Here is a 144,179-nt window from a genome sequence, read left to right on the forward strand (position 1 = left end):
CAGGTCATTCAACCCCTTCCTGTTGTACGAGACACTTCCTGACGGCCCAGCCACTTCCATTCCCCTTGACAGACTGATCCTGCATGGTGAACCCAATGAAGTGCATTCATCTTAAAACCTGTTTGGATAGGGTGCAGTATTTTCACGACTGGATGAAAAAAAACGTACCCGATTTAAACTGGTTACTACTCTTGCCCAGAAACGAGAATATGCATATTATTAGTAGATTTGGATAGAAAACACTCTGAAGTTTCTAAAACTGTTTGAATGGTGTCTGAACTCATATGGCATGCAAAAACCTGAGACTTCCAAGCAGGAAGTGGCCTGTCTGAGAATTTGTAGTTCTTCTTTTGATTCTCTATCGAAACTACAGTATCTGTGGGGTTACGTAGCACTTTCTAAGGCTTCCATTGGCTCTCTAAAGCCTTCAGAAAGCGGATTGAGGCATCTCCTGTCTCTGGGCAGAGTATAGTAGCTCAGTTTCTCAGTGGTCTGCCTGGTGACAAAGAGATTGGATATGCGCATTCACGCGACCACGCTGTTTTTTCTTTTCCTCTTTGAATGAATACACTATTGTCCGGTTGGAATATTATCGCAATTTAACGAGAAAAATACCATAAAAATTTATTTTAAACAGCATTTGACATGCTTCTAAGTACGGTAATGGAACATTTAGATTTTGTTTGTCTCGAAATGCGCTCGCGCGCTACCCTTTGGATAGTGACCTGAACGCACGAACAAAACGGAGGTATTTGGACATAACTATGGATTATTTGGAACAAAAACAACATTTCTTGTCGAAGCAGCAGTCCTGGGAGTGTATTCTGACAAAGATCAGCAAAGGTAATAAAATTTTTCTAAAACTAATTCTGAGTTTAGTGTGCTCCGAACTTGGCGGGTGTCAAAATAGCTAGCCGTGATGGCTGAGCTATGTACTCAGAATATTGCAAAATGTGCTTTCGCCGAAAAGCTATTTTAAAATCTGACATAGCGATTGCATAAAGGAGTTCTGTATCTATCATTCTTAAAATAATTGTTATGTATTTTGTCAACGTTTATGATGAGTAATTTAGTAAATTCACCGGTAGTTTTCGGAATACATTTTCTGAACATCACACGCCAATGTAAAAAGCTGTTTTTTGATATAAATATGAACTTGATTGAACAAAACATGCATGTATTGTATAACATAATGTCCTAGGAGTGTCATCTGATGAAGATCATCAAAGGTTAGTGCTTCATTTAGCTGTGTTTTGGGTTTTTGTGACATATATGCTTGCTTGGAAAATGGCTGTGTGATTATTTTTGGCTATGTACTCTCCTAATATAATCTAATGTTTTGTTTTCACTGTAAAGCCTTTTTAAAATCGGACAATGTGGTTAGATCAATGAGAGTCTTGTCTTTAAAATGGTGTAAAATAGTTGTATGTTTGAAAAATTGAAATTATTGCATTTTTGAGGTTTTGTATTTCACGCCACGCTCTTCCATTGGATATTGGCGAGGCGTTCCGCTAGCGGAACGTCTGTCATCAACTGGTTTTATGATAGCTCGGTGAGACAACAACATTTCACAATTGTAGCAAGTACATATTCTCTCAATAAAGTAGTTATCAGCAAAGTCACATGTTCATAGGAATAGCTTGAATGAGTGTCAGTGTGTCATATCGGAGCGGGGGATATGCTGTTTAATCTCAGTTCCTGTACACCAGTCGACTGGTGTTGTTTTGGACATTATTTAGGCATTAATCATTGAGTGATGAGATTCCATTAGATAAAGGTGTTGATCCTGTATTGCAACTCATAAGTTCCTCATAATAAAGTCATGATGTTTAACTGCTTAGTTACTGTAGATGTACAGCTACGTGGGCACATGGTCACATGGAATGATATTTCAGTACCTGATAAATATAGAGTTGTCTCTATAACAGCTGCAGTCACTTCCATTCCTCTGGGACAGACTGACCCAACCCATTCACACTGACAATAACATCTGCATCCCTGTGTTTCTTCTCTTAGATCACATTCTAGTTTTTATTTAACCCTTATTTTATCAGGTTAGTTGACTGAGAACACATTTACATCAACAATCTGGGGGATAGTTACAGGGAAGAGGAGAGGGGATGATTAGGTGGCCATGATGGTATGAGGGCCTGACTGTTAAGCCAGGACACCAGGCTTAATACCCCTACACTTACGATAAGTGCCACAGGATATTTTGTGACCACAGACAGCCAAGACACCCGTTTAATGTCCCATCGGAAAGACGGCACCCTACATAGGGCAATGTCCCCAGTCACTGCCCTGGGGCATTGGGATATTTTTTTTGACCTGAGAAAAGAGTGCCTCCTACTGGCCCTCCAACACCACTTCCAGCAGCATCTGGTCTCCCAAACAGGGACCAACCCAGAGGCAATCTTCAGAAGCAATCCAGCAGCAGGATGCAGTGTGGTATGCTACTGGCCTGTCAAAGATCTTAGAAAATCTTGGCTACATTTGGAATATGGCTTGGGTTCATAACAACATGTAGACCTTGGTTATTTAGACAAGGTTAAAAGAAGACATTCACAAGCTTCACACACACTACAAAATATACACGTCTGACCCACACATTTATGCATGGGTCACACACGAACACACACACACACACACACAAACACACACACCTCCCTGGGAGAGTGTCTGGACCCTGTAGAAGTGACTCAGCTGTCACAGCTGGTTGACTCAGGGGGCCTCGGGGTGGCGGACGGGCATTGGAGGAGACATGCAACACCCAACCACAGATCCTAACCTCAGGAAAGATCCAGTTCATGCTGGAATGAAAGAGCCCAGGGCCCACGGCTTCACGTGGAACGAGGTAGCAGCAAGGACAATAGCTACACCGACCAATACTGTGGACGTGCATTTTCAAAGTAGTGGATCATACTCAAGTGGACAGTGGGTGGGGATATATTATGTATTTCGGTGCTTTCCTCTGTCTCTGCAGTTTAAGGGCTTGTAATAAGAAATGCCATGCCAAGACCCAGTGTTGTCCAGAGGCAGCATGATCCTGTATTGAACTGGGTGTGAGCATGTTGTCTGTAGACCAGAAAGCACCATCATCATCAGGCCTGGACCTGTCAGTGCTGTCTGTCACTCCTGCTGCTGACAGATAGTGAGGGGCAGCTCGCAGGGATGATGTTGGAGGAGGTGGGGGGGGGGGGGGGGGGGGGTTTATGATCAGAGAGGGAACCCCTTTAGGCTTTAGAGTCATGTTTTTCCTAGACTTAAGGTGACAGTAGTCGAAAACCACCCTGTCAACAGGGTGTTTGTTTTGTAATGTGAACCTGGAGGCTGAGCATCTTTATATCAACCCTTTTTCTTTGACTAGAATTAAACACAGATACACTCCTCTCAAGCTAAAAACGTACTAACAACTATGCTTAATTTCTAGCCACGGAGGTGGCTTTGGCTCCGGCTCCGGGCGTAGCCCCCGTTCTGCGCTGCCGACCCCCGCTGGAGGCTCTGGACTGAGGGGCGTCGGTGGAAGCCCCGGGCTGAGGCTCTGGACTGAGGGGCGTCGCTGGAGGCCCCGGGTTGAGGGGCGTCGCTGGAGGCTCCTGACTGGGGAGCGTCGCTGGAGGCTCCTGACTGGGGAGCGTCGCTGGAAGCTCCGGGCTGAGGAGCGTCGCTGGAGGCTCCGGGCTGAGGAGCGTCACTGGAGGCTCTGGGCTGAGGAGCGTTGCTGGAGGCCTCCTGCATGGAGCTGGGACCGGTCTCCCCGGACTGGGGAGACTTACAGGAGACTGGGTGCGCAGAGCAGGCATGGGGCACACTGGGCCGTGGAGGCGCACCGGAGGTCTGGAGCTCAGGGCTGGCACACCCCGTCCTGGCTGAATGGTCACTGTAGCCCAGCACGGGCGGAGCGCTGGCACAGGGCGAACTGGGCTGTGCTGGAGAATGAGGGCTGCCGTGCGTAGAGCAGGAGCAGGATAAGCTGGGCCGAGGAGACACACTGGAGACCAGATGTGTTGTGCCGGCGCACTTCTCCCTGGCTGCCGGGCAACTCTCGCACGGCAACGCTGAGGAGCCCGTACTGACCGCACCGGACTGTGCGTGCGTATGGGCGATACAGTGCGCATTTGCGCATAGCTCGGTGCTTTTCTCGTCACCCGCTCCCCACGGTAAGCACGGGGAGTTGGCTCAGGACTCCACCCTGACTCTGCCCAACTCCCCGTGTGCCCCCCCCAAAAGATATTTGGGGCTGCCTCTCGCACTTGCCTCTTGGCTTAAACAGCGCCTCATAGTAACGCCGCTCTGCCTTCGCTGCCTCAAGTTCCTCCTCGGCGATACTCCCCAGCATGCCTCCAGGGTCCTTTCCCGTCTAATATCTCCTCCCACGTCCACAACTCCAAGTACTTCTCCTGTTGCTCCCTTCCACGCTGCTTGGTCCTTCGGTGGTGGGTGGTTCTGTCACATCTGTCGGAAGGATTGGACCAAAACGCAGCGTGTTGAGTGCTCATCTTCTTTTATTTAGATTAAAGTGAACACTTAAACAAAAACTAACAAACGACAAAACGACAGTTACGTAAGGTACACGGACTATACGAAAAACAACCACCCACAAAACCCAAAGGAAAACAGGCTGCCTAAGTATGGCTTCCAATCAGAGACAACAAAAGACACCTGCCTCTGATTGGAAACCATACTCGGCCAAACAAAACATAGAAAATGAAAACTAGAACACATTCCCCTGAAAACAAACAAACCCCAAAACACACAAAACAACCCACCTGCCACGCCCTGACCATTCTACTATGGCAAATGACCCTTTTCACTGGTCAGGACGTGACACTTAGAACTATTACAATATTGATATTGTAGGATAACATAAAGGGGATATGCATTGTGAACACATTGGGGAAAATGAATTCACCACAAATACCTCTTTAAACTTGGCCAAGGTTTAACTGACTTCATGTATAGTTCACGTTATTAGCTTAGCTAATCAAGGACTATTTCTCTGCTATGTGTTAGGTTGTGAGTCATAGCCTTTAATGCATGTCTATCAGTCCAAAACTAAAGCAAGACCCTTGCTGTCACACTTTCAAATATGTGATCAAAGAACGGGATCACACAGCTTTCATCGCTTTTTCACATTGAATAAAATAAACATCTACACTCCCATTTCATGCAGGTTTTGACACTTGAAGTGGTAAATTGTTTGAAGTTTTGGGATGATGAAGTTGTTTACAGCTTTCCTGAATTTCACCTATCAGTTGTGGTTTTAGCGAAGTAACAAGGCTTTTCAAACTACTAGCTCAGTGGTTCTCAATCCTGGTCCTGGGGACCCAAAGGGGGACACATTTCAGTTTTTGCCCTAGCATTACACACATTCAAATCATCAAAGATTGATGATAAGTTGATCATTTGAATCAGCTGTGTAGTGCTAGTGCAAAAACTACAACGTGTCCCCCTTTGGGTCCCCAGGACCAGGTTTGAGAATCACTGTACTAGCTGATTATACTCCTCAATTAGACAGGTATTGGTAAGGTCTGAGCAAATACAGTATATCTTCACCAAGCTTGGAAATCGAAGATACAGCACATTATGTTTGTACATCAGAATAGTGATATGACAGTGGATTTGTCCTAGAGCGCATAGTCTCTAGAATAATCTTTACCCTTTGCTCTGGCTGTTGAATGCTAAAGAAACTACATGCTAACAATATGCTGAGGTCACATAGCCTCAGTTGGGCCTATATGAAGTCTTAAACCTTTTGTTGGTATGCTAGTCAATTGCATCAACTACTGTACATCCTTGAAACCTCAAGAGAAGCGTTACGAAATGTGATGTGTGTAGAAATACATAACCAGTGTGATATGGCTGCTTAGAGGATCCAGACAGCATAGATTAGAACATACAGTAGGTAAACAAGGCCAGCCTGTCTGACATCACCGTGGTGCCAGTAACTAGGTCTACTCTCGACCCCTGGGTGCGCGGGCAATAAGCGCAGGCCTTTGCCGTCTCACCGCGCTGCAGATTTGATTTCCCCCTTGCCGTGGAGCCCGGGCGTGGGCGGGCGCTACAGAGGTGTTAAGCGCTCTGTCACTCCTGGCCTCACGCCCCATCAATCCTGCCAAAGCTCATTGCCATAGTTCATCTGGAACCCAAACTGTGAAACGGTTGGTAATGCTGCCTTATCAGACTTTGATTATCTTTAATAGTCGCCCTACGCTGAGCATGAAATGATGTGGGGCACAGAGCAGGTTTGGAGAGTCTTATTTCATTAGTCATAAACAACAATAAGACAGACAACACTAAAGTGCTTTTGCTCACAGGAAGGAAGATAGAAACAGTGCAGGGATATTCCCACCTGGCTCGTATTCACTAGAACTGTAACCGATACAGGGACTATATGAATTTGTAGATTATGGATTAGAACATTCTTAATACCTGGGGCCAGCCCAGCATGGGAGCAGAGTAATACGCAGCATATCATATGCATGAGGTTAATTTCAGGTCTGAAGAAAATTAAACACTGTGGTTTTTTATTTACTTCCAGGGAGTTAGCTTTCACAAAGTTTGAAGGTAAAACCAAAGCTCATAACTTTTTAAGTTACAAAAGAACAGTAAACTTGTGCCAGAATAGAGATGTCACATGTATTTGCCATATGTTGTGACAGTTATTTTCGACGTGTGAACTGACTCTGATGATGCCTGTTCAACACCTTTCCTTCAACAACCCCCTCCATGTCACATAATATTGACAGACATTTTTTTTTAGCACAGGTAGATGCTTCTCGTTTTTAGTATAAGATGTCTATGCACTGTAGTCGTAGATATTGCATAAACCTTGCTATCGGTGCTTTGACGGAATCTGGCCTGTAGTTTGAATCTGTACATGATGAGACGTGGACGTCAGGCATTTGGACAGGTAGTGTACTTGTCAATCAGCTGTCGCCATGGCGCCAAGATATAAATATACACAAGACCAAGCCACTATGAAATCATATTCAAAGTTTATCACGGCTAATTATATAATAATTAAAATGTGCATGTTTGGCATCCAAACAGCAAGCCCAAAAGGTGTAAATTCTGCCTCTCCCCAGTGCCTGTCCATAATAAGCAGCAGCTGATGCTTCCTAGGCAGCGTTTTCAGCCCCCTCCGTGGCCCACCTTTCCATCCTGCTCTTTTTGAGGACGCATTTTTCATGAAATATTCAACTGGGAAAATTCTGAAATTCCCCGAAAACAAGATGGAATAACATACGTTTGAGATGGTTGCATATAAATAGATGTACTGTAGATGCTGTTGACAGCATTTTTCACTCCGAAGTGCTAACTGTGTATTGGGATCTTATTTTTCTTCTTTAGCTCATCATGACAAACTATGGATCGTCCAAGTCATTCAGCAAGTCATTCAGCAAGTCATTCAGCATGGAAGAGCAGCAGCAACTGGTTTCTGACTATCACCCTAAGCATAAACATTCAAAAACACCAGCTGATGTCATCATTATTAACTGGATCAATGTGTGTGTGTGTGTGTGTGTGTGTGTGTGTGTGTGTGTGTGTGTGTGTGTGTGTGTGTGTGTGTGTGTGTGTGTGTGTGTGTGTGTATGTATGTGTTGTCGGTATGCGTGTGTACGTTATGTGTCTGTGTGTGCATGCGTATATAGTGAATGTGTATACAGTGCCTTCAGAAAGTATTTAGACCCCTTGAATTTTTCCAAATGTTTTACGTTACAGCCTTATTCTAAAAAATACATGTTTTAAACATTTTTGCAAATTTATACAACAACAAAAAAATATACACTACCGTTCAAAAATTTGTGGTCACTTAGAAACGCCATTGTTTTTTAAAGAAAAGCACACTTTTTTGTCCAGGTTAAAACAGCATCAAATTGATCAGAAATACAGTGTAGACATTGTTAATGTTGTAAATGACTATTGTAGCTGGAAACAGCAGATTTTTTTATGCAATATCTACATAGGCTTACAGAGGCCCATTATCAGGTCAGCATCCCGGAGTCGCCTCTTCACTGCTGACGTTGAGACTGTTTTTTTGTGGGTACTATTTAATGAAGCTGCAAGTTGAGGACTTGTGAGGTGTCTGTTTCTCAAACTAGACACTCTAATATACTTGTCCTCTTGCTCAGTTGTGCACTGGGGCCTCCCACTCCTCTTTCTATTCTGGTTAGTGCCAGTTTGCGCTGTTCTGTGAGTAGTAGGGAGTAGTAGTACACAGCATTGTACGAGATCTTCAGTTTCTTGTCAATTTCTCACATGGAATAGCCTTCATTTCTCAGAACAAGAATAGACTGACGACTTTCAGAAGAAAGTTCTTTGTTTCTGGCCATTTTGAGCCTGTAATCAAACCCAGAAATGCTGATGCTCCAGATACTCAACCAGTCTAAAGAAGACCAGTTGTATTGCTTCTTTAATCAGGACAACAGTTTTCAGCTGTGCTAACATAATTGCAAAATATTTTTTTGTGGGTTTGTATCATTTGATTTACACAACATGCTTACCACTTTGAAGATGCAAAATATTTTTTCTTGTGAAACAAACAAGACAAAAAAACAGAAAACTTGAGCGTCCATAGCTATTCACCCCCCAAAGTCAATACTTTGTAGAGCCAGCTTTTGCAGCAATTACAGCTGCAAGTCTCTTGGGGTATGTCTCTATAAGCTTGGCACATCTAGCCACTGGGTTCCGCTGGTGTACAGCAATCTTTAAGTCATACCACAGATTCTCAATTGGATTTAGCAGTATGCTTAGGGTCATTATCCTGCAGGAAGGTCTCAAATCCCAGTCTCAAATCTCCGGAAGACTGAAACAGGTTTCCCTCATCCATCATTCCTTCAATTCTGACCAGTTTCCCAGTCCCCTCTGATGAAAAACATCCCCACAGCATGATGATGCCACCACCATGCTTCATGGTGGGGATGGTGTTCTTGGGATGATGATCTTGGGATGATGAGAGGTGTTGGGTTTGCGCCAGACATAGCGTTTTCCTTGATGGCCAAAAAACTCAATTTTAGTCTCATCAGACCAGAGTACCTTCTTCCATATGTTTGGGGAGTCTCTCACATGCCTTTTGGCAAACACCAAACGTGTTTGCTCTTTTTTCTTTATGCAATGGCTTTTTTTCTGGCCACTCTTACGTAAAGCCCAGCTCTGTGGAGTGTACAGCTTAAAGTGGTCCTATGGACAAATACTCCAATCTCCGCTGTGGTGCTTTGCAGCTCCTTCAGGGTTATCTTTTGTCTCTTTGTTGCCTCTGATTAATGCCCTCCTTGCCTGGTCCGTGAGTTTTGGTGGGCGGCCCTCTCTTGGCAGGTTTGTTGTGGTGCCATATTCTTTCCATGCTTTAATAATGGATTAATAATGGTGCTCTGTGGGATGTTCAAAGTTTGGAATATTTTTTTATAACCCAACCCTGATCTGTACTTCTCCACAACTTTGTCCCTGAGCTGTTTGGAGAGTTCCTTGGTCTTCATGGTGCCGCTTGCGTGGTGGTGCTACTTGCTTAGTGGTGTTGCAGACTCTGGGGCCTTTCAGAACAGGTGTATATATACTGAGATCATGTGACAGATCATGTGACACTTAGATTGCACACAGGTGGACTTTATTTAACCAATTATGTGACTTCTGAAGGTAATTGGTTGCACCAAATCTTATTTAGGTGCTTCAAAGCAAAGGGGGTGAATACATATGCACGCACCACTTTTCTGCTTAGTATTTTTTTTGTTTTTTTAAACAAGTAATTTTAAACTTTCACTTCACCAATTTGGACTATTTTGTGTATGTCCATTACAAGAAATTCAAATAAAAATCAATTTAAATTACAGGTTGTACTGCAACAAAATAGGAGAAACGCCAAGGGGGATGAATACTTTTGCAAGGCACTGTACATGTATCACATTTACATAAGTATTCAGACCCTTTACTCAGTACTTTGTTGAAGCAACTTTGACAGTGATTACAGCCTTGAATCTTCTTGGGTATGATGCCACAAGCTTGGCACACCTGAATTTGGGGAGTTTCACCCATTCTTCGGATCCTCTCAAGCTCTGTCAGGTTGGGCTCAGGTTTGGGCTCAGGCTGGGCCACTTAAGGACATTCAGGGACTTGTCCCGAAGCCACTCCTGTGTTGTCTTGGTTGTGTGCTTAGGGTTGTTGTCCTGTTGGAAGGTGAACATTCACCCCAGTCTGAGGTCCTGAGCACTCTGGAGCAGGTTTTAATCAAGGATCTCTCTGTACTTTTCTCCATTCATCTTTCCCTCGATCCTGACTAGTCTCCCAGTCTCTGCCTCTGAAAAACATCCTGACAGCATGATGCTGCCACCACCATGCTTCACCGTATGGATGGTGCCAGGTTTCCTTCACACGTGATGCTTGGCATTCAGGCCAAAGAGTTCAATCTTGGTTTCATCAGACCAGAGAATCTTGTTTCTCATCGGTCTGAGAGTCTTTAGGTGCCTTTTGGCAAACTACAAGGGCTGTCATGTGCCTTTTACTGAGGAGTGGCTTCCATCTGTCCACGCTACCATAAAGGCCTGATTGGTGCAGTGCTGCAGAGATGGTTTTCCTTCTGGAAGGTTCTCCCATCCCCACAGAGGAACTCTAGAGCTCTTTCAAAGTGATCATCAGGTTCTTGGCCAGCTCCCCGATTACTCAGTTTGGCCAGTGGCCAGCTTAGGAAGAGCCTTGGTGGTTCCAAACTTCTTCATTTAAGAATGATGGACGCCACTGTGTTCTTGGGGATCTTCAATGCTGCAGAATTTTTTTAGTACCCTTCCCCAGATCTGTGCCTCGACACAATCCTGTCTCGGCGCTTTGCAGACAATTCCTTCAACCTCATGGCTTGTTTTTTCTCTGACATACGCTGTCAGCTGTGGGAACTTATATAGACAGTTGTGTGCTTTTCAAAATCATTTCCAATCAATTGAATTTACCACAGGTGAACTCCAATTCAATCAAATTTCAATCAAATGTATTGAAATCATCAGCTGATATCACAAAGTGCTGTACAGAAACCCAGCCTAAAACACCAAACGGCAAGCAATGTAGGTGTAGAAGCACGGTGGCTAGGAAAAACTCCCTAGAAACGCCTGAACCTAGGAAGAATCCTAGAGAGGAACCAGGCTATGAGGGGTGGCCAGTCCTCTTCTGGCTGTGCCAGGTGGAGATTATAATAGAACATGGCCAAGATGTTCAAATCAAGTTGTAGAAACATCTCAAGGATGATCAACGGAAACAGGATGCACCTGAGCTCAGTTCCGAGTTTCATAGCAAAGGGTCTGAATACTTATGTAAATAAGGTATTTCTGTTTTTTATTTTTGATAAATTTGGAAACATTTCTAAAAACCTATTTCACTTTGTCATTATGGGGTATTGTGTGTAGATGGCTTTGATTCAAAAATTGATAAAAAAAGATTCTATCTATAACGTAACAAAATGTGGAAAAAGTCAAGGGGTCTGAATACTTTCCCGAATGCACTCTGCGTGTGTGGGTTTTGTGTGAGTGCAGCGTGTGTATATAGTGTGTTTAAAGTCTAGTGAGTTGTCAGTGCAGCCAGCAAACACTTTTGGAAAACATTTGGAAATCGCAATGAATGTGGAATAGTTTAAGATCTCATGGATCTCGAAGTTAGTTTAGGTTCAGTTAAGGTTAATTTAACTGTTGTGACCCATTGAGTGCTTTAGGAGAGTGGGAAACTTCTGTTCACAGGTGAAACCATCATGCCTGGCTCTCACGGTCGATGAGCAGAAGATTACCATCTGGATTTTGGTCAGGGGGGCCCATAAATACATCAACATGAAAAGCACTACCAATGCTCACTGCTGTAACACTGAATAACATATGATATCTCTGGTGCTCCAGAGTCCTCCCCTACTGTGTACCATGTCTTCTGGGGGAAATGAGCGATCTATTATCCATGTGCTTATCATACTGTACGATCTCTGCCTATGGCATGGTGGTATATTGATTGTGAGAGTGGCTGGTGCATCCCATCTCCTACCTGATGTTGTTTTAGAGTGGCTGGTGCATCCCATCTCCTACCTGATGTTGTTTTAGAGTGGCTGGTGCATCCCATCTCCTACCATTAACCTGATGTTGTTTTAGAGTGGCTGGTGCATCCCATCTCCTACCTGATGTTGTTTTAGAGTGGCTGGTGCATCCCATCTCCTACCTGATGTTGTTTTAGAGTGGCAGGTGCATCCCATCTCCTACCTGATGTTGTTTTAGAGTGGCTGGTGCATCCCATCTCCTACCATTAACCTGATGTTGTTTTAGAGTGGCTGGTGCATCCCATCTCCTACCTGATGTTGTTTTAGAGTGGCTGGTGCATCCCATCTCCTACCATTAACCTGATGTTGTTTTAGAGTGGCTGGTGCATCCCATCTCCTACCATTAACCTGATGTTGTTTTAGAGTGGCTGGTGCATCCCATCTCCTACCTGATGTTGTTTTCTTCAACCCAAGTTGCCACATGTTCAATTTGTGTATATTTACACCGCAGTTCAAAAGTTTGGGGTCACCTAGACATGTCCTTGTTTTTGAAAGAAAAACAATTGTTTGGCCATTAAAACAACATCAAATTGATCAGAAATGCAATGTAGACATTGTTAATGTTGGAAATGATTATTGTAGCTGGAAACGGCAGATTTTTTATGAAATATCTACATAGGCGTACAGAGGCCCATTATCAGCAACCATCACTCCTGTGTTCCAATGGCACGTTGTGTTAGCTAATCCAAGTTTATCATTTTAAAAGGCTAATTGATCATTAGAAAACCCTTTTACAATTATGTTAGCACAGCTGAAAACTGTTGTCCTGATTAAAGAAGCAGTAAAACTGGCCTTCTTTAGACCAGTTGAGTATCTGGAGCATCAGCATTTCTGGGTTTGATTACAGGCTCAAAATGGCCAGAAACAAAGAACTTTCTTCTGAAAGTTGTCAGTCTATTCTTGTTCAGAGAAATGAAGGCAAGTCCATGCAAGAAATTGCCAAGAAACTGAAGATCTCATACAACGCTGTGTACTACTCCCTTCACAGAACAACGCAAACTGGCTTTAACCAGAATAGAAAGATGAGTGGGAGGCCCCGGTGCACAACTGAGCAAGAGAACAAGTACATTAGAGTGTCCAGTTTGAGAAACAGACGCCTCACAAGTCCTCCACTGGCAGCTTCATTAAATAGTACACACAAAACACCAGTCTCAACGTCAACAGTGAAGAGGCGACTCCGAGATGCTGGCCTTCAGTTCTTTAATTTGCCATGCCCAGATACAGCACACCTTCCACCTCCGCTCAGAGTCAGGATAGTCAAATCAATAGTAATTACTACTGAATGATCAATTTGAACTCATTATGCACAAGGACCCAAGCTGCCAGACTTTAGATAAAGCCTTCTCCATTGGCTTTCAGTCTCCACATACGACAAGAGTCTCAAGCTCAAATCCCTCCTCAATTGTCCTTCTTTTCACACCCTCTATTTGCTTCCGTCTGCCTTTTTGAAGTTTGTGATATTTAACTTCATGATCAGGGTGGTTGTGTTGGGGGAAAGATAACGCAGAAGTAGGTCTACATTTTGGAAACCTAACAGAAATTATGTAGCCTATGTGTTACCTGCAAAGCATAAATTCAAGTGGCAGATAGCTTAGCGGTTAAGAGCGTTGGGCCAGTAACCGAAAGGTCGCTGGATCAAATTGCCGAGCCGACTAGGTGAAAATCTGCCGATGTGCCCTTGAGCAAGGCACTTAAGCCTTATTGCTCCTGTAAGTTACCATTTAAACAGCCTGTGTCCAACCTATCGACAAGGGGAAATGCCCTGTGGAAGGGCTCTTTCTGTTCATTCTAAGCATGTGCCGTTGTGTCTGCCTCCGATGTAAAATGCATTTTTGACCTCCACACCAAATTACTTCTTTACTTATTTTAGGATTAAGGAAGTGTGTAGTTCGCGTTCTTTAGGCATTTTGTGCTCAGTTTTATACACTTCGTTCCCGGCTCAAATGTACTGTAAGCTGCTTGCGTTCAGTTACAGTGAGAGTGGCTCTTGGTGCTTAACCTCTTCCTTTAGCCAAGCCAATCTGTGTAAACAGGGATTAATTACCCAAGCTTATTGTTAAGATAGCCCTCCATAACCACAGAGAGTAGATAAGCATGCGTTTCACACATAAGTCTGGGGAGAAATGAGGACATGGTGGGTTCACTTACATAGGTACTGTGCTTTCAGAAAGTATTCACTTTCCACATTTTTTTGTATTACAGTCTGAATTTAAAATGGATTAAAATGAGATTTTGTGTCACTGGTCTACACACAATACCCCATAAGGTCACAGTGAAATTATGTTTTAGACATTTAGACAAAAATGAAAATCTGAAATGTCTTGAGTCAATAAGTATTCAATGTGCTTACCCAGTCACATAATAAGTTGCATGAACTCAATCTGTGTGCAATAATAGTGTTTAACATGATTTTTGAATGACTACCTCATCTCCGTACCCCACACGTACAATTATCTGTAAGGTTCCTCAGTTCAGCAGTGAATTTCAAACACAGACTAAGGAAGTTTCCAATGCCTCGCAAAGAAGGGCACCTATTGGTAGATGGGTAAAAAAGTAAATAACAAACATCGAATATCCATTTGAGCATGGTGAAGTTATTAATTACACTTTGGATGGTGTATCAATACACCCAGTCACTACAAAGATGTTTTTATATATCTTTTATTTCACCTTTATTTAACCAGGTAGGCTAGTTGAGAACAAGTTCTCATTTACAACTGCGACCTGGCCAAGATAAAGCAAAGCAGTGCGACACAAACAACAACACAGAGTTACACATGGAATAAAGAAACATACAGTCAATAATACAATAGAAAAAGTATATATACAGTGTGTGCAAATGAGGTAGGATAAGGGAGGTAAGGCAATAAATAGGCCATAGTGGCGAAATAATTACAATATAGCAATTAAACACTGGAGTGATAGATGTGCAGAAGATGAGTGTGCAAGTAGAGATACTGGGGTGCAAAGGAGCAAAATTCACCATGAGGCCAATGGTGACTTTAAAACAGTTACAGAGTTTAATGGCAGTGATAGGAGAAAACTGAGGATGGATCAACAGCATTGTAGTTACTCTACAATACTAACCTAAATGATGGTGAAAAGAAGAAAGCCTGTAAAGAAAATAATATATTCCAAAACATGCATTCTGTTTGCAATAAGGCACTAAAGTAAAACTGCAAAAAATGTGGCACAGAAAGGAACTTTATGTCCTGAATACAAAGCCTTATGTTTGGAGGAAATCTAACACAAGGCATCACAGGGTACCACTCTTCATATTTTTAAGCATGGTAGTGACTGCATCATGGTATGGGTATGCTTGTCCTCGGCAAGGACTAGGGAGTTTTTTAGGATAAAAAGAAATGGAATAGAGCTAAGCACAGGCAAAATCCTAGAGGAAAACCTAGTTCATTCAGTCTGCTTTCCAACAGACACTTGGAGACAAATTCTCCTTTCAGCAGGATAGTAACCTAAAGCACAAGGCCAAATGTACACTGACTTTGAATGTTCCTGAGTGGCCTAGTTACGGTTTTGACTTAAATTGTCATGAAAATCTATGGTAAGACTTGAAAATTGCTGTCTAGCAATGATCAAGTAACTGCCTTAATGTTGCTGGACCCCAGGAAGAGTAGCTGCTGCCTTGGCTAATGGGGATCCTTAATAAACCCCACGAAGAGAAGCTGCTGCCTAATGAGGATCCTTAGTAAAAAACAAATACAAATCAACAACCAATTTAAGAGAACTTGAAGAATTTTTAAAAATATAATGTGCAAATTTGGTACAATCCAGGTGTGCAAAGCTCTTAGACTCATAGCTGTAATCGCTTGTATTGCCTCAGGGGTGTGAATACTTATGTCAATTAGATATTTATGTATTTCATTTTCAATAAATCTGCAAACATTTCTAAAAACACATGTTCACTTTGTCATTATGGCGTATTGTGTGTAGATGGCTAAGAAAAAAATCTATATGATCCATTTTGAATTCAGGCTGTAACACAACAAAATGTAAAATAAGTCCAGGGATATGAATACTTTCTGAAGGCACTGTATGATCACACACAGGGTGCAAATCTCAAAGAGATTTATTTGTGGTTTCGGTTTAAGTTTAGACATGGGTTAAAGCTTGTATTTCATGGCTGACATTTTGAAATGTGAATCGCTGTTTGAGTAGTTCAAAAGTTATTTCATGTCACTACTAATTAAGTTTGGTGCCTTTTGATGCAGTAAGGTGATATCTTTAATATCTAAATAGCTTTTCAAACAACATAAACATGTCAGTGAGACACTAAAGATATTTTATTAAATCAGCAAAAAGTTTCCCCTTAAAGGGATAGTTCATCCACTTCACATTATTCATGTCAGTAAAGATTTGTATTTGTTTACGTAGCTGCAGCTAAGCTTTGATTTTATAAAATGTATTAGACAATTTTAAAAAACACAACAGTGCTCCAGCCGGAGATGTCGCCACATACAATAAAAAAATCAAGGATACCACAATAAAGCTCAAAAGCTTATTTCCACAGTGATACTTTAGCATTGCTGATTGCAAAACTCTTGGACTAAAAAACATGCTAAATTGATCGCCCACCCACGCTTAATCCATAAATCCAAATGTTGAGCTTATTGAATCTCCAGGTCCATCATAGAATATGTTTTAGGTAGCCTGTATGACTTTACGATGAGACATTTTGTTATTTGGATGAACTCTCCCTTTAAATTTCACCATGTCTTGGAATTTGGCTTACACAAATCCCTCTTTTTATGTCCCTGAAATGACTTTGCCCTCCAACCACATAGCCTATGTGGGTTAGTAAAATCTTTGCCTTGCCTTATGGCAAGCTATAATCCCGACGAAAAGCAAGTCCTATAGAATGACCTGTTCATGCCAACATTCCAGGGATATGCACATCCGATAATCCAGTTGTCAGTTAGTTAAGACAATTCAAAATGTTGTGGCGATGGGGCTTACAAACAGACAAGTTCTCAGGCATTAATTTCATGAAGGGGGTGGGGGATCTCCTTGTAGTTCCAGTTTTTCCTCAGAAGAGCTTGCACCTCTGTGGATGAAAGGCTACTTTTTATCATGGGTTGTGTAATAACCAGGGTGATTCGCTGCCATCTCTGCCCCAGCAGCTGTCACTCAACCCAAGGGATAAGGAGATGCCAAGTCAGAATCTGCCTGCGCCAGCCAGGCCAGCACGCTGCTGCCCTGAAACACATCAAACACTGGGCTACTGCCGATGTTCCCATCACATCACTGCAGTCGACCACACCTCAACTTGCCGATCAAAAACTGCTCACATGCCTCCAAATATGCTGTCATCTGTTGTTTTATCTGTTTTTTGTTAAGGCACCAAGTGCTTTATCATAGCTCAATACAGATTTGAATCTGTTCTCCCCGGTGATTATCATGATGGACTTCAGGTATTATATGGTCTATAACCCTCAAACTCAACTCTGGACCTCTAAACCAGTTCCACTGTATTTTCTTTCATTGTTACCCTCTAATCAGAGACTGATTTATACCTGGGACACCAGGTGTGTGCAATTAATTATCATGTAAAACAGAAAACCAGCAGGCTCCAAACCTCATAGGTCTATACAGCGTGAGAAACCAGCATCAAATGTTCCAGTGTGTCATGTTTTGATGCATGGTCGCATTTGTTTGTGTTATACCATGCCATTGCTAGAATAACAGCAATGTATATTAAATAGATGTATTGTAATGCTATGTACATATCGTGTTGATTTGACAAACAAGACACATTGATAAATGCAATCATTTTATTATAAAATTCCACAGCTGTGTGCAATTCCCTTATGAAAAGGATATTTTCAGTACATTTAGTGTATTATGCAGACCCCAAGAATAATTCATCAATGTCCTCAAGAAATATACAGAGATGGCAAACAACTAACATATCAACGAAATTTATAATATATTTATTTTGTTTTTGGAACCCAGGTACCCAATACAGCAATGATGGTGTGGTATGTATAATTGTTTTTCCCAGTCTGACAAAATATATAACAATATAAATTATTTACATGTGATCTTCACATGGGTCTTATTTATAGTTTGCCCAAAATAAAATAACTCTGTCTTCCGTGATCGTTGAATGCTGAGTCTTCATCTAACATAAATGTGATGGTCGAATAGATGGAGGCAAGGCATGAGGCCAAATTAAGCTGAGTAATACATTACTTCAATGTCAGAAATATATTAATCTTTGTGATTGACCTTTATATCTTATGCAAATACTGTATATTTTATGATATCTTTGCAAGTACCAGCAGACTTCCAAAACCTTCAACAGTTTATACAACTGTATGTACGATACTGTAAACTAGCACAAGAAAATAAAGAAATCACAAAAATACAATATCATGTTTTTTTGTGGTTATAGTAAAGTAACATTTAAATAGTTGATAGAAATAATCAGATTTTGTATGCCATCCCCGTTCAATAACATGACCTCTCAAGCTCGAAAGACTGGTGGGTCATTGGGTATTTATAAACCAAATACAGTTCTTCCACTCTGGCTTGATACCTCAGTAACTACTTCCTCAGTTTAAAACATCTCTACTTTCTGACTGCACTCAGTCCTTCATACAAACGAACAAAACATGATGCCTTATGCTAACTCATTCTCTTTTCATAGGTGAAACTTGAATTTATGAAAGTGTGCTGAAAGAAGGAGACATTTAGATAAAGCTAACTCATGGTTTAGTCCTTGTGCCTTGACATTTGTTCATATGCAATAGACCATGAGAAAATGTTAAAGATATGCAAATAAAAGTCAAATTTTTGTCATATTTTCATGCTGTATGTGTTAATAGTAAATTATATAAAAATTGTGTTAAATATATTTTCTCTAAGAACACAAAACGTGTTTCTCTTGTTCACACATTATTTCCAAAAACTCCAGTGCAGCAAAACAGTTCATTTAAATTTAGAGATCATTGGATACTATGGGTTTCTGAAAGGATATATCACATTTGTGTCAAAGTTTGGCACTTAGTTGTTCTTCCATAACCTTCCATTCCTTTTCATTTTAAAAGAAGTAAACACTACACATTAAAGGCCCAGTGCAGTCTAAAACGTTTTTAAAAAAATACATTTTCAGACTATGAGGTTGGAATAATACTGTGAAATTGAGAAAATTATGATAATGCCCTGTTAGTGTAAGAGCTGTTTGAAAATACCACCTGAAATTTCAGTTTTGGCCTGCCTGGTGACATCAGGTAGCCTAGCAGTTAAGAGCGTTGTGCCAGCAACCAAAAGCTTGCTGATTCGAATCCCTGAGCTGACTAAGTGAAAAATCTGTCGATGTGCACTTGAGCAAGGCAATTAACCCTAATTGCTCCTGTAAGTTGCTCTGGATAAGAGCGTCTCCTAAATTACTAAAATGTAAATAAGAGAGTTCCAAACCTCTCCGCCATTCACAGATAGTTTTCAGACCACTCACAGAAGGTCCTAGCAAAATTGTTGCTTGAGAAATTGCTCTTCGCTAAGCTATTTTTGTTAATTTTTGAAAAAACAATCACAGTAAGGTATTTAATTGTTACCCAGAAAAAGGCTGCATTGGACCTTTAAGTAAACTATCAAGTGGCCCAAAAAAATCAATTCCTTTCTTTTCAAGAAGTGCAAAAAACAACATACATGCTTAAGACACACCCTGGTACTGAGTGATAGCTTCGCAACAGGTACAATATATAGGACCACTAGTGAATGAAAGCGCTTCAGTTTCCACTTCATTCAACTAACTATGGGTAGTACAGTTAATACAGAAACTCTGAAGATCACTCTAGAGTAGCACATCTGTTCAGTACCTCAGGAAGTAGCTAACATCACAGTAAAATGTCTGAAAATATATTTTCAATTGAGGCTGGTTAATAAGTAACTTTGCCACCTACCTTTTTAGCCATAACATTCAATGAACAGACTAGAACTGGTCTTTAAAGCCTATGTAGACCACAACATGGAAAATAATACTACAACACGATAAATGAATTTCTACATAGAACGAAAGTGCATCTCGTTGTTGACAAATGACATTCTCCATCTCTGTTTCGTTAAGGGCCATCTAAATAGGGAAATACAATTTCCTTGAAAAATACCCCACAATATCCCACAGGTTCAAGCATAATGTAATGATATAAATGAAAGGGGTTAAATGAAGGAAAGACAACAAACCAATAAGTGCCCCATTCAAAAATGTAAGGGTTTGTTAAGTGTTGGTTTCCTTTTGTGATCTACTATGTACATAATATCATGTTACTTACAATATGCATAATGACTTTGATTTCAATTCAAGCACTGCTCTTTAACATCCTCTGGCTGCCTTTACCTAAGGTACTCGTTTGGAAACGTTTGGCTATGATTTGGGTATATAAATATCCCTCAAGTTGCATTGTAAGACCTCTGTACCGTATGATGTGAAGCACATTAGTACTCAAAGCAGTTTGAGTACTTATGTTGACGTTCACAATGTGCTACACTATACAGTACATGAGTAATGTTGTACTGACACATTATAAACACTGGAAAAAACAACAAAACAAAACAAAATTAATTCCTGAACTTCTCCCAGATCTTTCAATACGTTTTCAGTGTCAGATCATTGTAATTTCCACAGTGTGTCTCTTCAAAGAGAGTAAGGCTTATGCATCTGGTCTGGTCACAAGCAGATGCTTTCTTCTCCACGGAGCTGTCAAGTTCAGCAATATTCCTCCAGTTAAATTGTTAGTTTTTGCCTTAAGTCCCCCTAAACCACCCATTGAGACAGATGGATCTGTTTTAATGCAGTGACTAAGCAATGCTGTTCAGTCTTATGGCAAATGGGAGTGTGTTTTCTGTCACTGAGAGTTTGGGCATTTTGATGGGTGTAGGCATTCAGAACTACTGCCGCTTCCAGTGTAGACACTCAACGTGCCAGCCGAATGAAGTAAAACACTGCTTGCTGTGTTTGTGTAATACTCACGTCCACCAAGTGGTTGTCGGGGAGAAAAAGGAGCAGAATATTTTTGGGATGTTTTTGATGCATATTTTTTATCTACACACTTCCCATAGGAGCCAGCACAGCCACACCTGTGTCAATTGAAGAAGATTGCCAGAAATAGCAAAGTGTTTGAAAAGGAAGATTAGGTCCTCAGAACACTACAAGTTCATAAAAGTTGATATAACATCTTTCCTGTAAGGTCTGTATTGATCCTGTCTTAATACATATTGGTGGAGATGAACATGAACTTAGAAGTCAACATCTGAAAGTATTTTTGTCTCATTTTCTACTTTTCCTAAAAAAATGATGAATAATCAGCCGTGTTCTTTTTTTGCATCCATAGCCAACAATAGAATACCTTAAAACGTGTTGAATTTTGGCCTGAAAGGTGCATGCAATAAATGTAAACCACTACATAATAACATATATACACAGTGTCTGTACAGTCGACCATAAACAGTCTTTTCTAGCGCTCTGACCACACATGAAAAAAAGTCATGTTCAACACTGCTAAAATAATGTTTAACACTGCTAAAGTAATGTTTAACACTGCTAAAGTAATGTTTAACACTGCTAGTCATGTTTAACAGTTAGCTAAAAGAAACATATCAAAGTAAAATGTAAAATCATACTTACTGTTCAACCTATATAACTATTAAAGTGCTTTTTGTATTTTGGACGGATGAATATAGCAATAAATAAAAACATGGGAAAATAAGCTGACGTCATATCTGACATTTGTCTTCTGTAGCGCATGCGTAACTTGTTAATACAAAAAAACAGGAATCTGCCCTTTTCACTGTGATCTAATATGCTGACTAAGGGCAGTTACAAATAAAACATTGAAGCGGCCCTGATATTGAATAACTTCTACATAAACCAATACCTGGCCAAGGGAAATCTGGGAAACATAGTCATGCAGAATCACTATGGTGAGCTTAGGTTCTTGCATACACAAAGCACAGTCGTAGTTCCACTATCAGACTCCACATCCCTGCATGCCTATTGGGTTTGCTACAACTTTTGCTTTAAAAAATATTAATGATCAAACAACGAAATAAAAGAGAAACAAAAATAAAAGGAAAATATTTCAGTGGGTCCCTTCTTAAAAATGGTCTTGTTGGAGCAGAACGTATATTCTAAGTCTGGCTACACGCTGGATCTAGAGATAGAGATAGGAGATCCAGTAAACCAGGTTAAAGAGACCGAAAGCGGTGGGGAAACCGATGCGAGCGTACGAGTCTATCTTGGCGACACGGATGTGCAACCGCCCATGCCGCCAGGCCCCGGAGCGGCAGTCCTCGAAACAGCAGAAGAAGCTGGTGCAGTCCTTGCCGTCCAGGCACTCGTAGCCATACTCCTCATCCCGCTCCTGCATATGGGTGGCGTTGTTCATCTGGATGGCGGTGGCTGAGCGAGGGCGTATGTCCACCGTAGGGGTCTGCTTTTAACAGAGAGAGCACAGTTAGCAACTGGAGTCTAAGAGGTGAAACATTGGGGACCTAATTTAGTCTCTATCTTAGTACACAAAATATAATTTGCAACTTCACTTGGAAATTGAATATTTTTAAGCATTTCAGTAAAACACAAATAAGCCATCAGTGGTACCTGTATTTAATTAGAGTGGCTTAAAGCTGACAATGGACTATTCCCTTTGAAACACACGATGCAAATTACACCTATGGGTAAAGCCAAAAGTACAAAGTATCTGGCTTCTGTAGGATACATTGTGTAGTTGGGCTTTATTTAGTCGAAAGATGATGCTAGTGCTGGGCAACCTATTTTAAGCTCTGTTTTGCACGTCATGGGAAAATACAAGGAGTATCATGGTTATCATTAGTCCCAAACCTAAACACAGTCCCTTTTTGCATAATGATTCACTCAAATTACATAATTCTTGTTCTGTATGTGGATGCCATTGTGTGGATTTCAGAGGGGGAACATTTAAGCTGTAGGATAAGAAAGACCATTGAGCAGGGACTCACTGTTCCTCCATTTCCTATCCCTAAATGGGTTAAATCAACCTCCTTTAAAGCCTGCTCACCACTTGAGGGCACAGCCTTTAAATTCTGACAATTCCTAAAATAGTCCTTTGCTCCATCAGTCAAAGGAGGCACAATTAGCATTTTCATGGGCTTTTATCTCAAAATGGCAAGCCACCTTTGCACATATGTCTTCTCTCGTGATTAACTATAAGACTGAGTTTTTGCTGACCCAGCATAATATTTTGTGTATGATTCATTTAGAAATATAATGACTCAGTTACATACAGTATTGTATTGTTCCACTTCAAATAAACTGAATGGAATCGCTACTAACTGAACAGAGCCCAAAGCCTTTAGCCTCTAACACCTAGCGTCTAACCCCTAACCTCTAGTCCCTAACCTCTAGCCCTAGCCTCTAGGCCCTATCCCGTAGCCTCTAACCTCTAACCCCTAGTCCCTAGCCTCTAACCTCTAACCCCTAGTCCCTAAGCTCTAACCCCTAGCCTCTAACCCCTAGCCTCTAATCCCTATCCCCTAGGCACTAACCCCTAACCTCTAGGTCCTATCCCGTAGCCTTTAGCCTCTTGGAAGTTTTTTTCCTTTTCATTAGGCTTTATTGTAGCTAATGGATGTCATGCCAGTGCTATCTATAGGTAATCATACTGCTTTCCTAATGGCCTCATAAAATCAATTATATGTGTGTCAAGTACCATCAAATGCCATAAGCATTGGGGTTAAATTGTTTTAAGGCATGTGTCATCATAAAAGATCAAAACACTGATTTGACTGTAGCTCCTTCTCTGCAGCTCAAATTTGCCCAGCACTAGAATACAAGTATGCTTGTAGTTCCTTTGAAAACGATGCATAACCACATGTAAATATTGGTTGGTTCCACATTATACTCTGATTGATTGACAACCAGGGGATTTGCAGCTAGGTCGAAAATATACAGGTTAATACAACCTAATAATTCCATGTGGAGAGTTTGAAAATAAACACATTCATTGGACCAGCTCTGTGGCTGATTCTACAGGGATAGCATTGAAAATGTCACCAATGGTCGAGAAATCAAGTAATAAAGTGGCTGCAGATCATTTTTTAAAGAATATATTGACAGTAAAACAGTTATGCTGTGTTTGGTGAGTAGTTAGTTAAAATGGGAAACTTTTTGTACTGCTAACATTTGCTTCCAGTCACTTTCGCTCGTTAATTCTGTAGAATCAGCAATGGCGCTGGTCCAAAGAATTTGTTAATTTTCCAACGCTACCACATGGAATTATTACATTGTTTTAACCTTTTATCATCAACCTAGATTTGCACCAGGAAGCAGCATCAGGTCATGTGACTCGGTTCTCAAAGGGGGGGTTGCACGGGAGAAGGAAGCGTGTAGTGGAAGCTAGCTCAAGCAGAAGAGCAAACCCAGATCCTGCAGTGTGGCCGGGGTTTGCAAACAAAAGTGGCATAACCAGCTTTAACCGGATGAAGTAGACAACCTCTCAAAATGAATAATTGACGGAAACACTTAGGGCTCTACTCAATCCGCACCGTGGAAGTTCAGCTTTACAGGTTGAATATAGGCCTTAGTCTCCTACTCTGGATCCCTACCACTATAATCAAAGCTTAGTGTCAGCTGGAGCTCATTTTCTGTCCATTATTTAAAATAGCTATAAAAATGGCCTCACTTTAAATGGCTGGTTCAAATGTTTACCATACTTACAGTATCCTCTGACTAGTGGTATTTAAATTCAGTCAAATTACACCATTATGAAATGTTACACTTCCATGTAATAGATTCAGGGTGATTCCGTTTTTTAAAGCACACCATCTTCTTTACTTGAGTGTTAAATATACAGGTAACTGCCAAAATAAAGTAAACACCAACATAAAGCGTCTTAAGAGGGCATTGGGCCACAACAAGCCAGAACAGCTTCAATGCACCTTGGCATAGATTTTACAAGTGTCTGGAACTCTATTGGAGGGATTCACACCATTCTTCCACGAGAAATTCCATTATTTGGTGTTTTGTTGATAGTGGTGGAAACCGCCGTCTCAGGCGCCGCTCCTGAATCTCCCATAAGTTCAAAATAGGTGACTGAGATGTCCATGGCATGTGCTTTACATTGTTTCCATGCTCGTCAAACCATTCAGTGACCTCTCGTGCCCTGTGGATGGGGCATTGTCATCCTATGGGGGCACAGCCATGATAGCAGCATTGCCCAGCATGTTATACATGACCCTAAGCATGATGGGATGCTAATTGCTTAATTAACTCAGGAACCACACCTGTGTGGAAGCACCTGCTTTCAATATACTTTGTACGCCTCACTTAAGTGTTTCCATTATTTTGGCAGTTACCTGTAGCTCTTCAGTAGCACCCTGTGCACTGTGAGTGTTTCAGAGATTACTGGGGCTAAATCTACTCTGCTGTGTGTGGAGCCATTAAAATGATCACTACTAATTAGGCTTAACACAGTGTAGCGGTTGTCTATTTCAGTCTGTTAAGGCTCTGCTGATTCTATAGGAAGCGTCAGGTTAAAAGCCCCACAAACACACGGGTAGCTTAGCTTGACAGGGGGAATAGAGCTGCCACTGCTTTACTGTTAAAATTGCACCGTGTAAAAAATAAAATAAAAAGTCCGAACGAAACCATTTTGCACCATCTTTTTACTAGCTTGGACGTGTGTGGGCTGGTTATATGAGAGAGCAGAATGTTGTCATTACACAAGTACGTCTGGCTGCCTCTGCACAGTGAGCGCTTTGTTTGGTGGTATTGCAGAGGACATTCTGAGGTGAAGGTAAAGAAAGGGTCTCTAAAACAGACATTTAGCAGTGAGGTACACTAGCTGGGTACAGAGACAGGCAAAATGCAGCAGACACATGCAGTCAATAGATGAAACTCAGACACAGGCAATATACCTTTGAGGAAAATAGCCGGAGGAGCTTTTGTCCCAACAGGAAACAAAGAATATGTGGAATTAAAAGAGAACAACACAAAAAAGAACAAATGTAAAAAGACAAACAGAGAGAACGTCTAAAGAAAATAACACCGTAGAAGTAGGAAGGGAACAACATACTGTTGAGACACACATACAGGAGGAAGATGCAGGACTGGATACATCAAATTGTGGACCAGGTTGATCCCCAGTCAATTCTACATTTAGAGATGTGCTATATCCATGAAACAAACTTGACATCAACGATTTAGGGATGATATTGATCCTAGTCGGGCTCAAAGCTGACCCGTTACACCAAGACAAGAGAATGGCATTTCTAAGCCCAGTTAAAGGCATTTTTATCTGAAAAACACATTGAACATGGATTTGTAGTACTTTATACTCTCAAACTACTGTATCTTCAAAAATGCTTTTTTACTGATTTTATTTCCTGTTTATCAAAATTAGTCCTAATGGAATAACACATCAGTTCCAGTATGCATACATATAACAGATTGATTATAAATACATGCATAATACAATTATTGGAACAATTACTGTACCATCATAACATTGAAATAGGACATCATTATTTATTTATTTATTTTTTAATTTAAAAAAAAATGGTTAGACCCTTACAAAAAACACTTGAGAAATGAAAATGGTTAGTCCCTTACACCCAAAACCTATGAGAAATGAAAATGGATAAACCATTACACCCAAAACCTATGAGAAATAAAAATGGATAGACCCTTACACCCAAAACCTACGAGAAATTAAAACGGTTAGACCCAAAGACCCAAAACCCATAACACATTAAAATGGTCAGACCCTTAGAACCAAAACCTATGAGAAATAAAAATGGATAAACCATTACACCCAAAACCTATGAGAAATGAAAATGGTTAGACCCTTAGACCAAAAACCTATGAGAAATGAAAATGGATGGACCATTACACGGAACTCAAACCGGCTGCGCGCGTGTGCCATCATGCGCTATCGTGCATACATTTATTTTGTCCCCCCACACCAAACGGGATCACGACACGCAGGTTAAAATATCAAAACAAACTCTGAACCAATGACATTAATTTGGGGACAGGTCGAAAAGCATTAAACATGAATGGCAATTTAGCTAGTTAGCTTGCACTTGCTAGCTAATTTGTCCTATTTACCTAGCTTGCTGTTGCTAGCTAATTTGCCCTGGGATATAAACATTGAGTTGTTATTTTACCTGAAATGCACAAGGTCTTCTACTCCGACAATTAATCCACACATAAAACGGCCAACATAATCGTTTCTAGTGATCTCTCCTCCTTCCAGGCTTTTTCATCTTTGAACTTATATGGTGATCGGCATCTAAACTTTCATAGTATTACCACGACGACCGGCAAAACAGTTCGTCTTTCAATCACCCACGTGGGTATACCCATGAGGAGATGGCACGTGGGTACCTGCTTCTGTAAACCAATGAGGAGATGGGAGAGGCAGGACTTGCAGCGCGATCTGCGTCAGAAATAGAAAGGAGTTCTATTTTAGCCCTTGGCAACGCAGACACTCGTTGGCGAGTGCGAGCAGAGTGGGTGCCATAATTGAATAACATGGATTTCTAAATGTATTTTGCGACGCTCACGCACGCGACGTGTCCGGTCTGGTCAGCATGTTACACCCAAAACCTATGAAAAATGAAACTGCTTAGACCATTACACCATAAAAACCTATGAGAAATAAAAATGGTTAGACCCTTACACCCTAAATATGAGACATGAAAACAGTTAGACCCTTACACCCAAAACCCATAACACATTAAAATGGTTAGACCCTTAGACCCAAAACCCATAATACATTAAAATGGTTAGACCCTTACACCAAAACCTATGAGAAATAAAAATGGTTAGACACTTACACCAAAAACCTATGAGAAATAAAAATGGATGGACCATTACACCCAAAACCTACAAGAAATGAAACTGGTTAGACCCTTCTACCCAAAACCTATGAGAAATAAAAACAAATAGACACTAAAATCCCAAATCTATTAGAAATTAAATCGGTTAGACCCTTACAAAAACCACTTGAGAAATGAAAATGGATAGACCCTTACACCCAAAACCTATGAGAAATGAAAATGGATAGACCCTTACACCCAAAACCCATGAGAAATGAAAATGGTTAGACCCTTACACCCAAAATGTATGAGAAATTAAAATGGTTAGACCCTTACACTCAAAATGTATGACAAATGAAAATTGTTAGAGCCTTACACCATAAAAACCTATGAGAAATGAAAATGGTTAGTCCCTTACACCAAAAATGTATGAGAAATGAAAAATGTTAGACCCTTACACACAAAACCCATAACACATTAAAATGGTCAGACCCTTTGAACCAAAACCTATGAGAAATGAAGAATGTTAGAGCCTTACACCATAAAAACCTATGAGAAATGAAAATGGTTAGACCCTTACACCAAAACCTATGATAAATGAAAAATGTTAGACCCTTACACCCAAAACCCATTATACATTAAAATGGTTAGTCCCTTACACCCACAACCTATGAGAAATGAAAACGGTTAGAACCTTACACCCAAAACCTATGAGAAATTAATACGGTTAGACCCAAAGACCCTTAACCTATGAGAAATGAAAATGGTTGACCCTTCCACTCAAAACCCATAATACATTAAAATGGTCAGACCCTTAGAACCAAAACCTACGATAAATGAAACTGGTTAGACCCTTACACTCAAAATGTATGACAAATGAAAATTGTTAGAGCCTTACACCATAAAAACCTATGAGAAATGAAAATGGTTAGTCCCTTACCCCCAAAGCCCATGAGAAATTAATATGGTTAGACTCTTTGACCAAAAACCTATGAGAACTTAAACCAAATAGACCCTTACACCCAAACGCCATAAGAAATGAAAATGGTTAGGCCCTTACACCCAAAAGCCATTAGGGGAAAAAATGGTTAAACCCCTACAGAAAATACCTAAGAGAAATGAAAATGGTTAGACCCTTATACAAAAAAAATATGAGAAATGAAAATGGTTAGACCCTTACACCCAAAACCTATGAGAAAAAAAACGGATAGTCCCTTACACCCAAAACCTATGAGAAATTAAAACGGTTAGACCCAAAGACCCAAAACCTATGAGAAATTAAAATGGTTGACCCTTCCACTCAAAACCTATAAGAAATTAAAATGGTTAGACCCTTACACCCAAACGCCATAAGAAATGAAAATGGTTAGACCCTTACACCCAAACGCCATAAGAAATGAAAATGGTTAGACCCTTACACCCAAAACCTATGAGAAATGAAAATGGTTAGACCCTTTCACCAAAATCTATGAGAAATTAAAATGGTTAGTCCCTTACACCCAAAACCTATGAAAAATGGTAGACCCTTACACCCAAAACCCATTATACATTAAAATGGTCAGACCCTTAGAACCAAAACCTACGATAAATTAAACTGGTTAGACCCTTACACTCAAAATGTATGACAAATGAAAATTGTTAGAGCCTTACACCATAAAAACCTATGAGAAATGAAAATGGTTAGTCCCTTACCCCCAAAGCCCATGAGAAATTAATATGGTTAGACTCTTTGACCAAAAACCTATGAGAACTTAAACCAAATAGACCCTTACACCCAAACGCCATAAGAAATGAAAATGGTTAGGCCCTTACACCCAAAAGCCATTAGGGGAAAAAATGGTTAAACCCCTACAGAAAATACCTAAGAGAAATGAAAATGGTTAGACCCTTATACAAAAAACATATGAGAAATGAAAATGGTTAGACCCTTACACCCAAAACCTATGAGAAAAAAACGGATAGTCCCTTACACCCAAAACCTATGAGAAATTAAAACGGTTAGACCCAAAGACCCAAAACCTATGAGAAATGAAAATGGTTGACCCTTCCACTCAAAACCTATAAGAAATTAAAATGGTTAGACCCTTACACCCAAACGCCATAAGAAATGAAAATGGTTAGACCCTTACACCCAAAACCTATGAGAAATGAAAATGGTTAGACCCTTTCACCAAAATCTATGAGAAATTAAAATGGTTAGTCCCTTACACCCAAAACCTATGAAAAATGGTAGACCCTTACACCCAAAACCCATTATGCATTAAAATGGTTAGACCCTTAGACCAAAAACCTATGAGAAATGAAAATGGATGGACCATTACACCCACAACCTATGAGAAATGAAAATGGTTAGACCCTTACAACCAAAATTTATGAGAAATTAAAATGGTTAGACCCTTACACCCAAAATGTATGAGAAATTAAAATGGTTAGACCCTTACACCCAAAATGTATGAGAAATTAAAATGGTTAGACCCTTACACCCAAAATGTATGAGAAATTAAAATGGTTAGACCATTACACTCAAAATCTATGAGAAATGAAAATGGATAGACCCTAACACCCAAAATATGAGACATGAAAACAGTTAGACACTTAGACCCAAAACCTATGACAAATTAAAAAGGTTAGACCCAAAGACCCACAACCTCTGAGAAGAGAAAATGCTTAGACACTTACACCCAAAACTTATGAGAAATGAAAATGGTTAGACTAATACACCCAAAACCTATGAGAAATGAAAATGGTTAGACCCAAAGACCCAAAACCTATGAGAAATGAAAATTGTTAGAGCCTTACACCATAAAAACCTATGAGAAATGAAAATGGTTAGTCCCTTACACCCTAAACCTACGAGAAATTAAAATGGTTAGACAATTACCCACAAAACCTATGAGAAACGAAAATGGTTAGACCCTTACACTCAAAACTTCAGAGAAATGAAAATGGTTAGAGCCTTACACACACAACCTATGATAAATTAAAAATGTTAGATCCTTACACCCAAAACCCATAATACATTAAAATGGTCAGACCCTTATACCCAAAACCTATGAGAAATGAAAATGGTTAAACACTTCCACCCAAAACCTATGAGAAATGAAAATGGTTAGACACTTATACCAAAAACCTATGAGAAATGAAAATGGATGGACCATTACACCCAAAACCTACGATAAATGAAACTGGTTAGACCCTTACACCATAAAACCCTATGAGAAATGAAAATGGTTAGTCCCTTACACCCAAAGCCAATGAGAAATGAAAATGGTTTGACAATTACCCCCAAAGCCCATGAGAAATGAAAATGGTTAGACCCTTAGACCAAAACCTATGAGAAATTAAAACAAATAGACCCTTACACCCAAAAGCCATAAGAAATGAAAATGGTTAGGCCCTTACACCCAAAAGCCATGAGAAATGAAAATGGTTAGACCCTTATACCAAAAATCTCTGAGAAATGAAAATGGTTAGACACTTACACCCAAAACCTACAAGAAATGAAAATGGTTAGACCCTTACACTCAAAACCCATGATAAATGAAAATGGTTAGACCCTTTCACCACAAAAACCTCTGAGAAATTAAAATGATTAGACTAATACACCCAAAACCAATGAGAAATGAAAACGGATAGACCCTTTCACCGAAAATCTATGAGAAATGAAAATGGTTAGTCCCTTTCACCCAAAACCTATGAGAAATTAAAACAGTTAGACCCAAAGACCCAAAACGTATGAGAAATGAAAATGGTTAGACCCTAACACTCAAAACCTATGAAAAATGGTAGACCCTTACACCCAAAACCCATAATACTGTACATTAAAATGGTTAGACCCTTAGACCAAAAACCTATCAGAAATGAAAATGGTTAGACAATTACCCCCAAAACCTATGAGAAATGAAAATGGTTAGGCCCCTACACCCAAAAGCCATGAGAAAAGAAAATGGTTAGACCCTTACAGAAAATATCTATGAGAAATGAAAATGGTTAGACCCTTAGACCAAAAACCTCTGAGAAATTAAAACGGATAGACCATTACACCCAGAACCTATGAGAAATGAAAATGGTTAGACCCTTACACCCAAAACCTATGAGAAATGAAAATGGTTAGACACTTACACCCAAAACGCATAATACATTAAAATGGTGAGAACCTTAGACCCAAAACCTATGAGAAATGAAAATGGTTAGACCCTTAGACCAAAAACCTATGAGAAATGAAAATGGATAAACCATTTCACCCAAAACCTATGAGAAATGAAACTGGTTACACCCTTACACCATAAAAACCTATGAGAAATGAAAATGGTTCGTCTCTTACACCCAAACCCTATGAGAAATGAAAATGGTTAGACCCTTACACCCAAAACCTATGAGAAATGAAAATGGTTAGACCCTTACACCCAAAACCTATGAGAAATGAAAATGGTTAGACCCTTACACCCAAAACCTATGAGAATAAAAAATATGTTATTTCCTCGATTTCCTTTTTTATTCATGAAGATCAAAAGGATCTGAGTCAAAGGCTTCTGCATCACAACTTGGCAGACCATGTGAAGAACCTCATTTAGAACATCCCCTTAGAGAAAGCAAACTGGCATTACACCTTCAGATCGTCAAAACTCATTCACCCAGCACACATTTATATCCAAAAGCAAATCTTACTTACAGAGAAGCTGAAACTGGAGCACTCCACAGCCTGTTAAGGACCTAGCTAGCTAACTCTGGTGCTTTTACTTTAGCTGTCATGATGTTGTGGGGATTTGAAGCCCCAACACCTTCTGGTCATGTGACGAGGTTTTAAAATAGTACTGCACAGCTGTGGTATGGATTAAGGACAGGTTCTATGTCTCTCGTAGACTGCATGGCACGAGGTGCCCTCACAATGACTGCTCCCATCAGAGAAACTAGTAGTAGTAGGCTTTGCATTACAGTAACACAGTAATACAGTGATTGGGTGAGCCTTTCAGAGACTGGAAATAACTCCGTGTTTGGAGAGTGTTGTAATCCCCACCCTTTGACCTGGCCTATTCCTAATATAAACACATTCTCACAGGTAAGGTCAACATTCTTTGCAAACACATTAAGCTCAAAATGTGTCGACATTCATCTCAGCTATTCTGACCATTTTATCTTCACTACTTGAGTAGAGTCATTGTGTGCCCACTTTGTTTTGGATAAACGACTCACCGGGTTTTTTTTCTTCTTGTCCTTTTTTGTGCTTGGCTTCCTGTTGCTTACAAAGTAGTGCAGTGTTCCGTATTCTATCAGCGCGGCAAAGACGAAGATGAAGCATACGGAAACAAAGAGGTCCATGGCCGTCACGTAGGACACCTTAGGCAGCGACTTCCTGGCTATGGTACTCAGTGTAGTCATGGTCAGCACAGTGGTGATGCCTGTCAATGGACCAGATGGCCAAGAGGGTCAGACGAGGGTATAGAAAGGGTATAGCAACAAAAGATAACAGTATGCCATTCTTAGAGAGATTTGATTTCAGGACTTGGTGCAGTGGAGGCAATATAAAATGTAGGATATATCGGTGTGGTTCAGAGTGTATATATATATAAATATATATATATATATTTTTTATTTTAATTTTTTTTAAAAAAATTTTTTAACCTCCCTAGTCTCAGAGATGTGAGAAAAAACTGACCAAAAATTCAAAGAAACTTTCTGTACAAAAATATATTCTCAGAGAGTATTAGAATGGAGCAATCTCAGACTGGTTGAACAAAATACAATATGTATGATACACAGTGGGGATGTTTGAACTATTTTAGCATGCTGCACACATCAATTTTGAAGAGAGCTTGCTATTTGATCCTTATGGGTTTTAAATGAATTACATACTTTAGGCAGGCAAAAACGTGTGTGAGCTGGGTTATGCCAAAGTGCTTTCTCTGGTCATGTAACAAGTCTAACAGATACAGTATATTATCCATAATACTTCTCCAACAAATGAAAGGAATCTGAGGAAACGGTATCATTAAGTATAGTGATTAGAAATCAAGGCAGAGTATTCGAGTACTGGATTACACAAAACTAAAGGATTATGAAATGCAGAGTGTTTAATTGCAAACACTTGACACATTATGACGTAGAGTTTCCCCATAATGGACAGCGTAGCAACCAACTATTGTGGTCCCTTGATCCACAACATACACTATATATACAAAATTATGTGGACACCCCTTCAAATTAGTGGATTCAACTGTTTCAGCCACACCCGTTGTTGACAAGTGCATAAAATTGAACACACAGCCATGCAATTTCCATAGACAAACATTGGCAGTATAATGGAGTTACTAAAGAGGTCAGTGACTTTCAAAGTGGCACCGTCATAGGATGCCACCTTTCCAACAAGTCAATTAGTAAAATTTCTGCTCTGCTAGAGCTGCCCCGGTCAACTGTAAGTGCTGTTATTGTGAAGTGGAAATGTCTAAGAGCAACAACGGCTCAGCCGCGAAGTGGTAGGCCACACAAGTTCACCGAACAGGACCGCAGAGTACTGATGTGCGTAAAAATCGTCTGTCCTCAGTTGCAACAATCACTACCGAGTTCCAAACTGCTTCTGGAAGCAATGTCAGCACAATAACTATTCGTCGGGAGCTTCATGAAATTTGTTTCCATGGCCAAGCAGCCGCACAACAAGCCTAACATCACAATGCGCAATGCCAAGTGTGGAAATGCGTTCTCTGGAGTGATGAATCACGCAGTCCGACGGACAAATCTGGATTTGGCGGATGCCGGGAGAACGCTACCTGCCTCAATGCATAGTGACAACTGTAAAGTTTGGTGGAGGAGGAATAATGGTCTGGGGCTGTTTTTCATGGTTCTACATGGTACCTCAGTAGTGTTCTTGTGGCTGAATGGAAGCAAGTCCCCGCAACAATGTTCCAACATCTAGTGGAAAGCCTTCCTAAATGAGTGGAGGCAGTTAAAGCAGCAAAGGGGGGACCAACTCCATATTAATGCCCGAGATTTTACAATGAAATGTTCGACAAGCAGGTGTCCACATACTTTTGGTCATGTAGTGTATCTCTTCTTTCAAGTTCAGCCATACCATCCATGCCTTACCACCAGCCATCTGGTGCAAAGGGATCAGTGTTCATTTTGGCAGCTATTTAGTATTAGTCTTAAAATATATCTGAGCCTTAGTCACACTTAGTAATTTTATCCATCATTAGTTTTAGTTATTATCAATTGACTAAAACTCCGGACAATTTTAGTCAGTGCATTTTTTCCCCATTAAATAATTAATATTTACCTCTAACTTCCATCATGTGCACATTCACATCCAACTAGGCCTAATATCCCTTCATACAACTGGCACATTGCTATTGAGGAAGATTGTAACCAAGGCTACAAAGCCTTGGAAACAGGTTAAACAATTTATGTATAGGCCTACAGCTCTTTTCTCCCAATCATAACCAATGAGAGAATCGCATTCCGTATTCTGCAAAGGCATGCATGCGTACAATTGAACAATGGGGCAGCAGGGTAGCTTAGTGGTTAGAGCTTTGGGCTAGTAACCGGAAGGTTGCAAGTTCGAATCCCAGAGCTGATAAGGTACAAATCTGTCGTCCTGCCCTTTTAACCTAGGCCGTCATTGAAAATAAGAATTTGTTCTTAACTGACTTGCCTAGTTAAATAAAGGTAAAAAAAAATACAGATGAAAAGCAGCTACATATCAAATTGAATGTCTGTGTTTGTTGAATGTTTTCGTCAACTAAAAATGAAAACTCATTTGTTACAGTTATAAATTCAGCAAAAAGAGAAACGTCCCCTTTTCAGGATCCTGTCTTTCAAAGATAATTCGTAAAAATCCAAATAAATTCACAGATCTTCATTGTAAATGTTCAATGAACCATAAACAGTTAATGAACATACACCTGTGGAACGGTCGTTAAGACACTAACAGCTTATAGACGGTAGGCAATTCAGGTCACAGTTATGAAAACTTAGGATACTAAAGAGGCCTTTCTACTGACTCTGAAAAACACCAAAAGAAAGATGCCCAGGGTCCCTGCTCATTTGCGTGAACGTGCCTTAGGCATGCTGCAAGTAGGCATGAGGACTGCAGATGTGGCCAGGGAAATAAATTGCAATGCCCGTACTGTGAGACACCTATGTCAGCGCTACAGGGAGACAGGATGGACAGCTGATCATCCTCGCAGTGGCAGACCATGTGTAACAACACCTGCATAGGATTGGTACATCCGAACATCACACCTGCGGGACAGGTACAGGATGGCAACAACAACTGCCCGAGTTATACCAGGAACGCACAGTCCGTCCATCAGTGCTCAGACTGTCCGCAATAGGCTGAGAGAGGCTGGACTGAGGGCTTGTAGGCCTGTTGTAAGGCAGGTCCTCATCAGACATCACCGGCAACAACGTCGCCTATGGGCACAAACCCACCGTTGCTGGACCAGACAGGGCAAAAAGTGCTCTTCACTGACGAGTCGCGGTTTTGTCTCACCAGGGGTGATGGTCGGATTCGCGTTTATCGTCAAAGGAATGAGCGATACACCGAGGCCTGTACTCTGGAGCGGGATCGATTTGGAGGTGGAGGGTCCGTCATGGTCTGGGGCAATGGGTCAAAGCATCATCGCACTGAGCTTGTTGTCATTGCAGGCAATCTCAACGCTGTGCTCATGTGATACCATTCCTGCAGGCTCATCCTGACATGACCCTCCAGCATGACAATGCCACCAGCCATACTGCTCATTCTGTTCGTGATTTCCTGCAAGACATGAATGTCAGTGTTCTTACATGGCCAGCGAAGAGCCCGGATCGCAATTCCATTGAGCACATCTGGGACCTGTTGGATCGGAGGGTGAGAACTAGGGCAATTCCCCCAAGAAATGACTGGGAACTTGCAGCAAGAACTGGCAAATCTGGTGCAGTCCATGAGGAGGAGATACACTGCAGTACTTAATGCAGCTGGTGGCCACACCAGATACTGAATGTTACTTTTGATTTTGACCCCCCTTTGTTCAGGGACACATTATTCCATTTGTGTTAGTCACATGTCTGTGGAACTTGTTCAGTTTATGTCTCAGTTGTTGAACCTTGTTATGTTCATACAAATATTTACACATGTTAAGTGTGCTGAAAATAAACGCAGTTGACAGTGAGAGGATGTTTCTTTTTTTGCTGAGTGTAGTTTTTTTCCACGGCAACTCATTTCTCGTTTCATTAAATAGGTTGTTGAGTAATATTTTTCGTCATAGTTATTGTTGACAATTAACACTGCATGGGATCTTTGTCATCGAGACATGATGATGTGGAGGGAAATACCACACCAGGGGAAACCCTTTAACGTAGCACACAGATACTACAGATGCGTGTTTAGTGAGTACAGCTACCAACATCCCTGCCTCAAACACACACCACAGCTCTTCAACAAGCCACTCTAATAGATCACGAGGGCTTTGCAGCTAATATGGTTTTATTTGTGTCTATTTTTCATGCAAAACGAGAGACATCATCATGTCTCAAGATTAATGTTGCAATATCTATGGAGGTGCCTGGAGTGATTGTCATATTTGGTTGGATGGCACTGAAGGATTAAGAATAATGTGACAGCCATTAATCCTTCCAGCTAGCTAACCAACATTAACCTCCCGGTTATCTTTGGGAAGGAAATTAAGCCATTTGACTCCATTTTCATGTTGCTAGGTAATTCATTTTGTCCTAATATTTAATATTTAATGAAGATTATAAGATAACAATAATAAGATATAGACACCTGCAATAAATAAAATAACAAGTTAACCTCTCACAGTGATAGGGTATAACATTGCTTCTAAAGGTGAAACGTCTCTTCTCTGATTGGAAGTGGATGTCCGTGTTCTGGATTGATTTACACTCAGCAATGCTTCTAATGATCCTGGTGAGGGCTTGTGTTCAGGTTTGAGAAGCTTGGAGAAGCAAGGAGCTGACTAAAGAATATGTAACTATAAGAGGACATACTCTGAAGTCGTCCGCCCTTCGGAGACAAGAGCGGGTTCAAAAGTTCACACATTCTGCAAAAAAGTCCCCCTTTTTGCCTTAAGCAAAGTTGGCCACCTGTATTTTCACACTGAGGCTGTATCTCCCCTGCTGTGTAGCATAATGAATGTCTAATTAAGATATGTATAAAAACAGATGTGCCCGTCTGGGCTCATATCATCCAGAAGGACTAGTTACTGAAGCCTCTCTGGGTCGCTGAGGGTTTGGCCTGACCACAACAAGTCCTGTGTTATGAGAAGCACTGCTAATGAACTTCACTGATAATGCTGCAACATGTGTTTGTGTCGAGGCTAGGTTGGTGTTAACCTGAAGAGGTTAAATACCCTATCTTTTATTCTTGAATTAATCTGAAATCTATGAATTATGAATTTGATTTTCCTTGCTTGTTGTTACCTAAGGATGTTCTAGCAGGCACAGCATCCTTGTTGATCCAAAAGGAGACCCAGGAGAGGACAACAATGAGAGTGCAGGGGATGTAGGTCTGAATGGTGAAGTAACCCATCCTTCTGCTCAAGTCGAAGAAGACTGTCAGCACAACGTAATCTCCTACGAGAGAGAGATGAGAAAAAGAAAAACACTGAATCACCATATTATGGAAATTACTGTATATAATATGCAGGAAGGCAATGCAGTCAAAACAATTTAATCCCCATAGAGAAATACAATAAGCATACATGCCATACAGACAACGAATAAACAGTTGACAGAGTTAGGTAAAGATATGCTGGAAATCTGATTTGGAAATCTGATTTGCATATAACATCACAGGGTTAAATAGAGATTCTACAAACTAGGTGTAGAATCCTCTCTCGACCCCTGACCTATCCAGATGTTAGACTGTTATACAGGGTGGTCATCCCTGCTTCCTACAACTTCTGCTATGAAGTTACTAAGTTGGAAACAGTGCCAGCAGCTCACCCTACCTGTGTAGGTTTACAGAGAGCTCAACGCTGGCCCGCAGTTCTTCTGTATGTTGTACACTAATTGATTAACACCACAATGTAAGCTGTCAGAAACTCTCCTGCCTCCTACTATAGTTATCGTGCTTGTAAACCTGGGGGCATCGAGAGTACTCTCCTGGCCCTTTTCTGCTCTGCGGGCCGCACTGCTTTTCAGCGGGGACGAGAACAGCTGGCTTTGTTAATAAAGCACCAAGCAATTTGGCAACGCGATAATTTACTTCCCTTACAAAAAAGAAACGCACGTTGTCTGCCATTTCTGCAAAATACCAACATCTGTGTGTGCACACAGCAGGGTTACGTGATCAATCCCAGGTTACACCTCTCCTCACCTCCACACTGATGACATCATTAGAGAGAGAGAGACACAGAGAGAGAGAGAGAGAGAGAGAGAGAGAGACACACAGAGAGAGAGAGACACAGAGAGAGAGAGAGAGAGAGAGAGAGAGAGACAGAGAGAAAACCATTGCCGCTGACATCTCCATGTGAGTTTTCTGCTGATGAGGCAGTTGGTAGGAGGAGAGAGATACGTGAAGAATATTCTCACAGGTCTGTGGTCCACTATTTGTTTTTATTAACATTACATTAATATAGCTATTGAGGTTGGTCAGCAGTGGCACAGCCACATTGCATTACCCTCCACAATAATAATGATGGGCTTATTAGGCAAATACTATCTTAATGTAAGACACCCCAGCTGTACAACAGCACAGATCTGGCAGAGTGCTTCCTACTGTCATGACATAGACTTGGGGTGAGGATATCGACAACCTCCTCCATTATGGATCAAGATTAATGTATCAGTATCAATGCAATAATGCCTTCCTGTTATCCTGAAACACTCGACTCGCTTGTTCAAATGTTTAACCCCATTATCTCTCACCAAGGCAAACTGTATTATTCCTTTGTTCGACAACACAAGAGATGGAGCAAGCACATGAATATGAGGTCAATTGGATGGAGATAGGATAGCTACATACAGTGCTTTCGGAAAAGTATTCAGACCGCTTGACTTCGTCCACATTTTGTTAGGTAACAGCCTTACTTAAAAATGTATTCAATTGTTTTTCCCCCTGATCAATCTACACACAATACCCCAAAATGACAAAGCAAAAACAGGTTTTATTTAATTTTTGCTAATTTATAAAAAATAAACAAATAAAATATCACATTCAGACCCTTTACTCAGGACTTTGTTGAAGCACCTTTGGAAGCAATTACAGCCTTGAGTCTTCTTGAGTATGACGCTACAAGCATGGCACACCTGTAATTGAGGAGTTTCTCCATTATTTGCAGATTCTCTCAAGCTCTGTCAGGTTGGATGGGGATCGGGTTCAAGTTGGGGCTCTAGCTGGGCCACTCAAGGACATTCAGAGACTTGTCCCCAAGCCACTCCTGCGTCGTCTTGGCTATGTGCTTAGGGTCATTGTCCTGTTGGAAGGTGAACCTTCACCCCAGTCTGAAGTCTTGAGCACTCTGGAGCAGGTTTTCATCAAGGATCTCTCCATACTTTGCTCTGTTCATCTTTGCCTCGATCCTGACTAGTCTCCCAGTCCCTGCCGCTGAAAAACATCTTCACAGCATGATGCTGCCACCACGATGCTTCACTGTAGGGATGGTGCCAGGTTTCCTCCAGACGTGACACTTGGCATTCAGGCCAAAGAGTGCAATCTTGCTTTCATCAGACCAGAAAATCTTGTTTCTCATGGTCTGAAAGTCTAGGTGCTTTTTGGCAAACTCCAAGCAGGCTGTCATGTGTCTTTTACTGAGGAGTGGCTTCTGTCTGGACACTCTACCATAAAAGGTCTGATTGGTGGAGTGCTGCAGAGATGGTTGTTCTTCTGGAAGGTTCTCCCATCTCCACAGAGGAACTCTTGAGCTCTGTCAGAGTGACCATCGGGTTCTTGGTCACCTCCCTGACCAAGGCCCTTAGCGCCCGATTGCTCAGTTTGGCCAGGCGGCCAGCTCTAGGAATAGTCTTGGTGGTTCCAAACTTCTTCCATTTAAGAATGATGGAGGCCACTGTGTTCTTGGAGTTCTTCAATGCTGCAGAAAATGTTTTTCTACCTTTCCCTAGATCTGTGCCTTAACACAACCCTGTCTCGGAGCTCTAAAGACAATTCATTCAACCTCATGGCTTGGTTTTTGCTCTGACATGCTCTGTCAACTGTGGGACCTTATATAGACAGTTGTGTGCCTTTCCAAATCATTTCCAATCAATTGAATTTACCACAGGTGGACTGCAATCAAGTTGTAGAGACATCTCAAGGATGATACATTGAAACAGGATGCACCTGAGATCAATTTCGAGCCTCATAGCAAAGGGTCTGAATACTTTATTTTTTTATTACATTTGCTTTGTCATTATGGGGTATTGTGTGTAGATTGCTGAGATGTATAATACAATAAAAAAAAAAAGTGTAATATGGCTTAAGCATAACAAAATGTGGAAAAGGTCAAGGGGCCTGAATACTTTCCTAAGGGCACTGTATAGCTGGTTAACCCCACATTGTGAATGCAGTATAATAAACAAAGAGCATAGGCTGTAGCTTTGATAGATACAACCCAATCATTTTCCGCTGGGGCTATGCACAGCACGGCATGGCAGCAGTGACACATCACACATTATCATGGTCCACCAGTCACTATTCCTGGCTCTACTATTATCACATTATCATGACCCACCAGTCACCATTCCTGGCTCTACTATTATCACATTATCATGGCCAATCAGTCACCATTCCTGGCTCTGCTATTATCACATTATCATGGCCAATCAGTCACCATTCCTGGCTTTACTATTAGCACATTATCATGGCCCATCAGTCACCATTCCTAGCTTTGCTATTAGCACATTATCATGGCCCACCAGTCACCATTCCTGGCTCTGCTATTATCACATTATCATGGCCCACCAGTCACCATTCCTGGCTCTGCTATTATCACATTATCATGGCCCACCAGTCACCATTCCTGGCTCTGCTATTATCACATTATCATGGCCCACCAGTCACCATTCCTGGCTCTGCTATTATCACATTATCATGGCCCACCAGTCACCATTCCTGGCTCTGCTATTATCACATTATCATGGCCAATCAGTCACCATTCCTGGCTCTGCTATTATCACATTATCATGGCCAATCAGTCACCATTCCTGGTTCTGCTATTAGCACATTATCATGGCCAATCAGTCACCATTCCTGGCTCTGCTATTAGCACATTATCATGGCCAATCAGTCACCATTCCTGGCTCTGCTATTATCACATTATCATGGCCAATCAGTCACCATTCCTGGCTCTGCTATTAGCACATTATCATGGCCAATCAGTCACCATTCCTGGTTCTGCTATTAGCACATTATCATGGCCTACCAGTCACCATTCCTGGCTCTGCTATTAGCACATTATCATGACCCACCAGTCACCATTCCTGGCTCTGCTATTATCACATTATCATGGCCCACCAGTCACCATTCCTGGCTCTGCTATTATCACATTATCATGGCCCACCAGTCACCATTCCTGGCTCTGCTATTATCACATTATCATGGCCAATCAGTCACCATTCCTGGCTCTGCTATTATCACATTATCATGGCCAATCAGTCACCATTCCTGGTTCTGCTATTAGCACATTATCATGGCCAATCAGTCACCATTCCTGGCTCTGCTATTAGCACATTATCATGGCCAATCAGTCACCATTCCTGGTTCTGCTATTAGCACATTATCATGGCCTACCAGTCACCATTCCTGGCTCTGCTATTAGCACATTATCATGACCCACCAGTCACCATTCCTGGCTCTGCTATTAGCACATTATCATGGCCCACCAGTCACCATTCCTGGCTCTGCTATTAGCACATTATCATGGCCCACCAGTCACCATTCCTGGCTCTGCTATTAGCACATTATCATGGCCTACCAGTCACTATTCCTGGCTCTGCTCTTTTCTATTTTGTGTATTCAGAAAAATACAAACAAAAAATATCCCTCCCAAATGATTTAGTGAAATGTAATATCGGGTCCTTGGCATGTACTGCATACATCTCCCTGTCTCTCTCTCCTTACCCAGAATCTACAGAGCTTCAGTGGGTGAAGTAGCCGGCTTGTCCCAACGGATTTCTCTGCGCGCTTCAGGACATCAAAGGGCCCTGCTTGCTTCTCCCTAATGAGAGGCCAGCGCATGTGCGTGTGCGCACACACACACACCTCAAAGCTCCTCTCTCTTCCAGGAGATCTTATCTGTCAAGCCACAAGATAATGGAACACATGGCGTAGGTGTAGAAAGTCCTGCTTTAATCATCACACTGTGTGAACGCATGAAACAACGCTTCCTTCTCACCAGGCAACTCCTTAGTGGGGCCTATACCTAATATATTGATACATTTACTTTACTTCTCTTTGACATGAGAAAATACAAAGCTCTTATCCAGGAACATTAAAGATGGTTGGAAATGGGCTCAATGGGTTTGGTTGGGTCATACCAATGAATATGGACCCTTTTCTCTATTCAGGTTGAGACAGATCTTGGATTCAATTAGTCTATCTGGGTTGAAATATTTCTCCCTCTATCTAAACAGATGTTGTTTGACTAAAACAGAATAATTTTAACTGGTGGGCTATTGGTTTGAGATGTTCTGCTGTTTTCTGCTGTTTTCTGAAAAGCTGAAAAATATAGAATTCTGAGACAAATCCACCACTTAGACTAAAGAACGACTCAAAATCAAACTCATTGTTTATATTGAGGTATTGTTTTGTGTATTTTTATTAGTATAGCTGCACATTTTCCTGAAGCAGGAAATTTAGTAAGAAACCTCACAAATGTAATATTCTCCTGTAAAGAGTTATGGAAAGCAATAATAACTTGTCAGGAAAGATCATTCATCAGAGCACACGGTTAAAACCTCTGGGACCGCTGGATAACACAGGCCTCACTCTGCCCATGCTCCTACCATTCCAGATCTCACTGCAACAAGACTACAGTGGTAAATAAGCAGTTCCATTTTCAATTTTTAGATGATTTTTGTTTTCTTTGGATGGACGGAGGAAATGCTGAAACATCACTCCCAGTAATGTTGGTGGCTGCATATTGCCGGAGGCGACTGCTCTCATGAGAAGAGATATGGTAATCCCAGGTTGGGTTGCAGATCAGGAGAAGAGCTGCTGCCACAGGAGAATCTCTCTCTCATCCCCTGGGATTGAGACAGACATCTGTAAACTGGCATGATGGAGACAAGCAGGCTGGGACCTGCGGCACATGCTGGCCGTCCTATGGTCATAGGCATCTGCTGACAGGATGGCAGAGAAGACGTTATGCACAACCACAGAGCAGTCTATAAGAAGGGATAGTAAGCACTATCACTGTGGGGCCAGCTATAAGAGGGGCTGGTGAGCACTATCACTGTGGGGCCAGCTATAAGAGGGGGTGGTGAGCACTATCACTGTGGGGCCAGCTATAAGAGGGGGTGGTGAGCACTATCACTGTGGGGCCAGCTATAAGAGGGGGTGGGTGGGGGGGGGGGTGAGCACTATCACTGTGGGGCCAGCTATAAGAGGGGCTGGTGAGCACTATCACTGTGGGACCAGCTATAAGAGGGGGTGGTGAGCACTATCACTGTGGGGCCAGCTATAAGAGGGGCTGGTGAGCACTATCACTGTGGGGCCAGCTATAAGAGGGGCTGGTGAGCACTATCACTGTGGGGCCAGCAATAAGAGGGGCTGGTGAGCACTATCACTGTGGGGCCAGCTATAAGAGGGGGTGGTGAGCACTATCACTGTGGGGCCAGCTATAAGAGGTGGTGGTGAGCACTATCACTGTGGGGCCAGCTATAAGAGGGGGTGGTGAGCACTATCACTGTGGGGCCAGCAATAAGAGGGGGTGGGTTTCCCAACCTGGTCTCAGGTCTGAACATACTGTAACACAGGGATCATCAACAGCATTCAGACGCGGGCCGATTTGTTCTTGAGCGGTTGGTCGGGGGCCGGAACATAATTACAAATCATTTGTAGACTGCAAATTGACCACAAGAAGCCTAAACAGATATAATGTGTGACTAAAACTGAATCATTTCAAACCTTGCTTACATTTATATACTACCACATGTCTCTCTAATATCCGTGGGAATACTTGGGAACAGATTTCTTCAATTAAAATCACTTGGAGCCAAAATTCACCCAACTTATTGTGGGAAGCTTGTGGAAGGCTACCTGAAACTTTTGACCCAAGTAAAACAATTTAAAGGCAATGCTACCAAATACTAATTGAGTGTATGTAAACTTCTGACCCACTGGGAATGTGATGAAAGAAATAAAAGCTGAAATAAATCACTCACTACTATTATTCTGACATTTCACATCCTTAAAATAAAGTGATGTTCCTAACTGACTTAAGACAGGGCATTTTTACTAGGATGAAATGTCAGGAATTGTGAAAATCTGAGTTTAAACGTATTTGGCTAAGGTGAATGTAAACTTCTGACTTCAACTGTATATAAACTCAACAAAAAAAGAAACATCCCTTTTTCAGGACCCTGTCTTTCAAAGATAATTCATAAATATCAAAATAACGTCACAGATCTTCATTGTAAAGGGTTTAAACACTATTTCCCATGCTTGTTCAATGAACCATAAACAATTAATGAACATGCACCTGTGGAACGGTTGTTAAGACACTAACAGCTTACGGACGGTAGGCAATTAAGGTCACAGTTATGAAAACTTAGGACACTAAAGAGGCCTTTCTACTGGCATCTTTCTTGTAGTGTTTTTCAGAGTCAGTAGAAAGGCCTCTTTAGTGTCCTAAGTTTTAATAACTGTCAAAATAAATGCAGTTGACAGTGAGAGGACATTTCTTTTTTTTTTATATATTGTTTTGCTCCGAAAACTTGGGGGGCCAAATAGATCTACTCGCGGGCCAAATTTGGCGCCCGGGCCGCCAGTTGGGGAACTCTGCTGTAACAGAAAATATTACCAGAACAACAGATTTGTTATTTAAAAAAATGAAATTCAGCTATTTGTGGAAGACAGCCAGTGGGTGATATTTCGACAGTGCAAAATATTAAAAAGCAAATTGGCACAGTAGATTATTTTAGAATACGGCAGGTTGGGATAACATCATCTTTACACACAGTTTACTGTAGATCTGAATGAAGGATCTCCCCATTCTCATGTATTTAAAAAAAATTATTGTTATATTGTAGTTTTGATGTTCACATCAACACAGCAAATGTAATTTGAATTCAGAGACATTCAATCTCCCTCTACAGTTACGTTCCAGGTTACTCAAAAAATGTGGCCACACTCTTAGAATGAGAAGGTGCTATCTAGAACCTAAAAGGGTTCTTTGGCTGTCCCATAGGAGAACCCTTTGAAGAAGCCTTTTTGGTTCTGGGTAGAACCCTTTTGGGTTCCATGTTGAACCCAAAAGGGTTCTACCTGGAACAGAAAAACGTTTTAACTGGAACCAAAAAGGGTTATCTTATTTGAACAGCTGAAGAACCCTTTAGGAGGGTATTACAGTATTTCTTATTCATATCCTGAGAGATGAAATTCACACCTCTTACATAATCATCCAGATCAGAATTGTTTTACTCCTAGTCCAGTCAGTCCCCATATCTAATATATTTATTTTCTTATCTTCCTCTGCTCGCTACCCATTTGAACTGGTTTAGGGGAGACTAATTCTCCTCACAGAACAAAAAGAGTGCTGATGAGCAAACTCTAATCCCGGATGTGCTGGGAAAAATATGATAATCTAAAATTCTAAAATACAAGATCTAATTAGTGAAGGCAAGCCAATGCTGTGGTTGGCGGCAGCAAGGAGATGCACCATTACTGTAGCTCAGAGGTATGCAGCGCACAGTGCATTAGGGTAGGCTTTCAATTAAAACACAAGGCAGGAGGTCAGTTCAATCATACTCATACTGTACTGGACATGCATAGGCAAGCAGACAGAGACAGACAGACAGACAGACAGACAGACAGACAGACAGACAGACAGACAGAAACAGAGAAACAGAGAAACAGAGAAACAGAGAAACAGAGAAAGAGGAGAGAGAGAGAGCGATGTGTGTGCTAGGGAGAATGGTCGGGTTGTCATAGCAATCTTTTCTCTAGGCAGGGATCCATTTTACTTGCAAAGTAATAAGCTCAAGAGTAATTTTGTGAGGGGTTACTACAAACTGAGAATATTTCACATTTAATGTGGACATGAGAAAGGTGCAAAATTGCTTACACGACAGCATAGATGTAGCAGCGGCCTTATATCACAGAGATTCATGGATAGTGCCCAATTTACCATGTGTGAAACCAAGGGGATCGTCTGATCGCCTGCAGTGATCTGACATCTAATGTAAAGTCACAGAAATATGATGACTAGCTCAGGTTTCCATGAATTGATTACACACTATAGCACTTTCTGTTGTAGAAACAATAAACGATTGTCAGAAACTACTGTAACCAGCGAGCAACAAGTCTCCTCTCCTCCTCGTTTCCTTGGTTATTAGCTTGGAGACGGTCCAGTGCAGTCAGTCCAATGGCGGCTGAGAGCAGTAATGGCTGGAGAAGTGAGCCATGGACTCAGGAACACGATACCCATTTACTATTCACTGTGCTCTCAGGGAAGACTTTACATGGCTGGATAATTTGATCATGATCTCCACGACTCTCCTCTCCTCCCACCTACTGCTCCTCAGAGTGGCATTGAGTCTGCACTGCTTCCTGCAGCTCAAAACTCAATGCTCGATACTGGGCTAGCTGCTGTGCTGTCTCAACAGTGTGATGTTGGGAGTGGACGGAAGGCTATTAACTGATATTAAAGTGTGTGCTGGCTGAGCTGGTCTAGCCCCCTGACGGCCCCCAGTGCAGCCCTCCCAGCCCTCTCAGCTCAGATAATGATATGTCAGGATGTGTCAGCGTGACGGCCTTCCCTTGCCGGGTGCACCAGCAGACACTGGGGAGCGGGCCAAACGGCAGCTCCCTGACAGCCCAGCCTGTTTATACACTATACCTCACTTCGCTGCCTCCATCCTGTGCCAAGAAATAACAACTGTCACGCAGCCGTACAATGTCCCACACTCACAAATGGGTTGATTTCATTTCTGCTCAATGTATTCCTGTGTCCTAGTTTATTTATCTGACGTGCACCGAGGCAGGATGCTGTGGTTACACTCCATCAAATGAGGGAGAGAATAAGTGGAAAGTCTTAGCAAATTCAAATCCCTGTTTAGAATTTCAACCGTTACTGTGATTGTACAGTAGGGCTTCATGTTCTCTGGCTCTGGCTTAGGAGCTGTTGTGAGACTTTGGGATGCTGGGATGTTGTGGTCTATTTTCATCTCTCTTTTTCTGTTTGTCAATCTTGCCATCTATTTGCCTGTTTCTCTCTATCCCACATCTCCCTGTTTCACTCCCTGTTTCTCTCTATCCCCCTCTCCCTCTGTTTCTCTCTACCCCACATCTCCCTGTTTCACTCCCTGTTTCTCTCTATCCCACATCTCCCTGTTTCACTCCCTGTTTTCTCTCTATCCCACATCTCCCTGTTTCACTCCCTGTTTCTCTCTACCCCCCTCTCCCTCTGTTTCTCTCTGTCCCCCTCTCCCCCGGTTTCTCTCTACCCCCCTCTCCTTCTGTTTCTCTCTGTCCCCCTCTCCCCCGGTTTCTCTCTACCCCCCTCTCCCTCTGTTTCTCTCTGTCCCCCTCTCCCCCGGTTTCTCTCTACCCCCCTCTCCCTCTGTTTCTCTCTACCCCCCTCTCCCCCGGTTTCTCTCTATCCCCCTCTCCCCCGGTTTCTCTCTATCCCCCTCTCCCTCTGTTTCTCTCTATCACACATCTCCCTGTTTCACTCAGTTTCTCTCTATCCCCCTCTCCCTCTGTTTCTCTCTATCCCACATCTCCCTGTTTCACTCCCTGTTTCTCTCTACCCCCCTCTCCCTGTTTCTCTCTATCCCCCTCTCCCTCTGTTTCTCTCTATCCCACATCTCCCTGTTTCACTCCCTGTTTCTCTCTACCCCACTCTCCCTCTGTTTCTCTCTATCCCCCTCTCCCTCTGTTTCTCTCTACCCCACTCTCCCTGTTTCTCTCTATTCCCCTCTCCCTCTGTTTCTCTCTATCCCACATCTCCCTGTTTCACTCCCTGTTTCTCTCTACCCCCCTCTCCCTCTGTTTCTCTCTATCCCCCTCTCTCTCTGTTTCTCTCTATCCCCCTCTCCCTGTTTCAATCTATCCCCCTCTCCCTCTGTTTCTCTCTATCCCACATCTCCCTGTTTCACTCCCTGTTTCTCTCTACCCCACTCTCCCTGTTTCTCTCTATCCCCCTCTCCCTCTGTTTCTCTCTATCCCACATCTCTCTGTTTCACTCCCTGTTTCTCTCTACCCCCCTCTCCCTGTTTCTCTCTATCTCCCTCTCCCTCTGTTTCTCTCTATCCCACATCTCCCTGTTTCACTCCTTGTTTCTCTCTACCCCCCTCCCTCTGTTTCTCTCTATACCACATCTCCCTCTGTTTCTCTCTACCCCCCTAGCTGGTGCCCACAAGAGCTCTTAATATGCAGGTGGTAGTCAATGGGGAGGATATAGTCCCAAAGCAATATATTTTCTTTGGCTCATCAGCAGCGTCTGTGTCCAGGTGATAATTATGGACTTTACTAGTCTTTCTCAGGCTGGATGGAGATGGAGAAAAAACAGGTTGTTGGAATTGTAACTCAGCACAGGGGATTGGTATTTTAACTCAGCACAGGGGATTGGTATTTTAACTCAGCACAGGGGATTGGTATTTCAACTCAGCACAGGGGATTGGTATTTCAACTCAGCACAGGGGATTGGTATTTTAACTCAACACAGGGGATTGGTATTTCAACTCAGCACAGGGGATTGGTATTTCAACTCAGCACAGGGGATTGGTATTTTAACTCAGCACAGGGGATTGGTATTTCAACTCAACACAGGGGATTGGTATTTCAACTCAACACAGGGGATTGGTATTTTAACTCAGCACAGGGGATTGGTATTTTAACTCAGCACAGGGGATTGGTATTTCAACTCAACACAGGGGATTGGTATTTTAACTCAGCACAGGGGATTGGTATTTTAACTCAACACATGGGATTGGTATTTTAACTCAGCACAGGGGATTGGTATTTCAACTCAGCACAGGGGATTGGTATTTTAACTCAACACAGGGGATTGGTATTTTAACTCAGCACAGGGGATTGGTATTTCAACTCAACACAGGGGATTGGTATTTCAACTCAACACAGGGGATTGGTATTTTAACTCAGCACAGGGGATTGGTATTTCAACTCAGCACAGGGGATTGTGCCTCTCACAGCCTCCATTCCCACCTCTCTGCTCTGCTCATCCCTGGCATGACCCAGGAGGAAGTCAGGGGTTCAGAGACCAGTTCCTACTATGGGAACACAGCCGCAGCACCGTGGTAAATTTATTATATACCGTGTGTAGCCTTTCTAACCCTTTTCACACAAACTGAGAGGTACGTGGAGATCAGCTAAAAAGCACTTGATAAATGTGATAAACGCATTATTACTGAATCACAGTTTTTATCTGGACAGGCGAACACCAAATAGTGTAGAACCTACAAGTCTACTCACTTGTGTTACACATTGAATATCTGTAAGCAGCAATAAAAGAATGTATGAACATTGTTCAGTTTTTCTTTCTACTTCATTCAATCCACTTTCTATTACAGCATATTGGATGACTGTCATTCATATTCCATTCACCAAGCTCAATCTGACCTGTGAATGTGTCCTCTTGGTGGTCTTCTAAAACAGTCCGTCTCTGCTGTGGATTACTTCTATCGAACCTGTTGCAAGACTTTTACCAAGGTGCCCCTGAGATGATTCCTAAACCTTCTGCCACACAGTCACTATATTGCCACCAAGGTGCCCATGAGATGATGCCTAAACCTTCTGCCACACAGTCACTATATTGCCACCAAGGTGCCCATGAGATGATTCCTAAACCTTCTGCCACACAGTCACTATATTGCCACCAAGGTGCCCATGAGATGATTCCTAAACCTTCTGCCACACAGTCACTATATTGCCACCAAGGTGCCCATGAGATGATTCCTAAACCTCCTGCCACACAGTCACTATATTGCCACCAAGGTGCCCATGAGATGATTCCTAAACCTCCTGCCACACAGTCACTATATTGCCACCAAGGTGCCCATGAGATGATTCCTAAACCTCCTGCCACACAGTCACTATATTGCCACCAAGGTGCCCATGAGATGATTCCTAAACCTCCTGCCACATAGTCACTATATTGCCACAGGGTTTGTCTCTTCAGCCTAAGTGGATTGCCTCAGAAAAGATCCTGTGTTGGTATTAGAGTACAGTACAACTAACGTACGCTGATGGAACCAAAGCCTTCCGTCCATCCATCTATTAGGAGCTTGTATAGAGGATGTCCAGCAATAATATGACATCAAAGAACATCCAAGAACTCTGAGATTAAGAAAATAAACCCCATAATACACCCCTACAATACACCCCATTCATTAGAGTTGAATGAATGTACACCATCTAAAAGGGAATTTGCTGGAGATAAATTGGTCAGTGCTCAGTGTAATGTCACTACTGTCCCCCTGGGACGGGTCACCTCGGAGAAGCTGTGGTTGGTTTTCTTTGTTTCTTTGCTGGCCCCCTTGTGCAGGACTGAAGGATTACAGAGAGCACAATGACACACCGCTGTGTGAGGATGGTGGGCTGGCGGGTCGGTGGGTGGGCGGGCTGGCGGCGCGTGTCCTGAGTGCTGTGCTAGTCCCTCACCCCGGCCACTTCCTGTCATCCACAATGCCTCCAGATTTCCCCTGTCAATGGCTCATCTGTGGGGAGGCCGCTGATGTGTCCCGAGGCTTTCTCCACTGCAGCTAAATCACACAGACAAGAGAGCTGCACGCCACAGCAGCTAGAAGGTCCTTCTAAGAATAGCACTCGCCCCAAAAACACAACAAAACACAAATAAATAACAAATTAACCATCAGTTACTCTGTTTAAAATCAATACTATGACTCATCTTAAAGAGAGAGTGGAAATGTGGAAAATGGAAATTGAAACATGAAGAATGAAACATGGAAATTGAAACATGGAGAATGCAATTGACTCTTTTTACGCTTGAGACGATAGCCCTAAACCGTGCTCTGTTTAAACAATGCTTTTACAATTCATTTATGCTGTTAATGCGCTCAGAAGGAAACTAATGAATGTGGGGAGGTCCTTTTGCAATAATGATGATGATTAACTCAAATGCCCACAAACTAAGGTCTGTGTTTTGCAGGAACAAATCACATGGAATAAAAAAACAATGTCTGACTCACAACTAACTATCAGACCCTTGTGAAGGAAAAGTCTTTGGCGTCATAAACAATCCTTGGTTCCTGCTTGTGCCTGGTAAACGTGTCTGTAACCAGTCTATAAGGGAACTAACGGGACTGCCCCGAGAGAACTCCTGACAGACGTTCACTATGGGGTATCAAGTATGTTAGAACCTCCCCAGTTAACTGATAATAATCATTAATTTAAGATTGACTTTGAGTGTCCCTGTGTAGAATATCCACAACACCCTCAAGTAATTTGCTTTCACCGTCTTAGTATCCGTCTCTCTCTCTCTCCCCCTCCTTCTTCCTCCCTCATGTTCTCACTCATGTTCTCACTCTCTCACCCCCCCTCTCTGGTGTGTTTCTCACTCTCAGACTGCTTGCCCTTAAGAAACTGAGAAGCTAGTATCTTGGTTTAAGCTAGTATCTTGTTTTGTCAGCAGCAGCGGGCAGCAGCAGGGAGCTGGATCAGGACACTGAGGAGGACATAGGGCTCGGCAGGTAGACTTGTGGCCCTTGAGGGGCATTGATGTGGTGCAACACAATGAAGGACTAAGCTCGTTGACGTTGCCAGAGGAGGAACACCAAATCAAAGCAGACACAGCCTCCTTATAAGGCAAACAACCACAGCGGAGGAGCAGGTGGTGTTGTCTTTAATTCTCTCTTTTTGTGCTTTTGGCCAAACTTGAAATATAACTCAAGCTATGTGCTCTGAGGGCAAGTAGTCAACATTTTCCATATCAGCACGGATGAAACGGTAGTTAAAATACAGAGGGCAATTGCATGATCCCTCCACCCCCTTGGAATACATTTTCACCAGATGGTGTGTTTTAGAATCTTAAACCGACGCAAGCCCCACAATGGACTGCACCATTACATTAGCAGCTCCACTTTCCCTTGTCATGTAACAGAACAGCTGTTTGTTTATCTAACCTTTGGGTCAAAAGAACAGAAATAACCCAATTTAGGCCTGCATCTATTGCAAGTTAAAGGAATCTAACTGTAGTCTACTATCTCCAATCAATGTATTTCCCTCTCAGTTGTATAAACAGTGAGTATTATTCCAAGACCTTGTGTTGTATCTACCCTGTTTCACTGACTGACTTCAGAGCTGGTGTTATCCCTGGGATCAGAAGCTACTGTGTGACTATGAAAGACAACAGCTGTCGGAACAGCCGCTCACGGCAGACAGATAGAGTGCTGCTTTGTAAACTGCCTCCTAAAATAAACAGACCATTTCATTCTGTCTCTGATTGGGTTCCAGGAAGAGAAGTTCAAGTTTGATGAAATAGCTATGAAGATGAAGTGTGCCAGGTTTCATCAGGTCAGAAAGACACAGATTGTGTGGCTCCATTCAGTTTATCTTCTCCATACACAGCTTTACACTTTTAACAGGTCAGCTTACATTTCACTATCTACAAATGCAATAGTTTACATGATAAATAGGCTACTTAAAATAGTAACTCAAACATAACCCCTTGATCAGGGCTATATGCTGAAAAGAGTTGGTTCCGTTGTCATCTCTGATTCTCTAGAAGAAAGTAGCTACTACACCCAAGCGAGAATGTATGTACATATTCCACATTACTAGTTCAGATCATTATATGGAGTATTTTATAGAATATGCTATCTGTAACCATCATGTCTACCATCTGTAACCTAGCCATCATATGTATAATGCTAACTGTAACCATCATGTCTGCAATCTGTAACCTAACCATCATACCTATAATGCTATCTGTAACCATCATGTCTGCCATCTGTAACCAAGCCATCATATGTGTAATGCTATCTGTAACCATCATGTCTGCCATCTGTAACCTAGTCATCATACCTGTAATGCTATCTGTAACCATCATGTCTGCCATCTGTAACCTAGTCATCATACCTGTAATGCTATCTGTAACCATCATGTCTGCCATCTGTAACCTAGCCATCATATGTGTAATGCTATCTGTAACCATCATGTCTGACATCTGTAACCTAACCATCATATGTGTAATGCTATCTGTAACCATCATGTCTGCCATCTGTAACCTAACCATCATATGTGTAATGCTATCTGTAACCATCATGTCTGCCATCTGTAACCTAACCATCATATGTGTAATGCTAACTGTAACCATCCTGTCTGCCATCTGTAACCTAGTCATCATACGTGTAATGCTATCTGTAACCATTATGTCTGCCATCTGTAACCTAGCCATCATATGTGTAATGCTATCTGTAACCATCATGTCTGCCATCTGTAACCTATTCATCATACGTGTAATGCTATCTGTAACCATCATGTCTGCCATCTGTAACCTAGTCATCATACCTGTAATGCTATCTGTAACCATCATGTCTGCCATCTGTAACCTAGTCATCATACCTGTAATGCTATTTGTAACCATCATGTCTGCCATCTGTAACCTAGTCATCATACCTGTAATGCTATCTGTAACCATCATGTCTGCCATCTGTAACCTAGCCATCATATGTGTAATGCTATCTGTAACCATCATGTCTGCCATCTGTAACCTAGTCATCATACCTGTAATGCTATTTGTAACCATCATGTCTGCCATCTGTAACCTAGTCATCATACCTGTAATGCTATCTGTAACCATCATGTCTGCCATCTGTAACCTAACCATCATATGTGTAATGCTATCTGTAACCATCATGTCTGCCATCTGTAACCTAGCCATCATATGTGTAATGCTATCTGTAACCATCATGTCTGCCATCTGTAACCTAGTCATCATACCTGTAATGCTATCTGTAACCATCATGTCTGCCATCTGTAACCTAGCCATCATATGTGTAATGCTATCTGTAACCATCATGTCTGCCATCTGTAACCTAACCATCATATGTGTAATGCTATCTGTAACCATCATGTCTGCCATCTGTAACCTAACCATCATATGTGTAATGCTATCTGTAACCATCATGTCTGCCATCTGTAACCTAACCATCATATGTGTAATGCTATCTGTAACCATCATGTCTGCCATCTGTAACCTAGTCATCATACCTAGTCATCAAATCAATAATCAAAAGGATTTGTAATAATACATGCATGGTACATTATGTTCCCTTCTCCGTTAAATGGATTACTAAACAGATGTACCTTTCAGGACAACAACATCGCCTTCAAAATATAGTGAGACGTAATCTGAAGAAAATACCAGACATAATTGCTCTACTAAAGCATATCTGATAGAATAATTTCTGTTTCTTTAGGCCAGGGTGATTAAACTGATGGAATGTAGCCAACAAAGATCCATTCTGTGCGATCAATATCCATTTAAGCGAATAACCTAAATAAATGTAGTATCTTTTTAAGATCTTTCTTAATTTGCACAGAAGCCAAAAGAACTCTTGCCACATTTATGACAATGGGAACTGATAATGTTTCCTCTGGTTAGCACTTCTTCTGTAACTGCCAGTTAGGGAAAATAACTGCTTAAATGGCGGTATATCTTCTTGACTGATTAAACATTGTGATTTATAGGTTGGCCTTTAGTTTCACATACATTATTTTCCCCTAGAGGAGACTTCAGCCATTTCCCTTGCAAACCCAGATGTTTTAATGACCATAGATTGTGTGCAGGCCAAAGATAAAGCTCCCTGTCAGGCTGTAGGCCAGAGAATATCACAGTGACTTCCCAACGAATTCATGCATTTCCATACAAGGCTCCTGACACACCACCACACATTATAAACATTCAACTCCAAACAGACTCCAACCAGCCTCTGGTACTAGCTCCACTCCAGAGCCAGTTTCCTCAGGAGACAAATTCACTTCCTGCTTTGGAATCCAACCAAAAATGTGTGCATGCATAATGCATACATTTTCCTCTGTTATGTAATGTATTAGGCACATAGTCTTTTAATTCACCAGGGTGTGTGCATGCTGCAAGTGCCAGAAAGCAGAAGGGGGGGGTTATGGAAAAGGGGGAGGGGCCTCCTTAAGTAAACCACATTCAGAATAGGGAAGCTCAGAGAGAGAGAGAGAGAGAGAGACAGACAGAGAAACAGAGAAAGAGTGAGAGAAAGAAAAAGAAAAAGAGAGAGAAAGAAAGAGAAAGACTTACCTGACACAGTCCTGACGATCTCGCTGGTATTCCTCAGGCCAACGAAGGAGAACTGGTAGAGCCTCCAGGAGCGGATGTCTCCCACCTCCACAGAGCTCCTCTTCCACTTGTACACTATCTCCTCTCTGGGGTAGCCATCTGGACAGAGGGAGGGTGGAGAGACAGTTAGCTCGGGAAATTACTACCTGTGGTGGTCTATGACTGAATCCATCCAATATTAAAACGTGTTAAACAGGTGATGTACATCTGTTCCACTCCAATGGTAATTAGGTTTAGGGTGACTTTAATGTGGACATAACCAACATTCAGGAACATTGTAAGGAGCAATCCTAAATACTGACTGGACACTAATAAAGTCTGATAACGACTGACCTTCAGTCAAGTCTCTGTTGATTTATGTCCAGAGAAGAACAGGGTTGGTGAGAGTATAGGCCTACATCATGCTAAATCGGGTGGTTTAATGCACATTAGCTTTCCCAAGTGCAAGCTGTAATGGGCTTTTTAGTTGAATAGCCCACAGTATCCTGCCACAGATATCCTGTAAAAGATATCCTATAACAGATATCCTATAACAGATATCCTGTAACAGATATCCTATAACAGATACCCTGCAACATATATCCTATAACAGATATCCTATAACAGATATCCTGTAACAGATATCCTATAACAGATATCCTGCAACAGATATCCTGCAACAGATATCCTGCAACAGACCCTGTCTGCCTGTTTACTGTACTGGTCTCTCTCACCAAACCTGTCTGGTTACTGTACTGGTCTCTCTCACCAAACCTGTCTGGTTACTGTACTGGTCTCCCTCACCAACCCTGTCTGGTTACTGTACTGGTCTCTCACCAATCCTGTCTGGTTACTGTACTGGTCTCTCTCACCAACCCTGTCTGGTTACTGTACTGGTCTCTCACCAATCCTGTCTGGTTACTGTACTGGGCTCTCTCACCAACCCTGTCTGCCTGTTTACTGTACTGGTCTCTCTCACCAATCCTGTCTGCCTGTTTACTGTACTGGTCTCTCACCAATCCTGTCTGGTTACTGTACTGGTCTCTCTCACAAAACCTGTCTGGTTACTGTACTGGTCTCTCACCAATCCTGTCTGGTTACTGTACTGGTCTCTCTCACCAACCCTGTCTGCCTGTTTACTGTACTGGTCTCTCTCACCAACCCTGTCTGCCTGTTTACTGTACTGGTCTCTCTCACCAACCCTGTCTGCCTGTTTACTGTACTGGTCTCTTTCACCAATCCTGTCTGGTTACTGTACTGGTCTCTCTCACCAACCCTGTCTGCCTGTTTACTGTACTGGTCTCTTTCACCAATCCTGTCTGGTTACTGTACTGGTCTCTCTCACCAATCCTGTCTGGTTACTGTACTGGTCTCTCTCACCAACCCTGTCTGTTTACTGTACTGGTCTCTCACCAACCCTGTCTGCCTGTTTACTGTACTGGTCTCTTTCACCAACCCTGTCTGCCTGTTTACTGTACTGGTCTCTCTCACCAATCCTGTCTGGTTACTGTACTGGTCTCTTTCACCAACCCTGTCTGCCTGTTTACTGTACTGGTCTCTCTCACCAATCCTGTCTGGTTACTGTACTGGTCTCTCTCACCAACCTTGCCTGTTTACTGTACTGGTCTCTCTCACCAACCCTGTCTGCCTGTTTACTGTACTGGTCTCTCTCACCAACCCTGTCTGACTGTTTACTGTACTGGTCTCTCACCAACCCTGCCTGACTGTTTACTGTACTGGTCTCTCTCACCAACCCTGTCTGACTGTTTACTGTACTGGTCTCTCACCAACCCTGTCTGTTTACTGTACTGGTCTCTCTCACCAACCCTGTCTGCCTGTTTATTGAACTGGTCTCTTTCACCAACCCTGTCTGTTTACTGTACTGGTCTCTCTCACCAACCCTGCCTGGTTACTGTACTGGTCTCTCTCACCAACCCTGTCTGTTTACTGTACTGGTCTCCCTCACCAACCCTGTCTGTTTACTGTACTGGTCTCTCTCACCAACTCTGTCTGTTTACTGTACTGGTCTCTCTCACAAACCCTGCCTGTTTACTGTACTGGTCTCTCTCACCAACCCTGCCTGTTTACTGTACTGGTCTCTTTCACCAACCCTGTCTGTTTACTGTACTGGTCTCTCTCACCAACCCTGCCTGGTTACTGTACTGGTCTCTCTCACCAACCTTGCCTGTTTACTGTACTGGTCTCTCTCACCAACCCTGTCTGCCTGTTTACTGTACTGGTCTCTCTCACCAACCCTGTCTGACTGTTTACTGTACTGGTCTCTCACCAACCCTGCCTGACTGTTTACTGTACTGGTCTCTCTCACCAACCCTGTCTGACTGTTTACTGTACTGGTCTCTCACCAACCCTGTCTGTTTACTGTACTGGTCTCTCTCACCAACCCTGTCTGCCTGTTTATTGTACTGGTCTCTTTCACCAACCCTGTCTGTTTACTGTACTGGTCTCTCTCACCAACCCTGCCTGGTTACTGTACTGGTCTCTCTCACCAACACTGTCTGTTTACTGTACTGGTCTCCCTCACCAACCCTGTCTGTTTACTGTACTGGTCTCTCTCACCAACTCTGTCTGTTTACTGTACTGGTCTCTCTCACAAACCCTGCCTGTTTACTGTACTGGTCTCTCTCACCAACCCTGCCTGTTTACTGTACTGGTCTCTTTCACCAACCCTGTCTGTTTACTGTACTGGTCTCTCTCACCAACCCTGCCTGGTTACTGTACTGGTCTCTCTCACCAACCCTGCCTGTTTACTGTACTGGTCTCTCTCACCAACCCTGTCTGTTTACTGTACTGGTCTCTTTCACCAACCCTGTCTGTTTACTGTACTGGTCTCTCTCACCAACTCTGCCTGGTTACTGTACTGGTCTCTCTCACCAACCCTGTCTTCCTGGTTACTGTACTGGTTTCTCTCACCAACCTTGTCTGCCTGGTTACTGTACTGGTCTCTCTCACCAACCCTGTCTGTTTACTGTACTGGTCTCCCTCACCAACCCTGTCTGTTTACTGTACTGGTCTCTCTCACCAACTCTGTCTGTTTACTGTACTGGTCTCTCTCACAAACCCTGCCTGTTTACTGTACTGGTCTCTCTCACCAACCCTGCCTGTTTACTGTACTGGTCTCTTTCACCAACCCTGCCTGTTACTGTACTGGTCTCTCTCACCAACCCTGTCTGTTTACTGTACTGGTCTCTCTCACCAACCCTGCCTGTTACTGTACTGGTCTCTCTCACCAACCCTGTCTGACTGTTTACTGTACTGGTCTCTCTCACCAATCCTGTCTGGTTACTGTACTGGTCTCTCTCACCAACCCTGTCTGCCTGTTTATTATACTGGTCTCTCTCACCAACCCTGTCTTCCTGGTTACTGTACTGGTTTCTCTCACCAACCTTGTCTGCCTGGTTACTGTACTGGTCTCTCTCACCAACCCTGTCTGGTTACTGTACTGGTCTCTCTCACCAACCCTGTCTGGTTACTGTACTGGTCTCTCACCAACCCTGTCTGTTTACTGTACTGGTCTCTTTCACCAACCCTGTCTGTTTACTGTACTGGTCTCTCTCACCAACCCTGTCTGTTTACTGTACTGGTCTCTCTCACAAACCCTGCCTGTTTACTGTACTGGTCTCTTTCACCAACCCTGTCTGTTTACTGTACTGGTCTCTCTCACCAACCCTGTCTTCCTGGTTACTGTACTGGTTTCTCTCACCAACCTTGTCTGCCTGGTTACTGTGCTGGTCTCTCTCACCAACCCTGTCTGTTTACTGTACTGGTCTCTCTCACAAACCCTGCCTGTTTACTGTACTGGTCTCTCTCACCAACCCTGTCTTCCTGGTTACTGTACTGGTTTCTCTCACCAACCTTGTCTGCCTGGTTACTGTGCTGGTCTCTCTCACCAACCCTGTCTGTTTACTGTACTGGTCTCTCTCACAAACCCTGCCTGTTTACTGTACTGGTCTCTCTCACCAACCCTGTCTGGTTACTGTACTGGTCTCTTTCACCAACCCTGTCTGGTTACTGTAGGTTTGGAGGTTAATGTTATACTCCCTCTTTCATTGTACTGCTTCTCCCCTCTCTTATTGCTTTCTCTCCTTTTTCCCTCTCTCACAATAGAAAAGCACTAAAAACACAGCAGCATGTTGTGCACTGTGCTGATGTATTCGTGGTATAGTGCTTGTTCTTGGCTACCACTGCTGTTGGAAGTAGGCATGTGGAGGCCATGGAGAGAGAGAGAAAGTGGCATGTAGAGGCCATGGAGAGAGAGAGAGTGTGTGAGCGAGAGAGACAAGAGTGAGAGTGATGGTGGGGTAGTAGAGAGCACATGGCAAGACTTACAGCTTGAAAACTCCAGTGGACAGGAGTGCTCATCCATTGGGAAGTTGTTCAGTTTAAGCTGGCACTCGGCATCAATAGTCAGCCTACAAACAGAAAAACACAGTTTGCATCTGCTGTGCTGGTTGGGGTTGTCAACAAAGCATCTAACATATTCTGTTCTGTAACTATCCTGTCTGATTTCTATTGTTCAGTGGACTTAAAAGTGAAACTCATTAAACCTTCTTATAGACAAAATGTGCAATAATGGCATTATCCATCCATGCGCTTCCTATTGTTATGTGTCATTTCATTCAGCATTTGGACAGCAAGTAGCCTAGTGGTTAGAGCGTTGGGTCAGTAACCGAAAGGTTGCTAGATTGAATCCCTGAGCTGACAAGGTAAAAATCTGTCGTTCTGCCACTGAACAAGGCAATTAACCCACTGTTCCGAGGCCATCATTGTAAATAAGAATTTGTTCTTAACTGACTTGCCTAGTTAAATGAAGGTTAAATAAAAAAAATAAAACATTTTTTTAAATTATAATTAGTCATTGGTGAGGTTGGAGTTCCCTAATGAATTAATGAACTGTGGTTGCATTCTGGGAGAACATCAATCACTGCTGGGTTGAGGACTCCAGTACACCAAAGTTCATATTCTCATTAGACAGTGTGAGGGAGAGTTAGCTAGCTAGCCAGGCTGAAGCTACTCTTCTTTCTTAACCAGAGGCACCAAATTAGGATGATTAATGTGGTCTGAAGCGCAATCAGTCAAGCTCAATCAACTACCGCCTGTCAAATACAGTCAACTGGAAACCGTCTGTTCCCTCATTTGTGTCAGTCCCCCAGTGGTGCTTCTTCATTGGACAACATCTCACCGCAATGTGTAGAGTATACGTCCGTCGTTCCAGATCCGGAGCATACGATTGGGTGTGGTGATCCAGTGGGCGTCGGCCTTCTTGGAGTTGCGGAAGAAGGTGTCAGGGATCCAGATCTTGCCCACCATGTTGCTGTTGAGACGCAAGACCTTCATGGTACTGTTGAACTTTAACCTCCGGTCATACCACGTCTGGGCAAAAAATATGTCGATGGTGTACTCCTGCGGAGGGAAAAACCCACGGTGCGGTATTATACAAGGTCAAATCAAATCAAATTTTATTTGTCACATGCACCGAACAAAACAGGTGTAGACCTTACTGTGAAATGCTTACCCCTTAAAACCAACAATGCAGTTAAGAAAAATAAGTGTTAAGAAATAAAAAAAAGTTTAAAAGAAATAAACAAATAATTAAATAGCAACAATAAAATAACAGTAACGAGGCTTTATTCAGGGGGTACCGGTACAGAGTCAATGTGTGGGGATCAGAGTTTGTTTTTTACTACTGTAGGAACCTAATATTACTAGCTAGACCCCACTCACAGGTATATGCATCCTGTTTTCAGAATAAGAAGTGTGTACACAGGCAGTAGTAAATAAACACTGCCTAATTGCCTATCACTATGGCAGTTGAGTTGATTCCATCCATAGTCATCTTTGGAAGAGTTTCATTCCAAAATGCTACAGTCAGGTCTAGGGTTACACATTTTGGGGAATATTCAGAGGTGGGAACTTTCCGTGGGAATTAACGGGAATATATGGGAATTAACGAAAAAATATGCAAATTAATATTATTACCATTTAAATGTAGATGTTTTTTGCATTGGATATATTTACCATATCATATGGAGACAGAAACATACACCTTTTACCTTATCATAAGTAGACATAATTGCAAATGATTAAATCCTTCCAATAGAAAAAAAACTTAGTTATGGGATGATTTCACTGAACAAAAGAAAGAGAATATTTAATGATCCCCAATTATCCATCACATCTCGCAAAAACGTTTTATACATACATCTGTAAAATCATAGTCTAGAAACTAAAGCTTTGGTTGTCTTCCTCTCAGGCTTCCATGTCTTCTCCCGGGATCTCCTCAATGTTCACCTCTTGAACATTATACTGAGGCCTCATCTTCACTGTCACTTTCCAACCTTGTTGAAGATGTGATAAGGGATTTATACACTGCTCAAAAATATAAAGGGAACACTTAAACAACACAATGTAACTCCAAGTCAATCACACTTCTGTGAAATCAAACTGTCCACTTAGGAAGCAACACTGATTGACAATACATTTCACATGCTGTTGTGCAAATGGAATAGACAACAGGTGGAAATTATAGGCAATTAGCAAGACACCCCCAATAAAGGAGTGGTTCTGCAGGTGGTGACCACAGACCACTTCTCAGTTCCTATGCTTCCTGGCTGATGTTTTGGTCACTTTTGAATGCTGGTGGTGCTTTCACTCTAGTGGTAGCATGAGACGGAGTCTACAACCCACACAAGTGGCTCAGGTAGTGCAGCTCATCCAGGATGGCACATCAATGCGAGCTGTGGCAAGAAGGTTTGCTGTGTCTGTCAGCGTAGTGTCCAGAGCATGGAGGCGCTACCAGGAGACAGGCCAGTACATCAGGAGACGTGGAGGAGGCCGTAGGAGGACAACAACCCAGCAGCAGGACCGCTACCTCCGCCTTTGTGCAAGGAGGAGCAGGAGGAGCACTGCCAGAGCCCTGCAAAATGACCTCCAGCAGGCCACAAATGTGCATGTGTCTGCTCAGACTCCATGAGGGTGGTATGAGGGCCTGACGTCCACAGGTGGGGGTTGTGCTTACAGCCCAACACTGTGCAGGACGTTTGGCATTTTCCAGAGAACGCCAAGATTGGCAAATTCGCCACTGTCACCCTGTGCTCTTCACAGATGAAAGCAGGTTCACACTGAGCACGTGACAGACGTGACAGAGTCTGGAGACGCCGTGGAGAACGTTCTGCTGCCTGCAACATCCTCCAGCATGACCGGTTTGGCGGTGGGTCAGTCATGGTGTGGGGTGGCATTTCTTTGGGGGGCCGCACAGCCCTCCATGTGCTCGCCAGAGGTAGCCTGACTGCCATTAGGTACCGAGAGGAGATCCTCAGACCCCTTGTGAGACCATATGCTGGTGCGGTTGGCCCTGGGTTCCTCCTAATGCAAGACAATGCTAGACCTCATGTGGCTGGAGTGCGTCAGCAGTTCCTGCAAGAGGAAGGCATTGATGCTATGGACTGGCCCGCCCGTTCCCCAGACCTGAATCCAATTGAGCACATCTGGGACATCATGTCTCACTCCATCCACCAACGCCACTTGGCACCACAGACTGTCCAGGAGTTGGCAGATGCTTTAGTCCAGGTCTGGGAGGAGATCCCTCAGGAGAACATCCGCCACCTCATCAGGAGCATGCCCAGGCATTGTAGGGAGGTCATACAGGCACGTGGAGGCCACACACACTACTGAGCCTCATTTTGACTTATTTTCAAAGTTGGATCAGCCTGTAGTGTGGTTTTCCACTTTAATTTTGAGTGTTACTCCAAATCCAGACCTCCATGGGTTGATAAATTGGATTTCCATTGATTATTGTTGTGTGATTTTGTTGTCAGCACATTCAACTATGTAAAGAAAAAAGTATTTAATAAGATTAATTCATTCATTCAGATCTAGGATGTTATTTTAGTGTTCCCTTTATTTTTTTGAGCAGTGTATGTTTAAATGTAATGATTAAATAATTCTACCCTGAAACCTAACTATTAGTGATTATTCGTTTATGTAGCATGTATAATGAATAATTAAAGAACTTAACGTAAGTCCCATAAGGTTTAGTACAGACCTGTGAGGAAGAGAAGTGTATGTGTGTGCCTAAGAAAATACCGAGAACAATAGAGATTGTGTTTGGCTCGACCTGGCTAGAAACTCTAAGAAACTTATGATAGCTCAGGGAGTACTTCTCAAGGTTCCTCTAATCACGGGGGAATGGAACGGACAGCACTGGGTAGTGATAAACAGTGGTGAGAACTCTGGGGAGGGATACATCCCACCTACTGTTTGTTTGTTTGTATATGCGTAAGGAAGAAGCAAGTTCTAAAATGAATGTCTCTGTATTATGGACTTCAGAACATTCTCGTGAATAAACTGTACGAACCTTTTGCATAAGCTGAGTCTTTGCCTAATTATTATTAACCCAGTGTCTTACAAACCTTGGTGATTAGTCAAAGCTTATTAGTTATTATCATTGGGATTGAAAATTCTCATAACAGCTTGGTCCTTCGAGCCTGATTTCAATACCTGTTTTCTGTCGTCCCATGGGAGCGCCGAAAAACCATCAACGGACGGATCAGAGATCCGTAAGTTAAAGACCTGACCTCTGGAAATTGATGTTCCATTTCAGGCCGGTGGCAAACTGGTACGTGACAGAAAACGGTGACGAAATCCAACCAGCAAAAAACAAGGTCAGAGCACTTTATTCACGGATTTGGGGGATAGTACCTGTATGATTGCATTAAATGATGAAATGAGTGAAGTGAGAGTAAAGGGCGGGAGCGATTAGGATTTAGCCAAAAGATAAAGGATTTTAATGTACTCTGGGTGTTAGACGCTAAAACATAGGAGGGAGTTTATATCTGGTGACCTGTCTTTAGAATTTTGTGTGGAGAAAAATGTTTTAAAGGGAACCAAGTATTCTGTGCAAATGGAAGATAGGAATCGGGTATACATTCAAATAGGAGGAGGGGGGGTCCGGAATGACTCCAAGGTATCTGTGGCCACTACTAATATAAACTAGCTAAATGTTGAGACCTTAAACGTACAATTGGTTGAAAGACATCGGCACAAAAACGTAAACTGGGAGGCGAAATATAATAATAGAATTATGAGAGAGGACGTCAGAGACATGATTATATTGATATAGGTCGCCTGTCTACATACGCTTAGGAGGGGATGCTCAGATCTTTAGGAGGCGCATATCTAGGTCTGATTATCCATTGAAGGAGGGAAGCCTAATATAGCGGAGTGAGATACGAGATATTAACAAGTCAAAAATCACAAGGAACAACAGAAAAATAGGTTGCTAACTAGGGCCTTACAACCCCTGGAAAATAGCTTATAGTTGTACACGTGTGAGATCTAATGTCCGATCGAAAGACACCTCTATAGATAAAGTTTCAAGAAAGGAAAAGCACACATAGGTTAAGAGATACACATAGATTGTGACCATAGAGTGTGAGCACACACATAGGGAGTAGTGACATACACATCAATTGTGAGACACATAGATTGTGAGAAGAGATCAGAGTTTTAGAAGCACACACACACATAGAAGGTGAAAAGCACATACACATAGATCGTGAGCATAGAGTGTGAACACACACATAGAGAGGAGTGATGTACACATAGATTGTGATACACATAGATTGGCAGAAGATATACACATAGAAGTAATTGAGATCAGAATCTTAAAAGCACACACAGAATAAGAAGATAATTATTTGCGTGTGAGATAGATATATTGATCAGTGAAAAGTCACAAGGAACAACAAAAAATAAGTTGAACTTATAGTTGTATACGTGTGAGACCTAAATAATATATCAGGATTCATACAAATAATTATTCTAAAATTCTAGGAAAGATTAACGGGAGGTATTTATCAACATAGGTTAAGGGTAATAACGGTAGTAAGCACACACATAGAGAGTAATAGCACATACACACAGATTGTGAGAAGAAGCATAATAACAACAATAGTAATTATTCCTAAAATCTGAGTAGAGAGAGCGACAAAAGTCAGGAGAAAAAATGAAAAGAGAAGATAAGGGAGAAAGAAAGAGAGAGAGAGACAACGAGAGTAATGAGAATAATCACTGGAGAAATGCTTGGACCTTTGAATTAGGGCTATTTTCTGGGAATTGCCTCAGTAGTACGTGCCTGATTTTACGACTACAGACAATTATAAATAGGGTTATAAATAGCGTTATTTGCGAGGAGTCTCCATCATTTCAATATTGTTGGTGGTCCAGTGGCTACCACGCGGGAGACTCGGGTACGTTTCCCAGCCTATGCACTAATTGACTAAAATCTGGGTTTCTGATTGTAATTCAAATATTGGTATGTTTTGCCTGGAAAGATATGGTCGTTAGTGTTTGTTTAAGATATAAACTGAATGTTTTAATAGCTTGTTTAAGTTAAATTGAAAGACTAATTAATTCAAAATAATAGCGAGGCGATTTCGATGTAATCCGTTGTCTGTTGCCTAAATGATCTGCTGAAATTACATATTTCCAATAATAAGCAGATAGGTAATGGCGAAAGAGTTGTGCCCACCGAAATGTTTTTATTCTAAAGGGTTGATGTTATTTTTAAAGTCTTGGACATTTCATAAATCTGAAGCCAAAAGAGAAGAGAAACTTGTAAAATGTGGTTTTAATCTTACGATACAGGTAAGGCAGAACGTTGTTTGAGTAGGGGTTATATTTTCACCTACTGGAAAGAATAGGTGAGTTAGTCGTGCTTGCTGGGCTATATTTGGCTATAAGGGATTCAGGTCTGAATAGTTAAAACTTTTACGATTCCTGATAGTTTCTGATTATTGTTTTTTTTGCTTGATTGTTTAGGTAACACCAGTGAATTTGAGCAGGAAGTTAATGTATTCTAACATTATAATCTGTTTCCATTACGTAGAACAAAAGCAGATTGACTGAAGGTGCTTTTTCTTAAGGCAACTATACAGTCATCTCTCATGGCGGACCTTGTGGATCTGCTGCCATAAGGTTTGGGTTTTCTGTTCAACAAAACTAATGATTGGAGGGGGTACAATGGAATTATCATTATTATTAGGTTTTGTTTGTAGTCAACGTTTTGGGTTTCTGAATTGGTGTGGTATAAGGAAATGCTGACCAAGTGGTTGTGGGTTTTTCCTGGGAAAAGGAGTGCTTCATTGTCTCTCTTTGGAATGTTTTCTGGGGCTGTAATCTTGAAGGGAGCAAATGAGATAGAGGCAAATTTCTACCAAATTGAAAAGGCCTGGAAATGTTTTGTTTGTTTTTAACCTAGGGGTTGCCTTTGGGTTTGAGGAGATTTCCATTTTTCCTAGAGCCACGATATTTTAAAGGGGTACACACACACACAAGGAATTTTAGAGTTTTAATTAAACACGTGAATTATTTTGATAAAGGAATGTTCTGGGAACCTGGGATACAACATGTAGATAATGTTTGACGTTTTTTCTTTAATTTGTCTAATAAAGTAAGAAACCCATCTTTGAAGGGGTGGTATGACTTTTGACCTTTGTCAGGGCTTTCCTTTGTGGTCTAATCAGCCTCATTGAAAAGCCATTTGGATGGAGAATTTAAGGTCATTTGTAATACTGATTTTAAGGTAATTTGTGTAATTGATAATTATGATGGAGTTTAAAGTTCTTAGACATATTTGTAATTTGAACCAATGAGAAGACAGAAAGGGCATAGCCTTTGACTAAGTGTAAGCTTCTTTAAGTATATTTTCCTATGACCATAAGGGTACAATAATTTTTCTTTGTGGAGTTGTTCAGATTAGTGATTTTGATCTGATTATGTTATTTGAATATCTTTTGACCAGTAGTGGTAATTTTATACATTATCTGGTTAAGTTTATTTTCCCTTAGGTAGTCAGCTGTTGTTGTATGTCATGTAAGAAATTTAACACAAGGCTGAGAAATTGATATAATAGTATTATTATATTTTGTTGTTGAATAAGGTTATAGAGGTAGCAAGAATAAGTTTAATAATGGTAGACTTATGTTAAGTATTTAGGACATATTCTAAGCCAACAGGACAGGGATATATGATATTTGTGGTGATCCAGGTTCATTGAGAGTATCAAGATAAACTTACTTAACTATGTAATAATCTTGATATTACTACCATAAACATGTTGATTTTTCTAAAATCCATGAGTGCAAACAGGGAGACAGTGAGACAGTTAGTCAATAGGTGGAAACAGAACCAATATTTGACTGTTATGAGAAAGAGCGACAGATAGATAGAAGGAAGGGCAGACGGAGAAGTCCTTCCTCAGACTGCTGAGACCTTGATGGTTTGGGAGTAGCAGGAGGAGAGCATAAGCCAGGATTGAGGGAAGATAGAAGTGACACAGAATGGGTAGATAACAGTTACTGAGTGGAGACCAGCATAGTTAAATTATAAACAGGATTAGATGGCAGAGTGTAAGGCTCTCCCGAGAAATGGGGGACAGAAATAATATCGTGACAGACAGAAAAGACAGAATAAGAATAAAAGGGGAAGAGAGTTTGGTTCGCTTAGCTTTAGGATATTAATACATGGAGAGACTATTGGCTCCATTGGTTTTAAAAAATATGAAAAGTTAGAAGGAGAGGCAGGTATTTTAGTTTTTATTTTAAGTTTATGTTTAGTAAATTCGCTAGGAAGAGATATGATGATTTTGTTGAAAGTAGTTGTTAACCTAACTAAAAGGGGAATGAAAGCTTTGTTGGTTTCAGGAACTAAGGTGTTAGACACTGAACCATTGCCCAGAAATTATTCGGCACAGCAGGCCGAAATAGTAGCATTGACTAGAGCCTGCGAAATAAGAAAGGAGAGAAAGGTTACTATTTACACAGACAGCACATATGCATTTAACCTGTTTGGGATAGGGGGCAGTATTGAGAATTTTGGAAAAAATGTGTGCCCATTTTTAACTGCCTCCTACACCAACTCAGAAGCTAGAATATGCATATTATTGTTCAGGTTTGGATAGAAAACACTCTGAATTTTCTAAAACTGTTTGAATGGTGTCTGTGAGTATAACAGAACTCCTATGGCAGGCAAAAACCTGACAAGGTTTCAAGCAGGAAGTACCCTGTCTGACAAGGAGTCGTGCGTCTTGCATCTTTTTATTGAAAAATAAGGATCTTAGCTGTAACGTGACAATTCCCAGGGCTCCAATAGGCTCTCAGAACCCGAGTTCGTCCCACATGCGCCAGAGAGGTTAAAACCATACAAAGCAGCACAGATAAATCTTATAGAAAATAAGACACTTGACAGAGAATTGTTACAGGATAGCCAAGAACAAACGCCTGTCACGTCCTGGCCAGTATAAGGGTTAATTAGTATTGTAGTTTGGTCAGGACTTGGCAGAGGGTATTTGTTTTATGTGGTTCAGGGTGGTGTGTTTGGTTAACTTCTTGGGGCTATGTGGGACGTTAGCGTGCCACCCGTGGCGCACCCTATCAACAGCAGGTGCATTTCAAGAGCGGCAAATTTGAAACCAAATAAATGTCAAAATTCAAGTTTTTCAAACATACAACTATCTGGCACCCTTTGAAAGATAAACATTTCCTTAATCTAACCACGTTGTCCGATTTCAAAAAGGTTTTACGGCGAAAGCATAAAGTTAGGTTATGTTAGGAGAGTACATTGACAATAGCTGTGTGTATTGTATTGTCAATTCAAAGACAGGCGTCACCAAAACCATAAAATCAGCTAAAATTATGCACTAACCTTTTACAATCTCCATCAGATGACACTCCTAGGACATTATGTTAGACAATGCATGCATTTTTAGTTCTATCAAGTTCATATTTATATCTAAAAACAGTGTTTTACTATGGCCTTGATGTTCAGGAAATCGTTTCCCTCCAATACCGGCAGTCAAGTCATCACAACAAAATAATTAATTAATATTAGAAAACATTGGTAAAATATTATATTGTCATTCAAAGAATTATAGATTTACATCTCTTGAACGCAATGGACTTGCCAGATTTAAAATTAACCTTACTGGGAAATCACACTTTGCAATAATCTGAGCACTGCACCCAGAAAAATACGCATTGCGATACAGACTAACCGCCATGTTGGAGAGATCTAAAATCGAAAATACTATGTAAATAATCCATTACCTTTGATTCTCTTCATCAGATGTCACTTCCAAAGAATCCCAGGTCCATAACAAATGTAGTTTTGTTCAAAAAAGCTCATCATTTATGTCCAAAAACCTCCGTGTTGTTAGCACATGATCTAAGCCAGCCGGACTTCACTTCACTTCAAGAACGGAAAAAATATATTTTCGTTCGTTCAAACATATCAAACATTGTATCGCATAAATCATTAGGGCCTTTTTTAACCAGAACATGAATAAAATTCAAGGCGGACCATTGGGTTCTCTTTTAAAACGTTTCGGAATGAGAGTACCCACCATCAACTCGCACGCCAGGTGTCTAATGGGCCATCGCCGTTCCAACGCTCTTCTTCAGTCAGATCTCACTGTAGAAGACTCAAAACACTTTGTAAAGGCTGGGGACATCTTGTGGAAGCAATAGGAAGTGCCAAAATATTCCTCCTTCCCTTTGTTTTTCAATGGTATAGGCTTAAAGTCAATTCAACACATCAGGTATCCACTTCCTGTCAGAATCTGTCTCAGGGTTTTGCCTGCCAAATGAGTTCTGTTATACTCACAGACACCATTCAAACAGTTTTTGAAACTTTAGGGTGTTTTCTATCCATATATAATAAGTATATGCATATTGTAGTTACTGGGTAGGATTAGTAACCAGATTAAATCGGGTACATTTTTTTATCCAGCCGTGAAAATACTGCCCCCTATACCCTAACAGGTTAAAGGGTGTTTGATTTAGTATTTCCGGGTTTTTGGTTGATGGTCTATGTTTATGTATTTCTATGTGTAGTCTGGTGAGTGTGTTCTATGTTTGGTTAATTGGGGTTGGGACTCTCAGTTGAAGGCAGGTGTTGTCTATCTGCCTTTGATTGAGAGTCCCATATATTAGGGTGTGTTTGTGTTTGTTAGGTGTGGGTGATTGTTCCGTGTTTAGTGTGTGTAAACATAACAGGACTGTCAGTGTAGCGTGCGTTCGTTTTTTTGTTATTTTGTATGTTCATTTTGGGAATTGATTAAAAGTTCAAAATGAACCATCTCAACTCCGCTGCATATTGGTCCTCATTTTCTGATGATGATTTCGCTATATCGTCAGAAGACGAAGATATATGTGACAACGCCCCAGGAAGAATTGGACATGTGGAAAATGAAAGGGGCATTCCTACAAGATAAGGTCTGACATAAGGATAATTTACTAATCTTACCAAAGACACTGTTTAGATGTGCGGCAATATTGACACATGGGCAGAGCCAGGTGTCAACAGGGAGGAAGGATGGTAGAGCAGGTTAGGAAACACTGCAGGTTAGATGATAGGCAGGTGGTACAGCAGGTGAGGAAACACTGCAGGTTAGGAAAGACTTAGTGGCCTAGAGAATGACTACTTAAAAAACAATTGTAGAATATCCATTCCAACATTTGGAAATGGACTTCATTGAACTATTCCGAAGTGAGGGGAAGAATGGGTGTTTAATAATAATAGATAAGTATAGCAAATGGGTAGAAGCGTTCCCAACTTACTTGGCGGACATGTATTGGTTCTAAAATATTAAGTCAAGATATTATCCCTAGAGTTGGTTTACTAGGATCGATTTCTTTAAACAATGGATTACATTTTAGCTAATCAGGTAGACCATATAAAATGGCAGAGTTAGAAAGACCAGAACAGGTAGACATAGAAGTTGAAGATATACTAGTAGAGCACATGAGAAGACTGTTTGTTAACCAAACCCGTAAGTCCAAGATTTTGTGTCCAACAGGTGAATTACAGGAGAAGGTGATTCACTCAATCCAACCAGGAGACTGGGTGTGGATCCAGTCCCTGAGGAGAAAAGACTGGAAGCAGCCCCGTTGGGAAGGCCCATACCAGGTTCTGTTAAACCACCGCCTTTGCCATTAGAAAAGCTGAGAGTCACTTGGGTCCACGTTACCCACTGCAAAAGGGTATTACACATACAAGCAATGCTGCTCACACACAGAGTTAGGAGAAGAACCGGGTACCAACAGGGTCCGGGGGTTACCTCCTTAACGAAGATTCCCTATCCCGACCGTTCATCAATGTGTGTGCTCCTAGAGGTGTGAGTATGGGGTGGTACCTAACAGATCGACTAAGGGTTAAGGTGAATGCACCAATTTGTAAGTCGCTCTGGATAAGAGCGTCTGCTAAATGACTTAAATGTAAATGTAATGTAAATGGCAGGCGAGGGTTGGCGGTTTTTGGGAAGAATAGGGACTCTGAGATGCATCAAAGTCTTGGTAACCTTTCTGATATATCCAGATCCACCACCATCCGGGACTAATCATACGACGCTGTTGTCATTGATAAGAAGTAAAAGATAAACAATATAAAACACTGACAATCAAGGATGAGTAACTTACAGAATAGGAGTCAAAGAAAGTCAAGATGTAGGATTTAAGGTAAACATTAAACAATTTCCTGGGGAAGCAGACAACTGTACAGGGATTGGGTTGGCCAGATTGAAGTACTCGGCAAACCCACCTCGGTTCAATTTAACTCCTGATAAGTACCAGTGTTATAGATACAAGAATGGCACCGAGAACTTAGATGATTTTAAGGGCTGAAAGGTATTCGTTAATGTGACTGACTTAGGTTTAGAAGTACAGGAGAAAATTCTTAACCTTACAGCACCTATAACTGATGTGGGGTGGGCTAGTACCAGCAAAGGACGCATACGACAGAAATGACCAAAAAGGTGCTTAGGAACTTGCGCCCCGGGGTTATTGGTCCAACCAGTTTGAGTTAGTCATCAGAGGCCAGTTATAGCAGGCTAAAGTAGGAACAGGAGGAGTTTTGACCAGGATGGGAGTAGCCTTGTCTAGATGGATGCTATTGGCATCCTCAGGGAAGTTCCATATGAATACAAAGCTATGAATCAAATAGGTGAAGGCTTTACCACTACATTATTTTGGTGGTTGACAATAAATAAAAATGTGGATTGGATTAATGACATCTATTATAATCAAAAGAGATTCATGAATGAAACCGGGGATGCAGTAAAGGGGTTCTCTGACCAATTATCCGCCACCTCCCTCATGACCTGGTAAAATAGACTGACTCTCGATATGTTATTGGCATAAAAGGGCGGTGTAGCTAGAATGATTGGGTTTCATTGCTGCACATACATTCCTGATAACACATCTCCAGATGGATCAGTGACCAAGGCCCTGGCTGGTTAACCACATTGGCTAACGAGTTAGTGGGGTGTATACCTCACTGACTGGGTGATTCGATAGTATATTTGGATTTTTTTTTTTATATATAATTACCATGTTATGAGCAACTTTCACCTGTTTGAGCGTGTTGGTGTTGTGTGGATGCTGTTGGGTCCCATGTGTGAGAGGTTTGATCACCAGAACTCTAGAGAAATCGATGACGAAACAGATAGTGAGATACGGACCGATTCCGAGCTCCGACCAGTGGGATGATGAATCCAGGCCTAGGAGATGGCTCTGTTTCTTTGAACCACAAGGAGCCAATGTTAGATGAGACTATCTTCAATGTTTATATCAAACTGTTCCTTTAATGAAGATTATAATAAAAATCCTAAAAGGAAGAGTTATAATTGGATATAGGCCTAGAACAGCCATTGATGGGTATCGGATGTAAATAGATGTATGGGTTTTGTTTATTCTTGTATAACATTTATGTTTCCATATAGCAATTGATGTATCAGTGTGTATTATTTAGTCATTAAGGGTGGATTGATAAAGGATTTATATGTTTAAATGTAATGATTAAATAATTCCACCCTGAAACCTAACTATTAGTGATTATTAGTTTATGTAGCATGTAAAATGAATAATTAAAGTACTAAACGTAAGTCCCATAAGGTTTAGTACAGACCTGTGAGGAAGAGAAGTGTATGTGTGTGCCTAAGAAAATACCGAGAACAATAGAGATTGTGTTTGGCTCGACCTGGCTAGAAACTCTGAGAAACTTATGATAGCTCAGGGAGTACTTCTCAAGGTTCCTCTAATCTTGGGGGAATGGAACGGACAGCGCTGGGTAGTGATAAACATTGGTGAGAACTCTGGGGAGGGATACATCCCACCTACTGTTTGTTTGTATGTATGTGTGTAAGTTATAAATTGAATGTCTGTATTATGGACTTCAGAATGTTCTCATGAATAAACTGTACGAACGTTTTGCATAAGCTGAGTCTTTGCCTAATTATTATTAACCCAGTGTTTTACAAACCTTGGGGATTAGTCAAAGCATATTAGTTATTATCATTGGGATTGAAAATTCTCATGACAGGATGGCTGCTTGTCAAAAAGCCTCAAATTTGCCCTGATGGCCACCAATCTTTCAACCCTTGTATTGGTCAACCTGTTGCGTGCTTTGGTGTGTGTGTTCCCAAACAAGGACCAGTTGTGCTCTGAGGCGGCAGATGTTGGTGAGATTTGGAGGATGATGGAGGCAACAGGGGAAAGAGCCTCAGATCCACAAAGTCCCATCCACCAGGTGGCTGATGAGATATGTTAGCACGACTGCAATATTGCATCTCCATCCCAAAGCCCTTGCTTGGAAATGTACTTCGCCAGACTGCCAAGAACTTTGCCCTCATCCAGGCCAAGATGCGAGACACGATAGTGATGACACCATAGGCCTTGTTGATGTGCTTCACCAGACAGGATGCTCTTGCCAGCATACTTGGGGTCCAACATGTACACTGTGGCATGTATGGGCTTCAGGCAGAAGTCTTCACGCTTTTTGATGTATTTCAGAACTGCAGTGTCCTCTGCTTGGAGCAACAGTGAAGTGGGCAGGGCAGTACAGATTTCTTCTCTTACAGCGAGGGAAAAAAGTATTTGATCCCCTGCTGATTTTGTACGTTTGCCCACTGACAAAGAAATGATCAGTTGGTGCGATCATTCGCAAATGGAAGAAACACAAAATAACTGTCAATCTCCCTCGGCCTGGGGCTCCATGCAAGATCTCACCTCGTGGAGTTGCAATGATCATGAGAACAGTGTGGAATCAGCCCAGAACTACACGGGAGGATCTTGTCAATGATCTCAAGACAGCTGGGACCATAGTCACCAAGAAAACAATTGGTAACACACTACGCGGTGAAGGACTGAAATCCTGCAGCGCCCGCAAGGTCCCCTTGCTCAAGAAAGCACATATGCATGCCCATCTGAAGTTTGCCATTGAACATCTGAATGATTCAGAGGACAACTGGGTGAAAGTGTTGTGGTCAGATGAGACCAAAATGGAGCTCTTTGGCATCAACTCAACTCGCCGTGTTTGGAGGAATGCTGCCTATGACCCCAAGAACACCATCCCCACCGCCAAACATGGAGGTGGAAACATTATGCTTTGGGGGTATATTTCTGCTAAGGGGACAGGACAACTTCACCGCATCAAAGGGACGATGGAAGGGGCCATGTACCGTCAAATCTTGGGTGAGAAGCTCCTTCCCTCAGCCAGGGCATTGAAAATGGGTCGTGGATGGGTATTCCAGCATGACAATGACCCAAAACACACAGCCAAGGCAACAAAGGAGTGGCTCAAGAAGAAGCACATTAAGTTTGAATGGGCTAGTGACTGTGACAGCATGGAATTCAAAGGAGGAGATAGACAGATGGGTCAGGGGAGAAAGAGAGAATGTCCACTTGAGAGAGATGAGGATTCCAGTACCACCACCCCACTGACCAGATGCTCTCAGGGTATGCGAGAACACGTGGTCAGACGAGGAGAGAGCAGTAGGAGTAGCAGTATTTTCTGTGGTAATCCATGTTTCCGTCAGCGCCAAGAAGTCGAGGGACTGGAGGGTAGCATAGGCTGAGATGAACTCTGCCTTGTTGGCCGCAGACCGGCAGTTCCAGAGGCTGCCGGAGACCTGGAATTCCACGTGGGTCGTGGGCGCTGGGACCACCAGGTTAGAGTGGCAGCGGCCATGCGGTGTGAAGCGTTTGTGTGGCCTGTGCAGAGAGGAGATTTGGATGTAAATTCCCTCAAATTAAAGCTGAACGTCTGCACGTTCAGCTCATATTCATTATTTAATGTCAACTGCAATATGCTGTGGTAGACAGCTAAAATAATAATAACTTGGTCAATGTCCAAATATTTATGGACCTGGCTAGGGTTGCAAAGGGTTGGAAACTTTCTGGTAAGTTTCTGGAAATTTTCCATGGGACTTTGGGGAATTTTGCTTAAATTCATTTAAAAAGTTAGCTTATAAATGTGAACCTTTTTTTGTGGGATACACATCAGGCAATTCTAGGTCTTGTGGCATGTTTTGGTTATAATATCCCCAATTCAATGGAATTGCAACCCTCTGCGTGCACAGTGCATTCTTCCCTCACATGTGCAGTGCCCTCTTCCATGTACAGCTGATTCTCAAGATCTTGCACACTGAGATGCTATTGAGCACACACTACTACACTGTCTGAGTCAAGGACTACATGCTTTCTGGTAAGTTTTGATTATGATACTGGGTGGGGTGAATATATTTTATATGACATACATTATTGTTTTGTTAACTATTAAATAGTAGCCTACAGCAAAGTGTGTTTAAATCATTTCTAACTTGTTAGCAATTTCTGCTAGTCAGTTTTTGCTAGCATGTGGGTTTTAGGTTGCTTGAGCCTGCTAACTGAGGAGTGTTAATTCACCTGTTTCCATACATGTTTCATTTTAAGACATTTCTTTTACAAAGGAGTTGTTTAATCTAACTGCTTAACTATTTATCTGTACATGGAATTATATTTGGGCTTTTTTTACAATTGTTTTTCTAATCTTTACAGGAAAAGGCCACGGGCACTATCTGATGTGTGGAGACATTTCACTGCAGCTAATGTAGAAGGAAAAGCTGTGTACATTTGCAAATACTGTGACAAATCATATGTGAAGAATGCAACAAAGATGCAGAATCATCCGGCAAAGTGCATAAAGTTCCCTCAGCGCTCACAGCAAGCAACCTCTGACAAATGTCCCTCTACTTTAATTCGAGGTGAAAATGATGAATCAGACACCTTATCGATAGCAACAGCTCATGGCCCTCCTGGAATCAGAAGTTTTTTTGACTCAATGGAGGAACAGAGTCAGAGAAATTCTGATGAACATCTTGCTCAAGCTGTGTATGCAACTGGTTCACCTCTGATGCTCACAGGCAATATGTATTGGAAGAGATTTCTGAATGTTTTTTGCCAAGCATACACCCCTCCAACCAGACATGCTTTATCTACTCATTTGCTGGATGCAGAGTTCAACAGAGTTCAAGTGAAGGTCAAGAAAATCATAGAGAAAGCAGACTGTATTGCAATCATCTCTGATGGGTGGTTGAATGTTCGTGGGCAAGGAATAATTAACTACATCATCTCCACCCCTCAACCAGTATTCTATAAGAGCACAGACACAAGGGACAACAGACACACCGGTCTCTACATTGCAGATGAGCTGAAGGCAGTCATCAATGACCTTGGACAGAAGGTATTTGCACTGGTGACAGACAGTGCTGCGAACATGAAGGCTGCTTGGTCTAAAGTGGAGGAGTCCTACCCTCACATCACACCCATTGGCTGTGCTGCTCTTGCATTGACTCTGCTCCACAAGGACATCATGGCACTAAAAACAATGGATACACTACAAGAGAGCCAAGGAAATGGTTAGGTATGTGAAGGGTCATCAAGTTATAGCAGCAATCTACCTCACAAAGCAAAGTGAGAAGAATTAGAGTACCACATTGAAGTTGCCCAGCAACACCCGTTGGGGTGGTGTTGTCATCATGTTTGACAGTCTCCTAGAGGTGAAGGAGTCCCTCCAAGAAATGGCCATATCACAGTCTGCCGATATGGACAGCCCCATGAAGAGGATCCTCCTGGATGATGTATTTTGGGAGAGAGTGGTAAGCAGCCTGAAACTCCTGAAACATATAGCAGTAGCCATTGCACGTATTGAGGGAGACAATGCCATCCTGTCCGATGTTCAGACTCTGCTTGCAGATGTACAGTGAGGGAAAAAAGTATTTGATCCCCTGCTGATTTTGTACGTTTGCCAACTGACAAAGAAATGATCAGTCTATAATTTTAATGGTAGGTTTATTTGAACAGTGAGAGACAGAATAACAACAAAAAATCCAGAAAAACGCATGTCAAAAACGTTATGAAATGATTAGCATTTTAATGAGGGAAATAAGCATTTGACCCCTCTGCAAAACATGACTTAGTACTTGGTGGCAAAACCCTTGTTGGCAATCAGAGGTCAGACGTTTCTTGTAGTTGGCCACCAGGTTTGCATACATCTCAGGAGGGATTTTGTCCCACTCCTCTTTGCAGATCTTCTCCAAGTCATTAAGGTTTCGAGGCTGACGTTTGGCAACTCGAACCTTCAGCTCCCTCCACAGATTTTCTATGGGATTAAGGTCTGGAGACTGGCTATGCCACTCCAGGACCTTAACTTCTTATGGATGCTGGCAGTATTGAGTCGCTTGGATGACTGACGTGCCCAGAGTAAACTGCCTCCTACTCACTTCCGGAAACTAAGATATGCATATCATTAGTAGATTTGGATAGAAAACACTCTGAAGTTTCTAAAACTGTTTGAATGATGTCTGTGAGTATAACAGAACTCATATTGCAGGCAAAAACCTGAGAAAAAATCCAACCAGGAAGTGATTTGTAGTTCTTCTACCTAATCTCTGTTCAAACTACAGTGTCTGTGGGGTCATTTTGCACTTCCTAAGGCTTTCATTGGCTGTCAACAGCCTTTAGAAACTTGTTTCATGCGTCTCCTGATACTGGGCAGAGAATAGGAGCTCAGTCTATCTGTGGACTGCCTGGGACCAGTGAGTTGTGTACTGCGCGGGCATATTTGGCGCGCCGCTCCTTCTTTTTCTTCTGTAATGAATACGCTACTGTCCGGTTGGAATATTATCAACGTTTTATGTTAAAAAGACCCTAAGGATTAATTGTAAACATCATTTGACATGTTTCTACGAACGGTAATGGAACTATTTGACTTTTTGCCTCTTATTTTACGCTCACGCGTTATGCCTTTGGATAGTGATCTGTACGCATGAACAAAACGGAGGTATTTGGACATAAATATGGAGTATTTTGAACAAAAATAATATTTCTTGTGGAAGTAGGAGTCATGGTAGTGCATTCCGACCAAGATCAGCAAAGGTAAGAGAATATTTATAATACTAATTCTGAGTTTAGTTGACTCCATACCTTTGCTGGTATCTGTATAGCTTGCTTTGATGGTTGAGCTCTGTACTCAGAATATTGACAAATATGCTTTCGCCGAAAAGCTATTTTAAAATCTGACACAGCGGTTGCATTAAGGAGTAGTATATCTATAATTCTTTCAATAACTGTTGTAAATTTTATCAATGTTTATGATGAGTATTTTTGTAAATTGATGTGCTCATTCACCAGGAGTTTTGGTGGAAATACATTTTCTGAACATCATGCGACAATGTAAAATGGGGTTTATGGATATAAATATGAACTTTATCGAACAAAACATACATGTATTTTGTAACATTGAGTCCTGGGAGTGTCATCTGATGAAGATCATCAAAGGTTAGTAATTCATTTTAGCTGACTTTCTGGTTTTTGTGATGCCTCTGCTTGCTTGGAAAATGGCTGTGTGGTTTTTCTTGTTTAGGTGCTGTCCTAACATAATCTAATGTTGTGCTTTCGCCATAAAGCCTTTTTGAAATCGGACACTGTGGTTAGATTGAGAATCTTATCTTTAAAATGGTGTATAATACAGTGCACTTTCACTGGCTGTCGTCATATCGATCCCGCTAACGGGATTCAAGCCATAAGAAGTTAACCTCTTGACGGACGCCTAAGATAGGGGGCACTACAGCGATTTTTGAAAAATATTAGTGCCCATTTTAAACGGCCTCCTACTCAAACTCAGAAGCTAGGATATGCATATAATTAATACTTGTGGATAGAAAACACCCTAAAGTTTCTAAAACTGTTTGAATGGTGTCTGTGAGTATAACAGAACTCATATGGCAGTCAAAACCCCGAGACAGATCGTAACAGGATGTGGAATTCTGAATTGCGGACTTAACTTCATCACTTTGCCTATAAATCACACCGTGAGCTATGGTTCATTGAGCACTTCCTATTGCTTCCACTAAATGTCCCCAGTCTTTACAAAGTGGTTTGAGCCTTCTACTGTGAAAACTGACAGAATGAGAGTCTGTGGAAAGTGGTCACATGGAGAGGGCCATCACCATTATGACGCCGGCGCCCCTGGCTACCCTCCCCTTTCGAAACGTTTAGAAAGACAATGCAACCGTCCCCCTTGAATCTTATTGGAGCTCTGGTTGAAAAAGGCCCTAAAGATTTATGTTATACAACGTTTGACATGTTTGAACGAACTTAAATAAAAAAAAATAATGCATTTTGTTGAGAGAGAAGTCCCGCGGCCGACGGTACTTTTGGAGCAGCCTTCAGAATGCGCTAACAACAACAAGCTATTGGGAAATAAAGGATTAACTTTTTCAAACTAAAATACATTTGTTGTGGACCTGGGATTCCTGGAAGTGCCTTCTGATGAAGATAATCAAAGGTAAGGGATTATTGACAATAGTATACAAGAATAGAATTGATATGCGATTGTTCCAAGATGGCGCTGACCTGTATTGCTAGCCTATTTTTTCTGAGTATTGCATCCCCTTTTATCGCAAAGTGTGAATACCCAGTAAAGTTATTTTTAAATCTGGCATTGCAGGTGCTTTCAAGAGATGCTAATCTATAAATCTTAGAATGACAATATTACATTTTAAAAATGTTTTCGAATAGTAATTTAGTAAATTGTAGCGCTGTTTCACCAGACGCATTTGAGGGAAAATAGTTAGTCAACGTCACGCGCCGATGTAAAATGCTGTTTTTATATATAAATATGAACTTTACCGAACAAAAGAATGCATGTATTGTGTAACATGATGTCCTAGGAGTGTCATCTGATGAAGATTGTCAAAGGTTAGTGCTGCATTTAGATGTTTTTTGGATATTTGTGATGCATGTGGTTGGTCGGAAAATGGCTATGTGGCTACTTTTACGATATACTCCTCTAACATAATCTAATGTTTTGCTTTTGTTGTAAAACCTTTTTGAAATCGGACAACGTGGTTCGATTCAGGAGAGGTGTATCTATAAAACGATATAAAATAGTCCTATATTTGAAAAAAAATAATAATTACATTTTGTTATGCTAATGGCGATAGGATTTTTCGCTGGATGCCCGTCCCGTCCAGAGGTTAACATCCTTATCATTTATCGCCCTCCAGGTTCCCTTGGAGAGTTCATCAATGAGCTTGACGCCTTGATAAGTTCCTTTCCTGAGGATGGCTCACCCCTCACAATTCTGGATGACTTTAACCTCCCTACCTTTGACTCATTTCTCTCTGCCTCCTTCTTTCCACTCCTCTCCTCTTTTGACCTCACCTTCTCACTGTCCCCCCCTACTCACAAGGCAGGCAATACGCTTGACCTCATCTTTACTAGATGCTGTTCTTCTAATATTCTCACTGCAACTCCCCTCCAAGTCTCCGACCACTACCTTGTATCCTTTCCCTCTCCTCCAACACTACTCACTCTGCCCATACTCAGATGGTACTGCGTTGTCGCAACCTTCGCTCTCTCTCTCCTGCTACTCTCTCCTCTTCCATCCTATCATATCTTCCTTCTGCTCAATACTTCTCCAACCAATCTCCTGATTCTGCCTCCTCAACACTCCTCTCCTCCCTTTCTGCATCCTTTGACTCTCTATGTCCCCCATCCTCCCGGCCGGCTCGGTCCTCCCCTCCTGCTCCGTGGCTTGACGACTCATTGCGAGCTCACAGAACAGGGCTCCGGGCAGCCTAGCGGAAATGGAGGAAAACTAGCTTCCCTGGGGACCTGGCATCTTTTCACTCCCTCCTCTCCACATTTTCTTCCTCTGTTTCTGCTGCTAACACCACTTTCTACCACTCTAAATTCCAAGCATCTGCCTCTAACCCTAGGAAGCTCTTTGCCACCTTCTCCTCCCTCCTGAATCCTCCTCCCCCCCGCCCCCTCCTCCCTCTCTGCGGATTACTTTGTCAACCATTTTGAAAAGAAGGTTGAAGTCATCCGATCCTCGTTTGTTAAGTCAAACGACACCGCTGGTCCTGCTCACATTGCCCTACCCTATGCTTTGACCTCTTTCTCCCCTCTCTCTCCAGATGAAATCTTGCGACTTGTGACGGCCGGCCGCCCAACAACCTGCCTGCTTGACCTTATCCCCTCCTCTCTTCTCCAGACCATTTCCGGAGACCCCTTACCTCACCTCGCTCATCAACTCATCCTTGACCGCTGGCTACGTCCCTTCCGTCTTCAAGAGAGCGAGAGTTGCACCCCTTCTCAAAAAACCTATACTCGATCCCTCCGATGTCAACAACAACAGACCAGTATCCCTTCTTTCTTTTCTCTCCAAAACTCTTGAGCGTGCCGTCCTTGGCCAGCTCGCTTGCTATCTCTCTCAGAATGACCTTCTTGATCCAAATCAGTCAGGTTTCAAGACTGGTCATTCAACTGAGACTGCTCTTCTCTGTGTCTCTAAAGCTATCTCTCTCTCCTCTGCTCTCATCCTTCTAGACCTATCTGCTGCCTTCGATACTGTGAACGATCAGATCCTCCTCTCCACCCTCTCCGAGTTGGGCATCTTCGGCGCGGCTCACTTTTGGATTGCGTCCTACCTGATAGGTCGCTCCTACCAGGTGGCATGGCGAGAATCCGTCTCCACACCACGTGCTCTCACCACTGGTGTCCCCCAGGGCTCAGTTCTAGGCCCTCTCCTATTCTCACTATACACCAAGTCACTTGGCTCTGTCATACCCTCACATGGTCTCTCCTATCATTGCTACACAGACGACACACAATTAATCTTCTCCTTTCCCCCTTCTGATAACCAGGTGGCGAATCGCATCTCTGCATGTCTGGCAGACATATCAGTGTGGATGACGGATCACCACCTCAAGCTGAACCTCGGCAAGACGGAGCTGCTCTTCCTCCCGGGGAAGGACTGCCCGTTCCATGATCTCGCCATCACGGTTGACAACTCCATTGTGTCCTCCTCCCAGAGTGCTAAGAGCCTTGGTGTGACCCTGGAAAACACCCTGTTGTTCTCCGCAAATATCAAGGCGGTGACCCGATCCTGTAGGTTCATGCTCTACAACATTCGCAGAGTACGACTCTGCCTTACACAGGAAGCGGCGCAGGTCCTAATCCAGGCACTTGTCATCTCCCGTCTGGATTACTGCAACTCGCTGTTGGCGGGGATCCCTGCCTGTGCCATTAAACCCCTACAACTCATCCAGAATGCCGCAGCCCGTCTGGTGTTCAACCTTCCCAAGTTCTCTCACGTCACCCCGCTCCTCCGCACACTCCACTGGCTTTCAGTTGAAGCTCGCATCTGCTACAAGACCATGGTGCTTGCCTACGGAGCTTTGAGGGGAACGGCACATCCGTATCTTCAGGCTCTGATCAGTCCCTACACCCAAAGAAGGGCACTGCGTTCATCCACCTCTGGCCTGCTCGCCTCCCTACCTCTGCAGAAGCACAGTTCCCGCTCAGCCCAGTCAAAACTGTTCACTGCTCTGGCACCCCAATGGTGGAACAAGCTCCCTCATGACGCCAGGACAGCGGAGTCAATCACCACCTTCCGGAGACACCTGAAACCCTACCTCTTTAACCTCTTGGGGCTATTTGGGACGCTAGCATGCCACCCGTGGCGCACCCTATCAACAGCAGGTGCATTTCAAGAGCGGCAAATTTGAAACCAAATAAATGTCAAAATTCAAATTTTTCAAACATACAACTATCTTACACCCTTTGAAAGATAAACATCTCCTTAATCTAACCACGTTGTCCGATTTCAAAAAGGTTTACGGCGAAAGCATAAAGTTAGGTTATGTTAGGAGAGTACATTGACAATAGCTGTGTGTAATGTATTGTCAATTCAAAGACAGGCGTCACCAAAACCATAAAATCAGCTAAAATTATGCACTAACCTTTTACAATCTCCATCAGATGACACTCCTAGGACATTATGTTAGACAATGCATGCATTTTTAGTTCTATCAAGTTCATATTTATATCCAAAAACAGCGTTTTACTATGGAGTTGATGTTCAGGAAATCGTTTCCCTCCAATAACCGGCAGTCAAGTCAGCACAACAAAATAAATAATTAATATTAGAAAACATTGGTAAAATATTATATTGTCATTCAAAGAATTATAGATTTACATCTCTTGAACGCAATCGACTTGCCAGATTTAAAAATAACCTTACTGGGAAATCACACTGCAATAATCTGAGCACTGCGCCCAGAAAAATACGCTTTGCAATACAAGACTAACCGCCATGTTGGAGAGATCTAAAATCGAAAATACTATGTAAATAATCCATTACCTTTGATTCTCTTCATCAGATGTCACTTCCAGGAATCCCAGGTCCATAACGAATGTAGTTTTGTTCAAAAAAGCTCATCATTTATGTCCAAAAAGCTCCGTGTTGTTAGCACATGATCTAAGCCAGCCGGACTTCACTTCATGAACGAGGGGAAAAAATATATTTACGTTCGTTCAAACATGTCAAACGTTGTATAGCATAAATCATTAGTGCCTTTTTTAACCAGAACATTAATAAAATTCAAGGCGGACGATTGGGTTCTCTTTTAAAACGTATTGGAACGAGAGTACCCAACATGAACTCGCGCGCCAGGTGTCTAATGGGCCATCACCGTTCCAAGGCTCTTGTTCGGTCAGATCTCACAGTATAAGACTCAAAACACTTTGTAAAGGCTGGTGACATCTAGTGGAAGCAATAGGAAGTGCCAAAACATTCATCAGCCCCTGTGTTTTTCAATGGCATAGGCTTAAAGGCAATTCAACACATCAGGTATCCACTTCCTGTCAGAATCTGTCTCAGGGTTTTGCCTGCCAAATGAGTTCTGTTATACTCACAGACACCATTCAAACAGTTTTAGAAACTTTAGGGTGTTTTCTATCCATATATAATAAGTATATGCATATTCTAGTTACTGGGTAGGATTAGTAACCAGATTAAATCGGGTACATTTTTTTATCCAGCCGTGAAAATACTGCCCCCTAGCCCCAACAGGTTAACCTGTCTGGGCAAGGTGGGACGTTTGCGTCCCACCCTAGACCAAAACAGCCAGTGGAATCGCGTCGCGCGAAATACAAAACCTCATAAATGCTATAACTTCAATTTCTCAAACATATGACTATTTTACACCATTTTATAGATACACCTTTCCTGAATCGAACCACGTTGTCCGATTTCAAAAAGGCTTTACAGCAAAAGCAAAACATTACATTATGTTAGGAGAGTACCCTGCCAAAAAAAATCACACTGCCATTTTCAAAGCAACTAGATGCATCACAAATACCCAAAACACAGCTAAATGCAGCACTAACCTTTGACAATCTTCATCAGATGACACTCCTAGGACATAATGTTACACAATACATGCATTTTTTGTTCGATAAAGTTCATATTTATATATAAAACAGCATTTTACATCGGCGCGTGACGTTCAGAAAATATTTTCCCTCAAATGCTTCCGGTGAATCAGCGCTACAATTTACAAAATTGCTATTCGAAAACATTATTAAAAATTAATAATGTCATTCAAAGAATTATAGATGAACATCTCGTGAATGCAACCGCATTGCCAGATTTAAAAATAACTTTACTGGGAAATCACACTTTGCAATAAACGACGTGGTATGCTCAGAAAAATAGGCTAGGCGATACATGTTAGCGCCATCTTGGAACCATCTAAAATCAAAAATACTAATGTAAATATTCCCTTACCTTTGATTATCTTCATCAGAAGGAACTTCCAGGAATCCCAGGTCCACAACAAATGTAGTTTTGTTCGAAAAAGTTAATCATTTATGTCCCAATAGTTCCTTCTTGTTAGCGTGTTCCGAAGGCTACTCATAATGTACTGAAGCGCGCGGGACTTGTCGTCACGAATGTGCAAAAAAAATATATTTACGTTCGTTCAAACATGTCAAACGTTGTATAACATAAATTTTTAGGGCCTTTTTCAACCAGAGCTTCAATAATATTCAAGGCGGACGATTGCATTGTCTTACTAAACGTTTCGGAACAAAAGGTTTCCCATGGGTGCCCGCGTCATAGTAGTAATAGCCCTCCCCCGTGACCAAATTCCCAAGCCTCTCTTTGATTCAGTTTCGACCATAGAAGACTCAAACCACTTTGTAAAGACTGTCGATATCTAGTGGAAGCCTTAGGAAGTGCTAAATTATTAATAAGTCCCTGTGTGTTTCAATGGCAAAGGTTTGAAGTGATTCCACACACCAGATTTCCATTTCCTGTTCCACACATCAGATTTCCATTTCCTGTTAGGATTTGTCTCAGGGTTTTGACTGCCATATGAGTTCTGTTATACTAACAGACACCATTCACACAGTTTTAGAAACTTTAGAGTGTTTTCTATCCAAATCTACTAATTATATGCATATTCAAGTTACTGGGCAGGAGTAGTAACCAGATTAAATCGGGTACGTTTTTTATCCGGCCGTGCAAATACTGCCCCCTATCCCCAACAAGTTAACAGTAAGAGATTCCAAATGCAAATGCCACACTTGAAATCAACTCTAGACCTTTTATCTGCTTACTTGTAAATTAACTAATGAGTGAATAACACACCTGACCATGGAACAGCTGAGCAGCCAATTGTCCAATTACTTTTGGTCCCTTAAAGGGAGGTACGTTAAAGGGGGGTACCACATAAAAAATGTCCTGCAATTCCTACACCGTTCACCTGATTTGCATTTACATTTTACATTTATGTCATTTAGCAGACGCTCTTATCCAGAGCGACTTACAAATTGGTGCATTCACCTTATGATATCCAGTGGAACAACCACTTTACAATAGTACATCTATACCTTTTTTGGGGGGGAGGGTAGGGGGGAGGGTTAGAAGGATTACTTTATCCTATCCCAGGTATTCCTTAACCCTCAATATGAAGTCCAAAGAGCTGTCACTGCCAGTGAAGCAAGACATCATTAGGCTGAAAAATCAAAACAAAGGCATCAGAGAGATAGCAAAAACATTAGGTGTGGCCAAATAAACTATTTGATACATTCTTAAAAAGAAAGAGCGCACTGGTGAGCTCAGGAACACCAAAAGGCCCTGAAGACCACGGGAAAAAACTGTGGTGGACGACAGAAGATTCTTTCCCTGGTGAAGAAAAACCCCTTCACAACAGTTGGCCAGATCAAGAACACCCTCCAGGAGGTAGGCGTATCTGTGTCAAAGTCAATAATCAAGAGAAGACTTCACCAGAGTAAATACAGAGGGTTTACCACAAGATGTAACTATTGTTAAGCTTCAAAAACAGATGAGACAAATATCAACTTGTACCAGAATGATGGCAAGAGAAGAGTATGGAGAAGGGAAGGAACTGCTCATGATTCGAAGCATACCACCTCATCTGTGAAGCATGGTGGAGGTAGTGTTATGGCGTGGGCATGTACAGTATGGCTGCCAATGGAACTGTTTCCCTTGTATTTATTGTGATGTGACTGCTGACAAAAGCAGCAGAATGAATTCTGAAGTGTTTAGAGCTATATTACTTGCTCAGATTCAGTCAAATGCTTCAAAACTCATTGGACAGCGCTTCACAGTGCAGATGGACAATGACCCGAAGCATACTGCGAAAGCAACCCAAGACTTTAAGGCAAAGTGTCTGAATCCTGGCTTAGGAAGCCCACCAAAAACCTTGAAATTTCCATCCCTAACTATAACATTTTCCGACAAGATAGAACTGCCAAAGGTGTTGCAATCTACTGCAAAGATAACCTGCAGAGTTCTGTCTTACTATCCAGGTCTGTACCCAAACAATTCGAGCTCCTACTTCTAAAAATGTACCTATCAGAAACAAGTCTCTCACCGTTTCCGCTTGCTATAGACCACCCTCTGCCCCCAGCTGTGCCCTCGACACCATATGTGATTTGATTGCCCCTCATCTATCTTCTGAGCTCGTGCTGCTAGGTGACCTAAACTGGGACATGCTTAACACCCCGGCCATCCTACAATCTAAGCTTGATGCCCTCAACCTCACACAACTTATCAATGAACCTACCAGATATAACCCCAAATCCGTAAACACAGGCACCCTCATAGATATCATCCTAACTAACTCGCCCTCCAAATACAACTCTGCTGTTTTCAACCAAGATCTCAGCGATCACTGCCTCATTGCCTGCATCCGTAATGGGTCTGCGATCAAACGACCACCCCTCATCACTGTCAAACGCTCCCTAAAACACTTCTGCGAGCAGGCCTTTCTAATCGACCTGGCCGGGGTATCCTGGAATGACATCGACCTTATCCCGACAGTAGAGGATGCCTGGTTGTTCTTTAAAAGTGCCTTCTTCACCATCTTAAATAAGCATGCCCCATTCAAAAAATTTAGAACCAGGAATAGATATAGGCCTTGGTTCACTCCAGACCTGTCTGCCCTTGAACAGCACAAAAACATCCTGTGGCGTTCTGCATTAGCATCGAATAGCCCCCGTGATATGCAACTTTTCAGGGAAGTTAGGAACCAATATACACAGGCAGTTAGGAAAGCTAAGGCTAGCTTTATTAAACAGAAATTTGCATCCTGCAGTACAAACTCAAAAAAGTTCTGGGACACTGTAAAGTCCATGGAGAACAAGAGCACCTCCTCCCAGCTACCCACTGCTCTGAGGCTAGGAAACACTGTTACAACCGATAAATCCACTATAATTAAGAATTTCAATAAGCATTTCTCTACGGCTGGCCATGCTTTCCACCTGGCTACCCCTACCCCGGTCAACTGCCCGGCACCCTCCATAGCAACCCGCCCAAGCCCCCACCATTTCTCCTTCACCCATATCCAGACAGCTGATGTTCTGAAAGAGCTGCAAAATCTGGACCCCTACAAATCAGCCGGGCTAGACAATCTGGACCCTCTCTTTCTAAAATTATCTGCCAAAATTATTGCAACCCTTATTGCTAGCCTATTCAACCTCTCTTTCGTATCGTCTGAGATTCCCAAAGATTGGAAAGCTGCCGCGGTCATCCCCCTCTTCAAAGGGGGAGACACTCTAGACCCAAACTGCTACAGACCTATATCTATCCTACCCTGCATCTCTAAGGTCTTCGAAAGCCAAGTTAACAAACAGATTACCGACCATTTTGAATCACACCGTACCTTCTCCGCTATGCAATCTGGTTTCAGAACCGGACATGGGTGCACCTCAGCCACGCTCAAGGTCCTTAACAATATCATAACCGCCATCGATAAGAGACATTACTGTGCAGCTGTATTCATCAACCTGGCCAAGGCTTTCGACTCTGTCAATCACCACATTCTTATTGGCAGACTCAACAGCCTTGGTTTCTCAAATGATTGCCTCGCCTGGTTCACCAACCACTTCTCTGATAGAGTTCAGTGTGTCAAATCGGAGGGCCTGTTGTCCGGACCTCTGGCAGTCTCTATGGGGGTGCCACAGGGTTCAATTCTTGGGCCGACTCTCTTCTCTGTATACATCAATGATGTCGCTCTTGCTGCTGGTGATTCTCTGATCCAACTCTACGCAGACGACACCATTCTGTATACTTCTGGCCCTTCTTTGGACACTGTGTTAACTAACCTCCAGACGAGCTTCAATGCCATACAACTCTCCTTCCGTGGCCTCCAACTGCTCTTAAACGCAAATAAAACTAAATGCATGCAAGTCAACCGATCATTGCCCGCACCTGCCCGCCCATCCAGCATCACTACTCTGGACGGCTCTGACTTAGAATACGTGGATAACGACATATACCTGGGTGTCTGGCTAGACTGTAAACTCTCGTTCCAGACTCATATTAAGGATCTCCAATCCAAAATTAAATCTAGAATCGGCTTCCTATTTCGCAACAAAGCATCCTTCACTCATGCTGCCAAACATACCCTCGTAAAACTGACCATCCTACCGATCCTCGACTTCGGCAATGTCATCTATAAAATAGCCTCCAACACTCTACTCAACAAACTGGATGCAGTCTATCACAGTGCCATCCGTTTTGTCACCAAAGCCCCATACACTACCCACCATTGCGACCTTTACGCTCTCGTTGGCTGGCCCTCACTTCATACTCGTCGCCAAACCCACTGGCTACAGGTTATCTACAAGTCTCTGCTAGGTAAAGCCCCACCTTATCTCAGCTGGCTGGTCACCATAGCAGCACCCACTCGTAGCACGCGCTCCAGCAGGTATATCTCACTGGTCACCCCCAAAGCCAATTCCTCCTTTGGTCGACTTTCCTTCCAGTTCTCTGCTGCCAATGACTGGAATGAACTGCAAAAATCTCTGAAGCTGGAGATTCCCATCTCCCTCACTAGCTCTAAGCACCAGCTGTCAGAGCAGCTCACAGATCACTGCACCTGTTTATAGCCCATCTGTATACAGCCCATCTATCTACCTCATCCCCAAACTGTATTTATTTATTTATTCTGCTCCTTTTGCACCCCAGTATCTCTACTTGCACATCTACCATTCCAGTGTTTAATTGCCATATTGTAATTACTTTGCCACCATGGCCTATTTATTGCCTTAATTCCCTTATTTTACCTAATTTGCACTCACTGTATATAGAGTTTTTGTTTTATTTTTTTCTACTAAATTATTGAGTGTATGTTTTGTTCATTCCATGTGTAACTCTGTGTTGTATGTGTCTAACTGCTATGCTTTATATTGGCAAGGTCGCAGTTGCAAATGAGAACTTGTTCTCAACTAGCCTACCTGGTTAAATAAAGGTTAAATATTTTTTCTTTTTTTAAAGAAGTGGAATGTTCTGCAATGACTAAGTCAATCACCTGATCTGAATCCAATTGAGCATGCATTTCACTTGCTGAAGGCAAAACTGAAGATAAAATGCCCCAAGTACAAGCAGGAACTGAAGACAGCTGCAGTAAAGGCCTGGCAGAGCATCACCAGGGAAGAAACCCAGCATCTGGTGATGTCTATGGGTTCCAGACTTCAGGCAGTCATTGACTGTAAATGATTTGCAACCAAGTATTACAACTCACAATTTAATTTATGATTATGTTAGTTTGTCCAATTACTTTTGAGCCCCTAAAATTGGGGGGGCTATGTATAAAAATGGTTGTATTTCCTACACAGTTCATACAATAATTTTGACAAAACTCTTAAATTAAAGATGAAAGTATACACTTAAAGCACATGTTGATTGTTTCCTTTGAAATCCATTGTGGTGGCGTACAGAGACAAAATTATGCAAATTGTGTCACTGTCCAAATGTTGGTAAATTAGCTTTTATTAAATAAATTATGAAAGAGAGAGATTGGTGTGTTATTTCCACTATCTAATCATGGCATGAGGTTGTTCAATGACAGCAATGTATTTGTTTAAAATCACTTCATGGTTTCATTTCAGAGAAATTAATAATACTGGGTTAATAATACTCACTCTCAGAGAAATAAGTAGTACTGCTATGTTTTACACAATCAAATGTAACACATTTTAATTAAGAACTGTACAAATGCTACATATGAGATCTGTATGTAAAACATTTACATTTGACATTTTAGTAATTTAGCAGATGCTCTTAACCAGAGCGCCTTGCAGTAAGTGCATTCATCTTAAGATAGCTAGGTGAGACCACATATCCACATATCTGATCAATTTGATGTTATTTTAATGGACAAAACTGTGCTTTTCTTTCAAAAACAAGGAAATGTCTAAGTGACCCCAAACTTTTGAACGGTAGTGTATATACACGTTAAATTCTGTGTTGAAATTTAACAATGAATAAAAACTACTGTAGAACACCCTGAGACTCTAAACAGGAATGAGTGTCCTCCAAAACGTTGAATACAAATCACTCTCCATGTTCCACCGAACCCGTTTAACTGAGGGCAGTTTTATAACTACATGGTAAAACTGCTGTCTGGGATACATTGGCAGAGCACTTTCTCAAAGCAAAATGGCTTCCTTTCAGGCCATGCATGAATCCTTTGTTCCTTTTAAAGAATGCAGCTGCACTGGGCCACCTTGAGCCCCTCAAACTGAAAATGAAATGTTTAACGGGGCAATTAATGGCTTCCCTTGTTTAGCAGAAGCATTATCTAACCTAATAACCTCCCTGAGAAGCACTTTGCTCTCACTCTGACAAAACCCTTCCTGCAGTGCTCTCTGTCTCCCATTCAACAGGCCTAGAAAATATATATGAAGGCTATTCAATAGAACACTGGAGAAAGGAGAGAGGAGTGTATGTGTGTGTGGTCGTGTGTGTTTGAGTGTGAGAGAGAGAGAGAAAAAGGAAGAAAAAGAGGGAAAGTGAAAGAGAGAATAGGAGAGAGAGAGAGAGAGAGAAATGTGTGGATTTGTGTGTGAGAGGACATAGTCATTACCTTTTCTACAATGCTTAGCCTAACAGTAAAGCCCAAATCCATAACAAAGAGTCATGAACGAAATAAAAAGCAACCCTGTTACCCGGCAGACATTTATGCCAATTCAATTGGCTGTTATTGTGATTTTTAAACGGACATCCCAAATTCAATGACTTGGCACTCTTGGCCTTTTAATTTGGGCCTTCCAAGCGGGAGCTGAAATATACTGCCTATCCCACCTTTGTTTCTCAACACAGTAGAGGGGTCCATCCTATTCCACCCCAGTCTGATCTAAGTCTCTGAGATAATGGGCTTTCACAGTAAAAAACAACAACAAGTATAATCATTTACATTTAACATTTAAGTCATTTAGCAGACACGCTTATCCAGAGCGACATACAGGAGCAACTAAGATTGAGTGCCTTGCTCAAGAGCACAATGACAGATTTGTAACCTAGTCGGCTCAGGATTCGAACCAGCGACCTTTAATAAAGACATATTATGCATAGACTATATACAGGTCATTGGGAAAGTATTCAGACGCCTTGACTTTTTCCAAAAATGTTTACGTTACAGTCGTATTCTAAAATGGATTAAATAATAGTTTTTCCACATCAATCTACACACAATAACCCGTAATGACAAGGTGAAATCTGATTTTTTTTTAATTGTTGCAAATTTAGCTTATTTACATAAGTATTCAGATGCTTTGCTACAAGACTCAACATTTAGCTCAGGTGCATCCTGTTTCCATTGATCATCCTTGAGATGTTTCTACAACTTGATTGGAGTCCACCTGTGGTAAATTCAATTGATTGGACATGATTTGGAAAGGCACACACCTGTCTATATAAGGTCCCACAGTTGACAGTGCAGGTCAAAGCAAAAACCAAGCCATGAGGTCAAAGGAACTGCCCTTAGAGTTCTGAGACAGGATTGTGTAGAGGCAGAGATCTGGGGAAGGGTACCAAAACATTTTCGCAGCATTGAAGTTCAAAGAACAGAGTGGCCTCCATCATTCTTAAATGGAAGAAGTTTGGAACCCCCAAGACTATTCCTAGAGCTGGCCGCCTGGCATCAGTTTGCGCTGAGTGGGACTATCATTTCTTTTTCGACAAGACAATGACCCAACAGAACTCCAGGCTGTGTAAGAGCTATTTGACCAAGAAGGAGAGTGATGGAGTGCTGCATCAGGTGACCTGGCCTCCACAATCCCCCAACCTGAACCCTACTGAGAATGTTTGGGATGAGTTGGACTGCAGAGTGAAGGAAAAGCAGCCAACAAGTGCTCAGCATATGTGGAAACTCCTTCAAGACTGTTGAAAAAACATTCCATGTGAAGCTGGTTGAGAGAATGCCAAGTGTGCAAAGCTGTCATCAAGGCAAAGGGTCGCTACTTTGAAGAATCTAAAATATATTTTGATTTGTTTAACACTTTTTTGTTTACTACATGATTCCATATGTGTTATTTCATACTGTTGATGTCTTCACTATAATTCTACAATGTAGAAAATAGTACAAATAAAATAAAAACTCTTGAATGAGTAGGTGTCCAAACTTTTGACTGGTACTGTATATATTTTTTTTATACATTTGCAAAAATAATTAATAACCTGTTTTTGGGGTATTGTGTGTAGATTGATGAGGGAAAAAAATATTTAATCAATTTTAGAATAAGGCTGTAACGTATTGTTTGGGGGGGAACAAGTCAAGGGGTCTGAATACTTTTCGAATGCACTGTAGCTACATTACCTGTTCGGGTGACGTGTTTTGTTCTTGAGAAGATGTGTGTTTACTACTAACTAGCTAGCGGGTCAACTACTGTAGGCTGTCTGTCTCGTAGGAATGAGAGAATGCACATTGCACTGTTTCAAGTGCTTATGGCTGGCTGTTATTCAAATGGCCAGGGGCTTGGCTAGGTCATGGGAACACAAGCCGACAGTACGTCACCAGATTCCATATAACCCGTATGTTGGGAAAAAAGTCTGCCTAAAACCTCATAACCTCTACGGGCTACGGGGGCAGTGTTGAGAATTTTGGAAAAAATATGTGCCCATTTTTAACTGCCACCTACACCAACTCAGAAGCTAGGATATGCATATTATTACCAGATTTGGATAGAAAACACTCTGAATTTTCTAAAACAGTTTGAATGGTGTCTGTAAGTATAACAAAACTCATATTGCAGGCAAAAACCTGTGAAAAATAGATTTTAAAAAATGAGAATTTTGTGACTGTACTATTTAGTGTCATTGTTTTATAGATACCACAGTGAGAAAGGATTCAGTTCGCAACTCCTACTGCTTCCACTAGATGTCAACGATCTTTAGAAAGTTGTTGGAAGCATCTGTCATGAATACAGACCGAATTAGAATGCTTACAAGTTGACACGTCATCACTTCATTTTTTGCGCCTGCGCATGAATCTGAGAAGTGTCTTTGTCATAATCGTTTATTCTAGACACTTGATAGGTTGTGTGAAAATATTACTGATGTTTACTGATGTTTCACGTTAAAAATGGACCAAAAGATTAATGCTAAACAACGTTTGACATGTTTGAACAAACATAAATAGATTATTTACTAGGTTTTTTTTAGCTTTTCGGCGTGACTTTACACTGCCCACCTCATTTTGTGGGAGCCTACTGAACGCTAACTATTTGGACATAAATTATGAACTTTGTCAAAAGAAACCACATTTGTTCTGGACCTGGGATCGCTGGCAGCGCCTTCTGATGGAGATAATCAAAGGTAAGGGGATATTTAGAATGTTATTATCGATATTAGATGATGCTAATGCTAACGGTATAGCTTAGCTTAGCTTAGCTTATAGCTTAGCTTATGTTGTTAGCATAGTACCCAGTTTATAGCAAAATGTGATTTCCCAGTAAAGTTATTTTGAGATCTGGCCATTCGGTAGCAATTACGAAATGATAATATATTATTCTTTGAATGACAATATTATAATTTACCAATGTTTTCGAATAGTAATTCCGTGATTTGTAATGCTGGATTCACTGGGAGCATTCGAGCCGAAAAAAATTCTGAATTTCACCGCGACTGTAAATGCTGTTTTTGGATATAAATATGAACTTGATGGAACTAAAAATGCATGTATTGTCTAACATAATGTCCTATGAGTGTCATCTGATGCAGATTGTCAAAGGTAAGTGCATAATTCTAGCTAGTTTTCTGTCTGTTGATGCCCTTCTTTGAATTGGCTAAACATTACACGCAGCTATTGTCAATGTACTCTCCTCACATAACCTAACTTTATGCATTCTCCGTAAAGCCTCTGAAAATCGGACAGCGTGGTTAGATTTAGGAGATATATCTTTCAAATGGAGGAAAATAGTTGATTATTTGATTATTTGAAATGATTACTCTTGCAGTTTTGAATTCCCCGCCATGGTCACATGACAATGAATCCCAATACCGGGATAAGATCCTGCCCCCTGGCCTCAACAGGATAACTCTGGTGGTCTAAAACCTATGTCAAACTAGGGATTCCGTGGTTAAATAAGGTAAAACAATCATTCAATGAATATTTTATTGGTGTACATGAACTATACTGTACATTGACACATCAAGCCCAAAACTGGAGTTTTAAAACATGCAGTTTTGGCCATATTTGCAAACATCCCGTAGACTTCTACTTACGTAGTATCTCTTTTACCTCCATAGCCATAGTCTACTTGTCACGTCCTGACCAGTAAAGGGGTTATCTGTTCTTGTAGTTTGGTCAGGACGTGGCAGGGGGTATTTGTTTTATGTGGTTTAGGGTGTGTTTGTGTATGTGTACATGTAGAGGGGGTATTTGGTTTATATGGTTCGGGGTGGTTGTGTATGTAGAGGGGTATTTGATTTATTAGTCCAGGGTTTTGGTTATTGTTCTATGTTAGTTTATTTCTATGTTCTGTCTAGGTGTTTGTATTTCTATGTTTTGGTAATGGGGATTGGGGCCTTCAATTGGAGGCAGCTGTCTATCGTTGCCTCTGATTGAAGGTCCTATATTTAGGAGTGTGTTTGTCATGGGATTTTGTGGGAGATTGTTTCTGTGTATAGCTCCATGCCTTACAGGACTGTTAATCGTCGTTGTGGATTTGTATACTTGTTTGTTTTGGTTTTCCTTCTTTGTCCTAAATAAAAGAAGATGAGTATACATTTTCCCGCTGCGTTTTGGTCTACGCCCTACGACACCCGTGACACTACTGAAACCAGTTTGGAGGATACTATACTGTAAGCCTCCTGCTACCAGTCAGATTCCCATTATAAATGTAGCTAGATTGCTTCCTGTTCAGAATAGGAATTGTGCATGCACAGGTAAGCATTTATAAACGTTGTTATAGCAACGGCTTCCGGTTAAACTCCAACGCCATGACTACTGACCAGAAAGCAGGATCTTGCTATTCTCAACAGGACATTTCAACTTACGACCCAAGCAGGCCTTGCACCAAATGGATGCTGCTAAAAGCTGTGGCAAAGTGAGTAGTCCTGCATTCTATACTGTTCATGCTTTGATACACACTCCAGCATCATCAGTTGACCCATAATCCTCTTCTCTTTAGAAAAGCTAGCATCCTCACCACAATCCTCAACAACAGCCATGACGTGATTTCATGTGAACGTACCCAGCACTGATTACATCTGAATGTACGGCAATCAATATGGTCTTGACATGCACGTACACACAAAGGTACACTCACACACAAACAGACACACAACACACACATGCAAACACACACACATAAACACTAAGAAATGTGAGCTGGTTGCTATGGAGGATGAAGGTGATTAAGAACAAGAAGATCAAACGAGTGACTGTCTTTAAACTCCACGATGACAGTAACAGAGCCATGCTTGTGTTAAGATTTTCTCTGTGGCTTGGCGCTTGCCTATGGTGGAGATGAGATTGTTGTGCTGAATTACAATGGAATTGGAACCTCAGCATGGATTTTAACTGGAGTACAATGGGACACAGTGGTTGCAGGCTCTCTAAGCAATGCAGTCCACTTATCTCACCCTACACACCCTGCCCTATTTTTACAGCCCAGCTTACAGTAACTCCTGTACTGTCTACAAATAGCAACAACCATCTTGGAGTAGCTTATTCCATCAAGTTTGTATAGGCCTACTCCATAGAATTTTGGATGTGTTTCCGACAACCATAGCCAAGGCAATGAAACAAAAGCTATGATATTACCTTGTGCAAGGTATCTTAAGTTAGATTTATGCAACAATCCATGACATGACATGAAAGCAACACAGTTATGGCATTCATTACTTAATGCAATTCATCAACATTACGGCTTTCAATGTATCTATCTATTTTTAAAACAAACTTGGCATGTACATGAACAGACCATGACGTAAATAAAATATGCCTGAAAAAGTGCAATGATTGGCGGCTACTGATAGACATCAAATCAATTAAATCCAACTGTATTTGTCACATGCTTGGTAAACAACAGGTGTACACTAACAGTGGAATGCTTACTTACGGGCCCTTCCCAACAATACAAAACATTTAAAATCAAAAAATGAATTGATAAATAATAGAACAATAATAACAGAAGGAATCAACACACAATGAGTAACGATAACTTGTCTATATAAAGTACTGCACAAACAGCCTTAACTCATCCACCCTATAGGTCTTCACAACAAAAGCCCTTATGGCTATATACACGGGGTACATGTACCGAGTCGATGTTCAGGGTTACGAGGTAATTGGGGTAGATATGTAAATATAGGTAGGGATAAAGTGACTAGGCAACAGGATAGATAATAAACAGTAGCAGCAGATTGTAATTTGAGATGGGACTCTCTCTATATACTCACCATATTGATAGCATTCACTGGGCCAATACTGTTGACAAACATGTCAGTTTGGATCACGGTTGGCTTTACTGAAAGAAGAAAAAACAAGTGTTATGATGCACATTCGATATTCTGTGTTTAGGTATTATTCATGTCTATCTTATGTCAGAGCTAAATAGCTTGTACTACTATAGCAGTTAGTGTGTCCGAGTGTAAAATGATGGCACCATGGAGCTGTCCATGGTGCTGAAAACAGATTTTACTACCCTGCACTAAATTCTCTCTCTCTCTCTCTCTCTCTCTCTCTCTCTCTCTCTCTCTCTCTCTCTCTCTCTCTCTCTCTCTCTCTCTCTCTCTCTCTCTCTCTCTCTCTCTCTCTCTCTCTCTCTCTCTCTCTCTCTCTCTCTCTCTCTCTCTCTCTCTCTCTCTCTCTCTCTCAGTCCAAAGTTCACCATGGTACTGGAGCTTACTGCATGATACAGTACAGATGTAGGCTCTTAATAGCGAGCCAGTTGGCTACAGCAGGAAAATGACAGGAAATGTTAATTATTATGTGGACATTTTTGTAGGGTTTGATATATGTTTTTGTAAGAGAAAATAATTTTAGGATCCTACATCTGTCCTGAGCCTGAGACAATCTCTGCTTTTCCACGATATTGATGTGGTAAAGGCTTTGACACAACACAGACACGGCTTCTAGTTTATCTCCAATCACAAACTCTCTCACCATAAAAGGCATGTTACTAGAGATTATATAGTGAGTGGACATAAACTGGCCCCATTTAGTGAGTTTCCGACTGCATAATCGGTGTCAAAAACATAGCATGATAAAAACTAAAACTTAAAGCCAGATTTAGTTCCAATTGTCAACTGGTAAATAGATTTATTTGAAAAACACAATAAATATGACCGTATACAAATTAAATAAAAACATAGCTTGGCTTTCTGAATTCCCACACCACTTTTGAGGATGATAACATTAACGCAGTTGTATAAACAAACTGCTACATTCATCATGGGAATACTCATCAAAGGTGCAATGGTGTGTAAAACCTATAGCCAAACAACAAATGCAGCAAACTGCCGTTTGGACGTCCTTATTTCCTTTGGCTCCAGGTTGGCTTTATATTATACCTTGTCTATACCTGCATGCCATGACGCACACCATTTCCTTTTTAGCAGATAACAACATTGCAGCCTGTGTCCTTGTGATATCATAATGCGAGGAAATTCAAATGTCATTCCCCACATATATCTCTTGTTAGCTATTTTGCTATACATAGACTGCATCAGCACTACAATTGAATGAGCTGCACAATGGACTTGAATCCGCAATGAATCCAAATCCCAGTGTTCAGTGCATGTTGGAGAAAAAACGGGGCACTCTTGGTAGTTGTTAGCTAATTATACCCACTGTGTAACTCTGGCAGTCTGGGAGATGACAGGGTGCAACATCAGATCATGTTTGATGGTAAGATGGTGGCGGCTGCCTCGGTAAATCTATTGTAGCTGTATGCATTTTCTGTCTGAACATGGGAGCTGACCCCAGCTGCCAGCCCAAGTGAAGGGAGAGAAAGCTACTTCACTGGCTCTATACTTGGCCAACAGCAGTGCAGGGACAGACGAGGCTAATAGGCCCATGATGGATAACCAGCCGTCCAGGTTTCATAGCTCACACTGCGTCTGCATAATAATGCTAGAATGTTGTTTCTGTTGCGCCAACCTTTACACAAGTCATACTGGGGCGGGCCTATGGCCCTGTAGACTGAATGGGCTCAGTGAAATGAGAGGGCTGTCTGTGATGATGCTATCAGTGATGATGGTGTCTGCTCATCACTCATGGCTTGAAAATACTGACGTAGATAGATTGTGACGAAGGTGTTGATGCAAATGTGGATTGATCTTTGGGGAGAGCGGCCATAGCAGCAGCAGCCAATCAATGTGCAGTGGTATGACACCTACCTCCTATATCTGGTCGCAGTTTGTTATCGTAGCCATCTAGTAGGCTGTTTAGGATGTTGGTGACATCGCTCTCGTACACTTTGGGAGTCAACACCCACGTTTTGTTTGTCACATCATCGTCATTTTCCGTCTGGAGGGAGCTGGGAAGAGAAAAGGGGAACAGAGGAAATATGAAGCAATGATTTTTCCATCAGCACTATAAACAGCAAGGTAAAATGAAAAGAGAGAGAATCTTGTTATGCTGTCAATATGTAAAGCAACGATCCACAACAACAGCACAGAAAAGACCACTACATCATACTAGACTAAGCTTGCTACGCGTTTAGGTTCCATTCTTTGAAATGGCACTGCCCGCTGGTTGAAATCAAAGGACAAGCCAGAAACGGGATAAAAGGGCAGAACTCCTGCTGGTTGCCACTGATCTCTATGTGATACCCTACATGAAAGTCCTCACAAACTGACACCAGCCCCACAGTGCAGCTGGAACTGAGGATAACGGCAATGAATTGTAGCATAGTCTTCAAAAACAAAATCCCAGTTAGGAGAGAAAGACTGTTACCCAGGCCCTTTCAGAACGCTGAAGAAATGCAAGGTACGAACAGTGGACCTGACATTGTTCCTTTGTGTGAGATTTTGTAATAGAATGATTGTTCTCTGCTCTCTTTTCAGTGCTCGAACAGAAGGATCCGTCTTGTGAGTTGGCTCACCTCTGTAAAATGTCTGTAAAGTCACCAAAAACACAGTCAGGTGTGGTATACAGTCAACATGGGGAGAGAATGTTCTGGTTACTCAGCCCCTTTCATAACACACTGAAGAAATGCAAGGTACAAACAGTGGATCTGTTGTTCCATTTGTGAGATTTCTTCTTTGAGATTCCTTGGTTGTCTGCTCTCTTTTCAGTGCTCTAGCAGAAGAGTTAGTCTTGGGAGTTGGCTCACCTCTGTAAAATGTCTCAATGCATTACAATGTCTCAAAAATCCTAATGAAAATGTTCTTCACTCAGCCAAGTGCCACTTAACTGAATTACACATTGAATAAAAGTGTTTTGCAATGGGGCTGGGATACTGAGGCTGGAGGTGTGAATATACCTATGATGGTGCATTGGAGTGCACCACAGATGAGTCTTGTCTAGAAGTGCTAACGGCAACACACTGTCATGAAGTGTGTGATTAGACTAACAAACACAGATTCAGGGCTCTGGGAAGTTGTTACCGCCAATGGCACGATAGATGGAATATGAAGGATTTCCATTGTGTCAGAACTTACTGTACCAAGAGCTTTACCCAACTCAGTAACCATGGAATCCGAGGGATACTGTATATATAGAAAAACCTTGAGAACAGCCAGCTACTGGAAGTCCATTGAGCAGAGAGAGGCTTCAGAGGAAGAATTGTTTTCATGCATGGTGCAGGACATTGTGTTTTCACTGCCAGGCTTCCTCAGGCAGCATTACATGCTTTATATTTATATATGGTGACACCACCAACACATTAAGACTTTATAGAGGGATTCAGGACAGCTTGGATCTTTTGGCCTATCTTGGACATTGTAAATGGACCTGATGTCGAATCAAATCCAATTTTATTTGTCACATGTGCCAAATACAACATTTCACCTTACCGTGAAATGCTTACTTACAAGCCCTTAACCAACAATGCAGTTAAGAAAATAGAGTTAAGAAAATATTTACTAAATAAACTAAAGTTAAAAAAAAATAAAAGTGACTATGCATAGATAATAAACAGCGAGTAGCAGCAGTGTAAAGTCCGGGTGGCCATTTGATAAATTGTTCAGCAGTCCCCTCTGTTCTAATAATAGAACTAGAATGAAGATTGAAATAGTTAAACATACTAGGTCTGTGGTTCTAATCTACTGCAGAGTCGATTGAGCCAATAGCATTCAGGTGCTGTTCCTACTTTTTAGCAGAACCCAGTTGTCAACGGAAATCCTCCAGAGACGGCTGGATGAAAGAGTAATCTGTGAATGTCCCCCAGACAGATCTAAAGTATCAGTGGCTAATTTGGTAACGGGAGGCCCATAAAAATGTCCAACTTAGAATGTGACACTGGAGTCCACTGGAGTACAGTAATGTTATTGTAGCTACCCCCATTGAGAACATGCTACAGCTGCAGGGCCTAGCTAACCACAAGAGGACTGTTTCCTATACTGAAAGGTTTAAATTGGCCTTTATCGCAGTTGCATCATGTGAAAACTGCTATCAGATGGATTTTCTTTTTATTCACACTTTCCTCACGTACCAGATGAAAGACAATTCAATTGTCTTCAGAAAAACAATTAGAATGAATTTGAAAACACTCCTTAAAGTAGTTCTGTTAAATATGCTCTCTAATTGAATTCTTATCATCAACACCAATGATTCATAAAACATTTATTTTTTATTTAACTAGGCAAGTCAGTTAAGAACAAATTCTTATTTACAATGCCGGCCTACTCTGACCAAACCCGAACGACGCTGGGCCAATTGTGCGCCGCCCTATTGGACTCCCGATCATGGCCAGATGTGACACAGCCTGGATTTAAACCAGGTACTATAGTGACACATCTTGCACTGTGATCCAGTGCCTTCAACTGCTGCGGCACTCGGGAGCATCGATATCCAAATACCAGTATTGTCAAGGGCATCGTAAGGAGTGGACCAAAATGCAGCGGGTATATTGATCATCGCCTTATTTATTGAAGGAAAAAAACACTTAAACAAAACAAACGACGAAAACAGTCCAGTAAGGTGCACAGACTACTAGGAACAACCACCCACAAACACAAGTGAAAACAAACACAACTAAATATGGCCTCCAATTAGAGACAACAACAACCAGCTGCCTCTAATTGGAGGTCATTGACAAAACTAACATAGAAATAGAAAAACTAGAAAAACACACAGAAATAGATAACCTAGGACATAAACCAAAACCCCCGAAACACACAAAACTAACACCTCCTGCCACGCCCTGACCAAACTACAATAACAAATAACCCCTTTTACTGGTCAGGACGTGACAAGTATACTGTACAGACCCCCAAGTCAGTTACTTCAATATCGTTTAAAATACTACAAACAATTCTGGGATGATTTGATGTTAACTTTAAAAAGATATATTTGAGCATAATGTTATCAGGTGGGAAAATCACTGCTTGTCTGTTGATAGTAATCATGTCACGTTTCCGTAAGCTATCATTTCCTGGGTTTGTGTCTGTGGCTAATGAGGCACAGCCCGTCCCAACTCTCCTCCTATCCAGCCACACACAAGACACATCACTGAGCACCATTCTTACAATCACTACACCAAATGAAGACTCATTATGGTAGCTAACACTGACTGCCTTAACGTAGTCCTCGCACCATTTTGCTTGTTATCGCCATAGAGAAGGTACTAGGATCTATCCCTGGTGGAACAAGATGAAAATGCCTCTGTTTGTTCATTTCTTGGAGGGTAAGATTGCAGTTTAGCTGACATTTTATAAAATGGCCTCCCGGTGCTCTGTCCTGAGGACACAGAGTTATTAGTGACAGATCACCTGACCTGTGGTGACCTGGTACTCCCTAATTAGCTCACCTCTGGCAGCAGCTCTATTTGTGTACATAGTTAAGCCTAACTAAATGGGATCAGACAGATTAGAAACATTATGATTGTTTAACGGGATACTTTGGGATTTGGGCCATTTATCTACTTTCCTGGAGTCAGATGAACTCGTAGATATAATTTTCATGTCTCTGCGTCCAGTACGAAGGAAGTTTTGCAAGCCAATGTTAACAAGCTTTAGTGCAATGACTGGAAGTCTATGGGTATCTGCTAGCATGCTAGTTAGCAATTGTGCTAGCGCTAGTTAGCAACCTCCTTTCAAACTGCAAGCAGACATAAAAATGGTATCTACAAGTTCATCTGAATCTGGGGAAGTAGATAAAGCGCCTCATTGTCAAAATCCCAAAGTATTTTAAGAGGCGCAATACATTGTTTTCCATTAATTATTAAATAGAACTTAAGACAGATAAAGGCTAATTTGAGAGGCACAAGACTGTTGATTTCATTTGTATTAACCACAGGAGATTGGTGGCACCTTAATTGGGGAGGACGGGCTCATGGTAATGACTGGAGCGGAATCCGTGGAATGGTATCATATAATCAAACACATGGTTTCTATGTGTTTGATGCCATTCCAATCACGCCGTTCCAGACATTATTATGACCCGTCCTCCCCTCAGCAGCCAACAGTTCAGATAAGAAAAAAGGACCAGTAGGCCTACAGTACAGAGGTTTGTGATGGAAAGAGGGTGTACTGTTTCTTTACAACTAGCGAGGGATGGCAAATGATACCAGTTAAAACCCGAAATCCATTATTAAAACAGAGCAGTTCAATTGTAAAATGGGAGTACAGAGGCCTACTGAAATTCTAGACACACTGAGCGGCATGCAGGTGGGAATTTAAGGAAGCAGGTGATATAAATACTTGTGAAAAAGTTGTATTATCCCCAGGTCACCCACTACAGTAGGCTTATTCCCTGTGCTCTTTGGCAATAAACTTGCTGTTTAGGATTAAGAATAGGCCCAGCGGCCCGTATCCAAAGTTCTTTCCATAAAAGTCACTTGATTGAAGGCCGGTAGACACACGAGACACCTGTAGGTCACAGTAATAGACATCCTGAGGGGTTATACAGTAGATGCAGTTTGTCTGACATACATTACATGCCAAAAAGTATGTGGACACCTGCTTGTCGAACATCTCATTCCAATAATTTGAAGGGGTTTCCACATACTTTTGGCCATGTAGTGTATTGCTTGTGTAATCACAACATAGTCTATAGTCATGGACAGTTTAACCCAATGGGCAATATGGGCCTTGTTTCTGGCATGCTAAACAGTGAGTTACTTGATTTAATCCCTTGGCTCCTATAATGAGCATAGGCCATTGATGATTGTCCTCCATATGCTATACTGTAGTTGTGTATGTTTGCTTCTTTGACAACATTTGTTGAGTATATCAAGTGAGAAGAAAGAGAGGACACACTGAGAGAGACAAATTAACAATACAGGTATGTTGAGTATGGTGAGTCTGCTATAGGTAAACTGTTTGACAGTAGTGTCATCCACCTATACCAAGTTGCATGCAATGTTGTCAGAAATTATAATTGAGCTCTGACTTGCAAAGCGCTGACTTGACCATCCACCACAAGTTGTAAGTATGATTGCCTGAAATGGTTGCAATATGGATCAAGCACTACACATGCCCTTTGATAAGGCACACCAATGTGATAAAGCTTAATACACCTATTACCATTGTTTTGTATGGCCCCGACCTAGGGCCCACCTTAATCCAGCACTGTCTGCACATGGATTATTAGCTATTCATATTGTGATAATCCACTCAACGCAGATCACCTAACCTGTGATGCTCTATTGGTCTTTTGGAAGCAGAGACATCACAACACAAGCTGCCCGGGTGGGTTGGGGTCGAAGGGAGGCCCACCAGACTACAGGCCTCTCATTGTTGCACTACTTCCTGCTGGCAAGGCTTTGGCACTTCCTGGGTTTACAGATACTCCTTGGGGATTAGCTACATCAGAAGGCATGTGTTTCCCCTGGGTGCCCTATGGGTGGCCGTGGAGCATGGCCCAGTGTACTGTAAACCAAGTAGTTGGAGTGAAAGTTGGATGAGTATGTTATTACTATACAATTAATACCAGAGATCCTGAGGTGCTTACGAAGTCACTAACAGTGGTTATATAGTTCATACTCATGTTATAATATATATATATATATATATATATATATATATATATATATATATATATATATATATATATATATATTCAAATAGATAGTAATACAATTGTAATAACAAATATATCCCTCAATGTGTCAACATAAAATCCCTTGGCCAGTTGTTAGGACAGTTCAAGCCTTATGTTGTACCTAGCCATGACAGCCTATACAGTGTTGCTCTCTCACAGGGGCTTACGTGTTATGACTACCTAGGATGCACCCTTATGTTGCCTTTCTCTGATAACCATGAGCTGCAGTCAAGGTGAGCTCATTACATTTCATCGCTCTTATTTACGTGGTCCCAGATGCATATGAAAAGCCTTGACTACTGAATTCTTGAGAACAGAATCCTTTTAAATTAGGTTTGAATCATGTTAAAGGCTGGCATATGTGTGAACACAATAGCACACACAGTGCAGACATTTTGATCTAGGCCAGAGACTCCATGGCCGCATTTTCTACGATGGTGATTGAATGAAGACTGATCTATCACCCTCCATTTTTCACCCTCAGGCAGCATACAAGACAGAAGCGATGTGAGCCCTTAAACCATCCGCTTCCTTCTCAAGTGTTCATATTTTCTTGGTGCAATGGGTGCCTTTTCATGACATGTCAATTGAGCATTTTCTTTCTACAGATTGTGGAGTTAGTCTCTCTATTGTTGCCTTTATTGCACTGCTTCTATGTAAATATAAAAGTCTACCATTTTGAAAAGTCGTGATTTAGATACAGGAATCAACAATTACTTTTGAATCATGATTATAATGGCTAAGGGGGCGGTACATATGAGACCGGTGGGTTTCATTGAAGTTCTACATACATCACCTTAAAAACATTCTGGGAATGAGGACGTTTTGGATCTTGTAATATATAAGGTTCATGCATCAATAGGCTACATCTTCACACATGCCATTTATACAGTACATAAACATAATGATTTATGTTGACAACACTTCAACAGAATGATATGGTATGGTATACATCTATTTTCAAGACATTAGCTTTAAATATTGTTCACATCTGAATAGCTTTGCCCAGTAGCCTACATCACCATTATAATATTCCTTATACAGCGAATAAACCCGTGCAAATAATGGAAATCCTTACCTGACCAGTGTTTTTTATTCTAACCTCCCCAAAACACGACTATATCTATGGGAATCACATTAAGCATTGCAGTTATTCCCCTGATGGAGCCAATACCACCCATCCAAAGTGCCAACAATGTGCGAAATACATTCCTTGACATGTAACTAAACTAGCCCTGGTTCTGTAACAAGCCACCCTAATAAACGGCAGGGTTTTATCCTGTCTGATAGAAAGCATAAGGGGAAGATCTGAGGAAAACATAAGATTGAAATAACTGGGCCGGACTCTCATTCTAGTATCCAAAAACAAAATATTTGCCCGGCCACACATGTATGTGTCGACGGCATTTTAATAAAAGCCTGGTATATTTTCTCCTTACCTTGTAGGAAGATTAGCCAGTAAAAACACCCAAAGAAATAGCTTTAGAGAGAAGGAAGGCTTCGCCATCGCTTTCGAGCATTTAGATGCTAAATTTGGAGGAGCAATGATCACCATCTTCTTTCCGTCTTTATTGCATATGGACTACTGTCTATCCTCACTGTGGTACATCACGCACATAAGCATAGGATAAACGGTTTGTGTTAGCGTTCGGTTCGGAAAATGTGCACCCTCTGCGGTGTTGAGCAAAACGGCCACAAAACCGATTGAATCTAATCAAGCTTCCCCGACTAAGAAATAACAGTAACAACTACATAAATACAGCGGCAACGGAATAGCCTAAAATCCAGCAACTGAGAAATATATTGGAGCGTCAATCTAAATCTGAATGCAGATTAACTCTGGGGTCAAAGAGGAATTGATGCACGTTGCTGCAGCACAGATGAACACATGCGTGGTTTCATTGCGCGGAAGCAGAGCTGTGTAGAGAGAAAAATAAAACTTAGCTTGCTACTATACTTAAAAATGTACCCTAAATCTTTTTTTTTGGTGTGTGTGTTATTTCCCGAAAATAGAAATGCCGCATAATATGTTTAGAGGGAGTTGTTGGTTTGATACGGGTTTGAATTGTGTGCGATTAAATAAAGCCAGCAAACAGCTGATATGGCGGTGATAATTAGGCTATAGGTAAATCTTGGCCATTTTAAACAGGTATGGGAACAATATGTAATTCATTGAGCTGAAAGATATGTGATCTAGCGTATTCTACTCGTCACCAGCACGGACAGATCGTTCTGCTTTCAGCACCCCCGTTAAAATGCAAACCAGACTGTCTGGCTTTCCCCGTAAACTAATTATTGAGTTGATTGATTCATTGATTTATTGATTGATTATAAACAGAATAATCAATAATTTACTATCTTTAACAAATAGATATATTTCCGTAGTAAATAACATGTTTAATACTTATTAGTCGCCAAAGTGCTTGATACTGGCTATTTTGTCTTGGTCTTGGAGGTTTGTAGTTCAGGGCTATTTTAACAACCCACCCTGACTTGCTGTTAATTGTAATTTACGAACAGTGTGGCGTTCAGTAGTCTCTTTTGGAGAGTCTCCAAATTTGTTCAGCACATGGATTAATGTCCATATTTATGTTCCCATTTGCTGTAATTCATTCGGAGGTCTCAGTTGGGTAATTTACAACTATAACATAACATCAGATAATAGGCTATCCTTTGTTTGACAAATTATCTGATTCAGTCTGGGTCATTTCAAACATGGGAGACAGTAAACCCAAATGGTCAGTCCCAGTTTACTTTTGCCTGAGGGATGAACCCCCCCCAAAATTATTTTTAGAAATATAATTTATGCACATAATTACGTTCGTGGCGTCATCAAAGGCGTCACGTGTTCTTAGCGTTGCTTCTCTACTGAGTAAACTGTAGTTGGGGTATATTAGCAGCAGTCACATAAAGTTTGCCACTTTGTCTCTGATATAAAGCAGCATGATGCTCCCTGGAAGCCTATGTACAGTACACTGTCTACATGCATTCATTTGTTGAACACTGGCACATCTAAGCATCAAAGTGACAGTACCTTATATTTCTGTAATGCATTCCACAGGAAATTGCTTCAATTGAAGTACAGCAAGGTATATGTACTATATGTATTAAAATCCACCAAATGCATAGCCTGGCCTACACCATGGGACACATGACATTTGAACCTGCTGTCTGTGCTGTCCTGTTGGGTTTGTCTTATTTTCCCCTTCACAAACCAGCCATTCAAATTTAAGAGGCTCGGTGTTGTATGAAAACTAAAAGTGTTCTTGCTTTTTCAAACAAACAAAAATATGCTGAAAACAAACGGTGTCAGAAAACCTCACTCACCAGAAGTAAATGGCACCAGATGTATCCAGTATTCTACATATTTTAATGGGATGCCTGCCAAAATCCCTCTGAACACTTAGCCCACATGCATACACAACAACAGACACACACCACTCTTTAAATGAGGGTCCTATGAGGATAGTGCTCATGAACTCTTTGCCTGTATCAATTCAATGTTGCAATGTAAAAACTGTTTCATTCAGATACACATAAGGATTCAGTGTCCTTGCATCGACCCCTCTGCAAATCAGCAATGACAGTTCAGTTAAGTTTTACTATTTGTTTTGACTGAATCCAATTGAATGGCTAGCCTTACCAGCTGCCTCTGCCATGTATGGATGGGGAGGTTCCTTGGTTTAATAAACAAAACCATGTACTCATTCGTAGCAATTTAAGCTTGGAGTGGTATAATTATCTCAAGAAAATCGTAATTTGGTTCACCAGATTTACAATAGAACTCCTTGAAAAATGTTGTATTCAACAACCACCTTGAATAAAAAGGAAGAGAGTTGGTTGAAATATTTTGCATTATCCTAGCAACGGTTTTAAACACAATTCCTCCAACTCGCCTGAAGCTTTTCTTCAAATGTCAGATTCACAATGTACTGCACGCAACATGTGGAAACGCTAACAGTTTTAGGTCATTTTTCATCACCAGCCATATATCTACACTAATGATGAACTACATTTAGAGCGATCACAACAAATAACCACATTGCCATGTTTACAAAACCCAGCAACTTGTGCTTTTTGCACTGACCTGGAAAATTATTGAAATTTGAATGTAATCAAATACAGAAACTAGATGTAACCGATGTGAAATGGCTAGTTAGTTAGCGGTGGTGCGTGCTAATAGCGTTTCAATCAGGTGATGTCACTCGATCTGAGACCTGAAGTAGTTGCTCCCCTTGATCTGTGGCTTTTGTGGAGCGATGGGTAACGATGCTTTGAGGGTGGCTGTTGTCGATGGGTGCAGAGGGTCCCTGGTTCAAGCCCAGGTTGGGGCAAGGAGAGGGACGGAAGCTAAACTGTTACATAGACACAGGCAAGCCTGGTGTTCTCCAGCCATGCCACCTACAGTACACTCACTAAAGTATCTGCTTTGTTCCTTAACATTCTATTGTTAATGTAAATGTTTTTATTTACATACATTTTGTCTGTAATGTCTTTTTCGTTATGTGTTGGACCCCAGTAAGACTAGATGTGTCCATTGGCGTTGGCTAATGGGGATCCTAATAAATCTAATCAAAATTGTATTTCGCATCAGTGACTCGCAAAAAGGGATTCTGAATCCTTTCCTCATCATACCGCCAAATAAATACAGTTGTCGGGTACCAGCGTAAAACCATGGTTCATTGTTCCATTGTTTGAGGACAAAATAGATCAACGACAAAAAAAGGTCATTTTTAGATCATGTGTGCTACAGTGAAACAGCTTGGAGATGTGTTGAGCAAAGGGTGTGTTGGGGTTTGATACACAAGGGCAAAGAAGACAGAGGACGGCATTATTATTCATCTCCTACTGTCGTTGTTACTTTATATTCTCACAGTGGCCCCTTTAACCCTCAGCCACAGCATGGTACCATGACATCCACTGGGTAGTGAAGAAGTCTACACTGAGCTTTGAACCTGTGTAGTTGGAGGCTGATTTCAGATAATCATACTTTTACATCCAGTGGGTATAACGTCTATACTTAAGTATTAAATGTCAGGATGAACCACATACTACAGAGCTGAGCCTGTGTATTATTATAACAAGTTGAGAGGAGGAACATTACACTGCCTTAGTACACGACCCAGGTTGCGGGTTTTATCAATGGTTGTCTGCAGATGAATGAGATTCTTCTTGTTTAATTCAGTGTCATATAAGTGACCCAGCTCTCCAGGTCGCCTCAGACAGATTAACACGATAAACAAAAGGCTTTACAACAGCATGTCATGATTGCTGGAAGTGTTTGACTGGAGATTTTATATATACATTCTAGGCCTTTTCTTTCAGCTAATCTCTGTATCATACAGATTAATTCCAATAATTTCTCACATACATTGCTGAATTATCAGTTATCGTAGGGTTTAATTACTTATCTACATGGGCCCTATATGCTGATATGAAGACAACAAACGTAAAAAAAGACAAAATGTGTAATTTGCAGGGTGGAGGGAAACATCCTTTGTTTATAGATCACCGATAGACTTAATTCTTGATCAGCTTCATTAGAATCAGCCACAGCATAACTCACTTATACTGTGCCAGTTTGCTACAGCAGGAAAATAATCCTGCAGCAACAGGAAATGTGAATTATTATGTGGATTATAATTAATGGACGTTTTTGTAGGGGTTGATACATTTTTCATAAGGGAAAATCAAGTCTGACATTTCAAAGTGGAAATTAAAAACTTCATAAGCCTTTTTAAACCTCAAATACACTACAAGTTTCACATTTCCTACATTGCAGGAAAGTTCTCCTGCAACAGGGTCATCAAATTAAGATCCAACATCTGTATTTTGCCAGTTACCCACTCCTTCCCATACCCAGCCTCCATGTTCTGCAGTCGTCAGATTCCTCTCTGTGTGCTGTCATTACCCACAGGATAAACAGGCACCAGTGTGCTGATGTGATTCTGTCTGACTACTCACATGGGCCGAGACTCTATAGCCAACATCCATAATAACACTTACCCCAGGTACTGATGCATCAGCATCACACTCCCAGGCAGGCCTCCATGTCATTGGTACTGTCATGGACACCTCTCAGGTCACTGCTAATCCCCTAAAGATGGTACAGAGATTTCGTATTGATTTGGTTTGATGCTGATTTTTCAGCGGTCATTGCTGCTCAGTTTAATTCATTCAATGTTTCAGGCAAAATAACCTCTGACGTAATTCCGATGCAACCTTTGATGCAGCACTGCACTTGTGTATTTTTGTATGATAGTCAATGAAGAAAACTATAACTATATCCTTTTAATGAATGCTTGTAATTACTTTATACAATCAAACTGCTGTTGCTATACAATACACAATAACCATTGGAGATGGACCAATATAGGAATTTACTCATGGCGCTGCCTGGGCATTCAGTCAAGGCAAGCACAGGTTATAGGGGATTTTGAGAGAGGCAGGTTGGTTTAGCGGTCACAGCACAAGGCTGGGTTGGGGAACGCTCCCTTAGCATGCAGGCACCTGTGTTGTACTGCCTCCCTGGACTCGCTCCCTGGACTCGCTCCCTGGACTCGCTCCCTGGACTCGCTCCCTGGACTCGCTCCCAGGACTCGCTCCCTGGACTCGCTCCCCGGACTCTCTCCCCGGACTTTGTCCAGAGAGTGCCTCTACACACTCTCCCTAATACTCACCTGCAATATGGACCTCAGCGACAACCACTTTACATGTAAGCCTCCTCTTAGCTGCACCACCCCTTCATACTCACTTGACTAGATTAACTGAAGTAATTGGTAAGTTGTTGTGTTTTATAGTGTTGTTCCTGTTCAATGTGAATACTTGAACTCCATCATAGCATTGATTGCATCATAAATATTTTTTAAATGATTTTGCATCATGTATTTTTAAGGGCATCCTTTTAAAGAGAATCTTATGCATCATTGATAGGCTGAAATTTTGGAGACGGGGCACTTTGAATACATGATGAAGATGCCATACTTAGGTTACACCACTAACCTTTCAGGTAGATATTCTTAATACGTTGTAATGAGCTCAATCGGTTCTGAATCATTTACTCTGTTGACATAATAAGGGAACACAACATAGAGGCTGGGTTGCTGGTAGATAATGGGGTTGGATAGTAAGTGGTGTCCTCTTCAGCAACAGGAGGGAGGACTGGGTAGGTTTGCCCTTCCACAATGGCATCATCATTTTACTCCAGATGCCTAGCCAACGGGAGTCATTGTGGATTTACAACTGCCACATATGCTGTCACACCATCACTCCACTATAGACATGTCATTAGTATGCTGATTGGCTATATGTGATGTTTAATAGCGTCCCTGTAGCTCAGTTGGCCCAGTTGGTAGAGCATGGTATTTGCAACGCCAGGGTTGTGAGTTCGATTCCCACGGGGGGCCAGCACAGAAACAAATGTATGAAATGTATGCATTCACCACTGTAAGTCGCTCTGGATAAGAGCGTCTGCTAAAATATAAATGTAGATCAATAGCAAGTTGATAGTATGCATTATGAATGGCTATTGTTTTAATGGATTACTGTTCAGCATTTGTTCAGCAAACGAACACCAAATAAAGCATTGTAGACACAAAGAAAATGTGGACCCCATGAGTATAAATCCAGTCAGAGCATTGTTTTAAGAACTAGGTTAAGCCCCGCATTACCGTTGGTCAAACATAGGCTACGTGAAGAGAGGAGCAGACATATTTGTCTCCAGTGAGTGCTTCCTTACAATATGGAGATGGGCTTATGTGGCCTTTACAGATACTAGACAATGTATTGTCTGCCAGGCAGAGTCAAAACCTCTGAGCGGTCCGGGTAACAAAAACTCGAATCACTGTGCATACCAACTAGATATATAAATTACAATTCGTGTTTCTGAAAAACTATTTCTGTACACACAGATCAAAATCAAGATAAAATCAGGAATAATATTTACACGTCTCCTAATCCCTCAGGGGACATATTCCTCTGCCTGTATAGATCTAGGACACAGACAGCTCCTAGTTGATGGCTTTCATTAAAGGTTTGGCAATGACAACACCAACAAACCTGCCTCCAAGACTGTTAAGCCATATCACAGTACCCAGGAAGTCTATCTATACAGTGTGTCTATGGCTCATGTATTGTCTGGTCTATTTACAATGCCTTTAGAAAGTATCCACACCTCTTGACTTATTCCACATTTTGTTGTCTAACAGCCTGAATTCAAAATTGATTAAACAAAAATCTCACCCATCTACAAACAATACATCACAATGACAAATTGAAAACATGTTTTTCAAAATTTGATGCGTCTGAGCTGAATTTGGAGAGTCGGAGTAAATGTTTATGTAAATTACATATTTGGGTATTTCATTTTCAATACATTTCCTAAAATCTCTAAAAACATGTTTCACTTTGTCTTTATGGGGTATTGTGTTTAGATGGGTGATACAAAACTATATTTTCATCCATTTTAAATTCAGGCTGTAACACAACAAAATGTGGAATAAGTCAAGGGGTATGAATACTTTCTGAAGGCACCGTAATCTAAACCTATCCAAATGAAATAAATTCACTGCACCTCAAACCCCTCCTCCACCTCTGGTGTGTCCTGATATTACACACATGGGATGGAGGCCAGTGCAGAAACATTTAACACTTTAGTAGCCTATCCCAACAAGGATGGTACTGTAGTCATCAGAACATAATCATGCCATGAGAGGTTTGACAACTCAAAAAGTTTGAAACTGGAGTTGAATGGAAAAATACACACATGCACTTTGTAAGCACACTAAAGCTACTTTATGTATGTTTCTGCAAGGCTGGCAACTCCTTCCTCCAGGTCTGTGAGCAGTGGGGTGCCTGGCTACACCTAACCTCTTTGTCTCTCTCTCTCCCTCTCTCTCTCTCTGCTGTGATTATGGAAGACGTCAACAGGCTGATTTAAACCCTGCTCTGATACAGTATTTGGTCTGCTTCCGTTAAGCAGGTATAATCTCCCCTCCCTAAAGTAGATCATACTGGGTTATTCCTTTCGGCTTAGATATTGTTTGCAGGGCCTTGATGCTCTCTGTAGGGAGGTTGCCATTCAAATTGACATCAGAACAATCAACTGGTATGCAGTGATACTTTTTAGCTATATCCAAAAGGAGAATATAGATGGCGAAGAGGTGATTAGCCACATTACTGTATTACAAGAAAATAATAAAGTCTTGTAGGCTACATTTAAAAAAAAAGGTGCTATCTAGAACATAAAAACATTTTTCAGCTGTCCCCATAAGAGAACCCTTTGAAGAAAGCTTTTTGGTTCCAGTTAGAACCCTTTTTGGTTCCATGTAAAACACTTTCCAAAGAGGGATTCACATGGAACCAAAAAGGGTTCTAGGAGAACCAAAAACGGTTCTTTGAGGACAGTGGAATAGTTCTTTTGGAACACTTTTTCTAAGAGTGTAGAGTATCGTAAACAAAGACATGACTGTTCTGATTCCATCTGTGCGTAAAGCCTGTCTCTTCATTCCTACACTAACCCTTAATCAAATACATCATTTGATAAGAGCGTCTGCTAAATGACTCAAATGTAAATGTAATGCATAGACACATACAGTATGTCATTCTGTTGACAAAATATTCAGCTGGTTTAAGATGTTGTCAAAGTGCAATCATTAATCAAATGAACACGTCCTCAGGCACTCTTCGACACCCTGTGGATTTATCTGATTACAAGTTTAAATCCTCAACTCCTCATGTACTTGTTTTTACCACAATCTCTCAAGTTATGAAAGTAACATTTTCATAATTTGATTCCAACAGGTTTGCTTGATTAAACTCAAATCGCATTTTCTTGTAAGATGCCAGTATGTATTTTTTATTTAAACTGTCTTCCAAATATATATCCTCCTCCATAAATATAACTAGGTGATCCTCTGGACTAAATGCCCTATCATGTCATGCAACTAAACATGTTTGTTGTGGGTAAATGCATAAATGAGATGAGTTACAAATCAAATAGTAAAAAATAGTTACTACTCACCCATAATATGTTGATATTTGACAAATGACTTCCCCTGCCAAAAATAAGTAATTATTGCTAAGATCAACATTCCATTAGCAATTAAGCAAATACAAGGTATAACTTAATTTCCCTTATTCAAGTACTGAGACTGGGCCAATTAGACCTAATAGAGAAAACAAAAAGAGGTAAATAGAGACCCTACCCTCAACAGATCCCAATTCATTGGAGTTCTCCCCTGGCAGACCAAAACAAAACAGTGATTTTTTAGATTGTCAGTACAATGCATTTTTTTATTTTAGATGTTAGAAACCAAAATAATTCATTTAGCCCAATTCTACCAGCAGCTTCTGTTGACTATTGAAGAACATTTGCCATGCTCTAGTGATGTCTAGGGTTCTTTCTCACTCCAAGTCTCCAATCAACTAACTCAATCAAACTAAATCCAAATCATTCTGTTTCATGAGTGACTAGAGGTGAACATGAGTTGCCCATATATGTATGGTTAAGTAGTTATTCTGGACCAACAGCAGAGTGGTGCTCGGGAGCAACATGACTTATTCCAGGTTTCTTGGAGCAGCAAACTCAGAGGTGGTATTGCTCCGCCAAGTTGTGGTGAATTATTTTGTTTTTGCCACTCTTCTCCCATGCCTCCACTAACCTCTTGGCTCCCTCTGACAGTGGGATATGATTGTTATTGAACACTCGTAGCAATGACCCTTTTTTAGGGGGGTGGGAGTATTACAGTTTTTCTTTCTCAAGCAAGTCTGAGGTTTGTGTCGCATTGCATTCTGCCATCAAAAATCCTCAAAATGAAGGACATTTCTATTTGAAATAATGAAACCCTGGTCTTTCGAAATGTTTGTGTCATAGTGAGGATGAATAGTTCCCAGGCCAGTAACTGGGTTCTTATAGCCAGGGGACATTTAGCCACATCTACCATCAACTGCTTTGGATTTTAATGACAAATGAAACACAATGCCTGGAGAAGCATGCATGAGGGACTATCATAAAGGCCTTTAGCCCTGAAATGTTACCACATTCAGTACAAAGACAAAATGCGCAATCAAAGCCATTACGATAACAGTGGGGAATTCAAACGGCAGAGCCTGAAATTGTTTGTGTCTCTTTTAATAACAATAAAACTTGTCCTTCGTATCAGTCAGAACTGTCCAGAACGGTCAACAGATCACTACTGTCCCTGGGTTAAGCTAATGCAACAGGGCATGAGCACAGCATAGCCGGTACCTAAGGAAGAGTTGTCTATCAAGCTGACCCTTTCAACAGAGTTCATGCTGTATACAAGATAGGTAGGATTTATAACATAGGGAAGACAGAGGTCACTGTACTCACAACTATCTGAACGATAGGGCGTTGTTCATTATCAACATTTATCAACATTGACATGTGCGAACAACATAGCTGATCTGTATACGCACAATTCACAGCACCTTCCATATTTTTAAGTAAGTGTGACGTGTTATCCAGATTTCTATGAAATATTACTTACAATGTGAGTGAAATTGTTTTCCTTCCAATTTGTTTTTATTAAGTATCTTAAAAATCTGCTTTTCTGTGATGGAACGATGTGGACATGATGTCATTAAAAATATTAATGCGAATAGACCACTGATTAGCCAGCTCAGCCAATACAGGTTACAACATGATTCCATATGTGTTATTTCATAGTATTGATGTCTTCACTATTATTCTACAAAGTACAAAATAGTAAAAATAATAGTAAAAATAAAGAAAAACCCGGGAATGAGAAGGTGTGTCCAAACTTTTGACTGGGACTGTAAATGTAACCAGAGTGGCGACTAGCCCCAGTCTCCCCTACAGTATGTTACATGTAGGATGCATTCATGTTATTGTGGTAATAACACAGTGCCTTGCAAAAGTATTCATCCCCCTTGGCGTTTTTCCTATTTTGTTGCGTTACAACCTGTAATTTAAAATGGATTTTTATTTGGATTTCATTTAAAGGACATACACAAAATAGACCAAATTGGGGAAGTGATATTGAAAATATTACTTGTTTAAAAAAAAGAAAAAAAAATGTAAACGGAAAGGTGGTGCGTGCATATGTATTCACCCCCGTTGCTATGAAGCCCCTAAATAAGATCTGGTGCAACCAATTACCTTCAGAAGTCACATAATAAGTTAGATTGCACACAGGTGGACTTTATTTAAGTGTCACATGATCTGTCACATGATCTCAGTATTTATACACCTGTTCTGAAAGGCCCTAGAGTCTGCAACACCACTAAGCAAGGGGCACCACCAAGCAAGTGGCACCATGAAGACCAAGGAGCTCTCCAAACAGGTCAGGGACAAAGTTGTGGAGAAGTACAGATCAGGGTTGGGTTAGAAAAAAAGATCCGAAACTTTGAACATCCCACGGAGCACCATTAAATCCATTATAAAAATGGAAAGAATATGGCACCACAACAAACCTGCCAAGAGAGGGCCGCCCACCAAAACTCACGGACCAGTTCAAGAAGGGCATTAATCAGAGAGGAAACAAAGAGACCAAAGATAACCCTGAAGGAGCTGCAAAGCTCCACATCAGAGATTGGCGTATCTGTCCATAGGACCACTTTAAGCCGTACACTTCACAGAGCCGGGCTTTCCGGAAGAGTGGCCAGAAAAAAAAGCCATTGCTATAAAGAAAAAAATAAGCAAACACGTTTGGTGTTTGCCAAACGTGGGAGACTCCCCAAACATATGGAAGAAGGTACTCTAGTCAGAGGAGACTAAAATGTAGCTTTTTGGCCATCAAGGAAAATGCTATGTCTTGCGCAAATCCAACACCTCTCATCACCCCGCGAATCCCATCCCCACAAAGAAGCATGATGGTGGCAGCATCATGCTGTGGGGATAATTTTCATTGGCAGGGACTGGGAAACGGGACAGAATTGAAGGAACGATGGATGGCGGTAAATACAGGGAAATTCTTGAGGGAAACATGTTTCAGTCATCCAGAGATTTGAGACTGGGACAGAGGTTCACCTTCCTGCAGGACAATGACCCTAAGCATACTGCTAAAGCAACACTTGAGTGGTTTAAGGGGATACATTTAAATGTCTTGGAATGGGTGACTTTAACCTCCCCACGTCTACCTTTGACTCATTCCTCTCTGCCTCCTTCTTTCCACTCCTCTCCTCTTTTGACCTCACCCTCTCACCTTCCCCCCCTACTCACAAGGCAGGCAATACGCTTGACCTCATCTTTACTAGATGCTGTTCTTCCACTAATCGCATTGCAACTCCCCTCCAAGTCTCCGACCACTACCTTGTATCCTTTTCCCTCTCGCTCTCATCCAACACTTCTCACTCTGCCTCTACTCGGATGGTATTGCGCCGTCCCAACCTTCGCTCTCTCTCTCCCGCTACTCTCTCCTCTTCCATCCTATCATCTCTTCCCTTTGCTCAAACCTTCTCCAACCTATCTCCTGATTCTGCCTCCTCAACCCTCCTCTCCTCCCTTTCTGCATCCTTTGATTTTCTATGTCCCCTATCCTCCAGGCCGGCTCGGTCCTCCCCTCCTGCTCCGTGGCTCGACGACTCACTGCGAAATCACAGAACAGGGCTCCGGGCAGCCGAGCGGAAATGGAGGAAAACTCGCCTCCCTGCGGACCTGGCATCCTTTCACTCCCTCCTCTCTACATTTTCCTCTTCTGTCTCTGCTGCTAAAACCACTTTCTACCACTCTAAATTCCAAGCATCTGCCTCTAAACCTAGGAAGCTCTTTGCCACCTTCTCCTCCCTTCTGAATCCTCCTCCCCCTCCCCCCCTCCTCCCTCTCTGCGGATGAATTCGTCAACCATTTTGAAAAGAAGGTCGACGACATCCGATCCTTGTTTGCTAAGTCAAACGACACCGCTGGTCCTGCTCACACTGCCCTACCCTGTGCTTTGACCTCTTTCTCCCCTCTCTCTCCAGATGAAATCTTGCGACTTGTGACGGCCGGCCGCCCAACAACCTGCCCGCTTGGTCCTATCCCCTCCTCTCTTCTCCAGACTATTTCCGGAGACCTTCTCTCTTACCTCACCTCGCTCATCAACTCATCCTTGACCGCTGGCTACGTCCCTTCCGTCTTCAAGAGAGCGAGAGTTGCACCCCTTCTCAAAAAACCTACACTCGATCCCTCCGATGTCAACAACTACAGACCAGTATCCCTTATTTCTTTTCTCTCCAAAACTCTTGAGCGTGCCGTCCTTGGCCAGCTCTCTTGCTATCTCTCTCAGAATGACCTTCTTGATCTAAATCTGTCAAGTTTCAAGACGGGTCATTCAACTGAGACTGCTCTTCTCTGTGTCACAGAGGCTCTCCGCACTGCTAAAGCTAACTCTCTCTCCTCTGCTCTCATCCTTCTAGACCTATCTGCTGCCTTTGATACTGTGAACCATCAGATCCTCCTCTCCACCCTCTCCGAGTTGGGCATCTCCGGCGCGGCCCACGCTTGGATTGCGTCCTACCTGACAGGTCGCTCCTACCAGGTGGCGTGGCGAGAATCTGTCTCCGCACCACGTGCTCTCACCACTGGTGTCCCCCAGGGCTCTGTTCTAGGCCCTCTCCTATTCTCGCTATACACAAGTCACTTGGCTCTGTCATATCCTCACATGGTCTCTCCTATCATTGCTATGCAGACGACACACAATTAATCTTCTCCTTTCCCCCTTCTGATAACCAGGTGGCGAATCGCATCTCTGCATGTCTGGCAGACATATCAGTGTGGATGACGGATCACCACCTCAAGCTGAACCTCGGCAAGACGGAGCTGCTCTTCCTCCCGGGGAAGGACTGCCCGTTCCATGATCTCGCCATCACGGTTGACAACTCCCTTGTGTCCTCCTCCCAGAGTGCTAAGAACCTTGGCATAAACCCTGGACAACACCCTGAAATTCTCCACTAACATCAAGGCGGTGACCCGATCCTGTAGGTTCATGCTCTACAACATTCGCAGAGTACGACCCTGCCTCACACAGGAAGCGGCGCAGTTCCTAATCCAGGCACTTGTCATCTCCTGTCTGGATTACTGCAACTCGCTGTTGGCTGGGCTCCCTGCCTGTGCCATTAAACCCCTACAACTCATCCAGAACGCCGCAACCCGTCTGGTGTTCAACCTTCCCAAGTTCTCTCACGTCACCCCGCTCCTCCGCTCTCTCCACTGGCTTCCAGTTGAAGCTCGCATCTGCTACAAGACCATGGTGCTTGCCTACAGAGCTGTGAGGGGAATGGCACCTCCGTACCTTCAGGCTCTGATCAGGCCCTACACCCAAACAAGGGCACTGCGTTCATCCACCTCTGGCCTGCTCGCCTCCCTACCTCTGAGGAAGCACAGTTCCCGCTCAGCCCAGTCAAAACTGTTCGCTGCTCTGGCACCCCAATGGTGGAACAAGCTCCCTCATGATGCCAGGACAGCGGAGTCAATCACCACCTTCCGGAGACACCTGAAACCCCACCTCTTTAAGGAATACCTAGGATAAAGTAATCCTTCTAACCCCCCCCCCCTTAAAAGATTTAGATGCACTATTGTAAAGTGGTTGGTCCACTGGATATCATAAGGTGAATGCACCAATTTGTAAGTCGCTCTGGATAAGAGCGTTTGCTAAATGACTTAAATGTAAATGTAATGTAAATGAATGGCCTAGTCAAAGCCCAGACCTCAATCCAATTGAGAATCTGTGGTATGACTTAAAGATTGCTGTACACCAGCAGAACCCATCCAACTTGAAGGAGCTGGAGAAGTTTTGCTAGATGTGCCAAATTTATAGAGACATACCCCAAGAGACTTGCAGCTGTAATTGCTGCAAAAAGTGGCTATAAAAAGTATTGACTTTGGAAGGAGGTGAATAGTTATGCACGTTCAAGTTTTCTGTTTTTTGTTTGTTTCACAAGAATAAATATTTTGCATCTTCAAAGTGGTAGGCATGTTGTGTAAATCAAATGATACAAACCCCCAAAAAACTATTTTAATTCCAGGTTGTAAGGCAACAAAATAATAAAAATGCCAAAGGGGTGAATACTTTCGCAAGCCACTTTAGAATGCCACATATCACACACTGCTGTGCTTTGTTCAGTAGTTCTCAATGCTGCAGAATTTTGATGAAAATCAAATGTATTGCCCAAGAGCTGTATCGAAAAGCACAGCCTTTTCTGCATTTTCATCAGGCAGTTATATAACTGTTGTTCAACCCAAGGCCATAGATTTCTCTCACTGTGAATACAGACAGCAGTAGTTACCCAGCCAACAATTGTTCATTCATCCAGGTTTTTTGAACGTGTTCAACATTTTCTCCTTGACTAAGGATATGAAGGTAAGTGTACTTGGCATCACCAGGGGAAACAGACAATAAATAACCTTTATGACTGTTTATACTTTTGCATACAGAGCTGCAAACTTATGGTTTGCTGTTATGGCAAAAAAACGCTTGACAAAGCAGTTACTGAAAAGTGTGTCAACTCAAAATATGAAATGGATGTATATGGATCAGAATCTGATGGTCAGAAACTGCACAATTTAATATTACAGAATGTTGCTCAGACTCGTTTTCTAATAAGACTCGTGAATTTTTCATCAGTGCAATATAGACATCCTTGAGGACAATGAATGTATTGCAAGGATGGATTTATATTAGCATATTTCACAACATATTGGAGTGATTTGGGTTTTGAGCTGAGGTAATTATCAGTTGTTGAGATTTTTTTAATACTTTCTCATCACCATGACAACGAACACTAACATCAGAATATCACAGATAACAATTTTTACAAAACAGACAGGGTGAACAATTATGGAAAGGGTTAGTGCTAAATCCAGTGGAAAGTATGGCCCTGTGTCATCTTAGGTCAATATACAGTAAGTGTTTCTCTCTCTGCCTGCTGTGTTGAATCAGGGCTCCTTATCCCTGGGGGTGCAGCAGCAGGAGGTAGGAAAAGGTTAAGCCTTGTACTCTTGTGTTCTGCTCTTGAGAACAAGGCCAGGCGTCACAAACTGGTTTGTCCTTTAATTCTGTGATACATCTCAAACCTGACTTTGGAGAAGATATGTACTTGACTTTGTTGAAGGTACAGTGCATTCGGAACGTATACAGACCACTTGACTTTTTCCACATTTTATTACGTTACAGCCTTATTCTAAAATTGATTAAATCTTTTTTTTCCCTCATCAATCTACACAATACCCCATAATGACGAAGCGAAAACAGGTTTTTAGCTCGGCACACCTGTATTTGGGAATATTCTCCTATTCTTCTCTGCAGATCCTCTACAGCTCTGTCAAGTTAGATGGGCAGCATTGCCGCACAGCTATTTTCAGGTCTCTCCAGAGATGTTAAATCGGGTTCATGTCCGCACTCTGGCTGGGCCATTCAAGGACATTCAGAGACTTGTCCCGAAGCCACTCCTGTGTTGTCTTTGCTGTGTGCTTAGTGTTGTTGTCCTGTTCGAAGGTGAACCTTTGCCCAAGTCTGAGGTCCTGAGCGCTCTGGATCAGGTTTTCATTAAGGATCTCTCTGTACCTTGCTCCATTCATCTTTGCCTCGATCCTGACTAATCTCCCAGTCCCTGCCACTACAAAACATTCCCACAGCATGATGCTGACACCACCATGCTTCACTGCAGGGATGGTGCCAGGTTTCCTCCAGACGTGACGCTTGGCATTCAGGCCAAAGAGTTCAATCTTGGTTACATCAGACCAGACAATCTTGTTTCTCATGGTCTGAGAATCTTTAGGTGCCTTTTGGCTTCTGTCTGGCCACTCTACCATAAAGGCCTGATTGGTGGAGTGCTGCAGAGATGATTGACCTTCTGGAAGGTTCTACCATCTCCACAGAAGAACTCTAGAGCTCTGTCATTGTGACCATTGGGTTCTTGGTCACCTCCCTGACCAAGGCCGTTCTCCCCCGATTGCTCAGTTGGTGGATCAAAACTTGTTCCATTTAAGAATGATGGAGGCCACTGTGTTCTTGGGGACCTTCAATGCTGCAGACATTTGTTGGTACCCTTCTCCAGATCTGTCCCTCGACACAATCCTGTCTCAGAGCTCAAGGGACAATTCCTTTGACCTCATGGCCTGAATTTTGCTCTGACATGCACTGTTAACTGTGGGACCTTATAAAGACAGGTATGTGCCTTCCCAAATAATGCCCAATCAATTGAATTTACCACAGGTGGACTCCAATCAAGTTGTAGAAACATCTCAAGAATGATCAATGGAACCAGGATGCACCTGAGCTCCATTTCAAGTCTCATAGCAAAGGGTCTGAATTTGCAAACATTTCTACAAAACATTTGTATTCTTTTTTTCATTATGGGGTATTGTGTCTAGTTTGTTGAGAAAACATACAGTTGAAGTCGGAAGTTTACATACACTCAATTAGTATTTGGTAGCATTGCCTTTAAATTGTTTAATTTGGGTCAAACATTTCGGGTAGCCTTCCACCAGCTTCCCCCAATAAGTTGGGTAAATTTCAGCCCATTCATCCTGACAGAGCTGGTGTAACTGAGTCAGGTTTGTTGGCCTTCTTGCTTGCACACACTTTTTCAGTTCTGCCCACAATTTTTCTATAGGATTGAGGTCAGGGCTTTGTGATGGCCACTCCAATACCTTGACTTTGTTGTCCTTAAGCCATTTTGCCACAACTTTGGAAGTATGCTTGGAGTCATTGTCCATTTGGAAGACCCATTTGCGATCAAGCTTTAACTTCCTGACTGATGTCTTGAGATGTTGCTTCAATATATCCACATCATTTTCCTGCCTCATGATGCCATCTATTTTGTGAAGTGCACCAGTCCCTCCTGCAGCAAAGCAACCCTACAATATGATGCTGCCACCCCCGTGCCTCATGGTTGGGATGGTGTTCTTCGGCTTGCAAGCCTCCCGCTTTTTCCTCCAAACATAAAGATGGTCATTATGGCCAAACAGTTCTATTTTTGTTTCATCAGACCAGAGGATATTTCTCCAAAAAGTACAATGTTTGTCCCCATGTGCAGTTGCAAACCGTAGTCTGGCTTTTTTATGGCGATTTTGCTGAGCTGCCTTTCAGGTTATGTCGATATAGGACTCGTTTTACTGTGGATTTAGATACTTATATACCTGTTTCCACCAGCATCTTCACAAGGTCCTTTGCTGTTGTTCTGGGATTGATTTGCACTTTTCGCACCAAAGTACGTTCAACTCTAGGAGACAGAACACGTGTCCTTCCTGAGCGGTATGAAGGCTGCGTGGTCCCATGGTGTTTATACTTGCGTACTATTGTTTGTACAGATGAGTGTGGTCCCTTCAGGCATTTGGAAATTGCTCCCAAGGATGAACCAGACACGTGAAGGTCTACAATTATTTTTCTGAGGTCTTGGCTGATTTCTTTAGGTTCTCCCATGATGTCAAGCAAAGAGGCACTGAGTTTCAAGGTAGGCCATGAAATAACAACCACAGGTACACCTCCAATGGACTCAAATGATGTCAATTAGCCTATCAGAAGCTTCTAAAGCCATGACATCATTTTCTGGAATTTTCCAAGCTGTTTAAAGCCACAGTCAACTTGGTGTATGTGAACTTCTGACCCACAGGAATTGTGATACATTGAATTTTGGATCTATTTTGGGAGAAGTGCCTTGGGCGGCATATGATGCATCTGTTCGGATTTAGACTCCGTCCACCTAACAGGTGAGGAAGCCGGAGTAACAGCATAGCCCATGTTAAGGATTTAGACTCCATCCACCTAACAGATGAGGATGCCGGAGTAACAGCATAGCCCATGTTAAGGATTTAGACTCCGTCCACCTAACAGGTGAGGAAGCCGGAGTAACAGCATAGCCCATGTTAAGGATTTAGACTCCATCCACCTAACAGATGAGGAAGCCGGAGTAACAGCATAGCCCATGTGAAGGATTTAGACTCCGTCCACCTAACAGATGAGGATGCCGGAGTAACAGCATAGCCCATGTTAAAGATTTAGACTCCGTCCACCTAACAGATGAGGAAGCCGGAGTAACAGCATAGCCCATGTTAAGGATTTAGACTCCGTCCACCTAACAGATGAGGAAGCCGGAGTAACAGCATAGCCCATGTTAAGGATTTAGACTCCGTCCACCTAACAGATGAGGATGCCGGAGTAACAGCATAGCCCATGTTAAGGATTTAGACTCCGTCCACCTAACAGGTGAGGAAGCCGGAGTAACAGCATAGGCCATGTTAAGGATTTAGACTCCGTCCACCTAACAGATGAGGAAGCCGGAGTAACAGCATAGCCCATGTTAAGGATTTAGACTCCGTCCACCTAACAGGTGAGGAAGCCGGAGTAACAGCATAGCCCATGTTAAGGATTTAGACTCCGTCCACCTAACAGATGAGGATGCCGGAGTAACAGCATAGCCCATGTGAAGGATTTAGACTCCGTCCACCTAACAGGTGAGGAAGCCGGAGTAACAGCATAGCCCATGTTAAGGATTTAGACTCCGTCCACCTAACAGATGAGGAAGCCGGAGTAACAGCATAGCCCATGTGAAGGATTTAGACTCCGTCCACCTAACAGATGAGGAAGCCGGAGTAACAGCATAGCCCATGTGAAGGATTTAGACTCCGTCCACCTAACAGATGATGATGCCGGAGTAACAGCATAGCCCATGTTAAGGATTTAGACTCCGTCCACCTAACAGATGATGATGCCGGAGTAACAGCATAGCCCATGTTAAGGATTTAGACTCCGTCCACCTAACAGATGATGATGCCGGAGTAACAGCATAGGCCATGTGAAGGATTTAGACTCCGTCCACCTAACAGATGAGGATGCCGGAGTAACAGCATAGCCCATGTTAAGAATTTAGACTCCGTCCACCTAACAGATGATGATGCCGGAGTAACAGCATAGGCCATGTGAAGGATTTATACTCCGTCCACCTAACAGATGATGATGCCGGAGTAACAGCATAGCCCATGTTAAGGATTTAGACTCCGTCCACCTAACAGATGATGATGCCGGAGTAACAGCATAGCCCATGTTAAGGATTTAGACTCCGTCCACCTAACAGATGATGATGCCGGAGTAACAGCATAGGCCATGTGAAGGATTTAGACTCCGTCCACCTAACAGATGAGGATGCCGGAGTAACAGCATAGCCCATGTTAAGAATTTAGACTCCGTCCACCTAACAGATGATGATGCCGGAGTAACAGCATAGCCCATGTTAAGGATTTTGAGGCATACATTGTTACATGTGTTCAATGTTTTACAATGTGACCGAACACTGTTCTATTAATAATCTTCAATTCATGATACAGAATAATTAGCCTTTTATCAGAAATAAATGGCAGACTCCATTTGTCAGAGTTTTATCTGAAATTTGCACGATGCTTATAGATAACACTTTGAGAAGGCCTACATTTATATTTGAAAGATTTTCATTTACGCACAACCCCTTTTACACCCACATGTAAAGGTCAATTTCAGCTTCACATGGGCAAGGTTTGAGTAACACATCTGGAGATACACACTCATTTTTCATACTTGGCCAGAACAAATGAAAAATAATGCACCCTGGCTGCAATGTGTATTAACTTCTGATTTGTGCCTTATTGGGTTATTTATGAGTTGATCAAATATGCATTAAGTCTAATTTACAATATCTCTGTCGGGCTGAGAAGTGCTCTGGCTGAGAAATGCAGCTTTTCCCTCTGCATTAGATCCACTTCTGTGAATTGATCCACACCTTATCCTACCTCTCAGCCGTCTACTGTCTAGGTCAGGGGCCTGTTTTTCTAACATGATAACAATTACTCGGCCCTATGATTCAATTAAGTGGAAGGCTAAGTTGGCTAACCCTCTTACTCGAGCATAATAGATTTAGGTTAGAACTTTTAATGTATTTTCTGTGGAGCGTTCAAATCTGGATTGGATTTTTTGTGCCTCCCCTCCTCTACCTCCACCTCTTCCTCCCACAATGAGTGCAGTGTGGAACGTCTACAGTGCCACAGGCAGGACGCGTACAGGCGACGTGTCAGCTGCGGGGGGCCGTGAAATAGCGGTGCCCCTGTCAGAGGCGTATCTGATATCTGATCCCCCGTCAATCAGCAGTTAACCTGCCACAACCCGGCCCCAGCAGACCCACAGCCCGGCCCCAGCGGACTCCTAGCCTGGCCCCAGCAGACCCACAGCCCAGCCCCAGCAGACCCACAGCCTGGCCCCAGCGGACCCACAGCCCGGCCCCAGCGGACTCCTAGCCCGGCCCCAGCGGACCCACAGCCCGGCCCCAGCAGACCCACAGCCCGATCCCAGCAGACCCGCACCCCGAGCATACACTCTGCTGCCTAGCCTGTGTTGGGAAGGCTTTATCTGGTGCTCCGCTTCAGCTCTGACACATGCATTTTACAAATCGTTATCTCACCGTCACACCACGCTGCTATACAGTATGTGTCTCCTGCTCACAAGTTTAATAGTGATAATGAATTATTTATAGCTAAAATGTTACCAATATAAACCCTATGACCTGGCTCTAATTAGTCTAATTAGTCTGGATGTGCTGTGCAAGAAGGATGGTTCTCAATTAAGAAAAGAAAGTTATATAAAAGATACAAATGAATAAGAATTTGAATTTAGCTGGAGTCCAGCTGAAAGCAGTAACGTCAGTGCTCACCATGGCTTTGGGACGTGGCATGATTTATTTAGTGCTGAAAAATCAACTTCTCCCACTGCAGTCTCAGTGAGTAATGGTCATCACTAACTTCTATACCCTAACATTAACCCTAACCACACTGCTAATATTATGCTTAATCCTAACCTTAAACGAAGATCAAGAAACTCATTTTTGTAGTCAATTTGGACTTGCTGTGGAATCGGACTTTTTGGATATAGAATCTAGTGAAAACATTGAGTAATACTGTAGCAGTGGAGTCCCTGGAAGCGTTGCGACTGGGCAAAATTCTATAGAAAATAAGACTTCATATCACCTCACAGTCACCACCACAGGGCATAATCTATTTTTATGACTCAACAACACAAACATCTGTTATTCATTACGTTATGCAGTATTAATATGTCATCAATTTCCTCTAAAATATGGGTGACTACCTTTTTGTGTTTTCCAAATTCAGGTATAGTACACAGAAAGAAATTACACATCCTAAGCGCTCAGAAGCAAACTCGTCCCTGCAACCCAAACAAACTAATATCCATACTGCCCATGCTATCGCATATCACAGCTCTGAATAAAAGACAGTTCAGCTCAGACTGTCTCAGCCGGTCCGCGTAAGACCAGAGAACTATAGCAGGCAAAATGTCAGTGCCTCCTAAGTGCAGGGACTGTATGGCTCTCTATCTGTGCCAGTCGGGCTGCACACCTACAGTGATCTTCGACGGTCGGTGACAGAGGCCTGTTTCAGTTATTGTCACGGGACTCTTCTGAGTTGGCTGTCCCTCACTGCACTTGGTGAGATTAACTGGAGTGATAGAGTTAGGCTGTCTCTGGCTATAGATGTCTGCCTGCCTGATGCCGCGCTGCTCACACCACCAAATACTGCAACAACTCCCCCTGCTGGAAATACTGCAGTGAGATGAGCTGATGAATTATGGAGAGTATGCTGATATTCTCTCCTTCTCTCTCTCTCTCTCTCACTCTCTCTCTCTCTTTCTCTCGCTATCGCTCTTTCTCTCTCTCTCTCTCTCTCTCTCTTTCCTCTCTTTTTCTCACTCACTCGCATTCACACTCTTTAACTCGCTCTCTTTCATTCTCTCTTTCTCCTCTCTCTCTTCATTTTGCTACATTCACTTGCCTTTTTTTCTTCCTATTTATTTGCTTTTCTCCTGTCCCACTCTCCGCTCTCCCACAATGTTTATTTTATTTGGCCGTGCAAAATAAAGCACTAACGGTAATAAACGGAGGTGGGGGACGGTTTTTTCAGAGGAATTTAGGTATGACTGAAATGTGAATGTTTATGAGAGTTGATGTCACTCAATTGCAATGGTTTGAATCAATGGGAACTAACATCCCTCTCAAAGTCAACCTTCAGTATTCACACAATGTGAGCAGTGTCACACACAAAGTCCACCATCAGTATTCACACAACGTGTCACACAAAGAGTCAAAGAACAACCAAACGAAATGTGTATTTTGGTCTCGCGATAAAGACTTAAACGGCTGTCAATATGCCAGAGGCGAGGGAGCTGTGAGCCAGATGAAACAACATGAATCTATAATAAAAAATATAATTCTGCCAGTAAAATATCCCCCCCAGTAACATCAACATAAACAGGCAGTGTGTAAAGGTTACCCGGGAGACAGAGAACAGAGGGCAATGTCATGTGATGGAGGACATTTCATTCCTCTATGTCAAGGTGACCTTGAGTGTAGAAGGGGGAAAAAACCCAGCCAAGTTCCTTCCTTGAAAACCATTAGTGTCTTCAAAAGATGAGGGACAAAAGGTGAGTGTTCCGAATCAACTGGAGCTTAAGTGCTTGAGAAAATAAGCAAGGCTTTCTTGCTCTGAGTTCCCAGGCGGAATGCCATATTAAGATGGTCCAAGCAGCTGACTACCACAGCCTTCTAGGTTAGATAACATAATAATAATCCAGCTCCTATTCAAAACCCTCTTTTCTTGAGTGGTCCTGTACATTGTCCACTGCATGACCTTCCACTGCATGACCTCTATAGTCCTTTGGTGGAATCGAATGTTGGAACATTCTTGGTCTCTCCCCATTGAGGGCCACATCAACCACGTCAGAGATTGGAAGACACCCTTTTTGTGCTAAAAGTTTTCATTTTGGACCTTAGTAATTCTCAGTTTCATTAATGAGACAGGATGGCATTGTCAGCGGCAGGAAGTGCAGGTCGGTGGACAGGAGGGAGCTTGCCAAACAGGAGAAGAGAAGTGGTTTAGTAAAAATGCAGATAAGCTAATCAGTTGACTTCATGCAGGGAGAATGCTTTCGCTTCACTCCAGGTGGTTGTTCCATGTTTGTCTGCTGCAATCACAAGCGCTCCTATTCATTTGGCCTTCAATGTATTTCATTCTCCTCCTTTTATGTGCTGGTTCTGAGTTCTTCAGGATCGCTGAACAACAAGAAGATAAAACAAGGTTAGTATAAAAAAGAGTTGGTTGGATGATGCACTAGGTTGTTTTCACGTCCATGTACATACATGTAAGCTATTTGCAGCCGGTTGCATGGTGTTGAGGTGCATTAAGGATCCATTGTCGGTGTGTTTGGATGGTGAAGTGGCCACTGGCTCCCCAGGGAGCTGATGTGAGGTGCATGTTTGCACAGTAGGGTATAAATTGGGGTAAATTGAGCCATTTTTTGTTATATTCAGCGTCACTACATCAAGGAAAATATAGTATTCTTTCTAACAAAGATATCTACATACTGTATATTTCAGGATGTTGTGTATTCCTGGAAATAATCAGAATTAATGTAAACATAACAGTTTAGAAAATATAGCTGGTCTCTTGGCAAAACTTGACTTGTTTTTGGGGTAGGTTGAGCCACCTTGGGGTAGGTGGGTGATGGTGTCCTGTGACAGTGGATGATGGTGCTGGTAGGTCAAACTTTAATTCATGGTATGGTGGTGTGGTATATTATAAATCTTAAATGTATGCCTACATTCAGATATAGATTTCTCTGTTCAATATCGCTTACCCTTCCATTTCTTGACCAGTTTATCTGGGAGAAAAATGTTGTTTTGATGTGCCAACTCGTAGGCATTTCTCTGCATTTGAGGCTATTAAGCCCACGAGACTGGTCTGTGAGATTCTTGATATGTTTATCAAGCTCAGACTCCATGTCATCAGATAAGACCTAAGACCACAGGTACAGTTGAAGTCGGAAGTTTACATACACTTAGGTTGGAGTCATTAAAACTAGTTTTTCAACAACTTCACACATTTCTTGTTAACAAACTATAGTTTTGGCAAGTTGGTTAGGACATCTACTTTGTGCATGACACAAGTAATTCTTCCAACAATTGTTTACAGACAGATTATTTCAGTCATAAATTCACTGTATCACAATTCCAGTGGGTCAGAAGTTCACATACACCAAGTTGACTGTGCCTTTAAACAGCTTGGAAAATTCCCAAAAATGATGTCATGGCTTTAGAAGCTTCTGATGGGCTAATTGACATCATTTGAGTCAATTGGAGGTGTACCTGTCGATGTATTTCATGGCCTACCTTCAAACTCAGTGCCTCTTTGCTTGACATCATGGGAAAATCTAAAGAAATCAGCCAAGACCTCAACAAATAATTTTAGACCTTCACAAGTCTGGTTCATCCTTGGGAGCAATTTCCAAACTCCTGAAGGTACCACGTTCATCTGTACAAACAATAGTACGCAAGGGGACAAAGATCGTATTTTTTGGAGAAATGTCCTCTGGTCAGATGAAACAAAAACAGAAGTGTTTGGCCATAATGACCATCTTTATGTTTGGAGGAAAAAGGGGGAGGCTTGCAAGCCGAAGAACACCATCCCAACCTTGAAGCACGGGGGTGGCCGCATCATGTTGTGGGGGTGCTTTGCTGCAGGAGGGACTGGTGCACTTCACAAAATAGATGGCATCATGAGGGAAGAAAATTATGTGGATATATTGAAGCAACATCTCAAGACATCAGTCAGGAGTTAAAGCTTGATCGCAAATGGGTCTTCCAAATGGACAATGACTCCAAGCATACTTCCAAAGTTGTGGCAAAATGGCTTAAGGACAACAAAGTCAAGGTATTGGAGTGGCCATCACAAAGCCCTGACCTCATTCCTATAGAACATTTGTCGGCAGAACTGAAAAAGCGTGTGCGAGCAAGGAGGCCAACAAACCTGACTCAATTACACCAGCTCTGTCAGGAGGAATGGGCCAAAATTCACCCAACTTATTGTGGGAAGCTTGTGGAACGCTACCCGAAACATTTGACCCAAGTTAAACAATTTAAAGGCAGTGCTACCAAATACTAATTGAGTGTATGTAAACATCTGACCCACTGGGAATGTGATGAAAGAAGTAAAAGCTGAATTAAATCATTCTCTCTACTATTATTCTGACATTTCACATTCTTAAAATAGAGTGTTGATCCTACCTGACCTATGACAGGGAATTTCTCCTAGGATTAAATGTCAGGAGTTGTGAAATTGAGTTTAAATGTATTTGGCTAAGGTGTATGTAAACTTCCCACTTCAACTGTACATGGTCATTATCTTTGTTGTTAAGGTACCTCTTCAGTGTCATTCAGTCAATTATTTTCATCCCTTGCTGCTGCTCAAATGGACTTCTTTCTTTCTCTCACTTCTGTGGCTGCTCTATCAAGAACCTCAAAGGGGGCTAGACCCCTGCTTGTTTTATGTTTGTATACACAAGGCATGATGATGTCTGCTCTGTAACAATAAAAATGCACTATCTAGAGTTCATATACATGATAGACAACAACAGTACTATGCATAAAACTGACAAAATGTAATCATAATTTGTATGGGGTATGGTGGCTCAACTTACCCAAAGGCAAACATTTTGACTATTAGCCCACAAAGCTACAAGGATGCACTTTCATGCTAGGTTTAGGACCTAATATTGAAGCTTATAGAGACCACAACTGATGTATAAAACAATCTACTTTGGTTTAGATACAAGCATCATGAAACCGATAACACAATCAATTAATTTGACTTTGTGAAAATCCTTTTTTTTTTTTTTACTGAACTTGCTTAACACTTTTCCATGGGGTTTCTTCCATCATAGACTCCATAAAATGATGACCTCTTCCTAAATATTTGGTCACATGATACATTTTGTGTATGGTTTCCTAGAAAAAGGGTTGGCTCAACTAACCCTTTGGCTCAACTTACCCCATTCTCCCATATGTTCAGAGTATAGTGGCTGGGGATCAGGTCTGTCTGACATAGAAATGCCAGATTGAATGGCTGGGGTATAGCCATTAGACACCTCCCTGGAATACATGAAGAGGGAAAAGCATAGAATCACATTTAGACAAAGGCACACATCCATTACCTACATCTAGTGATGACTGACATTGTTTCTTCCCTGACACCCCATGTGAATCTTTCATGGCAGGTCCCTTTCTTCATGACATATTTTCCTGGATCAATCCTATTCTTTACAAACTTAATTGATTTTTATTCCTGAGATGTGTGTTCTTCCTGGGAATGTGCCTTTTTTGGTGCAAAAATAGCAGAGCGAATAAAGTGGGAATGTTGCTTGCTACCTTTGGATTATCCTCACACACACACAAAGGGTAATGCTCCCTGAAACGCAATGTCACTGGTGCAATTATCTGCAATACGGAATATATATTTATTTTTTTACTTGCTCTGATTGAATTTCTAGTTTATGCCCTATGAGCAGCTTTCCCACAAAATAGAGAACTTCAAAGGGAACCTCCTTATAATAGGATATGATTGAATGAAAATGTGTGACTGAGCAGAACGAAGTGAGCATTATACCCTTTTGAACTGCGCTGCTTGTTAGAGATGTACACTGCAACAATTGGCTTTGACAAGGAACATCCGGAAAGCTTCAGAAGACTTAGCGTGAATGACCCTGTAAATCTCTGGAGAGCGTAATGTATTGTTTGTAGGAACAGTGTGAACAGAGGGGGGACTCCTTTCCCGCTACCAGGTGATGTTAGGGGCTGACTGCTGTGGCTGTTGCCTTACACTGTGATTTATGGGCCGGAGGTAGATACACACCCTCAGGCTGGAGGTAGCTAGTGCTGCTACTGTTAACCATCCAAAGTGAAGCCATGTTCGGCACGATAGAGATCCAGGCTGGACAAATGCTCTGAGTCCAGGAATCACCACCCGCCAGCAGAAGTGTATCGCCCTGAGTGTGGGACATCCCATGGGAATATGAATGTGGTGGGTGTGTATATTTGTCCTGTTTTACTAATGTCCAAGTGTGTATTAACTTGTAAAATGGAAATATGTTCTTTGCATATCCCAACTCTCCCTGAGACACCCTTGGAGAGTGGGGTTTTAGCTAGGGTCAGCCATTATCAACGGCGACACTGGAGCAATTAGGGTTAAGTGCCTTGCTCATCGACAGATTTTTCACCTTGTTGGCTTCGAATTAGCAACCTTTTGTTTACTGGCCCAACGCTCTAACCGCTAGGAAACCTGCCGCTAGGCTACCTGCCACTAGTGTAACCGGTGTGAAATGGCTAGCTAGTTAACGATGCGTGCTAGTGGTGTTTCAATTGGTGACATCACCTGCTCTGAGTAGTTGAAGTAGTTGTTCCCCTTGCTCTGCAAGCGCCGCGGCTTTTGTGGGGCGATAGGTAACGATGCTTCGAGGGTGACTGTCGATGTGTGAAGAGGGTCCCTGGTTAAAGCCCAGGCTGGGGAGAGGAAAGGGACGGAAGAAAAACACTGTTACGCTAGGCTACTTGCCGCTAGGCTACCTGCCTTAATAAGGCAGTGGATAAGTTACATACTCACCCAAGGCAGTAGTCAAAGCTCTAATGTTCATACTCCCTTGTGTTGGTATGATGGTCTCATTGAAAATGGATGTGGTAATATTTAAAAAATCCATGTTTGTATTTGTTCTGTAATTTTTTGTTGAAGGGTTTATCAATTCATATATTCAGTTTATATAACATGTATGGGCTGCTGACAAAAGTAAGAAATACATACAGAGCAAGTATCATATTGATTAAAAAGCAATAGTAAAACTGGTATGTAAAGAAAAAATGTAGAAAAGAGTTGGAACTCCCCAACATGTCTCCGTCCAACCTCCCTTATGCTAGCCTATAGGTAGACATATATTTAATATTTTGTTTCTATGTATGTGTTGGACTTTATAGATAGCTGAGACTATTCTTTACAGAGTCAAGTATATTTGTCCAGGCTTCAATTGTTCCTGGACTAACACCATTAATTCTCGCTGTCGATATTTCGGATGTTGTAACCTTTAATAATAACTGTATCCACTGATAAAATGGGAGAGAGTGAGCTGATTTCCATATTTTTTTTCAGGCAGTGCTGCCTCCCAGCAGTAATCGTCTCTGATTGATTGAAAGATTCAAGGAGCTATCATCGTTAAGTAACATAGTAGATGCAACGTATTGAATATTTACATTGATACACTTCACAATTAATTTTGTAACTTTGGCCCAGAAGCATTTAACTACAGGGCACTCCCACATCATATGAAGGAATGAGATTTAGGGGACACAGTGAACAGTTGGGAGTTGTGGCCAATTTCACAATAAACCTTTTCATTAGTGTGAACAAACTGTATAAATTCATGGTTCAGATTACAGGATGCCAAGGTCATATTTTTCCATATTCTGTTCAATTAAAGGGTTGTTCAGATTCTCTTAAATCTGTGAACAATACTTTTTGAATGGCAAGCTCAGAATATGAGCTTTCCAAAAGTTGTTTATATATTATAGATGTTAGACCTTTCGGGAACCCAGATCATTTATTTATAAATCCCATCATTGGATGGTTTAGTAGTTGGATTTCCCAAGGGATTCCACAGGCCAGCATAGCTGATTTATGTTGTAAATATAAAAAGGAGTTGCCTGGTAATGTGTATGTCTTTCAAATCTTGGAATGTTCTCAAACCGTTACAGTCTATTAAATCAGCAAGGGTGTGGATTCCACATTTGGACCATTGGGGGGATGCAAAAGGCCGGCCTCTAGATCGTAAGGCATTATTGTAAAATATTGTACGGGTATGCCATTTTGATTCACAATTCAATTTTTTCCATTTTGGCTTATTAGAAATTGTGTGAGCAGTAATAGGACCAAAGTGTAGTTTACACTGTTACAGGGATATATCAGTGAAGTCCACCTCTTTCAGGGCAATAGGATACACCATATTTATCTCTATAATCATCCAGGGAGCGGAAGAATCATGTCTAAACCAAATGTGACTCGTTTTAGAAAACGTGTATGTCGTGTGTCACTACTTCATAGGAGAGTCATTTGAATGTAAACTTTTTTTATTTTTAGAAAAATACATTTTTGGGGCAGAAGTGCCTTCTGGAACATGTGAACTTTCATGTGCCTTAATAACAAACTTGTATGCCATCTGTAATATATGTAAATATTAGCTGGCTGGCTGGCTCGCTAGCTAACGTTATGTGTATGATCTGGGTAGTAATATTATTTGTATCTCAGAGCCATGTGCATTGCTAGTTATAGCCTAAAGTTAGCTAACTAGCTAACATGAAACCTGGTTTGTTAGCTACCTGCAGATTCATGCAGGGTAGTAACGTCATGAGTTGGGATTATGGTTCATTGTTTAGCTAGCTAGCTAGGGATCGGTGTCCCTTCCACGGGACGTTTGAGCTAACGTAGGCAAATGCAATTAGCATCATGGTGTCAGAGCACAAAATAACTGTCGAATTTACGAACGCTCAACACCCGTTGAATATGGTTGGTCATCCTAAGTCATTACCTCCTTGCAAGTTTGTTCATTTTGTCAGGGATTGCTTACCTTGCCATATACATTTTGAAACTGCTCTATGAATTTTATCCCCATAGCCAGAAGGGGAACAACAGAAATTCAGCAATGGCAATATATTCATTTTGACAATAGATATTTGGAATGTTAAAGTAATTGGGATATCTACCGAGGTCGGATTGAATTTGATTTGAGTTTTCTGTTAAAGTTTCTGGCAATGGTTTAATCTAAGGAAGGAAATATATCTATTAAAACGGGAAAAGATTGGGATTCTATACGTAGAGATGGAGTCCTCCATCGGCGTCTTGAGAGGCAGTAGGGCAGATTTGGTTGGATGTATTTTATAACTTGAGATGGAGCTGAATTTGTCTATGGGAGGGATTGAGATACATTGACGAGAGTAAGTAAGATATGGTCCGTACATAATGTGTCACACCCTGATCCGTTTCACCTGTCCTTGTTATTGTCTCCACCCCCTCCAGGTGTCGCTTGTTTTCCCCAGTGTATTTATCCCTGTGTTTCCTGTCTCTCTGTGCCAGTTGTATGTTCCATTTTTTCTTGTATGTTTCCAAGTCATCCAGCGTTTTTCCTGTTCTCCTGCTTTTTGCATTCTCCTTTTTCTAGTCCTCCCGGTTTTGACCCTTGCCTGTTTCTGGACTTTGTGCCCGCCTGCCTGACCATTCTGCCTGCATTGACCACGAGCCTGTCTGCCACTCTGTACCTCCTGGACTCTGATCTGGTTTTGACCTTTTTGCCTGTCCACGACCATTCTCTTGCCTACCCCTTTGGATTAATAAACATTGTAAGACTTCAACCATCTGCCTCCTGTGTCTGCATTTGGGTCTCGCCTTGTGCCTTGATAGTACGAACTGGCCATGACAGACCCAGCAGACTTGGACCAGCTCCGCCACGCTGTCTCCCTGCATGGAGCCTCCATTGGGAGACATCAAAAGTTGCTACAGGGCCTTTTGGAAGGGCTCAGTTCCTTGATGGAATGCCGCAACCATGGGTTAAAGGCTATTATGGAGCAAATCAGGGAGTTAGCTCAGGGACTGTCTGCCACCTCTGAAAAACCCCAATCACCCAGTAATTTTTTCCCCTATCTGTGGTGAGTTGGTACAGCCTATCCCAACTCCCCGTGAACCCCACTTACCTCCTCCAGCGCGAATCCTGGTGCCTGCCGGGGTTTTCTTTCTCAGTGCTTGCTTATTTTTGAGCTACATCCATCTTTGTTTTCTTCAGACCGATCGAAGATAGCATATATAATTACGCTAATGTCAAGAAGGGCGCTCTCCTGGGCTATGGCAGTTTGGGAACAACCATCTGCCATTTGCGGGCATTTGGAGGAATTCATGGCAGAGGTGAGAAAAGTTTTTGAGTCTCCGGTATCCGGGAGAAAGGTGGCCAGCAAACTGCTTGACCTAAGTCAAAACTCCCGTAGTGTGGCAGACTATGCGGTGGACTTTCGCACGTTGGCCACCGAGAGTGCCTGGAATCCGGAGTCTCTTTTAGATACTTTTCTGCACGGATTATCTGAGGAGGGGATGAGCTAGCTGCTCAGGAACTGCCAGTGGACCTCGACTCCCTTATCGCCTTAACTATTAAAATTGATGGACGCCTAAGGGAACGCAAGAGTGAGAGGAGGTCTGGTCTCGGGCAAACTTGTGTACCCGATATGGCACGTTCACCTCCTATGGAATCCGGAAGTTCCCGAAGGCAGCTCTTCTGAGAGGAGTTGAAGCCACCCGAGCTCTCTCATGAATCTACGAAGGGTGAGTTGGATACTCCTGAGCCTATGCAGTTGGGAAGAACTAGGCTATCAGTTCGGTAGCACTCACGGAGGATGAATAATAACTATTGTCTGTACTGTGGAGGGGCAGGACATTTTATAGCTACTTGCCCTATTAGGAAACACTTGTCTGTAGTTGGTAGCAGTACTATGGTGAGTCAGACTGGGAGTTCCCTAATTCCCATCACCTGCACACCCCTTTTTGCTCTTGTGCTGTGGGGAGACCAATCTAAGTCTCCGAGTGCTCATTGACTCTGGGGCTGATGAAAATCTTATGGATGCCACGATAGCTTCGGAGCGTGGTATTCCCACTCAGCCTCTCTCTGTTCCCATGGATGCTAGGGCACTGGACAGCCACTCTGTAAGGGAAGTCACCCATAATACTGTGCCCGTTCAATTACGGTTTTCTGGTAACCAGTGAGACAATACAGTTCCTCCTCATTACCTCTCCCCATGTTCCAGTGTTTTTTCCTGGCTTCAAAAGCACAATCCGATGATTGATTGGACCACAAGCTCCATCCTGGGTTGGAGCCCATTTTGCCATTCCCACTGCCTTCAAGCAGCGCAGCCTTCCCCAAGTCGTCCTCCTCAGGATGTTAGCAAGACTGTGGATGTCTCTGCTATCTCCACAGAATACCATGACCTCCTGGAAGTGTTCAGTAAGGCACGTGCTACTTCCCTTCCCCCGCACCGTCCTTATGATTGTGCCATTGATCTTCTCCCAGGCACTACATCACCTCGAGGTTGATTGTATTCTCTGTCTGGACCAGAGACCAAAGCTATGGAGGAGTACATAGAGGAGTCTCTGGCCACTGGGGCCGTCCATCGGTCTGCATCTCCTGCCAGCACAGAGTTTTTCTTTGTGGAGAAGAAGGACAAGACCCTGCGTCCTTGCATTGACTACCAAGGACTTAATGACATTACTGTCAAGAATCGTTACCCCCTACCTCTCCTCTCCTTGGCGTTTGAACCTCTCCAGGGGGCCACCATATTTTCCAAGTTGGACCTTCAAAATGCCTACCACCTGGTTCAGGTATACGAGGGGGATGAGTGGAAGACAGCCTTCAACACAGCCTGTGGACATTATGAGTACCAGGTAATGCCATTTGAACTCGCTTTGTTCCAGGCTTTGGTCAATGATGTCCTTCGGACATGCTAAACCGGTTTGTGATCGTGTGCCTTGACTACATCCTGTTTTTTTCCCAATCTGCACAAGAACATGTTCTTTATGTCAGACAGGTCCTTCAACGCCTCCTGGAGCACTAACTGTTTGTGAAAGCCAAGAAGTGTGAGTTCCACCCCTCTACTATCACCTTTCTGGGATATGTCATTGCCGAGGGCAATGTTCAGATGGATCCTGGAAAGGTGAAAGCAGTGGTGGATTGGCCTCAATCAATGCCAGGGTGCAGTTGCAACAGTTTCTTGATTTTGCAAACTTCTACTGCCGTTTCATTCGGGACTACAGCACCCTGACGGCCCCCCTCTCGTCACTCACCTCTCCCAAGGTTCCGTTCAAATGTCTCCAGCTGTTGACAAAGCCTTTGTGGATCTTAAGCAGTGGTTTACAACAGCACCCATCCTCATCCATCTGGACCCCTCGCATCAATTTCTGGTGGAAGTAGATGCTTCGGATGTTGGAGTTGGGGCCATCCTGTCCCAGCGATCTGCCCAAGACCAGAAGCTTCATCCCTGTGCCTTCCTGTCCCGTCGTCTCAATCCTGCTGAAAGGAACTACGATGTTGGCAACCGTGAACTCCTGGTGGTGAAGATGGCGTTGGAAGAGTGGAGGCACTGGCTGGAAGGAGCAGAACAGCCATTTTTGGTCTGGACCGACCATAAAAACCTGGAATATCTCCATACAGCCAAGCGCCTCAACTCCAGGCAGGCCCGGTGAGCCCTCCTGTTCACCAGATTTAACTTCACCATCTCCTACCGCCCAGGGTCAAAGAATGTGAAGCATTTTACATTTACATTTCAGTCATTTAGCAGACGCTCTTATCCAGAGCCACTTACAGTGGTGAATGCATACATTTCATTTCATGCATTTAAAAAAAGTTATTATATATTTTTTTGTACTGGCCCCCCGTGGGAATCGAACCCACAACCCTGGCGTTGCACACACCATGCTGGCGTTGCAAACACCATGCTCTACCAACTGAGCTACAGGGAAGCCTAATGCCCTCTCCCGCCTATACAGTTCCTCTGCCACACTCTCAACCTCTGAAACCTTTCTCCCAACCTCATGCCTTGCTGCCACTGTGGATTGGGATATTGAGAACCTGGTCCATGAGGCACAACGCTCCCAGCCTGGACCTGAAGGGGGACCAACTCCAGGTTTCGTTGACAAGCGGACCGTCGCCGGACCCCAGCTCCCCGCTACTGCATTGGGCAGCCTACACGGTAAAACGTCTCCTGGTTGTTCAACCATGGGGCAGGGGTTTCCAGTGCCTGGTTGGCTGGGAGGGTTACGGCCCGGAGTGGAGGTGCTGGGTTCCCCCTAGAGACATCCTGGATCCAGCCCTCATCATTGATTTCCACCGCTGACACCTTGGTCAACCAGGTATGCGCCCAGGTAGGACACCAGGTCTCGCCTTGATGTAATGAGATGACATGATTAGTAGAATTGAGAGATATTGGGGTAATTTACTTTGATTGTCGAATTGCCTGGGCCAGGGGCTCCATAGTTATTCTGAACGGAACAGAGGAGGTTTTTGGCTGAGGGATTGGAACATAGTATTTGTATCATATTAAAGAAATTCCAGCTGAGTCCCATATGTTCCAAAACCGACTAAAGATTTGACCATTCTAGTCTATTGAAAGCTTTTTCTGTGTCGAGAAATTTGACTGCCCACGGAGCTTTGGTTTCTTATGATAAGTAATATGTAATAGACAACAGAGGTTATCTGAGGATAACCGTTTTTTAACAAACCCGCTTTGGTCCTGATGTATCAATTTGGATAAGTACGTTTTGAGATGGAACGACAGAATTGTATAAAATAGTTTAATATCTGTGTTTATCTAAGATGTGGTGCAGTAGTGAAAACACTGGGTGGCATCCTTACCTTTTTTAATAAAAGCTAAATTAGTGTTGTATTTACATCCATTACAAATTAACTTAGTAATTTCAAGTAACAGTCAACCTAACTGGTTTCGACATTTTATACAGACCTCAGGAGGAATACCATTCCAACCAGGTGATTTGCCTTTATTATTGTTACCCAATGCCTTTTTGACTTCATGGAGAGAGACTTGGGCTCCCAGCAAACCAGCTTCCTCAGTTGAGAGAAGAGGAGTTCTTACATTTAAAAAAATACTCAATCTAGCTTGGTGTGGACTTACAATCAGAGGTGTAGAATTCTTTATAGAAATGGAAGAATCTTTGGTTGATTAATTTGGGTTCTGATAGTAATTCACCTGATTCAAATTCAATAGCTGCAATATCCGCTAATTGATCATTACTGCGAAGCTTGTTAGCAAGTAGACGACTGGGACGATTACCATGGAAGTAATGGTTGAGTCTAACTTGATGCATGGCAAATTCTGCTCTCTGTCTTATCAATAAATGAGGTTCTGTCTTGACTTTGGAGAGAGTAGTCGCTACCTGGTCTGAAAAAAGAGTTTGTTGAGAACACTCCAACATTGTTAACAACTTTTCCAATTCTAATATCTTCTTTCATTTCTTCTGCCCAGATGCAAATGCAGATGCATTGTTTTTTAATAAAACCTTTGATGGTGTCCCATAAAATCTGAGGATCAACGACTAAATGTTTGTTAATCTTCATGAGTTAATTCAATTCAGTTTCAAGTTGTTCACATAAAGTAGGATTTTGTAGTAAGGAAACATTAAAGCGCCATCTTGTGTCTCTTTTAGGAGATGATAAAATGTGTAACTGGCAGTAGTAAGCATGATGATCAGATAGGCTCATATGTTGAATTTAGATTTTCTTGATTAAAGAAAATAGAAGACTAGATAATAGTACTAAATGGAATGCGGAGAATGTTTTGTGCCTGTACGAATAGAAAGGGTACTCTTTTGCTTTAGGGTTGTGAGCTCGCCAGGCATCAATGAGGTTGTAATCAGAGAGTATATGTTGGACAGCCTTGTTTGTTTGTGGATTATAGTTGGTCTTAATAGATTTGTCCAGCATGGCCAGAATGGCATTCATGTCTGTCCCAATAACCAGTTGGATTTCAGGTAATTCTAACAATATGCTGTTCAGAGAATCAAAAACTTAGGATCATATGAATTTGGAGCATACACATTAATAAAGGCAATTTTCTTTCTATTATGGATACATTTCAGGGAAGTGGTACTGCCTTCCTGGTCTTCATCTTTACCAAGGATGGTGATTTTGAGTTTTTGATGTATCATTATAATTACACCCTTAGTTTTATTTGGAGCTGATGAAAAAGCAACCAATTCGGTACAAATGGTTCTCTATTCTATGTGCGTCCTTTTGGAGCAAATGTGTTTCTTGGAGCATTGCTATATCAATATGGTTTCTTAATTGAATATCAAGATAGATGGAATATTTGATAGGAG

The 144,179-nt window shown here is 42.0% G+C and overlaps 1 protein-coding gene across 5 annotated transcripts; it reads right to left on the bottom strand.

Annotated features, from left to right (window-relative positions):
* Window positions 1-17,827: 17,827 nt before the first annotated feature.
* LOC115153992 (gamma-aminobutyric acid receptor subunit gamma-2) lies at window positions 17,828-108,344 on the bottom strand. Of its 5 annotated transcripts, none has more exons than XM_029699734.1 (10): window positions 107,881-108,344; window positions 100,633-100,772; window positions 98,692-98,759; window positions 61,493-61,713; window positions 60,640-60,722; window positions 56,275-56,412; window positions 38,279-38,431; window positions 33,059-33,264; window positions 25,961-25,984; window positions 17,828-22,500 (listed from the first exon to the last, which is right to left on the bottom strand). In XM_029699734.1, exons 1-10 carry the CDS (start codon window positions 107,994-107,996, stop codon window positions 22,222-22,224), a joined length of 1,428 nt encoding a protein of 475 aa, XP_029555594.1. In that variant the 5' UTR covers window positions 107,997-108,344; the 3' UTR covers window positions 17,828-22,221. The 5 variants fall into 5 exon arrangements, with proteins under 5 accessions (XP_029555594.1, XP_029555593.1, XP_029555597.1 ...); XM_029699733.1 differs by having other exon boundaries at window positions 17,828-22,503; XM_029699737.1 differs by lacking the exon at window positions 107,881-108,344 and adding an exon at window positions 107,520-107,761 and having other exon boundaries at window positions 17,828-22,503.
* Window positions 108,345-144,179: the final 35,835 nt, after the last annotated feature.

The sequence above is a fragment of the Salmo trutta genome, chromosome 19 (genome assembly GCF_901001165.1).
Source record: "Salmo trutta chromosome 19, fSalTru1.1, whole genome shotgun sequence".
Lineage (NCBI taxonomy): Eukaryota > Metazoa > Chordata > Actinopteri > Salmoniformes > Salmonidae > Salmo > Salmo trutta.

Coding starts and splice junctions, on each gene's coding strand:
- LOC115153992 (XM_029699733.1), bottom strand. CDS start 107,996: ATGGTGATCATTGCTCCTCCAAATTTAGCATCTAAATGCTCGAAAGCG. Junction 60,723..61,492: donor CGTATACTCTACACATTGCG/GTGAGATGTTGT, acceptor TTCTGTTTGTAG/GCTGACTATTGATGCCGAGT. Junction 56,413..60,639: donor TCCACTGGAGTTTTCAAGCT/GTAAGTCTTGCC, acceptor CCCTCTGTCCAG/ATGGCTACCCCAGAGAGGAG.